This window comes from Monodon monoceros, unplaced genomic scaffold (genome assembly GCF_005190385.1).
Source record: "Monodon monoceros isolate NGI ecotype Baffin Bay Population unplaced genomic scaffold, NGI_Narwhal_1 Super_Scaffold_15, whole genome shotgun sequence".
In the NCBI taxonomy this organism is placed as follows: domain Eukaryota; kingdom Metazoa; phylum Chordata; class Mammalia; order Artiodactyla; family Monodontidae; genus Monodon; species Monodon monoceros.
This window is the reverse complement of record NW_021703771.1, coordinates 57,954,493-58,057,836: the sequence shown is the minus strand read 5'-3', so window position 1 is coordinate 58,057,836 and position 103,344 is coordinate 57,954,493. Positions and strand designations below refer to the sequence as shown.

Sequence of the window (103,344 nt, the reverse complement as noted above, 5' to 3'; positions counted from 1 at the left end):
CAAGTGGACATCCACGTGCAAAGAAAAAAATTAATCTAGACAGAGACCTTACACCCTTCACAAAATTAACTCCAAATGGATCATAGACGTAAATGTAAAACACAAAATTAAAAACTCCTGGAAGAGAGCATAGCAGAAAACCTAGATGGCCTTGGGTATGGTGATGACATTTTAGATACAACACCAAAGGCCTGATCCGTGAAAGAATAACATAACTACACTGAAGGGGGAAAAATTAATACAAGTCATTTTGGAACACAGAATTGTGATTATAAATTTTTAGTCTTGAGACACAAAGAACTAAAAACATTTCTTGAATTCTACTTAGTAGATTTGTTTCTCTCAATGGTGTTGGTTAGTAATTCCTTCATTCTTCGTATTATAGGATTGAGCAAATGAGTAAATATGTTGATAATGTTGGGAACCAAGTTTCTCACTGTTGGAGAAGGAAGATACCATTATGAAATGAGAAAGGGTTAGAAAGAACCATGTAGTACTGAATGGTAATTGAACTCATTGCATTTTACACATGTAATTATAAATATAAATAGAGATATAAATAGAGACACATAGACAAAGAGATGTAGCTATAGATTGTACTCTTGTAGACTAAAGGAGCCTAGATACAATGATACGCCAGAAGTAATTAGGGTACCAGCACCCACTCAATGGAACCAGGGCTCCTTGGAGAAATGGCTGATTCCAGAGTTAGCACAGATAAGTACAAGATGAGCTTAAAACGTTATTTTTGGTATCAGAAAGTAAGGAAGTTGCTCAGAAAACAATGAGGATATGTCAAAAGGACACAAGAACCCACCTGTAGGAGCTTGCACAGGCCAAATTTGGGGCAATTTGAATACTTAACTAAACAATGATTCCGTGTATTTTAATCAATTGGAATAAAAAAGAATCCATGAGTCTATATAACTAAGAAACAAATAATAGGGCTTCCCTGGTGGCACAGTTGTTAAGAATCCACCTGCCAATACAGGGTACACGGGTTTGAGCCCTGGTCCGGGAAGATCCCACATGCCGCAGAGCAGCTAAGCCCACGCACCACAACTGCTGAGCCTGTGAGCCACAACTACTGAAGGCCGCTGGCCTAGAGCCCGTGCTCCACAATAAGAGAAGCCACTGCAATGAGAAGCCTGCACACCGCAACAAAGAGTATCCCCTACTCACCGCAACCAGAGAAAGCCCGCGCACAGCAACGAAGACCCAACGCAGCCAAAAATAAACTTAAAAATAAAATTTAAAAAAGAAACAAATAATAAACAAACAAACAAAAATAAGAAGGGAAAGCTTTTCCTTACAGTAGAAAGCTAATAAATGTAGAAGGAATAATGGCAGTTTTTAAAATCACCCTTTTGCAATTGTCGTAGTAAAAATTGAATCAGGGAAGAATTATTAATGGATACTAAAGACAGGTGAAAATTTAATGAGAAACAGAATATTTATAGGGGCCCGAGTATCTCCCCACAAATAACCTCTAAATTATAAGGAGAAAGTACTATCTTTGCAGCAGAGAAAACTGGTGAACACCAACTTAACCAGCTGACCAAATTTGGCATCAATAATAATGGCAAAATTGAACATCTTGTGCTTCCAGAAGTGAAGCACCAAGGACACACTGTCACTGATGTAGTGCTCCTGCCAAAAATGCAAAACATGGATCCAATCATAAGGACATATCAGACAAACCCAAACTGAGGGACAGCCTACAAAATAAATAGCCTGGACTCTTCAAAACGTTGACATTATTTGGTAAAGGCTGAGGAACTGTTGTACCAAAGAGGAAAGAAAACTTAATGCAATGCATGATTCTGTTTTGTATCCCAGAAAATAAAATATTTTAAAGGAAATTATTGAAAATGAGAAAAAATTAAATTTGATCTGGAAATTAAATAATGATATTGTATCAACATCAAACTTCCTGACTGTGGTTGTGTGACTTAACGTCCTTGATCTTAGGAGGTACACCTTAAAGTTCTGGGGGGGGTAAATGGGCATAATGACTCCAATATACTCTCAGAAAATTCAGGGAAAAAAATAAAGCTATCCATAAACATACATAGAGAGAATATTAACAATCAGTGAAGATGGGTGAAGGTTATACAGAGTTCTTTATACTATTCTCACGACCTTTCTGTATCTTTGAAGTTCTTTCTAAATAAATAGTTTTTAAATGCAACTAACTTTATTATTTACAATTTCAGATTTTAAAAGTAAGACAAGATCATTATTTAAAAAGTAGGCTACAGGGCTTCCTTGGTGACGCAATGGTTGAGAGTCCGCCTGCCAACGCAGGGAACACGGGTTCGTGCCCCGGTCCGGGAAGATCCCACGTGCCGCAGAGCAGCTGGGCCCGTGAGCCATGGCCCCTGAGCCTGCGCGTCCGGAGCCTATGCTCCGCAACGCGAGAGGCCACAACAGTGAGAGGCCCGCGTACCGCAAGAAAAAAGTAGGCTACATACTGAAAGTTACAAAGTAACGATTGTAAATCCCCTGTAATTCCATGAATTGTTAAATCAGTGGTGTCTTTCCTTAAGAATGATTTTACACATACATATTTCTTTTTAATGGGATAAGATTATACCAAAAAAAACCTTACACAATCTCTATGCAAAATATGCAATTTTAATGTTTCTCTGACTGAAATTTTTATTTCTGTGTTGAGCACCCATTTGATCTGATATCAAAAACAATTTAGTTGCTTTAAGAGAAACTCAGAAGCAATGAGGACAACCAGAGTTAAACTCAGTTCAAGGTTGTGACCATCCTTCACTTGTCTCCCCCCATAGTGGAGTCTAAATTCCAGGTTATCTTAGCTAGTTTCCAGGCCACAGTGGGGCAGGGGACCACTGATTGGAGGAATTCTGTCTATATACAGGGCATCAACATTTTTGCCACATAGCTGGAAATAGTTTCCAATTTTTGTCTTGTCTTTCAGCTTCTCTGAATTGTACGTTTTAAAACTAACTCTATAAGTAGAGTTAAAAAAAAAAACCCAATGGCCCTAAGCCAATATTTAAATTACTTGTAATTAATGACCATAATTCCATTGAAGTCCTAATAGAAATAATTTGTTTTTTTGAAGCTCGTGCCACAAGATTTTTTTCTCACCAGCAAAGCCTGTGTCCCCTGTATGAACTGGTCTATATATATCAGAAATGAATCTGGAACATTGCCAGTCTGCAAATCCAAAAATCTGACCAATGATATTGCCTCCCAAATGAGTACTGGGTTCTCTTTGCTTAATAATCACATTTTGAAAAATTAAAGAGATACATATAGAGAGAGTTTTAAAAAAATTTTATGCAACGCCAAAAGTCACAAGATAAAAATTTTATCTCCCTCTGTCTCTTAGTATTAATTCCTGCCTCTCTCCACCCTGGCTTTAGTGTACAAATCAAGGTTGACAAACTTCAGACCATGGGCCAACTCTAGCCCCCCATCTACTTTTGTAAATAAAGTTTTGTTGGACACCAGTTACTCCAATTCCTTTTACATATTATCTATGACTACTTCCTTGGTGTAATGGCAGAGTTAAGTAGTTGCAGCAGAGTCTGTACAGCCTGAAAAATTTTATTATCCAACACTTAAAGAGAAGTTTTGCCAGCCCCTGAAAAATGATAGTATACTATACATGCTATTCTACCACTTCTCTTCATTTAACAATAGTCATACAGTCAATATGTAGATCAACTTCTTTCTTTATAGTAGTGGAATCGCATCCCATTGATTGCTTAAATAAACTCCATAATTTGCTCAACAAGTCTTTTAGGTTACCTTCTGGTCTTCGTAAAAGATGATATTTTCATGCATTTCTGCAAAGTATATCTGTTGACACCACTTTTACAAATGAAATTACTGAATAAAGGTAATGTGTACTTTTTATTTTAATAAATATTGCCTGATTGCCAAGTATAAAAAGTTTTATAACAAAACTGATGTAGAACTGATTCAAAAGGGAGAACTACTTCTCCTACTCTCCCTTCTATTTAGATAATGCTGGGAAGAAAAATATAGCCCAGGATTATAAGTGAGATAATAAATATAATAAGCAAGGAACAACATAGCACAATCTCTGGCAAAAAAAAGTGTAACTTTAAAATAATATATTTTTATTGAAATGAAGAAGAGAAGAGAATAATGAAAATTATACAACATGGCTTTTAGAGGAGTCAAGGAAAAATAGAAAACTTTTACATTCTTCAGCAGAAAAAATCATTTACAGTTTGCCAAAGTTGTTTTATATATTAAGTTAAATAATGGTTTCAAATGTGGGCAAATATGTCTTTAGTTGCAAAATTTCAGAGACAGGCTGTAATTTTTCCTGATAAAAGTCAAGCCCAGTAAGAAGTTCCACATCACGGACCCGGGCAACATGTGCGTTGAATCTTTCTTCAATCCAAAGAGCTTCTGGTTTATTTTCCTGAAAAAGAAAAACAAAAGACTATTTTCCCTGGGGCATGATTTTTCATTAACAGAAAGATCTTTTATAACTTAGAAGTTGTCCTTTTTCCTGTGTTTTTTTGGTTGTTGTTGTTGCTTTTTTTTGTGTGTGTGTGGTACTCGGGCCTCTGACTGTTGTGGCCTCTCCCGTTGCGGAGCACAGGCTCCGGACGCGCAGGCTCAGCGGCTGTGGCTCACGGGCCCAGCGCCACCAGGGAAGCCCACAGCCATTTTTATATTTACTTCAGATACAATTTTTTTTTTAAATGAGACATTAAAGATGAAGTTAAGTCCCCACATTCCTCTACTCAGAGTTAATCGTTATCATGAGTCAGTGTGAATCCAGTTTGTGTTTTTACACTTTTACTGCACATCAGTATACAATATATAGCATTGATTTATGTTTTCAAATTTATAGAAATCATGTAAGTGGCATTCTATAATTACTTTTTCATTCAATATCATGTTTGTAATCTATTCATAGTGAAATATCTAGATCTAGTTAAGTCTTTTGTTTTTAGCTATGGTTTGTGGTAGCACAGTTTATTTTTTTCATTGCCATATTGCTAGTATTTTTGGCATTATAAATAATAGTGTCATGATAAATTACCACATGTCTTCTGTGTTCAAGAACATGAGTTTCTAGGATATAGAAATGGAATTGCTGGGTCATAGAGTACATGTAACTTTAACTTCACCAGATATTCAACTTAGCACTCCTCAATGTGTTTATACCAATTTATAGTTCCATTGGCAATGGAGGATAATCCCCATTTCCCCACATCCTTACCAAACCATGAAGTGAAATAGTGCTTTATCCCTGTTTAAGTGTTATTACCCTGAGTTATATTGAGTACCTTTTCAGATATTTCTTGGCCATTTGACTTTCAATAGGTTTTTAACTACATATAAAAAACAGTATAGTTTAAAATAGTATAATAAATAGTATAGTAAAAAAAATGTTTTATACTATATATACTGTATCTATAAAGGTTAGTGCAACAATTTAGAGCCATGGATTTCTGTGAAATTCCTTATTCTTTATTTATTAATTTCCTGATATTCATATGATATTGCTAAATTTCCAGTTAAATTTTTTAAAAGTAAGAAAGTTTACAAGTTTGTTTAATTAGATGAGTCTGCTTAAATGACTTTCAGTTGACTTCAGCATACTGGTTCACTTGTTTTTTAAATATGCAAGATTAAAATAGGCAGCTACTATTTGAGCCAGAGGAAGTATAAGACAAAACCACTGTTTTGAACCTCTGAAGTATTTCTCCATGTGAGATTCATGAGGTGAGTTATTATTTTTTAAAATAAATATGTGATGTACTAATATTAACTCATATTTCTAATGGGAATCCAATTCAGTCTTTTTTTCTTGCTTGCACTATTTCACATTTTAGTAACATTTAATAGTTTTGATGACGTTTTTCATAAAGTTTCCCCCCCATGGCTTTTATAACTCTATTTTCTCCCAGCTTATTTGGTATCCATCTAACTGAATGTTTAGGGAACACCTGACAGTCTTCGCTTTTTTAAAACTGCAATGAAATGATCTTAATGATCTTAAATGAAATGAAATGTACTTAAATGATCTTAAGTACAACATAATTATAACTAGGCAGGGGTGATACTCAAGCAATTCCATATCAGATAGTTCACCAGCACCAACCAATCTGAACAGAAGCCAGCTGTAAACAGCTGCTCTAGCTGTACCACTGCATCCCAAGAGAATAAAAGCCTTGTGTATATCAAGTTTTTATGAGCCATATTTAAATATATGCTTTTAGATTTATATATATATATAATTTGTTGGTTTATTACATATGTATTAGACCTGTTACATAAATAGAAGTATTGTATACACCTAAAATACAACTCAATTTGTTAGTTTTTTGAGGCAATACCAGTTTCAGTATTTTTCTCCCCTAACCACCTCCTTAATCTCTTCCTTATTCACTTACAGTCTCATTATCACTGCCATCACACTAACAAAACCATTTTGTCAAGGATGACCTAACAGTAGAATTTTTGTAGACCTTTCACTTAGCTATTACCCCAAGCTTCTAAAAGTTCCTTCTTTGTCTTCCATAGCTCTGCTTACTTGTTTGATGACACCTTCTGTTTCCTCAGCTGACTTTAGTTTTTTCTATCCTGGAAGAATAGACATTTTCCTCCATCTGATCTTTGGATCTCTTCTCTCTATTTTCTCCCCTTCAGAAATTTTATTTCACTCCCGTGCTTTAATACCAAATCTATCTCTATAGTTCTGTTCTCTTCCAAGTTCCATACCTGTATTGTCTACCCCTAATTCTATTTACAGTACAACCGTGTACCCCCAATTGCATTTCCAATATATGCTAAGTTACAATAATGATAGTCACTTGGAGTTATGGTAGTGTTCTCATTTATCTGACAGGAATTCAGCCATACAAAGTTGAGGGGAAAAAAAGAAAAAGGAGGAGGAAAGAAATGATGGAAGAACAATGGAAGACAGAAGATATATAAGGAAATAAGAATCTAGTTCCCTACATCAAGTGTGAGGTGGAATTGTGAATCTACCATTTCGACAACTGGTATCTGTTCCCTTAAACATTTTATAGTGCGAGTACCTTCCCCCCACTCAGTGATTAGAATATTTAAAAGTGCAGAATGTTCATACAACATGACGCTTAAAGAAAGCCTATTTCATTGGGTGCTTAAAGCACAATTACCTCTTCTAATGCTGGTGGAAATGTTGGCTGAATTGCACTTATTAGGGTACAGCTTGTGTATGTACAGTACTTTGTGGGTGATTTGATTCTGGGTGATTTTATCTGTAAACAATTTCACTTTATGTTGACTTTAGAATGTAATTGCTTAATAAAATGTGATTTCTTTATAATGGCTACCATTTGCTTACTATGTATTTAGAATTCTTAGGGGTTTATATGAAATATCTTATTTAATTTTCAAAACAACATCATGAGGGGGTGAGTTTTTTATACATTTGAAGAAAGTGACACTCAGTTGTTTACCCAAAGAGGCCAAATCAGTAACTGAACCCAGATATCCAACTCCAAAACTCATGCATTTGCGTTCTATTCTATACTGCTTCTCACATACCCTCCTAGATATGCAACTAGTTTCTTTTTTATTTATTTATTTATTTTGCGGTATGTGGGCCTCTCACTGTTGTGGCCTCTCCCACCGCGGAGCACAGGCTCCGGACGCGCAGGCTCAGCGGCCATGGCTCACGGGCCCAGCCGCTCCGCGGCATGTGGGATCTTCCCGGACCGGGGCACGAACTCGTGTCCCCTGCATCGGCAGGTGGACTCTCAACCACTGCGCCACCAGGGAAGCCCTCAACTAGTTTCTTAATCGGAAGACCACCAACAGCAAATGTATCCTTCCCAAAACAACTGATTGTCTTATATATTTCCTGGCCAATCACACCTAAATTTTCAGTCACCTTTGGCTCTATCCTCTCTTCCCTCCCTATATCTAATTGACAGTCACATCTTATTCATGTCACAATCTCTCTTATAATTATAGCTTGGTTTAAGTTTGTTTCATACTCATCATATTATGCCTCATTGTTATCTTTATAGATATCATAGTCTGATTACTATACTGCCAATTCCTTAAAATTTTGGAATATGTCCAATTTATTAGTGATCATGTCTTATTCAATAGAGATGATGCCCTGTTAATTTTGAGATCATCTCCACATTGGATGTTCAGGGAAAGCTTCAAATCATCTGTACTTTACCTTGAGGTGTAGGTGGAATTTTTAGCAGATGGAAAAGAAGGGCATTCTAGAAGAGACAAGAGCATGAGCAAGCACATGGAGGTAGGGAAAATCAAGGGGTGTTCAAGTAATTTCAAGAACCTCCGTTCGCCTGGAACTTAGGTCTGCAAAGTCAACTGAGGGTAAATGGTGAAGAGCCTTAAGTACAGGCTGGGAGATTTTTGTTTGTTTATTTTTGTAGTTTTATTCAGGGTAGGTAGACAATCAAATGGATGAGAAAGGATGTCGTCATGAAAAACTCAATTTGAAGATGAGCAACCTGATAGTGAAATACAGAGGCGAAGGGGAGGAGGACAGGAGACAGTAAAACTACTTAAAATTCATTTTCAAAAGTCCTGATAGAAGGCAATAAGGGCCTAGACCAGGGATAGCGAATCATTTCTTCTTTTCGCACCCATTCTAACCAATCCAAAATGGCTATCTAGAACCTCTATGATAAAGAACTATTTATTCCTGATTCAGTGGAAAAGAGCACCACACCCTATCAGTCACCAAAGTCTGCCACTGGAAGAGGAAGTGAAGAATGATGGCTTCCCCTTGTCTCGACTAAATAAACTTCTGACAGGACAAATAGGAAGAGATTCAACTACGCAACATCTCCTGATAGCTTCTTGTTTGGAAACTCTTCCTCATTCTAGGACTATGAGTGACCCGCTGCTTAGCCTCTAAACTTTGCCATCCATCTTGAGTCACTGAAAGCAACCATTCAACACTCAAGTTCAAATCCTATCTTCAAGACTCAAGCCTTCCTTACCAGAAAGTATTTTTCTTTTGAAATCCTACTACATTGTATCTGTCCCTCTTTGTGCCACTTATTTTTCTTTCTTTTATTTTACTAGGCTTCTAAGTGATAGACTATGAGCCTTTTCTGCTAGAATTCACGTCTGATTTATCTGTGTATTGCCCATAGCACACAGTATGGTGAAGGCAGTTATGTGTTGAACAGATGAAAGAATAGAGATGAATCCCAACCTGGCTTAGAATCTAAGCTTTAACTTCCATCTCTACTAGCTCATGGGATTTTCCATGTGAACACCCATTTCTACAAACCAGATGTACCTACACTTAATTATCCTACCTACCTGCCAAAACAGTTCTCATTCCTAACTTCCCTCTTTTTTTCCCCCTAATTACCTGCATTTAAAATCTCTGATTCAGCTTTGAGTCTCCCTTTTCCTTTGGTTCTTGCATCCAGCCAGTTGCCAAGTCCCTCCCTTCTTCATTTCCTCCACAGAAGAGTCTTCCTAATCCTTTCAATCTGTTCAAATTCTGCCCATCCTTCAGGGCTCAGCCCTACTCCCACCTCAATTTATGTAACCTTTATTTGTTATTCCAGCCAAAAGTGTTTTGAATTTGAAACACTAAATACTTACAACAGTATTTGACAATGAATCCCAACTTTGTAATGTCTCTTACTTCTAATTTTTAAAATAATTCTTATATGATCGACTGGCCCATTTATGTGTCTGTATCTCATTTATATATCAAAGTTATATATGAACTCCTTGAGGGCAGAGACAATGTATTCTTCCTTGGTGCATTCTAAAAAGCTTCTATCATGATAATGTTTACTTAATAGGTATTCAATATATTAGCTGAATGACTTCAGTAAAACCCAATTACCAGAATACATATGTTTTTCTATAAAGAACATATATGAAGTTGAAGTAACTATTTACATATAATTTGCTTTGATCCAAAAGGTTTTGAGGTGGCCTAATTCATGATGTTAAAAAAGGGATGTTATTCGAGCTAACTTATTTTGTAAATACATATATGTATATACGTATTTAGGTAAATATATATACACATATATATACATACTATATATATATGTATTTTCAGACCTCATGTTTCAAGTCGATGGAATTTTTATATTTATATATTCATTTAAGAAACATTAATTTAGTGCCAACTTTGGGACAGAACCTTAAGGTTTGCATTCAGAATAAAAAGCCTAATAAGATACAACCCCTTTCCTTATTAGTGAATGTGAATAAAATATATCTAAACAAAATATATGACATGCATATATAAACACATGTTCATGTAAGCATATACATGTTTAAATCGATATTAATTACATAGAGATCAACAGTCTAAGGAAAAGTTCAAAACTGAGGTCATATTTACTACAACTCTAACCCATGAGACACCAAAAAGTATACTGTAGTCAGAGCCACTTTTATGAAAGCCCAGGTGAGCTCTGACTAATCATTTTCTCAGGGCCCAGGGCCTCTCCAGGAGCATACTCACGGGACAGCTCTCCACGTTGGTAGGTCGGTGAGGGATGACAAAGGGTAAGACGTCCAACCACCCAGTGCAGGCGTTGGGGGTTTGGCTCTTATTTTTACAACTGGTCAAGACCACGAAGTAGTGTGTTGGGATGGGAACGCTGGTGTTGACTACATATCTAAAAACATAATTGAAAAGATTTGATGTTATTATACTTATGCTTCTGAAGATTAGAAATGTCTTTTTATATTTTTAAAGAAATGTCAAAGTAAAATTATAGTAAAAGAAAGTAAATAAATAGAAAATACAAAATCTTACCACACATTTTTAAACCTTAATGAGTCTGAATCAAGATTATAGAAGTCCAAGCCTGGTCATTTTAGCATCATGGGAAAATATTAAAATACAATGAAAAGCAGAGCATGGTATTCTGCCTCCTAGCTTTGTTGACTTATACATCACAGTGACGTTTCCTAATAGAGTAGGGGCTGGAAATGAAGGAGCTGGGATCCTCTAATAGTCTATGACTTTCTAACCTTCCTCAACTTTAACATGGAGGTTTTCTTATGCTACCAACTTCGCAGCATAGACAGGGACAAATCCATACAACTGATAAGACAGTCCTTTAGTCTCAGATAACAAACATGAAAGTGCTTTTAAAAGTTTCAAATGCAAAATAAAGGTAAGCTATTAGTGTGAGTCCACTAAAAGGAAGATGAACTGGTATAAGTAGTAATGTATTACTGTGCTTTAGAATCAGACCTAGACTGTCTGGGTTCTGGCTTTACTACTTAGCTGTGGAACTTAGACAAGTTAGTTAACCTCTCTGTGCCTCAGTTTCCTTTTCTAAATGGGAACTAATGGAATCTAACAGGTGGATGTTTTTCAGATTAAATGAAGTATCTGTAAATTCTTAGAAGCATACCTAGCATGGAGTAAAGTGTTATCAAATTGTTTGCTAGGATTATTAAATGGTGAAAGACAGGGTCAATAAACACTGAAATAAGGACAAGGCAAACAAAATTTAAGGCCACACACTTAGTGATGATGAATGTTATCTTATCAGAAGGTATGAGTATAAATCATTGCTTTACATAATCTAGGCTTAGTACAAGAGTTCAGTACTGTCCATTTTGATAATAAAGAGAAATCATGGATGACACTTCTAAAACTCTCTATTCCTGTGTGCTGAGTTCAAAAGTAATTCTTAGCAACATGTATGACCAGGTTTAGTCCAAAGATGTACAGTTTAGTAGGACTAGTTTTCTATAGGAAGCCTACACTATCTCCTGGGAGATACTTTTATGAATCATCCACTATCCAAAATATTGGGCAGTATTTTGTTTTTGTTTTTGTTTTGCGGTACGCGGGCCTCTCACTGTTGTGGCCTCTCCCGTTGCGGAGCACAGGCTTCGGATTCGCAGGTTCAGCGGCCATGGCTCATGTGCCTAGCCGCTCCGCAGCATGTGGGATCTTCCCGGACCGGGGCACGAACCCGTGTCCCTTGAATCGGCAGGTGGACTCTCAACCACTGCGCCACCAGGGAAGCCCTGGGCAGTATTTTGAATAGTCACTTCTTGATTTTTTTTATTTATTGCTGAACTGGTTCTCTATTTACTGATAGCACAGTGAGTCTTCCCTACCTCCTTAACCTTGACAAAACCACGTTTTCCCTTTCACATTAGTTTAGAAATTTTCCAAATAAAATTTTTTCTAAACTATTCCTGGACATTTTTTTCTTTGCCTATTAGTTTAAATCTTTGCCATATAAAATTTTTGCTAAATATTTAGATAGGCTAGTTGAAAATAGTCAACAATTGCATCTCTATATAAATATGTTATGTAATGTTTAGAATACTGAGCTTTAATTTTAAATATTGAGGTTTCCCCTTATGATACCCTATTGCCAAATCAAAAGTCCATTTTGTTTCAAATTACTTACTCTGTAATTTCATCTGGAGCATCAAAATGACCATCGTAATTATAATCAAATATTGGTCCACTAACCACATTGACTCCATTTCTTTCCATGGCATGTTTTCCAAGAAGAACACTATGGAAGTAATTCCACATTGCTAAAAATAAAAGAATAAAGCGTTAAAAATGTCTGCCTGTATTGAACATGGAAATATTTTCTATTATAAACAGGTACATTTAAATAGCATCCAATTCTGCTTTAATACTTGTCAGTGGTCATTGAGTAATACTGCAAAATAGTCTATGCAACAAAAATAAACAGCCACACCCATGATAGCTTTTTGTTGCTGATGTAGTTACAGTCTCGAAATTACAGTTAAATATGTCTCCAAATGCCTCCCTAGGGCTGAGTTGCTTTGGGGACTGTATTAAAAAATGGTCAGAACACACATACTGCCTTATTAATTGTGACTCTAGGGACAAACACTTTTCATTTACTTATGGTGAGTATCAGTAAAATTTTATTTTGTGGTTAGCTCTTTACAGTAAAATTAGGATTAAAAAATTATCAAAATTCTAGCAACAAGTCACCCAAAGTTGAAGTAAGTTAAAAAGAATTTACGTTAGACATCCTTCCTGTTTCAATATTTAAAACATTAGAACAGGGACTTCCCTGGAGGTCCAGTGGTTAATACACCATGCTTCCACTGCAGGGGGCACGGGTTCAATCCCTGGTCGGGGAACTAATATCCCACATGCCACAAGGTGCGGCCAAAAAAAAAATTACAACAAAATGGCTGATAACAGAAACAAATTGCAATAAAAGATGTGTTTAGTTTAGAAGTTCAAAGAGTCACTTGGGTATTTTAAAATTCATAATCTAAGTATATACTTACTTTTGAATGCTTCATACATAGGGACCAAATTACTTGTAATTAAACCATCATATTGACTATCAGAAGTTCTATCGTTTGCTGCAAAACAAATGAATTTTATTAAATCTAGCTATAAGAGAAAGTATGACATTCCACATAATAGGCCCATTAGTATAACATACTAATGTAAATTTATTAACACACAAAACACAGAGATACAAAGCACTCTCCAGTGGAAGTCATCAATAATGCAGGCAGTTTTATGCATTTGATTGATACCTATAGTGGGCTGGTGACCCTCAAGAAGGTAGGTCCATGTCCTAACTCCCCATTACCTCTGAATGTGATAGGTAGGAAAATAGTGTCTTTGCAGATGTAATTAAAAGTTCAAGATGAGATTATCCTAGATTTAGGGTGGGTTCTAAATCCAGTGACTGGTGTCCTACAAGGAGAAGGAGGATTGAGAAGAGGAGAGACTCAGGGGAGAAAGCTATGCGAAGATGGAGGCAGAGACTGGAGTGATGCAGCTACAAGCCAAGCAACACCTGGAACCCCCAGATGCTGGAAGAGGTAAAGAAGGATTCTACCCTAGATTCTCTCTTGCAAAGGGAGCGTGGTCCTGTCAACACCCTGATTTCAGACTTCTGGCCTCTAGAACTTTGAGAGAATAAACCTCTGTTGTTTTAAGCCACCAAGTTTGTGGGTAATTTGTTACAGCAGTCTCTAGAAAACTATAATATAATATAGTTATATATATATAATATATATATATTATATAAAAAAATATATAATACCGATAGGAAAGCATCATTATTGAATATACATAAAATAATAATGCTATGGGCTTCCCTGGTGGCGCAGTGGTTGGGGGTCCGCCTGCCGATGCAGGGGACGCAGGTTCATGTCCCGGTCCAGGAGGATCCCACATGACACGGAGCGGCTGGGCTCGTGGGCCATGGCTGCTGGGCCTGCGCGTCCGGAGCCTGTGCTCTGCAACGGGAGAGGCTGCAACAGTGCGAGGACCGCGTACCGCAAAAATAATAATAATAATAATAATAATGATGATGATGATGATGCTATGATAAATAACTCTTCCAAAGTAAAATTTTCTTAAGAAAGTGGGTTTTAACTCAATGAAGACTGCTGACAGCACCACAAATGGTTGGCTTTGAAGACACATGGACTTGCCATCTAGAGGAGTGTGTGCTGAGCCTGTGTGCTCTGGAACTAGACTGCCCGGGTTGGAATCCCAGCTCCACTGCCCACCAGCTGACCCACTTGGGCAAAGCGCTATGTCCCTCTGTACTTCATTTGTCTCATGGCATCTCTCTCACTGAAATATTGTGAGGATTTAAACTGCTGCAAGCCTATGAATGTTTATTATAATGTTTTTTACATTTAAACTACTCTTGGCTACCTTAACTAATACTCAAATGAAAGGTCAATGTATAGGAACCAAAAGGCAAGGAGAAGCAAGATTTTGTGTCTTTTTCTTTAAGATTTCACATGCTACTCACAGTCCTCAGATCCTCTACAAGTCTTTTCTACTTGTTAAACTAAACTTTGAAAGTTGTAAAGTCAATGAACATAACATTATCTTCTTTTCAGGAAACATAAGAATCTGCTTATAATGGAAATGCTAACAATTTGTAATGGAGAGTTAGAAGGTGGTTTCATTCAATCCTTAATATTTTTTGAGACAAGCTGTTTAGTTTTTCATTTCATTTCCTTGTCAAGACAAACATTTATAAATCAACCAATATCTTAGGGCTTAACAGATACAATTTTATAATGCCAATTTAAAATTTTTTATTAATAAAATGTTGCAGCTATTTAAGGTTTATCCTAAGGTTTACATAAATTTGGTGGCGCTCTAATTGTCTCTAGATACTGTAACAAGATATATCAGTTTATTATCCTAATTCTCTGTTAGGAATTTTACATTGATGTGCTACTTGCTTTCACTAGGCCTTTTTTTCCCCACTATAAATCTCAGAACCTCTAAATTATAAATCTCTAAACTGACCTCTTTGGTCATGGCTTCCAGAAAAATGAAGCCAAATATCTGGAGAAAACCCATTCTCAGAAGCTGAAATTGTTGAAAATCTCATGAGTAAATCAAGGAAATTACAATCCCTGCTGAACAGAGAAGAGATTTGGGTTTTAGAAAAATCACACTGGCTTTTTTACATTCCCAAGAGAGAAGCTTCCTGAAAAAATATTTCAAGTTTATTCAGCCGCTTAATCCACATAAAGCTGTTGGATATACAGCCTGAGCGAGAGGCCCCAGTTCCAGCCTGATCTGTCTTCACAGGCACAGCGGCATTCTCAATGCAAGCCTTAGCTTGGCCAGTCACCAGAAAAAAGAAAAAAAAAAATTTTTTTTAGACGCTTGTGTCCCTCTCCAAAGAATCTTCAGTTTTAAAATTAAACTTAAACCTGCCAAACTCTCTGAACATCTGGGCCAGATTAGAGCTGATGTGTGGTTCCCAGTGCAAAATTTATTAGTCTTTATTATAGCTGTTGCACTTCTCCAGGCCAGTCCACAATCACTGGAAGCCTCCTGGGCAGCTCGTTCAGCCCAAGCAGGTAGTTTTGGTGGGGAGCATATGTTTAGGGCACATGCCCACATCCAGCTGATGAGGGCTTTCTAAGCTGCTGCTCTAAAAAAGAGTTATACAAACCAGGAGGATAGAGGAAGCCGTGGGTGATATTCTTGTCTGCTAAAGAGAAGGAACAATTTTGGCTCTCAGAAGGAGCAATCCTGACATCAGCCCGCAGACAGTCTGGGACAGTGGGAGGAAGAGGCGATATGTCTCCCTGTTGAAAGAGAGAAAAGAAAAAAAAAAAATGACGCCCACATTGTGGCTCACCCATCGCCTTACTTGGTTTGTAACTTCCCTAGAATGTTTTTCATTTAACCTTTTCTTATTTTGTTAGTGAATCAGGTCTACGCAAGCAATGGAAATGGATGTCTTCAGCAATGTTTTCTTCTGTGGTTCCCTTCTGGTTAGGGACATGGGAAGGGCAAATCAAATACACCTTGGAAAGGAATATTTGCAGGTTAAAACCTGAATTGAGTGCAGAGGGATAATGGGAGCTACTGCTAAAAACCCAAATCTATTTCAGGCTCTAACTTTAGGTGGTGATATATACTGTGTTTGCAAATAAAAATTGAAAATAAAATATAAACTATTTTCAAAATACAGATATGACTTAAGGATAATATTCTTCAGTTGAGCAAGAACTTCTCATTAACCTAAGATTAACTCAAAGAAGCTGTAGTTGTATAAATTTACTTAATTTGGGGACTTTAATAAATTTGTAGCTATGCTTTATTCATCTTGAAATATAGGAATATATTTTTATAATTTTCTTTGCAACTTTAAAGACTAATACAATAGTTTATTTACTAGCAGGCATCTATAAATGTGCTGCGTAAGTACTTAAGGTAATACAGTATTTACATAATTATACTTTGATGGGCATACAATTATGAGTATGTAAACATTTTGCTATTCATTTAATTTTTTCAGAAATTTCGATTTATATGCCCTCTACTGCCCACAACATATATATTTCTTAAAAAATTATTTTATAATTTATAAAAAAGAAGATTAAATTAAATTAAAATGTTCTTCCTCTATTCACTATATTGTGCTAAAAGCAAAAATTAGCTATGGTGTCTACAACATATGTGGTAATTATTTTATAATATGTGCACATATCAAATCATCACACTGTACACGTTGTAAACTTACACAATGTTATATGTCAATTATATCTCAATAAAGCTGGGGAAAAGTAAATAAATAAAATGTACAAGATCAATTCACAAAGGAAAAGGCAGCACACACTGTGTGCTACATTCATAGGCAGGAGAGCTCCGTGATGAGATATAGGACAGGAAGGAGATGAAGATGAGGGGAAACACAAGCAGAGGATGTACGCCTAACATGCTGCAACACTCCGGTTGGAAAACACTATACAGCAGTGGAGTAAACTTCTCAACTTGATTGTACACAAACATTTACCTCTGCTCCCCTCTGAAATCCCATTAAAAGAACAGTAATGATGAAGACACATAAGAGATGATAAGAAATTTTCAGAAACTGGAAGTCAGATAAGCATATGTGTTTACTACTGTAACCTTGACTTGGTAAACCAGTAAACACTGATAACAAAGAGCCTCTGGTTGGGAAAAACTCAAAGAAACTGATTCCTTCTGTAGAACACCAGAAGCGTAGAACTTGGAGTCTCCTAAAGACAGGGGATGTATGTAAAGTTGGAAAGAAGAGGATAGGTTGAAAGTCTGTAAAAGAGGCCAGACAGAAGCTTTACTCACTGGGGAGGTTGATCCAAAGAGACAACCAGACTAAAGGACACAAGGCACCCTGGAAAGCAGGTGAAAGCAATGGAATTAAATTTTAAAATCTGTGCACTGAATGGTAAGATTCCCTCCAGTCTCATCACGCCGGTGTATGTTGGTTCACATGAGAAGTGTCCTTTCTTTGAAAAACAAACCAGCCTGAAAAGAAAACTAGATACAGTTGGGAGTCCCCAACAAAATGTCTGGCTCTCCTCCTGATTAACCTGTAATGAAGCCTATCAGCTGGCAAGCTCAGCCCTGTAGCTTAGTGCCTCACCCTTAAATTATGAGCTGACAGCCAAGGACCACCAGATATGCATTGGGGTTGGGGAGAGGAACCAAGAAGAAAAAGAGACAATACAGACAGCAGAAGAAAACTCACTTCTCAAAGAGATGAGAGTATGTATGGCATCCATAGAGAAAGAGCAGAAAGCATTTAAAAAGGAAAGAGATGACAGAAAGAGCTCTTGGGATTTAAAAATATGACAGCAGAAATAAAATTTTCAATAAGCTCTAGAAGATGAAATTGCAGATATTTCTCAAAAAGTGAAGTAAAGACAAGAGATGGAAAAAAGGAAGGCACATATAAACACATTAGAAGTCTAATGTCCTATTAATTTTGAAGAAAAACTGTTTCTAAAATTCTAAAGCTAAGCCCTCAGTTAAGGATATAGATAGAATAAAAACATTTTGAGATGCACAAAGTCTCAAATATGTATCTTCTCCTCTTCCTTTCTTAGGAAGCTCCTCAGTGATATAGTCACCAAAACAAGGAGTAGACCAAGAAATATGAAGATATTAGTATTAGATGCAGTGTATCCGCTCCCATCATTTATTTCATTCTCCTTCTGGTGCAGATACTAGAAAGCTAAAAACATTTGTTTATATTCTTTCAGAAACATATAGTGAACAATTCTGAATGACCAGGTTTCTTCACTTGGTGTAAAGGGGCACATAGAGACGATGCAAACTGGGAGAACTAGGGAGATTGACAGCCAACCCAGTCAGCCCTATAGACACCCAGAATATTGTGAGTTGATGTTTCCTACCACACACCTTACCATTTTACTTCAAGAAATATATAATATATGAATGCAGTCATTGATGCATTTTCCACAATATAAGGAAAGCGAAGTGCCTATATTCAATAGTTAAAATTATAAAAATCTTAAGGAGGGAAGTTTATTGTAATTTTAATGTGCCTGCAGCTATGGAAGTTGTGCTCAAACAATTCAGTTGGGCAAAATGTTTACTGTTTTCTCAAAGTGGCATAGACTTTGGGTTGGGAGAAAAGGACCAGGATGTATTTAGTCAGAAAGTACTAAAAAAAAGTTACACGTTTTCTGCTAACTGAAAATCTTAGATGTGTTTCTTATATATCAAACTTGAACCCCCAAATATAAATACATCAAGACTGGGAAAGACAGGATATGGCCTCCTTTATAAAGGTGAGATCATGCAGTAGGCAGCTCTCTAGAAGGATGGAGGGGAGGTATAGTCACATCATTTCTGAATCTTGGGCTCTTGAGAAAAGGCATAGTGAACTACCACCTTACTACCCCACCACTCCCCTACAGAAACACACACACACACACACACACACACACACACACACACAAATAGTTTCATCCTTCCATCTGTTCAGAGTTCCTTAGAGTTTTTTAAGCCAGGGGATAGAAAGTCAGGAAAACAATAAATAGAATTCAGACACTCAGATGAAATCTGAACTCTAGTTCTCAAAATTCTTCAAGGGAAGTAGATGATAAGCACAGAAAGGAAAGTGAGATACTTTCATTTCTAGTCTGGCATGGAGACAAAATAGAACTTAAACAAGGGATAAAACTATTTTTATTGAAGTTATATATATCTGTAGACTGAATGTCAAAGCTAAAACATATTTATTTGAAGATTGGATAATTGTGATCTTGCCTTATGGTAAGGATAATTATACACGTTTAAATTATTTTTCTGGTTGTGATTTTTTTCTATAGGGAAAAATATTTCTTATAGTTCAAAAAACAAAAAAAAACCTTTTGCAACACACAACAATGTCCCTAGTTTTTAAAGACTCACAAAACACATTTGGGTCATAATTTACAATATCAGTGCTAACAAGCTTTAGAATCAAAAAAGACTTTGTAAAAATTTAGTTATGGGAGATTTTTCAAAGTGTACTAGATTTTCTTCTCTGAAAAAGCCCTTCGACTTCATATTCAATTTCTGAATTAGATACGCTAAATAATTGTAATTCTTGCTATTATTTTTAATTTTCCACCTAACAACATAAAAAACAATTCTCATCTTCCTACTGAGGAGGGCCAGAAGCAAAACCCTTATACAGTCTGATCAACCTTAATGGTTTTGAAGCAACTGCTGTAGGACCGTGATTTCAAATCACAGCTACTTCCCCCAAACTCTTCTGAGATAATAACAACAACAACAATTAGAAAACCCACCAAAACCACAGGAAAACAAAAGTTCCATAAAACTTAAAGACACAAGCCAATTGGATCCATGCTCCAAAAAGTGCTTATTTAAAGTCTGATTTTTCAGACACAGAGCTAATTTACAACATTTCTATGTGAATCTCAAAACATCCTTGTATGTAATTTTCTTGAACCACGACATACTAACAGAGCAATTTCTGAATTAGAAAGCAGAAAATTGCTAGAATTCCATCCTCTCACATGGAAGGAGAAATACACAAGTAGTTCTGTGGGATCCTGAAAGGACAGGAACTTTGGGTAACAAAGAAGCTAGTTTTAAAACAATAACAAAAAAAGAATTGTACTAAACTCTTAGTCTGAGACCACTTGAAATCTCTCTGCCTTTGGTTTCCGTTAAAGCTCATATAAATTCAGGAATGCAAGACAGCAGGAGAAAGTATTAAACACATAAACATTCCCCTTAACTCCACATAATCCCTGGTACCTGGACTTTTCAAAATAGAGAATTGAATAATAAAACTGGCCTTGAATATACTGCCCCTCTCAAAATCAAAACCAAAATAGAAATTATTTTAAGGAATAAATAACTTCATATTATTGTTTCATAGTGCGCTTCATAGCATGTTGAAGAAAATCACAGACAACTGAACACTGTGCATATTAAGAAAGTGATGTTGCCATTAACCATACATATGAACTCAGGTAACTTTGTAAAATATTTGCTCACGTTGGAAAACAACATTAGTGCTCTCCTACCACTGACCACAATTAAACCATTGTCAGCGGGAGAGTTGACTTTCAGAACACATAAAGCCATAATTAGTAGTGGGAAAATATGCTTATTCCAGAAATCTTGAATTGGAACAAGAAGAGTAAATAAACTGGATACAACCAATCATTTCCCTTCCATAAAAAGAGATGGAAGATCTGTACCCTTAACAAGAACAGTAATAGGTAGGGGTTTGTCATCAGAATCTTTGTATATAAAATACTAAGATTTTTCTCTACAGAAACAGCTTCCTGATTATTTATTTACCCTTCTGGTTGGAAGTACTGCTTCATCTTTAGTTCTTTAAAAATAATGGTTGGGATTAATTTATCTGATGCATTCACTCAATAACCATTTACTGGGCAGCGGTATTGTGCCGGGGGATACGTTAAATAAAACCATTCCTGCCATGAAGGAGTGTTTGGGCTGATTTTTGGCAGACTTTGATTTTTGCTTTAATTTACATTTCCCTGATTGCTAATAAGTTTCAATTGCTTGGTTCATATCCTTTGCCCATTTATTAACTAAGATGCTTGCCATTCTCTTGTTTATTGGTAGAAATTTACTAGCTATTCCGGATCCTAATTAGTATTCTGTATACTCATCACTTGTTTCTTACATGCAGTGCAAATATATTGTCCCACCCATAACTTCATTTTTTTGGTCACACATTAATGTTAATGTAGTAAATTAATCAGTTTCCTCTATGTAAGTTTTGTTTTTGTTGTTGTTCTGTGTCCTAAGAAATCCTTCTCTATCCTGAGGTCATAAAGATATACACAAAGGAAAAATGGATTTGCTGTTCACATTTAGGTCTATAAATTCACCATCAATTTAATTTTGTATGTGGTGTGAAGTAGGGATCTAATATTTCTTTTTCTTATGGTAGCCAATTGTCCCGGTGACATTAATTGAAAAGGAGTTTGCCAGATAGTGAAAGAGGTAAGAGGATTTGAACAATTGGATTCTCAACCTCAATCTGCAGAGACCTGTAACATAGGACACCTATACATGTAAGTCTAGCCTGGCTTCTTAGAGTACTAGATCCTTTAGGGAAGGATTACATCTTATTCACATTGTATTTACTGTGCCTACCATGGTACACAGCAGATAGTATAGTATTTTTAAGTAATCAAATAAATAACAAAACCCTTTATAACTTAGTTACCATCACCTTTTAGGTGCACCCACCATATACTTGGGAAATACCAAATGAAATGTGTGCCTCTGTACTTCCTGTTGCTTCTCTTTGAAATCTTCTTTTCTACCTGCCATACCAATTAACCAATTGGCCTGTAAACACTCTGCTTTCTCCAGGCAAAACACAATGTATTCCTCTTTTGCACCCATGTAGCACCTACAAGTACTTGTAAGTAAAACCTGGGACATTGTCTTATCAATACAAGCCACAGGTCCATTGAGCTCCCTTTGGGATCTCTACTGCAAATCAAAATTCAACTTTTAGTATAGTAAAGAACTACAATTTCTTTCCAGCCTGCGTGAATCAATGGACACAGGAACTTACCGGTTTAGGGACTGTATATGAACTCCAAAGGGGCATCCTGCTAGTTTTGTCAAATCCACTGACATATTCCCTGTGATAAAGAAGACAGAGTTCCTTGTTCTTCTGTATAACCCTGGGCCTTCCAAATGGCAAATTTAGTTTCTCTGTTGTTGTTACTAAAATAAAAATAACATAAAATTAAAATGTTTGTGAAAATTAGCAAATGTTTCTATGTATAGTAACTACCCATCTCTGATGGATTATTATTTTCCAGGTACTCTGATAACTATTCTACATATTTAACCTCTTTTAAGTCTTACAACAACCCTATGAGGTAGGTGTTATTATTCCATTCTATAAATTATAAAACTAAGGCTTAGATAAATTACTTAGCTAAACAGCTAACAGTTCACAAGACATATCCAAAGAGATAAAACTTTAAAATCAAAAGCACATACTTTATAACAAAGATGACTTACTTTCGTAATTGTCCTAGGAAAGAAATTGGAATTTTATTAAAAGTATGCCTACTGTATTTATTCATTTTTAATTATCTGCCATTAGTCTAAATTCCACCAATTACTGATGGTTAAAAAATGTGCAGGGTATTCATGCCATGGAATAACACTCAGTAGATTATAAGAAGATTGTCAAAACAGCCAACGTATTTACTGAACTGTTACTGTGTGCCAGGCACCATTCTAAGTCCACACGTATGTTAACTCATTTAGTCTTCGTAACAACTCTAAAAGTAGGTATTTCCATTTTACAATGATGAAACAGGCCTAGAGAGCTCAATACAAGAATACTTGAAAGATAACAGGTTGATTGTAGCTAATAACACAGTATTGCACATTTGAAAGTCACTAAGAGAGTAAATCTTAAAAATCCTCATCAAAAGAAAAAGAAAGTTTTTATAACTATGTATGGGACAGACGTTAACTAGACTTATTGTGGTGGTCATTTTGCAATATATACAAATATTGAATCATTATATTGTACACTTGAAACTAATAAAATGTTATATGTCAATTATACTTCAGTTAAAAAATTTTTAAAGTAAAAAATAAAAGGGATAACAGGTAATAATAATATTGCTCCAGGGCAGACACTGTTCTACATTCTTTCCATGGGTTAGCTCTTTTTTTTAAATTTTTATTTTATGTCAGAGCATAGTTGATTAACAATGTTGTGTTAGTTTCAGGTGTGCAGCAAAGTGATTCAGTTATACATATATTCATGCATTTATTCTTTTTCAAAGTCTTTTCCCATTTAGGTTATTACAGAATATTGAGTAGCATTCCCCGTGCTATACAGTAGGTTCTTGTTGGTTATCTATTTTAAATATAGCAGTGTGTACATGTCAAGGATTAACTCTTTCAATCTTTTCAACTACGTGAGGTGAGTACCATTACTATAGAAGAGACTGAGGCACAGAGAGGTTAAGTAATTTGGCCCAGGTTACACAGAGGGGAAGAAGTAGACATAGGACTTAAACCCAGGCAGTTTGTCTCTTCACATCTAAAAAAGTGAATAGGGAACTGTAGACAACGCACCACCATTTCAAGGAATTGTTGAGTGCTTGAGACCATCATAACTATTCCACGCTGCTACTGTTGTTATTAGATCTGGGGCATTTTTCCCTCTTGTATATTGGCAAGAAAATCTTTATGTTCAGAAGAACCTGTAAGCTTATTTTGGAGAACCTCCAAAAGGCAATATGGTATTCTGTTAGGTCTAAACATCGAAGACTTAACATGCTTTCTATTGACCTACTTTCATCTTGGGTGAGATTTAGCATTTGATTCACGCGTTCAATGTCAGCATTCTGCAAGATAACGTGGGAGATGGGGAGAAAGTGAATCATAGTAACAACACATGTTTTAAAAGGTGATCAAGATTATTTCTGCAGTAGTCACATGAATGTTTTACTACGGAACAAAAAAGCCAGACTAACTTGAGTTTAAATTCCAGTTCTGCCACTACCTCAGAAATATAGAGACATTGCTACTCCCAGGAATACATTTTTTGTGTGGGAGTCTGCAAAGATGTAATTGATGATGGGGCAGATCATTCTGACCGTAGCTGGAATCAATTACTAAGCTGGGATGACAACATCCCAGGGTTTCTCAAGCTTTAATATATATATACACACACACACACACACACACACGAAACTCCCTTGAGAGTCTTGCTGAAATGTACATTCTGGTTCAGTGTGAGCCGAAGCTCGGGGGGCCTGAGATTCTGCATCTCCAATGAGCTTGCAAGTGATGCAGAAGCTGATCCTGGGACCACACTGAGCAGGAAGGGACCTTCCTTACAAAGAAGAACTTGGGGTTTGCAGTCACACAGACTGAGCTTCTGTGACACTGGACAATTTACCTAACTTTTCGGAACCCTCTTTATCTCTAAAGTGGGGAAGAAAACACCCACTTTATAATATTTATTATTATTACTTTAAATAGTGGTTCCATTGAGGTTATCTGGAGCAGTAGGAAACCCACACATTTACTCTGATTTTCAGGATGGATTTGATTTTTACTGGAAAGTTTAGACTTTTGCCCCTTTAAATCTTTTTTGGTTGGTAATTTACTTATGCATTTATTTCTGTGATATGATGTTATTTTGAGGATCAGAGAATGGAAAGCCTTCCCTGACCCCTGGCTCTAAGAATTCTTACCTGAGGCAGCTGGTGTTTATTTAGCTTTACAGCCACCCTTGGGACTTGGCATCAAATGCACCTCGACATTAGTTTTAGCTTGATGGAGTCCCGATAGTGGGCTCCAATTCCATTCCGATATCCCAGCCCCACCCATGTGCTTTAATTCTCACAGCGGGGCTTGGTCCTTGCATTCTGAGCTCCTGTTCTGATTGCTTGCCTTTGGGAGACGCCTCTTAGCACTGGAATCTCACCTGGTTGAGAGTCTCCTGGGATCTGAAATCCTGCTGCTGAACTCAGCTGGGCATCTGATCCACTAAAAAGACCTTCCCAATGCTGACTGTCTGTCAGACAGCCTCCAAGCGTCCTCTCATCAAAGGGTTCTTCACTACTACCCAGAAGAATACCTTCCACTTTAAATGCTAGGCTTCCTGCTGAGCAGACTCCGCAGCACCGACCCTAGTGGGTGTGTCAGATGCCAGATCTCAGTCCCTGCCCCCGCGGGCTATTTCTGCTCTGAAATAACCGAGTATGACCATCTGATTCTTAAGCTGTAAGAAAGATGGTTTATGAGGGAAATCAAAGAGAGCCCCAGGATTCCACTGTTTTGAACGATTACGGACAGTTAGCTCACCGTGGATTAACAATTGCCAAATAGTGCTTTCCAGCTTACAAAACATATTCACATACTTAATCTTACAATGGACCTCTCATTTCCAGATAAGGTTCAGAGAAACCACATATTCTCTTAGTAAATATCTGAGCTAGAACACAAACCTGGTTGTTAGCTACTCTGGTTATAGATGAGTTTGCCCCTTTACATTCTTATGGATACATGAAGTTATTACTTACACTTTGTAGCTCCGGGCATGAACACCCTAGAGTATCTGTGGGCAATGGAACAGTAAAGCCACAAACAGAAAACTTTGACACTTCTTCTGCATGAGATGGTTCATAAAAAGGCACCTTCAGAAGATAGTTTAAACTACCATGGGTACCATTGTTTGGTGCTGGTTGAATGTGTAGAAGATCTGTTTAAAAATTAAATTCAAAGTAGTTTTAAATTAGAAGGCAACAACATCTATGCGGAAGATGGGAGAAAACAAACACTTAGTGTTCACTTCCTTTAATAAATTCTGCTGCACACACCATTCAGTTTAGCAGCTTCCCCCTCCCCTCCCAATTTCCATACCTAGTCTTTCTAGAAAATAGGAACAGTTGCTGTAAATGAGCCACAGGAGTGTTTATGAACTGTTTCTGTTCCTCCGGAGAAAAGCATCTTTGCTTAAATGATCACTTTGTGCCTTAAGTATATCATGGTTTTCTAGCATAAAAAAGCTACACTTTTAGTAAAAACAAGTTTAAAGAACTTAAATAATTTACAATCTTACTTGTAGTATATTTATTTAATTATAGGAAAATACTCTAAGTACAGATACTTTTAAAATATTAAACTAGTGAATTTTGCTTAAAATTTAGAGAACTTTTTATAGTTTTTCCTATAAAAACAGAACATACAAATATTGCACAAACATAACCTTGTAAGTCCCTGCTGAGGACTACCAAAGAGATCTCTCCTAGAACTGCAATCCTAACTAGTTCTTTTTAAACCTTTCCTGGAAAGGGCCAGTAGCCCTGACCATAAACTCAGGCTTGGGAACAAAGAATTTAAGTTAATGCTACAACACATTATTTTTTAAATGGATACTCTTTGGTCTCTAAGTTACATTCAATTACCACAGGCCAGTGGCAAGATGAAGAGTGACAACTGTGAGTGTACTTATGTTCCCAAATTCCTGTAGCTAAAGGTGAAATTGCAACTCAATTCATTGCCTTGCCTAGCTAAATGATGTGTGGTCTGAGGGAAGCACATAGGCAGGAAGGTAGGTTAGATTCCCCAAAACTCTAATTCTTTACTGTTTTTTAACATTGAGTGTAATGTGTCGATCCAAATAGGACTTTTTTACCATCCTTTTATTGCAGAAGCTTTCTCTCTGTAATTACAAGAAAATACTTCTGATTTTGCTGTTATCCCTGCTCTGAAAAGTTGGAAGTGTAATTTTATTTATCTAAGCTCTATTAAATTAAATTTTCATGTAGTAACTAACAGAAAAGTTGGTCTCCCAGGGTCTAATGTTTATCATTACTAAAACAAAACAAAATGAAAAGAACTCACATTGACCGCTAAATAACTCTGAATAGTAAATAATTCTACCTCATCTTTTCTACTTTCCGTCTCCTTAGGACAGAGCATCTACTTCTGGGATTCAATTTATCACCAGCTTCAAAATTCATATTTTTAAAACTCAATTCATATATGATTGTTGAAGTTAATAGGTATACTTACCGCACATTAGGTTATAGATTTCAATATTGTCAAATGGCTCAACTTCAGTCTGCTGTTTAAAACTGGGTCCATGTGCCAGAAAGATAGCCTAGGCAGTAATAGTCCACCTATTACTAGATGCCATGTAATCTCAAAAACAGATGTTGGAAGAGACACAATTTTCTTTTTCTAACAGCTCTTCTATTTGTATCTTAAGCCTCTTTAAGAATTCCTTTCCAGGTTTTTTTTTAACAGTATGTTTTTTTTATTATTGAAGTACATTTGCTGTACGATATTACAGGTTACAGGTGTGCAATATAGTGATTCACAATTTTTAAATGCTCCATTTATAGTTATCGTAAAATATTGGCTGCTTTCCAGATTCGAAAATGATTTTTGCAACATTTCCACCTGAGATGTTGTACCAAGTCCAATCAAATATAATCCATACTGTGTTTACTTCTAAATCCGCCTGCTTCCATAGCACCTCCTATGTCAACAGACTAGGAGAATACAAGCAACACTGGACAACCGATGCCCGCACAGTTCTACAACATCTGGACAACAGAAATTAGAAATTCATCATACAACATCATATATTCTTTTTATACTCCTTTCTTATCATTGTTCACATATGTTACTACTACATGACAAAAAATGTTGACATTTCTAAGCATTAAATATTTTTGCACAACTTATACTTGCTCACTCATTTCTCAAGGACATCTCCCATTTACGTTTAGGATGAAGAGACCTAAATATTTTTATTTATGTTTAAATAATTAAAGGTAACTTTATATTATTTATAACAGATCCAATTTGTTTTAGATTCTAAATATCTAGAAGAACAGTATCAAACACGGATAGGCAATTCTTTTCAGGCTACAGGAATATAAATATACATATATATTTTTTCCCAAGATAATCAGCAAAGAATTGGAAGCATAGGTTTTTCTTGCAGTAATTAACTCAATTATCAAATAGTACCCTAATTAATAGAGAAGGATGCTGTCTCCAGAAACTTCTCAAGTATTTACAAAGAGATATAATTCATCATGACAATGTTAAGAGGCAGTATATTCATATAGAGCCTAACACATTTTTCTTTCTTTGGAAAGGGGCGTGTGTGTGTGTGTGTGTGTGTGTGTGTGTGACAAATGGAACTAGATAAGACAATCAGGTTGCAAAATCATGAAGCTTTACTGAGGGGGGAATATTGGCTACACTTTACTCATGGGCTCTTTCAAATAGTTTCCTCCCTGGGCTCCAAGGACAGCACACTCTCCTGGTTTTCTTCTTCCCTCACTGGCTCTACCCCCAGGTCTCTTTGCTAGTAACTCTTTGTCTCCCAATCTCTTCAAGGAAAAGTGCTTAAGGCTCAGTACTTGCTCTTCTTCTCCACCTACGCTCAATCCCTGAGAATGTTATCTAGTCACATATCTTCGAAATAATTTATATACCCAAAACTCAATTTTTTTATCCCTTTAGGTAGACTCTCTAATTGCCTATATGTAACATCTCCACTTGCATGCCTAATAAATACCTTGAATTTAACATATCAAACTAACTCTCCCTCTTTCCTCTCCAATCAGTGGCAGCCATGGTCTAATATCCTAACAGCCTAACAAAAGTTCTCTCACCTCCAACATATCAGACACGTTCCCATCTTAGGCCCTTGACACTGGCTGTTTCTTCTGCCTTGGACACCTGTCCCCTGAATACCTGAAAGGTTAATTCTTGCACCTTCTTCAAGTCTCTGCTCAGCCGTCATCTCAATGAATCTTACCATCTCCATCTTAGTTAAAGTTGCACCCTGCCCCCATGTCACCCCAAAACACCCCCAATTTCCACCTACTCTGCTTTACTTTTTCTTTATTTCCCGTAGCACTTATCTCCTAACATACCAGCCATACATTGCTCTGTTATGTCAATTGTCTATATCCACCTGTTAGAATGAAAACTTCATTAGGGCAGGGGTCTTTATCTGTGTTGTTCACAAAGGTATTCAAGAGTCCTGAACACTGTCTGTCACAAAGTAGGTGCTTAATAAATATTTGTTTAAAAAAAAAGCAGTAAGTTACCTCCATGCTCTTAAACTCATTGTTATAACCATGGTTGCCTCCTCCACAGGATGAAAATGCTTTAGCCCTATAAAGAAATAATATTATTACACTCTGATGAACCTATTAATATGAGACCTTATTGCAAACTGAGCTTTAGTGGATTTTGATGTAGCCTCTCCTTTTATATAAGTAAAATTTTCTGTCAACAACAGCATAAATATATTTATTTTCGTGCTCAAATTCAGAGCCACAGAGGAACAAAGAGTGGTAGGAGAGAAGGAAGGAGAATTCCAGCATCTATAAATAGAATTCAAAGTATTTGGCTTTTAAACATTAAGAGGAGGATATACAAAGGCACTGATTTTTAAAAACTTTGTCTTCGGGCTTACCTGTACATTTACACATCCATGTCTGGGTGATTAAGAGTAGTTTGATTAATATGTTAAGCGTTTCAGTGCTTTAAAAATAAATCTTTGAAACTGGGAAAAAATATCAATTCCTATTTTAGGTCAGAGATATCTAGGGAAATAATATGAAAATATGAATAGAGAATACTCAGGGCGAGTTAATTATAATACTTGGGAAGGAAAAGCCAGTATATTCTGTAAAGTCAGAGTTTAGTTTTAACTTTTGGGATTTTCTTCCATAGGTTGTTGTTCTATTACTTGAAAGACTTTTCAAATTTAATTCATTTATATTTTGCCTACATTTTCACATTTTAGTCTTTGAATTGAGCAGTATTAGCAATTTTATATGTAGTTAGTTTTTATACTTGAAAACAAAATAGTGATAAAGGAACCTAGATTTCTTTAAAAGCAATAACGTTATACAGGTTCAAATTAGGCCCCTAAAGGGAAAATGACTAATATTTCCAAATGTTGGCCTTAAAAAATATCTCTCATTTGTTTCCCCAATCCCCAGCTCCCAACCCCTGGGCAAATACACACACACACACACACACACACACACACACACACACACACACACAGGCACAGTTTTTGTTTTTTACATTGTAACCTTAATTGAGAGCAGGACTTTAGTGTCTTAAAAAATCAACTTTTAAAAAATTCATAACTGATTCTCACTCAGCTTAAATAAAAAATAAATCACAAAATAAAAAATAAATCACAAGGCCACACTCAACTCTACCCAATAGAGGGAAGAAAGAAGAAACTAAGTACCACCTAGAACGGGGAAAGCAAGAGTAGTCCTTTTAATAGGGGGTTTAAGTTCAGTTACTCTGAGGTTCCAGTTCATGTCATCTTAGTTAATGCCAATAAAATTGTTGGTATGAGGTAAAACTTGTTCTAAAAAATATTTTATACTTATTCTATATATATTTGGTTCCCCAAGATTACTGGAGCTATTTGATTGAGTATAATTAAGTTTTAAATTCTGTGTGGGAAGCTAGAGTATTCATTAATGAAAGAAAGGAAAGGTCTTTTGAACTAAGCCATTGGTAAAATTCTCTAAAATTGATCCTTTATCTTTCTGTTTTCAGATAAATCTAGTTTTTGTTGGTTTGTTTTTATATTTCCAACCCCTAAGCCATCTTCATTAGAAAACTTTAGTATTACAAAACCATATTTGGAAGCAAAAGATAAAAATATTGTTAGAAAAACCTCTCTTTTTTGCTTCCAAGTGAAAACTTTAGAAGTCTGCTTTTCTAATTGCTCACATTCAAGCTTTCCAACCATTAATTTGCCTCTGGAAATTACATATGGAAAAATGGAAGCTGGCACTTGGAAAAGATGAGTTGATTTTATCTTTCATAATTTAGCTCAACTTCCAAGTACTATCTAAAATCTTTTGGAACAAATTTCTTTTATCTTCTCCATGTCTAATTAATAAAGTCAAAATTAAGGCCCCGTTCCTCTGCCACAGCTGGGACATGACACACATGGGCAATGAGCAAGTCTTCTCTCCTGATACCCAGTTAGTTGCCAAGTCCTAACTTTCTCTGTCGTACCTGTCACATTTCCCTCGCTTTCCTCTACTGCCACCATTCTAAGCTAGATCTGACCTGAATTGGTTATCCTGACTCTGAACTCCAAAATCTTCCCACATAACTCGTACACATACACACACCCCTAATTGTATTTAACCCTACATGTCCCTGCTGGAAATGGAAACATATATTTTAATGAGTACAAATGGAAGACAGAATATAATGAACTGGTACTATTCTGGAAAATCTGGGTCATAAGTTCACCATACTTTCCCAAAAGTGTGCTGACTAGTTTTACCATCCCCTACAGCTCCACAGCCTCCCTTGGGGCTGTCACCACGCTGAAGACTGGGTCACAACACATCTTTCTAACTGGCCTCCCTGCCACTTGCTTGACCATCCTCCTCCATATGGCAGCTGGAGTGAGCTCTCAGAAATGCAAATCCCAATATATTCACCTCCAGCCACCTTGTATCTCCCAGTGGTCTCCTACTCTTTTCACAAAGTCACACTCTTTAGTCCTGACAGATAAGGTCCTTCATGCAGGAGGACCTGAATGAAGGCAGCTTCATTCACTAGGTGCTCTAGCAAAACTTGCAATTCATGGAATCTAGTCCCTCTGCCTGGAAACCTGACCCTCTGTTTCTACCTTTCCTTGCCCCAGAGCTGCTACTGACTTAAAAAAGAAAAAAAAAGGGACTTCCCTGGTAGCGCAGTGGTTAAGAATCCGCCTGCCAATGCAGGAGTCACGGGTTTGAACCCTGGTCCGGGAAGATCCCACATGCCACAGAGCAACTAAACCTGTGTGCCACAACTACTGAGCCTGCACTCTAGAGTCTGCAAGCCACAGCTACTGAGCCTGTGTGCCACAACTACTAAGCCTGTGCTCTAGAGCCCGCGAGCCACAACTCCTGAGCCTGTGTGCCACAACTACTGAAGCCCGTGTGCCTAGAGCCCGTGCTCTGCAACAAGAGAAGCCACTGCAATGAGAAGCCTGCGCACCGCAGTGAAGAGCAGCTCCCACTCGCCACAACTAGAGAAAGTCCACACGCAGCAACGAAGACCCAATGCAACCAAAAATAAATATAAAAAAATAATTAAAAAAAAAAAGGTGCTCCACTGCTCTGAGAAGAGAATTCAGAGAAAGAAGCAAATCTGAGAAGACACAGCCTGGCAGTGCTCAAGGTGTGGCAAGCAGAGGAGTGCCTTCCGGTAAGGAAAAGGGGTCCTTCTCCTCTGCAGACACAGCCTGTCCAGGCTTGGTGAGCTGAACAAGGGTTAGATTCCCGCTCCCACTCGTCTCCTTGGTTGAGTGCCTCTGTACAATGCACAGACTAGACAACTGCACAGGGAGACCCACTTATGTGACAGCATTTAGCCTAACCCATCCTGAGCCTTCAAAACCCAGAGCAGGAATCACACCTACGAGGAAGCGTTCTCTGACATTCTCTGGCATCCGCACCTGGGGTGTGAAATCACTCTTTGTTTCCTTGTGCCTTGTACTTGATCCCAGTGCAACAGTTGTTACACCTGATTATAACTGTTGTCATCCTCCCTCCCTGGGTGAAGATCCTTCGGGTGGGGACTGTGCCTATCTCCATTTCTTAGAAACGTGCCTGGACAAATCGATGATTTGTCAGTTTCCAGTCATAACATAAAAAGCTATTATTCATGTTATCTAAAAGGGAACTTTAACATTACTTCAACTAGTTTCAAATAATTGAGTTTCCCCAAATTAGTAAAATCTAACACATTTTATAAAGGGCAAAATAAGGAGGAAAAGGAGGAAAATAGATTACACTAAATTTGCTATAATTTGAAAAGGTAATCTAGTTATCAAATATTGAACATTATAACTAAAGATGACATATTTTAACTTAGAAAATAGGTAGCCTGAGACTCATGTGTTAAGGGTTGGAGATAGGATACACCCAGCCTGAGACTCATGTGTTAAGGGTTGGAGATAGGATACACCCAGGAAGATGAGACTTCCTGTTGCTCTGATTGGGGCTGTAGTCAGCATTTCTTCTGATGTAAGTTAGTTTACGTTGTATATGAATAGCAAGAGAATAGTAAAACCAGGTTCGTCTTGTGTTACAGATGAGACAATTGAAGACCTGAGATATTTATCTGTGCATGTTCTCACAACAAACTAGGTATGGAGCCTGGACTTGAACTCTGGGGCTGCTGCTCTATGTACATCTTACTGCTAGCTAGTACATGTACAAAGCTCACAATTTGAGACTGAGTATTAATGTGTGAAACCCAGAGGTATCCTGGTGGCTGGGCTCTCCTTCTATAACCCATAGTCCATGTTGTTGAACTGATGGGCACCTTCTCATTTTGCACCATTGGTCTCCTAACTCCTTTGATCTCATACTCAACAGTAAATATTTGGAGAACTCACTCACATTTATATATTACATACACACACTACTAAAAATCTTATATATTTAACGTTAGTAAAGCTTAGTTTATCTCACGTAATTTAATCTTCTTTTAGAGAATGCTGTCCTGACCCACAGGACAGCCTACTAAGCCAAAGGGCTATGAAACTCCAATTCCAAGAAGAAAGGTTAGTGTCATCTAGTGGCCACGTGTTAAACTGCACACTCCCTGGCCTAGCGGTGCCCTGCTTGGCTTTCCTGTTATCTCAGTGAATAGACTCTAGCAAATCTCCATTTCCTCATCCTGCACACATTTATTATGTTAGAGCCCAACTTCCTCTCTTCCTTTGTCTCCTCTTCCTTTACTAAACATATCTTCTATTTATATCCACTTATGCATATGGAAAAAATACTGGAATAAAATACAAAAATAGGGAATGTGAGTTAAACTACCAGATAGTATGTATTTATTTGTTTACTGGCTTATTATCAGGCTTCTCCATTTGACAAGGAGGGCAGGAATAATTCCTGTATCCCAAATGCCTAGAACAGGGTTTGGTACACACATAGCAAGCATCAATAACATTTTGTTGAGTCAATTAATTAATTGGTTATTTGGGGATAGAATGATTCAGAATGCTTTATATTTTCTCAAAATGGCCTTATATTTTGCAAATGCTCAATGATCAATATGAATCACAATTATAGCTAGAAGAAAAGAAATGTTACAACTAATTGGTTAGCTTGGCCTTACAGCCATAAGCATGCTCTTTCAGAAAAACCACAAAGATGACAAAGATCTTAAAGAGCTATCTAATCCATTACTCATTACCAGCCTCTGAGACAACTGATGCCATCTTTATATCCTGTCTGCCACCTAAAGGAGACCACAGTGGTCTCAGAGGTTAAGAATGTGCTGGTTCTGATAATCTCTCGACAGTCAGCCTTCTTCCTCATTCTCGTCTACATTGTAAAAATTAGTAGGCTAAGACGGGCAACCTCGTAACAGTCATTTCAAATACAGAAGTGCTAGATAGCATATAAAAGGTCAAGAAATTGTCATACTCAGGAAAATTCATGTGATCATAATAGCAGGGTAAGGTCAAGGAAATTTATAATGAAAGATGGCTGTTAAAAGTATTAGGAGAGGGCTTCCCTGGTGGCACAGTGGTTGAGAGTCCGTCTGCCGATGCAGGGGATGCGGGTTCGTGCCCCGGTCCGGGAGGATCCCACATGCCGCGGAGTGGCTGGGCCCGTGAGCCATGGCCGCTGAGCCTGCGCGTCCGGAGCCTGTGCTCCGCAATGGGAGAGGCCACAGCAGTGAGAGGCCCGCGTATCGCAAAAAAAAAAAAGTATTATGAGATAAGTTAATAGGCACACAGACCTCACAGCCTGCCACTGTCGATCCATCAGAAGGTGAGCTTTGTCAATTCTGACATTTTTGGCATAGTGTAGGCGTTTTGGCAAATCAGGAGTCAAATAGGGTGTGAAACGCTGATCAGGTTTTCGGCACTGAAAAAGAGGTAAATTATTTCTTCATGACACCTATAAGATATGCAAACTAATTCAACAATTTCACCTCCTAAGATGATTTGTTAAACACTTTTTAAAAGTAAGAGGATTTAAGTCTGGCTAATAAAATAGGAACATTAAACTTATTATGTGTAGTCACATTCTCTAGTTATATTGTTTTTAATTGTTGCAACAATATTTAAGTTCTAATTTAACATATGATGTAAATTATATTGTTTGCTGTCTGAAGTTTTATTCTTGTGTATATACATTAAACCACCATAAATCTCCCCTCCTTTTTTGACAAAGAATAAATATAAGTTTGTATTTAGAGTGGCAATTACAAATTTGGAGTCTAAATTATACATGAAAAGTCTTATATAGACATTAATACATATGAGTAAAAATTTTTTTAATTAGTTAAATTGCACCAAAAATCCCTTCACAATTGACTCAATTTACCCTTTAAATAACGTACATTTGCTTAATTTTCAAATCAAGTCAATAGTTTTTGAAATCTAGTCCAGTTCTCCCACTTGTGAAAAATTTATGGGTCTCTTCACAAACTGGAATGAAATTTTATTTCTTAATAATAACTGCTGTTAACTAGATGGCGTATTTAAAAACTTGGTAAAGGTGCAAATCATACTGGTATCTATACATGTAAAAAAAGTGAGCAAATGAGAAATAGAACTACAAAGAACCTTTTTCTCCCTCGACTTTTTTGAGAAACAACAGAAAAAAAAAAAATACAGGTAAGGATAAGGGGAAATGAATTGTTTTCTACTTGCTCAGTTTCTTATTTATTTTAAGCCTCAACAATCTCATAAATATTTCAAGTCTGTGTCACTATTATCTCATGTTCAATTTGCATAAGAAAAAGAAGAGACACTACAACATTGATTTTAAAAATTCAAAAGAAATATAGAGAGTGGGAGAGTGAAGAGAGTTATAGAATGAAAAAGGGCAGAGAAACTTATTTATTGCACAGATATTTCTGCCAGATTTTTTTTTTCTTGCCTACTTTTCCAGTCTTCTTATTTTTCTACTTTTTCATGTATCATTACTTCTTTCTTAAGCCGCTATTTTTGTAACTTCCAGGCAAGCACATTGTGGCAGCTGCCAAGGATGCAGCTTCCTCAAAGGTCCAAGGGACTAGAATGTGCCCTTAAGGACCGCCGATCATTTGATGAGGCGCACTTTGCTGACTGGATGTACAGCCCGAGTAAATCCAGAGAAAACTTGTGGTACACTGCCAACCTCTGAAGAAGTATGGGGTTATTCTTTGCATCTGAGAATTTGAGATGAAGACACTAGAGTTGAGACATAATTTTGGTCCTTTTATCTAAGAACAAAGTTGATGCTGCTGTCTGTCATGCAGCCAGAATGTGTGGAACTTGCCACTTCACTTTTGGTTATGTTTGTCCAATATAAGCTCAATATAGGCCCACAAATCAGCATTCCTGGAAATATTGTACGACCACTTGGAACTTTTCCCTGGGAATAATGGGCTACTTCATAAAATGATAGTCCATTTCCTCAGGGCTCTGCAGCTCCAGGCCTGGTCCTATCTGTGATGCCATGTAATGGATTTCCAAAGCCTGCGGTATCCAAGCCCTTTGCGCCCCTAGGATTATTAGACATTTGCCATCATTTCACCAATAGGACTACAGCTATATGGATCATGAGGTGATGGAAAAAAGGGAAAATGATATGTGGATTTAGAGAGTCCATTTGCTGGAAATTCTCCACTACCCTTCCAGTCAGCATGGGCACATTCCAGGTACACCCTTCACCACCTTCACCAGTAGGGAGTGAGATGATCCATCATGCTTACTCAAGATCAGAATATTAGGTATAAGAGACAAAAGGAGTGACTAACACTAAAGAATTTCTGCTCAAGCGTTCATTCTTACTTCAAACTTGCAGTGGGTCCCAGGTTATAGTAACCACTCTTTCCCCAGTGTTTCCTTATTCACATTTTCAGCGTTCAATGATTCACATTTTATTCTCACAGTTTTTACTATGTTTGCATATCGCCTATACGTAAATAAATCTAGCCCTATCCCAAGCCACGGTAAACTCATGAATCCATATAATAGATGTATATTTGCAAATATACTTTAAACATAGAACCATTAAAACCACCATAGAAGAATATTTTATTAATATTAAATATTTCATTTAATATAATGGTGGTTTTATATATAATATAAAACAAATAAATATTTCATTTAATATTAAAAATATTAAATATTTTAATATTTCGACCGCTTTAAGCTATCTGGAATTTGTCCTGCTTATTTACTTACAACCTGGGATGCAAGAACCAATCAAAAGCAGTTACAATTATACTTAAGGGAGTTGATTTTTCTGACCTGTACAAAAAGATCTATAATATCTGTGCTTCACTATTTTCCAATATTAAATCATACAAAAAATATGAAGAATGATGCCGCCTGAAGCTCACTAGCCCAGCTCCTTTGAATGAAACATCAGCCCATTCAATTCAGGAGTCAGTGCCTCTGATACCCAAACAAATTTCCAATGGTGGTGTCAACTCCAAAATAAAAACAGCTAAGGTAAAACCAACTGACAGGAATTTAAAATAAAGTTGATGGAGGTTTAAGAAATAAATTACAAATGGCTTGGACTTGAAAATATAGAATACAGCTTTCTTGAAACTTAGATTAAAGACATCCATTAATTTAAACATATGTATTAGAAGACTGTATACTTACACTGAGGTTCCTAACAATTTCTTCAGAATTAACTGTTTCAAAAGAAAAAGAAGTAAATCACATTACAACTGATACCTGACAACTGCAAAAAAATATAAACAATTCAGGTGAATGTGACACAGACATTTATTAATGACTGTGATCTGGTAAAATTAAGTAAAAAAGTACTTTAAGCAAAGAACTATTTTAGCATTTAAGAATGGAGTATATTTTAACTTAACAATATTAGACATTACCATAGACTTTAATGACAGACTGTAATTAAACATGGGATTTTCTCATTTGCTTCTGTGTGGTCTTCCCAAGAGGTGAGAAGAGGGGGCCTGGTAATCCCCGCACCCTCAGAATCAGGAGGCTATGGTTATTCGCTTTCAGTATTACCTTTATTTTTTTATGTGGTCATCTTCATACTTACAAGTAAAAAAATCATGAGGTATATTCAGAGTCCTGATGCGGGGGGCAGGTCCTTCATACATGTAGAAGTTTATTTGGGAAAAATAATTAGTCATATATTCTACTTTGTCACAATAAGTCTGATCCATTCCTGAATTAAAAAAAAAAGTATTCACTGAATGTATAAGATGGCAACAATCGGTTGTCTTTGATCAGATCAAATAGGAGATATTTTATGTTACAGATCTCAAACCAAGTTTGACTGAGAACCTTTACAATTTACCCAATTATTTTATTCTAATTAGCAGGCCTTGAAAATCCTGGCAGTGGAAGACAAGGATCATGTTTATAAGAGAAGAACAGATAGGAATTATAAACAGATCATCTGTTCAATGTAGATCTGTTAAAGTAATTTCGAAGAAGAAAGTTCTCTGTAGGAAGCTAATTAAATCTTTATAACATCTGATTTTACATAAAGCAACATGATATATTTTTAAATCAAAAAATAACATGCATTTTTATAAAACAATACATTAAGCAAGAGAACAAAGTCTAGATAATTTTTACTTTTCATAAGTGTATTATTTAAATTTATATAAGAAGCATATGCTTTAAAAAAGAATTGGTAGTTAAACCTTTTTTATTTGAAGATTCTTCAGACTCCATCCATATTTTTATTATTTTTACCATTCATTTTATTATTTTTATATTTTATAATTTTTTAACAAAATATGCATTAAAATATTTTCTTCGATTTTAAAACAATGGGTCAAAGTATTAGGGAACCATTTTAGAAACTTAAAATAAATGACTATGTCTCACATTATCTTGTTGTAAGATATAAACAATATCCTGCAGACGTGTCCCTTTTCCTCTTCTCACCCCATCTAGATTACCCTGTCTAGAAAAGGTCCACTTCTGCTTTATTTACTTCCTACCACACCACATCAAGGAAAATACTTGGCATTGAGTTAGCGCTTAAAAAATATTTGTTGAATGAATGAGTACTTTAAAAGTGAGGTTGCAGAAGGCATGACGTCTGTCTCACTTCTTTTAATATTCAGGTTGACTGAAATGGAGAACTACCCTCAAGCAGAGAAATGTGGAGTGACAGGACTTTATAGAAGTCTATTCACATGACCAAAAAAATACACAGAACATGGTAAAACTAGCCAATTCAGTAAACTGCAGCCAATCTATATGAATGAATCATTCACTGAAAAGAAGACACTTTTTATGATGACAGCCCAGCCACATCCTTGTTAAGTACTACTAACTCCAAGTATATAGAAAATTAAGTGTATGGATAGATTTTTCAGAGTGAATGTTAGAATAATTAAACTAAAAGTATAAATCTTAGTCCTCTATTCATCACAGCCTACTACAAAGCTCATTCTTTGCTCATTTAAGAGCTTCTAGGTCTAGAAATAGACTTTAAAAAATCTCTATTTTTTGTATGCTCCCCAAAGTGATAAGATTTAATCAATGATAAAATATGATTTTAAAGAAAGCATACCATGGTCAGCCAAGAGGATTATATTGACACAATTGACTAAGTTTCTCTGCTTTAGGCCTTCCATCAACAATCCAAAAGTGTAATCTACTAACTGTAAGGCTTGAATTACCTAAGGAAAAAAACATTGGAGTTAAGATTATCTTCATGGATTAAGGCTTAATTAACCAAACCATTATCTAATCAAGTAAAAATTAAGTAATTTCCTTCTCTGAAATTGTTGGGTTTTGAAATAGGATATCAGAGCCCAGCACCCGTACTACATTTACCAAATACCACTTCCCTATATTTCTATAGACAAAAAAAAAAAATTAAACCATATTCCTTACAAAGGGAAATAGACTACTGGCCAATAAATACCTGAGAAAAAGTGTTCAACTTCAACATTATTCAAACATTATTTAACTGCAAAGGTTTTCATGATAATTTCCAGTGCTGGGGAGAAGAGTCCATAGACACTTCCATAGGAGCCTAAATGGTTACACGTGTTCCAGAGAACAGTGTGACAATGTGTAGCCAGAGGGTTTAAAAGGGGCATACCCTATAACCTAATAATTCTGTTTCTGGGCATTTGTCCAGAAACATACAAGGATATTCATCACATTATTTATTTACAATTTAAATAGAAGGAAAAAATTATACCATATCCTTAAGTAGGTATACTCAATAACCATTAAAAAATATTTAAGCAATCTAAATATCCATCAACAGAGGAATGTATAAAGAAGATGTGGTACATATATACAATGGAATATTACTCAGCCATAAAAAGGAACGAAATTGGGTCATTTGTAGAGACGTGGATGGATCTAGAGACTGTCATACAGAGTGAAGTAAGTCAGAAAGAGAAAAACAAATATTGTATATTAACGCATATATGTGGAATCTAGAAAAATGGTACAGATGACCTTATTTGCAAAGCAGAAATAGAGACACAGACGTAGAGAACTAATGTATGGATACCAAGGGGGAAAGGGGGTGGGGATGGGAGGAATTGGGAGATTGGGATTGACATATATACGCTATTGATACTATGTATAAAATAGATAACTAATGAGAACATACTGTATAGCACAGGGAACTCTACTTAATGCACTGTGGTGACCTAAATGGGAAGGAAATCCAAAAAAGAGGGGATAGATGTATATGTATAACTGATTCACTTTGCTGTACAGTAGAAACTAACACAACATTGTAAAGCAATTATACTCCAGTCAAAACTAACTTAAAAAATATTTTTAAAGAACAATGGCATAGGAAGATGATCACAGTACAATGCTAAAGTTAAAAAATTAAAGCCAAACTGTATACACACCCTTACATATTGCATAATCCAATTTTGTTTTTAAATATATTCAGCATTTCACAGTAAAGTCACATATATGGAAAACCAAAAGAAAATATATCAAGGTACGGTTAATAGTGATTGTCTCTGAATAATGAGTTGGAGTTCATTTTTATTTTATTGTTTATATTCTTTTGTATTTTTAGACTTTTCTACACTTTATTGATATAGTATATTTAACTGACTTAAGGTTTAAGCGAATAACTTTTAACTAACATAACCTCATCTTTTTTCAGTGAATAAGAAAATATAATAGCACTTTCCCCACAGGATTGGGAAAAATGTTTAATCTTCTTAGTACTATTATAACAATGATTGCCTTTTGTTTTCTTTTTTGAGAAAGGATTTTACAAGCCAATTACTGTTAAGAGTGTTAGTGCATTATCTCATGAAACCTCTCAGCAAATATTCATGGAAGGTGCTATTGGAATTTCCAGCTATAGAGACCAGGAAACTTGAGGTTTAAAGCAGTTAAGTGACATGCTGCTGATCCCACAGTTACTAAGGGACAGGGCAGGACTTTAACTCAAATCATCTCTATATACTGCTAAATCTATCGTCAACTCCATGACACTTTCCTGACCCTCATTCTCAGGGTGACCACGCACTCTGGTTTGCCAGTGAGAGTCATGGTTTCCACCTGTAATCACAGCATAATTATGTTCCCTTTCACACAGTCCACCTACTCACTCCTCCCGGCTGCACTCAGAGCACTTCCTCCTCTGTCCTCCCCTGGCACCCTGGCATCCCACTACCTTTGGACTCTCCACAGTTTAGAAATCATCTGTGCCTGTGTCCGTCTCCCCAGGAGCATGGGAGCCCCTGCAGGGAAGGGACTGTGCGACCAAACTCATCACCTGCTTCCTAAGCACAGAGCTGTTCACAAAGTACACACTCCATAGATGGCACGTTGCACTGAACGTGAAGTGAGTAGATGCCAGCCTCCTAACAATAGCAATAGCAAAGCCATAAAGCCTTCCAGTTTCTGCATCTGTTTGGCCTCTTCTTAAGTTTTAAATGAGGCTTTGTCTTAATCCTTCTAGTTTCACTCTTCACTCTTTCTTTCCTTAGGACATCTCTGCTTCCATGCACCATCTGTATGCTGCCAAACGACCTGATCGCCATCTCCTTTTAGCTTTAAATCCATATTCAGTTGCCTTCTGGACATCTCCATTTGGATGTCACAGGCACCCCAGTCACAACATGATCTTCACCTCCAAGAAGATGCCCTTCAGTGGTCTTATTGGAGAAACTGCCTGCTTATGCTAGAAACCGAAAATCACCATTGATTCCCCCACCCCATCACCCATCTCACACCAAGTCATATCAAGTCCATCTCTAAAATGAATCTTAAATATACCTTCTTCCATCCATGATGGTTGCCACTACAACAGTCCAAGTCACTATCATCTCTTTCCTGAAATGTTGTAAAAGTTAACTCATGTCTCCCCACTTTCCCTTGCTCTCTCTAGCCCATTTCTCTTACATGATAAAAGTGATATTTAAATTCACATAGATCTGATCATGTCCTTCCCTGATTAAAATGCCTCAGTGCTTCCCATTGCACGTCTTATGGCCTAGAAGAACTCGCATGGTTTGGCGCTTGCCTACTTCTGTAAGCTTCCTCTTAGCCCTCTCCCCTGGTCCACAGTGCTCCTGACACTAGTGAGAGATAATCCTCATATAGCAATTCAAACAGCACCTGGCACAGAGCAGCACACAATAAGAGTTAGCTGCTATTCTTATTTTTACCATTATCATATTGTCTACTTGTCTAGCTACCTGTCCATTTGTCTGTCCATTTGTTCCTCTAATGTGCTCAGCTCTTCCCTTAATCAGGCCATTTGTGAAATTTTTATCTTTTTTGTTATTCAGAGAACTTTCTAACCATCCCCAACCAAGACTAGGTTAGCCCCTAAAGACCTCTCAGGGCAACCTGATCGTCCCCTTGGCAGCCCTTTTCCAAATTACACTTAAAATTTATTTGGGTACTAAACTAGAGCATTGGATAGAAGAAAAAGATATGGCACCTAAAGTCAGCTGTAGGGGTCAGACAAAGGCAGATTAGAGTATCCCCTCTCAGATCATGTAAAGCAGGGATAACAATTAAAATGGAAAAGAAGAAATGGTGAATATGCTTTAGGTAGTTACTAAGCCATTCACCCTTACAATAACCTGATTAAGTGTTAGATTCTGTGAGACACTCAAGGGTGGTGTAGGAATATAAAAGAGGACTAATGGGTTCAGAGTGGTCAGACTTGAGCAGGGCTTACATTAGAAATCATTTTGATTTAATGAAAAGGAGGAAGAAGGGCATTTCTGACAAACACCTAAGTCATGCTGCCAGAATGAATATGCTTGCATTGCAACTGGGGAAAACTGTTAAATGAGTTTCCATGGGGTAAGGAAACGCCATACTCATGGGGACCTTTGCAACTTTATATCATGTCCAAGACAATGCAGCCTTGAGTGGGTTTTAGAAGAGAATCTGCTTTTTAAAAAAAAAATCATATTTAAGAACTATATTTCTGTAGTAAATACAAAATGGTTTAGATAATGAAGTAACAAGTATTGAAGAGTCTACCTCAATTATAATGGGGGCCTAGAAGGCGAATAACTCTGCCTGATGCAATAATATATTGTCCAATTATAAGGAACTTCTGATTGGAGCTGTGCTTGAATAGACAGCCATATATTCCACGATGGACTTTCAGGTGACATGGCTCGAAATGGGCTACATTAACATGTTAAGTTGACACACGGGATCTAGCCTTGATGTTCTCGTGATGTGAGATAACGATGCTGCATCTAAGTATTCAATAAGTGTTATCAAATTAATCAAGATGTGCTTAATAAGGCAGATATTCTTTTTACACTTTTAACTATTTTGTGGTTATTAAAGCAGATAATCATTTAGACTTTTAACTATTTTTATGTCTTCATGTATATCAAATACACTTGTATTCAGTGGAAATTAAAGAATAACGTTTCACGCTGTGGGTGAAGGCTAGATGATTTTAGCTTTGTTTAAAAAGAAAAACTTACTGCGGCACTGACTGGTCCCTGAGCATGTCCTGCAGAATCAGGTTGTTCCACGTATATGGTATAAAAATCAGGTCTAGGGGTAAAATTGAAACAGAGAAAGACGTTACCCATTTGGAATAAAGGTACAAGTTGGGTGTGGGAGATTTGTAGGTCTGGAACTTTGTGACAGTTTCCTCCTCTTTTTCTCCGGTCTTTCCTTCTCTACAACCAGGCCCAGTGGTTCAGTGGTTCTGCTTGGCTTTGGCAGGGATAGTGGTCTAGCAGGAAGTAAATGAGACCTTCCAGGATGTAAGCACTTGTCTGACTCAGTGCTGAAAATCTGTCTTGTTCTTGCTAAGACCTCTCTTGATGAGCCACAGCCCTCTGTATTTCCTACTTTATGACTTTCTGCTGACTCTTTTCTCTGCCACACTAGTTCTGTCTTTAAATGTCTGGTTTTAAGAATAATTCTTGAAAAATGCCCGTAAAAAGGAAACGCCAAGTTTTTTTCCAAAATGGTAATTTAAACTAAGAAATACTTTCATTTTATGCCCACAAACGTCCCGCTGTGCCAGCACTTCCCTGACACTAGATATTACCGTTCAGCTTTGGGCAGGTCCAGCCACTTTAACAATGTAAAGACCCTTTCTTCATATGTGACACTTCTGAAATGAAAAGTAAAAATAATTTTTAAAAATTAATCATATCAAAATAACTTCATTATATGCCTGCTCAGGAAGGCAGGTTGATATTTTCAGATATTTTTTGTCCATATATTATAAAAGTACTGAAAGGGATTCAGTACTACTCAAAGGGATTCCCGTTTTCAATACCTATATGGAGATACACTCGACTCACTATAAATTCAATGTATATTGTTTTCTTTCCTTCTCATCCATCCTTCCTTCACTGTTCCCCCGATTAAAATAGAAGGCCATTAATTACTATCCATTAGTTCAATTTGTTGATTTTTATTTACTTCATTCATTTATGCATTTATGTGCACTATCTTTGGTCAGACATGATTTGTTCATTTTAAACAGAATTTATCAGTGAGCAAACCAAAGACGACGTCCTTGCTAGAGGTTACATTCTAGTCAAGGAAGACAAACAATAAATAGGCCTAACACATAAATAAATTACAGAGTGTATTGAAAGGTGAAAAATGCTATGGGAAAACAAAAACAAGACTAGAGCCAGAACAAGGGGCACTGAGAAACTGGAGTGGGAGAATTTGAATTTGAAAGCTTAGTGTGATGAGGCTAAGACAATACTGAGAAGGTAATTTTTGAGCTACAGCCAGAAGGAGGTGAGGGAGTGGGCTGTACAGATACATGGAGTGCGATTGTCTCAGGCAGAGGAACAGCCTGTGCAAAGGCCCTACAGCAGAAGCAAGCCTGGTATGTTGGGGTCACCGAAAAGGTCAGTATGGCTCGAGCAGAGTGACAGAACCCAGGAGAGTAGCTGGAGAGGAGTCTGAGAGGCAGGGGCACAGCAGGGCTCATACCACAAGGGCCTTGTAGGCTTTACTCTTTGCTAAACTGCAAGCCGTTGAAGTTTTTGGTGCACAAGAGTGTCATAATTGGACTTGTTCTTTTAAGTAATTATTCTGGCTAATAAACTGAGAATAGATTATAGGGAACAGAAATAGAAACAGGGAGACGTGTAAAAAGGCAGCTGCAGTAGTGCAGGCAAAAGAGGATGACGGCTCGACCAGAGTGTTAATGCTGGGGGTAATAAAGAGCTCTCAGACTGCATATAATATTTTGAATTAGAGGCCCAAGGGTTTGCTGACAGACGGGATGAGGGATGTAAGAGAGAGGAATCAATGTTGACTTCAAGATTGTTTGGCCCAAACAACTGGAAAAATAAAATTACCATCAAGATTAAGACCAAAAAAAAAAAAAATTCTAGGGCTTCCCTGGTAGCACAGTGGTTAAGAATCCGCCTGCCAATGCAGGGGACACAGGTTTGAGCCCTGGTCTGGGACGATCCCGCATGCTGTGGAGCAACTAAGCCCATGCACCACAACAACTGAAGCCCACACATCACAACTACCGAAGCCCGCACACCTAGAGTCTGTGTGCCCCAACAAGAGAAGCACTGCAGTGAGAAGCCCGTGCACCGCAACGAAGAGTAGCCTCCCCTCACCGCAACTAGAGAAAGCCCGCGCACAGCAACAAAGACACAACGCAGCCAAAAAAAAAAAAAATTCTAATCATCCCTGCCTAGACAAGATCACATCTGCAGGTGCTTTAGTACCTGTTGTAAATCCTATATATGGAAGGAAAGGTGCCATTTATAGCCACATCTGATCCTGGCCAAAAGTAGGTACCAGCTTTTAAACCCTGATACATGGCTGTCAGCCAGATCTATAAGAAGAGAAAATTTCAAATAAGTGGAGGTCAAGAGAATAATCAGTTTGAGTAGAAATGGTGCCATTTATGAGAAACTGAACAGTATTAACAGTTGCAAAATTTATTCAACTATTAAAATGTATTTAAATTATTTAAAATTTGTCTTTGTTGCAGTTTAGAAAAGTAATTATCCAGGCATCTACTTCAAAAATCAAAAAACATAGGACAGTAAGAAAGATCATTTTTCAAATTGGTAAAATTGTACAGTTCTTCTTTCCCTTTTAAAGATTTATAAAACAGAATGAGTAAAAACGTTAACAGATAATCTTTCTGAGTAATTTCCAGGTTGATACGTTTATAATACAACATCCAAGTTTCAACTGAAGACAGTTTAGGTGAACTATACACGTTAAAAAGATTCAAATTATAATTATAAATCGTGGTGAAACACTGTCCCACCCCTAGCCCTTAGAAATTAAGAAGATAATGTAAAACTCAAAGTGGAGAGAGAAGAGAGATCCACTGTCACGTTGGGAAATGAAGGTTACTTTGGAGCCACAAGGAGAATGCTACATACTGGTTGTCCATGCCACCAAACTGGATTATTTTTCTCCTTTGAAGAAAGTGAAAAGTTCTTGTTGAGGTGTACATCATACATTTTATTGTCAATGATGCCATGTGATTCTGGATATAACCCCTAAAATGATAATTTTTTAAAAAGATTTAAGATAAAATAATAAATTAATAAAACATACATTTAAATTGAAATAGCATAAGACCCATAACTCATATTTGAAAAGATGCCATATACCTTTCAATATAAAACCCCTGGATCTGAACCCTAATACCAAATATACATACTAGTATTGTATATATACTAGTTCCACCGTGGTCTATAGCTGCAAATGAATGACATTAGGCAGATGATTTGGGCTGATGGTTTTAATATAACTCATGTTATTAACAACTGTTTGTTAATTATAGATTCTATATTATAATAATGACTAGCTATTGGTTTTATTGGCAGTAATAGCAAGAAGTTTACTACATGGATGCTTTTAAGTATCAGATAGCCTGGCAAATGGGTTAAAATGTGTTACCAGCACTTTACAAGGAAGCCTGCCAAGTCTCTGTACTTCCTCCCTTCCATCCATCCATCAATCCAGTCATTCCTTCAATTCACATATTTTTATTGAATGCCCATGATACCCTATGCAGTTGTAACTACATTTAGAGAGATTTTTAGGGTCATCATTTCAGAACATTACTATATATATGAATATGGATACATATGCATATGTAGGAAATTAATAGCACTTATGTATAATCCCTTATTTATATATACATGTATAAGTATTATATATTATGTATGTAGACTTATGTATGTGTACATATAGTCAATTCTTGCTATTTGCAATAGTTATGCTCTATAAAGTTGCTGCAAACACTGAATTAGTGAATATCGAACCACTGCTCCTAGAGAAAATAAAGGGTTAGGTTCCTGTGAGCCTCTGGTTACAATATTTTTGTCTAGTGATCCATATGTAATCTTGTTTTATGTGTGTTTCTGTTTGAAGATCCCTTATTTAATATATATTTTTAGTTCAGTATAACTCATGACTGAACAAAGCTTATCTAACACACATATCTTCTCCATAAGGTACATCACAGACTTCTTGCTCTTAGGAACACTAGAAAGTACTTGAGCACCACACTTGAGGGCCATTGTAAGCAGCAAAATCTCCAAGAAAAAAACACAAACATGTGAAAAACATGGCACTAAATAGACAGTGGACTTTGAAAACATTTGTTTATAGAATGAGAGCTAAAAACAAGAAGGCAGAGTATTGCCTTGTTAGACCTCAGCTGGAAACATGTGAGCTGGGTAACTCAAATGTTTAGGTGAATCTGCAAAATGGAATCTGCATTTATACATGCACACACACACACGCAAACACACATATATACATATATACATACATATAATTACTTAAGGACTAAAATTTAAATAAGTTGTAATTACTGTTCCATACTAATAAAAGACTAAATGCAATGTAGTAAAGACATAATATCCTTTGGCAATAAAGGCTGAGGCAGAGGACGCCTTAAGATGTATTCTAAGTCTATAAATATTAAATAAGTTAATCTTCCTTTGAGTTCATTTTGATCATTTCATGTACGTCTTCTCATACATTGAGGAGAATTCATTTGCTTTACTTGCTTTATCTAAAGAGGTATAGCCAGTTTGGGACTTCCCTGGTGGCGCAGTGGTTAAGAATCCACCTGCCAATGCTGGGGACACGGGTTCGAGCCCTGGTCCCGGAAGATCCCATATGCAGCAGAGCAGCTAAGCCCGTGCTCCACAACTACTGAGCCTGTGCGCCACAACTACTGAAGCCTGTGCGCCTAGAGCCTGTGCTCTGCAACAATGAGAAGCCCGCACACGGCAACAAAGAGTGGCCCCTGCTCACTGCAACTAGAGAAAGCCCATGCGTAACAACAAAGACCCAACGCAGACAAAACTAAATAAATAAACGTTTAAAAATAAATAAATAAATTTATAAAGAGATATAGCCGGTTTGAATTCAATTATGAAACAAGAGACTTTATCAAATTAAATATAATAAAAAAAGACTAGGAAAGAAAGAAATTTCCCACATCAGAGTGGCTGTCCTCATACATAGCCTACCATTCCCAGCAGACCTTCAGATAAATGGAGGTTAATCAACAGATCAGGATAGAGGGTATTTCTCACATCCAAGAGGCTATCCTGGCCTGTCACAGAGGTAAATGAACCTAATGCTGGGACACTCATTCATAGTTAACATCTCACAGCCCTGGATTGACCCCATACTGAGACACTCCTTCCCAGCCTGAATTAGCTGTGACTGCCACCACACATGCTCATGAAATGTGTGACCTGCGGCTTGGCCAGTTCCGCCTAAGCATGTCTGGTGTGGTCAGTTGCCCTTCGGGGGCCTGTCAGTCTCGCCACTGGGCTAAGCACTTACCGTGACAATGGTGTAATGATTTGGGAAGGTTTTGGTCGGATAGACAGATCTCAGGTATTTTGAATGAATTCCGCATGTTTCTGCAGCAAAGGATAGTGAGAAATTAAGACGTTGTTTCTTCCTCAGAAGTTGTTTGAATAACTAAAAATCTGAACGTGAAAGTTTCACAGAGAAATAGAAAACTAATTAAGGGGTGAATTAGATGGAAAGAGGTTGAAATTCTGATGCTTAAAATTCCTCCATTCCAAGGAATGACAGTTTTCAGGAGAGGGGTGAGTTAAATCAAGGGTCAGGAAAATTTTTCTATAAAGAACCAGATAATAAATATGTTAGGCTTTGCAAACCCATATGGTCTCTGTTGCAACAGCTCAACTCTGCTATTAAGGCCTCTAAGCATCTATAGACAACGTGTAAACAAATGAGCATAGCTGTGTTCTAATAAAACTTTATTTGTAGATATTGAAATTTGAATTTCACATATTTTTTTTGCATGGCACAAAATATTTTTTTTTTCCCAACCATTTAAGAATGAGAACAATTCTTAGCATTAACAGGCCTTACAAAAACAGGCAGAGTGGGCTGGATTTGGCCTGTAGGCCACAGCTTGCTGACCCCTGAGCTAAATGTACCCTGCTTTACACAGTGCCAGCTTTGTTTGCTTTTGCTGCTCCCCTCTTTCTGACCCAGGTCATTACAACAAGAATTTCTATATAATATCCGCTTCTCAGCTAGTTCTTATACATAAATTATCCAATATAACAAAAGTTAACACGACTATCTAGATAACTGAAAAGGAATTTAACTTGTGTAAACGCATAAGCCCATGCCACAAAGCAATGTTACAAGACGAACTAACTTTCCCACTTATTATTTTCACTCAGTACAGTTTCCATCTGATCAGTGGAGTTTCCTGAGATCTCTTTTCCCCAAAGCACGGCATCAAATTTGCTTTCAGTTATTCTGTTGTTTTCATCTGTGCAATAACTCTGCTCAAGGAGGTCAGAACCACTAAGGCACACTGATATTTCCTCTGCAGCAGTGAAGTATGAGAAGTTTTCCATACCAAAATCCTACCAACTCTAATTCTAAAAGAGAGCTTCACCATTAGAGATGCTATTTAGGTTAAAACAAAAAGTGCAAAGGATTGTTGTCCAGAAAGCAACAAACATTGCAACTGGAAATAATGAAGGTTTTCTCAGACAGGCTTCGAACTGGTCTCCTTCCCAGCCTCGAGAACAGTGTTTCCAATACGATCCAGGAATTTCCTCCTTCAGAAGATTCTTGGATCCAATACCAAGTCTACTAAATAGGACTCTGGTGGGGATGGAAGAGGTTGAAAGGTGGAAGAAAAGGAGCTCAAAAAAATCTGCATTTCTAGCAAGCACCCCAAGTGGTTCTGATGTACCCGAGTTTGAGGCCTGCTCTAGGACATAACATATAATCAACATTTTTCTTTCTCAGTCAATACCCCCAATAAATAAATCATGCCCTCAATCAGGGAAAGACGCATTTAATATTGTTAAGAAGTCATGTGATAGAAGATAAAATGAGATCTCATCCACTGGTAAAAGAATTTAAGTGGGGAAAACAACCATACAATAGAGAGAGATATAAGGTCAGTTTCTGTTTTTATGTCCCTGAAACATGGGTAAATGGTTCAAATTCTTAAATGCCTAAAGGCACAGAGTATAAAATAAAAAACAAAGCTAAGCTACCAGTGATGTAAAAACATGACACCTTCGTAGTTTTAAACAGGACACATCAGTTGACTATCTACAGATTCAAGCTACCATTTTCGATCACCTGCCTTTGAACCAGAGCTATTATAGAATAACTCATCAAAAGCAAGATCTTCTACCATTGTTTCTTCCAGGTCTTAAGAATCTAAATTATGACTGAACAGAATAATTCTGGAAGGACACACAATAAACCAATAAGAATAGTTGCTTCTACAGAGAAAAATGAGGAAGATCAGGAAAGAGAGTCTGTTGGTTGGTTGCTTGCTTTTTTTGTTTGTTTTTTTACTGTATACCCTTTAATGTCACTTGTCAAAGTTTATCATTTGCATGTTTTACTCCTTAAAAAACATATTTTTAAAAAGAAAGTACCAACCGAAAAAAATTCTGAAAATATAAATGGAATAAATATATATCCATAGTAACTATAAACTATAAGAAGAAGTGGAAGACTGAATGGATGAGTAGGTGAAATAGCTGAAGAATGTACAGATGCAGCAAAAGCAGTACTAGGAAAGAAGTTCATAGCAATAAACACCTACATTAAAAAAGAAGAAATTTCAAATAAACAACCTAAATTTACACCTTAAGGAACTAGAAAAAGAACAAACAAAATCCAAAGTTAGTAAAAAAAGAAGAAAACAACAAAGATTATAGCAGAAATAAGTGAAATAGAGAATAGAAACACAGTTCCAAAAATCAACAAAATTAAAGTTGGTTTTTTGAAAAGATAAACAAAATTGACAAACCTTTAGCTAGATTAAGGGAAAAAGAGACTCAAATCAATAAAATCAGAAACCAATACCACAGAAATAGAAAGGATTATAAGAGACTGCTAGGAACAATTACACCCCATGAACTGCATAACTTAGAAGAAATGGATAAATTCCTAGAAACATACAACCTTCCAAATCTGAATTATGAAGAAATAGAAAATCTGAACAGACCAAAAACAAGTAATCAAAAACCTCCAAACAAAGAAAAGCCCAAGACAAGATGGCTTCACAGGTTAATTTTACCTAACATTTAAAGAAGAATTAATGTCAATTCTTCTCAAACTCTGCCAAAAATTTGAAGAGGCGAGAACACACCCAAACTCATTTCATGAGATCAGCATTACCCTGACACCAAAGCCAGAGAAGGATACTACAATAAAAGAAAATTCCAGGCCAATACCTTCATGAATTTAGATGTAAAAATTCTCAACAGAATACTAGCAAGACAAACTCCACAGCACATTAAAAGGACCATACACCACTTTCAAGCGAGATTTATCCCTGGGATGCAAGGATAGTTACTACTAGTCTTGTCCTATCCCCAGTTTCACATCTAACTTTCCAAGAAATCTGACTTCTAGTTCAAGCTAAATCATTTCTATCTCACCTGACAGTTTGTTGATCCCGGCCCTTCTTTGTCTGCTCGCACCCACGTTAGGACAAGACAACAGCCTCATGTTCTCACTAGAGTCCATGACCCCTTAGTAGTCACTGATATAACTCACTGCACTGTGGTATTAGTCCATGCTCAGTTTCCAGGCAGCTTGATAAGACACTAGAGATGAGGTTATAGACTTCCTTAAAGTGATGCCTGCTGTCACATACCTCACCTCAACCCTACCATTCTTGGGAGGTCCTAATCCTAAATCTTTTAACACATCTACTCTTCATTGGACCTCCTAGAAATGAAGAGCCCATTTTGCCTTGGTAGACCTAATTAGTTATGGCTTCACACATTAAAGGATCGAGATGTTGTATAAATGACTTAAAAAATATTTTAAACCTTAGAAAGGAAAGCTCTTAATGGCCCAATATTTCACTGGTGTGCTTTCCAACTCTCAAGGGGATGAGCAAATAAAATAACTCCACTTCTAAAGGGGTCCAGTTCAGCCTGGCTAGATAAATTCCCTTTTGGACACAGGATTTGATATCCAGACTACCAAGGGAAATGCAGATAAGGAAACAGAAACTGGGAGTTGTTAATGGCTTTTCAGGCTAAAGTAACTCAGCAGTAAGTGACAAATCCTGAATTTGGATCCAGTTCTGTCAGAGACCCAACATCTAAATCTCTTTGCTAAAGATCTGCCTCAGAGAGTGTAGGAGAACCTGAAGAGACAAAGTCCCTTATGCTGTAGGGGGGAAGTAATTGATCTTTCTACAGTCAAGGAATTTTAGTGCTGGGATTAGTAGTAGAAATCATTAGGTCTAATCCTCTCATTTTACAAATGAGGAAACTGAGGCCCAGAAAAGGTGATCACCTTACTCAAAGTCAAAAGCTAGTTTTTAATAATTTGGAAAAAAATAAAAACAGGAAACCAGTAAAATTGTCAGAAGTTTTCAGGACCATGGAGGTAAAAGAGGGCCTGGTAGAAGGGGGAAGTAAGAGAGGAACTGAAGGGCAGTGAAGACTATGCGCCCTAGAGCCAACCTCTGATACTTCTTAACTTTGTGTCCTCGGGTTCTCCATTCTTCTTTATTATTGACTTTATAAAATTGTGTGAAGTCCAAGTACCCTAACTCAGAAGTACATCATGATAAAGATGCCAATAAAAATAATAATTACAGTAATAACTGAAAATCATCCAATGTACACTATGTCCATGGTCTCACAGTATTTCTATGAGGTGGTAAGTGACCATTTTACAGATAAAGAGACTAGGGCATCAACCGTGCAAGTAAACTTGCCGAAGGTCTCAGAACTAGTAAGTGGTGGAGCCAGGTTCCAGGCACTTTGATTCCAGAACTGGACAGAGATACTGGACTTTTCACTTACTGGAGCCTTGGTATCTGCTGATTCTGTCCAGTCTGCTCAGGCTCCTTCAGGTTCCCATCCTTACTGGTCATATCTACCTTGCTGAGACCCAGAACCCAGGGCTGACAAATGCCAATTTTGAGAGAGTATCCATGAACAGATTTTCACAGAGCCGAAGTTACATTCAAATATAAAACAAATCAAAATAAACAAACAAGAAGATAAACACGCTGCAGAAGAAGGAAGGAGGAGCCAAGAAGGATGAAAATAGCTGTCATGTAGTAAACGCATCAAACTCTTGAGAGGACCCAGAACTAAGACAAACCGCTAACATTAAAGGTCAGAAAGAAAAGTGTTAGTTAATCTAGACGTTAACTAACTAGGTGTCTATCATCTGCATGTCCCTGATTAGAGGAGACTTACTCAGTTTATTGATATTAGGTATTAGAGAACCCCATGTCTGTAAATATTCAGCTCTAAATCCATCCATGGAAAACAAAATAACTGGTGGCAGGTCAAATCTGAAAATGGAAAATAAGAAATTGTCCATTATTTTGATTTTTTAAAAAAGACACTTTTCTGTGCTACTTATAATTCTCTAAATTAGAAAACACTAAGAAAATACAGCCAGAAATATTTCTAAGTCAAGTTTTCCTTTCTCTTTTTAAAAATTATTTCCCTTTACAATCAGTATGTCCAGTACGTTATTAATCCATAGTAAAAATGTACAGTATTTTTTAAAAGGTGTTACATAAATTATCTGGGTCTTTCAACTTGGAGATCTACCACCCTTTGAGTTCTAGAGTTTAAATAATGTTAGCTAACTTTATTTCTGTTTGCTCCTTGGCACTGGCTATCTGTGACACCCAGTTATAACCATACATGAAATTTCTCTAGCCCTGAGTGTTTACAATGACCAGGCAGTGCTCTGTGGAGAAAAAGGAAGGGATTGGCCTCAGAAAGACGAGTTTAATTCTCTGCTTCATTCTTTATGAGCTGTTTAACTGAGCAGTTATTCAACCTCTCAGAACTCAGTCCCAACCCACACACCCAGCACTTTGGAATCATTACAACATGGCGCATTAGTATCATTGCCTCACCTCAAATAAATGTATTTTACAGGGGCAGGTATACATGGAGCTAATTATTTGTAGTTTTACAGTAAAAGTCAGCAGCGTGCAAGCAGAGCACTAATAAAACATCACCAGAAATGAGATTTTATATTAGAGACATTTCAAAATCCCAGCTTTGGGATGTCCTGGCTGGAGTCATTTAGATCTAAGTTCTAATCCTGATCGTAGGACCTTGGGATGTTAGTACAAATATTTCAACCATTTTTTAAGTCATTGTTGTAAAATATGAATATAATAACTTAATGTAAAAATGCTTTTTAAACAATAAAGCAAACGAAAGTATGTTATGAGTTGGAAGCCACAAGGAATCTAATCTTTTAACTGTTTTGTTCTAAGATGTAAACAGAGTGGGAGAAATTCCACCCTGCCTCTCAGCTACATTCCTGCGTGCCATCTGTTAAAGGAGAATAAACATGTCGGTTTCCTTCTCACCCTTCTGGGCACTGGGGCTGCTGGGCTGTGCCACACTCTTCTTCAACCCATGAGGTTTCTCCTGAAAAGCATAAGATCAAAATCTTTAGATAAGAAAAGAGAAACCAATGTTCAATGGACATGCTCTTTCCAAACGACTTAATTCATGTTACTGCAATGACAAATTTCTTCTAGAACATGTTAAATGCTACTTCACATGTTGGCAAGGTCAGTGCCTCTAGCGATTTGCACAGATTAGTAATCTACACTAACTGAATACCAGGAAACCCATCTTTACCAAGAAAATAAAGGGAATTCCTTTAACTGGAAAGGGACAATTTCTTTTTTCTTTTTTAAATAATGATTTTTCTCTCAAGGACAGTGTTTTCCCAACTGCTAGGAAAAATGAGTTTAATAAATATAGGTATATAATCTAAAGAAAAATGAAAGCATAAAAAAAAAAGAGAAATAGCCAATGAGAGTAATTTTTTTTTTTTTTTTTTTTTTTTTTGCCGTACGCGGGCCTCTCACTGTTGTGGCCTCTCCCGTTGCAGAGCACAGGCTCCGGACGCGCAGGCTCAGTGGCCATGGCTCACGGGCCCGGGCGCTCCGCGGCATGTGGGATCTTCCCGGACCGGGGCACGAACCCGTGTCCCTTGAATCGGCAGGTGGACTCTCAACCACTGCGCCACCAGGGAAGCCCCAATGAGAATAATTGATATTAACATCAAATGGGGGAAATCAAACAAACAAATTTTTAAGATCATAACTAAAAAATTCTCACTCCATGGATGTTTCTGTTTATAAAACATTCCCACTAGTTAATGAAATAGAAATGATAGAATATGAATGTCATCATTTGCAACCCCTAATGGATCTAGGCAATGAACATCAATGGCTAACATGACCAAAAAAGAGACAAGCAGACAAGATGTTCCTCTTGATGGAAGTAACACCACTACCTGTGAAGGGTACATGGTAAACAGGTGGATAGATAGATAGATAGATAGACAGATAGATAGATAGATAGAAAGAAAGATAAACACCTGAATCTGAACAGTCCTCTAGTTCTAACTACCAATTTGCAGGAAATATAGGGGATGACAAACTGCTTAAGTCACAGAGGATGCAATCTGCAAAACCCAGACTGGAAAATTCTACAGGACAAGGGACTCCATTTATCCAACAAGTAAATTGCATGGGGTGGAAAAAAGGAAGGGAGAACCCACTTTTAAAGGACTTGAAATATATCAGCCAGTTGCAATGTATGGATTCTGTTTGGATCCTACTTCAAACAAATATTTTTTTAATATCATAAAACAAAAAAATCTGAACACAGATTGGACATTTGTTAACAATAAATAATTATTGAAGACATTTTTAGATATATTGATGTTATTCTAATTTTGTTAAATCTTCATCTTTTTTAGATACAGACTGAAAATATTTATAGATGAATGACATTAACCTTGGGATTTGCTTTGTGGTAATCTAAAATTTTCAAAGAGAGGTTGGAGGTATTTTATTAAGAAAAAAACCCCCAAACTTGAAAATAAGCAAAAGGAGGACTGATCATTAAATTTCATTTTAATGTCATGCTGGGAATTATTCAAAAAGCCCACCTATGGATTATCTAGTTACCTAGGAGTATATACCTTTATCTAGCTTATTCTTTACCACTTATTCATTTTACAACTTAGTAAGGGTAGGAGTTAATTGGTAGAAAACTAATAGCAATGTAACTGATTCTTATCTGATAGCAGATAAATTGTCCTGTAGCAAAGCAAATCATTTGTGTCCCACCACAAGTTACATCTTTAGGGATTTTATTCCAACATTCTCTCAGTTCTAATCTCTTCGATCCTCTGAGCCAGCTTAACATTCATACTGTATTGCTATGAGACAAGATTGGTCATGAGTTGATCACTACTGAAGCAAGGTGATTGACATATGGTTAAACACACTATTCTTTCCATATGTTAGAAATTCATCATATTTCTTTTCAAAATTCTGAACTTAAAATATAAAAGTTAGGGCTTCCCTGGTGGCGCAGTGGTTGAGAGTCCGCCTGCCGATGCAGGGGACACGGATTCGTGCCCCGGTCCGGGAAGATCCCACATGCCGCGGAGCGGCTGGGCCTGTGAGCCATGGCCACTGAGCCTGCGCGTCCGGAGCCTGTGCTCCGCAACGGGAGAGGCCACAACAGTGAGAGGCCCGCATACCGCAAAAAAAAAAAAAAAAAAAAAAGGAGTTATAAAATTAGGGCAGAAGGCAGGAGACCACAAAGCTCAGAGGCACTATGCTCAATGAACTTATTAGAGAAATAAGCAAACTGCAAACTACACTTGCCTTTGTGAATTTAGGGGGATTTTTAATGACACGATATTCACTATTAAATATCAATTATTATTTAAAAACAGACTTACCGTTTCAGGCTTTTACCTTCCTTTCTGGTTGCCCCTTTTAGTGGATTTTCAGTTATATTTTGCATAAAAACTGATTCATCTATTAGTGTAAAACCTATTTTTTACTGAGGGACTATACTTAATAATGTTTCTACTATAGCATTTTCCTATTTAAAAAAATCAAAATTCACCTTAATCTCTTTTTTTGTCTAAAAATATTACACATGTAAGTTAGTCAGCTCTACTGGGTGTGGTGTTAGGAAAAAGGGGTTGATAGCTTGAAGCAATCTTGTTGCTATGTGTATATATACGTTTTTCCTAAGTCTCATCAGATGTGCAGAGGGATTGGTAATTTTTTTAAAAATCTACATCACTTATAAAGTGGCAAAGCAGGTGAAATCAGGCGTTGAATAACCTAGATTCTAACCTTGGCTCTCTGCATTACCTCCCTGCCAGTCCGAAATCAGTCATTTAACTAACTGCTATTCAGGCCAGAGAATCTCTTCTGTGATGTTTTAACTTTAGGATCTGCCGTCCAGTGTCTCAAACCACAAGAATGTCTAGCATAGTCACTGGACTGAAAAAGACCTTGCTTTACAGAACATGTGGAATGTTAACTTTTCTCTTCTCTTCTATAATATCTTTGCTCTGAGCTCCCTTCCTCTATCGTGCACAAAACCCATTTCTTCCCACAGTAAACACATTGGGTCTTTTCTTCCACATAGAGTGGCTAAAAATTCTTGGACTTGTTTTAATGTCTGCAGCCTAGGCCAGCTCTAGGGTCACTGAACTCACGGAGGCAAATGGGTCAACACCTGCTTACCTTGGCAAACACTCTTATAGTCAGCACAGCAGTCTTTCTTCTGTAAACAGTCATCTGAACAAGAGCAAAGGCTGGATTCCAGTCTGGTCTCCCCACAACGAAATTTATTGCACGTCCATATTCGAGCTGGAAAATTACACAATTTGGTTTTGAGCATACAACTTAATTTAAGCATCCAATAACAAAAATACAAATTCCATGCATTTCTTCTTGTATTATCCTATAGTCAAATTCTTGGTTTATCTCCATTCATAAATGAAAATTCATAATACGAATAAGGGGCAATCCACCAGTTTTCTTCGTTTGGCATGGGTGGCAGAGAGAAATGTAGCTTTATAAGCTGCAGCTCTGGTCTACCTATCAGGTACACCTCTGAGTCTGGAGAAACTCTGAACACCTGTCCTATTCCCACCCAAGGGTAGGAACTTCCAATGGTAAAGAACTACTAACCTTGAGTGACTGTTGCCACCCAAGAGCAGCCTGCCCAGCCTTATCTAAGGACAGACAACAAGGAAGTGGCAGTGACAACAGAGGCAACAGGAACGTGGTCAGGTCTGTAGGAATGTAGGCAGGCAGGGTACCTTCCAGCTGAGAGTGAAAGAAAGGTAGATCAGTTCCCCACCATGCCTCTGATACTTTCCCAGGCTAGGCACTTAACGTGAGATCAGTTTCAATAAATCCCAGTGCTAACAACAGCAAGAGGCTGGGCTGAGGCTGCTTCCTAGGGCCACCTGCCAGGAAACAGTGACTAGAATCAACATCAGCCCCTGTGCTCAAACAAATGCATTGGCTAGGTGACAGCTGTGTGTTTCAGTCATGCACAGAGTTCTTCATTCTTAATTATATACTATGTACTTAGAAAGAAAAGAGTTCTGGAGATGAATTAAAAGGAGTACAGATCTTATCCATACTAGGCTAATACCCTCCTTCTTGCCCTTTTCAGAGAGCATAATTTAAGGAGCTGTACTGTCCTAATCTTCTCTCCTCGAACCACTAGACACCTCCCCCCACCACCTCCTTGATTTCTTAGAAAATTAAATATTGCAAACTGTCTCTTCTGCCTCAAGAACAGTGTTTCTCAAGTTGTGTTCTGTGGACCGCTGGCATCAGGATCGCTAAGAATCACCAGCTTTCCAGTGGAGTCTTATGCATCCTGAAATTTGAGAACCACTAAAAATGAAACTAAATAAGATGATAAGCCATGAGAAAACTCCCTTGAAACTTGTGTAATTTGACAACATTTCATCTACTGGAGACTGTTGTTCCTCAACCTCAACTAAATAAAGTGTGGGTTCTATCTTTCGTGCTGAAAGGGGGGTCAGGATAATACTAGATCCTGAATACAAGGTGTAATGGGCTGAATTGTGTCCCTCCCCTAAAATGTTGAAGTCTTAACTTCAACATGACTGTGAATGTGACCTTATTTAGAAAAGGATTTTGCAGATAACCAAGGTAAAATCAGGTCATTAGAGTGGACCCCAATCCAGTATGACTGGTATTCTTCTTACAGCAAGAGGAAATTCAGACGTGGACACACCCAGAGGGAAGACTGTGAGGACGTGGGGAGAAGGCCATCTGCAGACGAAGGCAGAGCTTTGAGTTACGTCTGCCACAAGTGGAGGAACATGCAAGATGGCTGGAGACCCGCCAAAAGCTAGGAAAGAAGCATGGAACAGATTCTCCCTCACAGCCTCAGAAGGAACCAACCCTGCCAAACCTAGATCTTGGACTTCTAGTTTCCAGAACTGTGAGAAAATGAATTTCTGTTGTTTAAGCCACCCAGCTCGTGGGACTTTGTTATGGCAGCCTGAGCAAACTAATACACAAGGTGAGCATTTGCATGCAAATGCTCATGCAAATGTGCTATCATTAGATAGCACAACCAACATGCTAATAAACTTGCTCTCAGGATTCGTACTTGATCCCACACAGGTGTCTTCAAAGTCCCAGCAGCAGTCGCCTCGGCCTTTACATTGCACATCACACCGGCAGCCCTCTAGTCCTCTATGTGAAGCATCAAAGCATTTTTTCCTGCAGCTGCCTGTAGAGTGAAAGAATAAGGAAATCTGTGCTTAGAAGTTATCCGAAGTCTCATAGCTTGATGGTGCAAGCCCAAGAAGTACCCAGCACAGACTAGGACAGACAATTAGATCATTTTTATTGTACTGTATGACCCATCAATGCAAACTGATAAATAATGAGTAAAACATAATGAGTGATTTTTCCCCAGGACTCCAGAGAGGTCCCAGACTCAGATACACCAGGGGCCATAAGGAGAGGGTAGGAGGGACAAGCAGAGGCTAAATGTAGTGGAATTGGTTGAAAGTCTGGATATGAAGCAGCAGCTACCCCCCCCCCTCACCTCCCACTTCAGAATAGAAGGCTCAAAATTTGGAAGAAATTGGGAGGAGTTGCTTTCATCACAGAGACAGCAGACATGCAGGATGGCCATAATGAGAAAAAAAGATGAACAAGTCTTACTCTTAAATGTGAACAGATGATTACCAGGCCTTTGAGGATAGCATCCAACATGAAAGACCAAAACAAACAAGAAAAAAAAGAAAAACTTTTGAAGAGGAAATATTGCAAGGAGCAGAAGAGTTAAACACACACACGATCACGCACACACAAACACACAACTGATATTGAGATGCTCAGAAAAGAAATCGCATCCATTAAATAAGAAAGTAAACTATAATTTTAAAAAGGGAAATCACGTTCAGGGTGCTCTTGGAAATAAAAACATGAGAGCAGTAATGGAAAACTCAGTAGAGGGGTGTGGTAGGCAGAATTATGGTTTTCAAGAAGATTCCATCCCCTAATCCTCGAGACTGTGAATATACGGCCTTACGTGGCAGAGGAACTTTGCAGATATAATTAAGGCTACTACTTAGTTGACCTTGAAACAGGGAGGTAGTACTGAAAAGTGAAAACAAAGAAAATGGAAATGATATTATTAAAGAAATCATAATAAAATTTCCCAGAATTGAAGAGTAAACATTATTATGTCAAAGGTGCTCACCAAATTTCACAGCAAAACTCACACCAAGGGATCAATAGGGATAAAGAGATCTGGAAAGCTCCCAGAGATAGATCAGGAGAAATGTATACAGGATCACAAGTCAGAATGATATCAAATTTCCTAAAAGCAACTCTGGGAGAGGGCATAGGTCAAATGGCATGTTGGATACACACCAAAGAGCACTATGTATTAAGTAGATAGGTGCATAACAATAAGTGCATGCATGGTAATTGGATAGCTACAAAGTCCAGTGAGAAAGTAAGGGGAAAAGTTTATATGCCATTTACGTAAAACGTCTTTACATTTTTACATTCAGTCCTTTGAAACATTTTCCGCACTTGAACTTCAGGACAAAACAATCACCTGGCTTTCTTCCCACATTCCTGACCCTCCTTCCTAGTCTTCTGTGTTCTCCTTCCTTCATCTTCCAGTCCTTTAAGGTTGGCATACCCTGGTCACATTGCTTTAAATCCCATGTGTGATGCTGGTAACCACCATGTTGCATGTCCAGCCAGAACGTCCCCCAAAAGCCAGCCTTATATATACAACTACTTTTTGACTTTTCTACTTGGACATCTAATAGGTATTTCAAAATTTAACATATCCAAAACTGAGTTCCTGATTATTCTTCCCAAACCAGCTCCTTCTATATAGCCTTCCCCATCTGAATTATGGAAATGCCATATTTTCTGATGTTCATGCTGAAAATCTTGAGGTCATTCTTGACTTCTCTGTTTCTCACTCCATAACCAATCTGTTGATAAAATCTATCTATTACATCAAAAGATCTCCAGAATCCAAGTACTTTTCATCAGTTACAATGCTACCACCCTGGTCCAAGACATATGGCTTGTCTATATTATTGCAATAATTTTCTAATTGGTCTCTCTATTTCTCCTGGTTTCGCTCTGCCATTTATTCATAACACAGCAGCCTGAGCGATCATGTTGAAAAGCAAACCACAGCATGTCATGTCATTCCTCTGCTCAAAACCTCCAATCACTCCCCATCACACTCAGAATGAAAGCCAAAAGCCGTATTTTGACCTACCAACCCCTCTGTGATCAACTCCTCTTTGGTTGATCTCATTTTATGACTACCCTCCCTCTGGTCCTCTTAGCTCTAGCTCACTGATCTCCTGTTATTCTTAAAATAGAACATGCCAGATAAGCTCGTGCCTTAGGCCTTTGCACTTGCTATTTTCTCTTGCCTGGAATGTTCTTTTCCAAAATATCCTTGTTTCTTCCTCACTTCCTTTAGCTCTTTACTCAAAAGTTATTACGCACACCCCACCCACCCTGACTCAATATTTCATGTTCCCCTTTTCAGTTTTACTTATTCCTTAGCACTTTTCCTTCATATTATATATATATATATATATTGCTCAATTTTAATTATCTGTCTTCCATGCTAGAATGTAAACCCTTTGAAGGATTTTTGTCTGTTTCCTTTATCACTATATCCCCAGTAATTAGAATAGTGCCTAGCACAGCGTTAGTGCTCAATTGTTGAAGAACAGGTAAAAAGGATGTGCACATAAAATAAGAAATTTGTCACTCAAACTAGAAAAACTAGTTTAAAAACTCACACTAGAAAAAATATATATTGCCTATGAAAAGTAGGTTAATTGGAGCAGAGAATGGTGAAGACGATCAAGGGTTGGGGTTTAGGAAACAGTTGTGGTGGAAGAATGAGGGGGTGACTATGTTAGGATGCTGGCAAAAAGAAGCTGGCGTTAAACACCAATCCCCTGGGTGGGAGGGAGAGGAGAGTGATGCCACACAAGCCCTGATAGACTGAGATGAAAGGAAGAGAATAAGGAACAATGACTAGGGAGCCAGTCAGTAGCTGTACTAACGTAAGGAAAGGAGGGAAAGAGCTGGAATAATTGGAGATTTTGCTCAGAGATTACCATATGCCTTTTGCAATTAGTTTATATGATTTGTGGGATGAAATAACCAAGAAATGATGCCCACCTGTGCACACTAACATCAGAATAATACCACCAAAATGACCTGCCAACATTTGCTAGATCTAGCACTGGTACTGCAGCTCAGAAACACAACAGCCAAGTGACCAAGAAAAGACAGTAATTTTCCAGCCAATGCCCATCTTTTCAGTTCCACTGTGTTCCCATGTTACAGCAAGGGTACTGAGTGTTTGCAAATTACTAAGTGAAAACATAATTGGAAAATTGCCAGTTAACCTCACCAAAAGTCTCCCACTGAAGAAGACTTTCCCCATTGGAGTCAAATTAGAAGTTAATCAGCCAGATAAAAAAGGAGAATAAATTATCTAACACTTGACCTCATACTTTCCCTTAGTAAAAGTGTCAAAACAATACATAGTAAGATTATAGAAAGTGCTTTTTATTGAATCGCTTGCAAATGGTTTATTTACTGTTCATACTAATGCAATATGACAAAACGGATGGGAGGTGTTTTGATACTTTGAGCCACGGATCTCCTATTTTTTCTTTTCTTCTTATGAGAAAAAAAATGTGAAGCTTTTATTGTGCACTACATTTCAGGAAAGTGGCACTGCCTAACCAAGAAATGGTGATATTTCTGGGATGGGGTAACACGAACGTGATATCAGGGTACAAAAGTGGTGGTAGGAAGTCATGGGAGTGAAGCAACTAAGACTTTCGAAGTCAAGTTTATCATAGGATATTAATGATTAGAGTAGGAGCTGGGAGAGAAGGAATCTTTGATTCAGTTACCAAAGTCCTCTGTGAAAGTGAGGAAAAGGGGCAAATACTGGAATGATATGAATCTCAAAGAAGCAGGGAGATGAGGTCAAAGAGGAAAGTCCAGAAGCGGCAGTGGAGAGTGCTAACCACAGATGTGGGCTCCTGACAAGTGGGGCATGGGAGAAACGGGAGCCTAGCCTAGCCTAGAAAGGAGGCGAGTCCAGGTTATATAACAGGGAAGGGGAGGAGAAAGAAGAAAGAAGGAAAGTTTCTGAGAAAATGCTGAGGGGAGTACCTTGCTCTTCATGTTGCCTGAGTCCAGCCACCAGGCCTAACGCAAGTGACACAGCCACCAACAAAGTGAGAAGAACCTATTATCAAAAAAATGTGACTTTTACCATTTTGTTAAAATATACAAAGACCCAGATAACCGCCCTCCCTTGGTGATTGTTAAGGGAGCACAGCCTGCTAGCTTTTCGCATTACCAGATCCAACAATGATAAAGGGACAGAATTTTATTTAATGCCTGATTACTTTCAGGCATTAAGTAAGAAAGGTTTGGGAAGAATGTTAAAATACCATTTATTACAGATCTTCAAATTCAAATACGTTAGTCCTAGTTAGTTTAACCCCAAATTGAGTTAAAGTACAAATGAAACCAAGGGGCCATTTACCTTTGCCCATTTTCCTTTCTTAACTAGATACATGTTTGGAGATCATTTATTTAAAAGCATTCCAAAACTGTGAAATCGTTAACTACCTCATTCCCAGGAAGCAGGGTTTTTCTCTCCCACTCTGACCATCAGAGAATAATGAGAACATTTAACATATAAAAATATAATGTCCAGGGCTTCCCTGGTGGCGCAGTGGTTGAGAGTCCGCCTGCCGATACAGGGGACACGGTTTCGTGCCCCAGTCCGGGAAGATCCCACATGCCGCGGAGCGGCTGGACCCGTGAGCCATGGCCCCTGAGCCTGCGCGTCCGGAGCCTGTGCTCCGCAACAGGAGAGGCCACAACACTGAGAGGTCCGCGTACCGCAAAAAAAAAAAATAAATAAAATAAATAAATATATATATATATATATATATATATATATATATATATAATGTCCAAATAATTAACTAGCAAATTATCTGCTTTGATCTGCAGTGCAAACAAATGTTTTAGGGGTAACCAGGAAGTCATGTGACCAAAGATTGTGTATGTCATTCATTATCGCTACTACTGACAAAGCTCTTCAGTGTAATGGACTTTATACTATTACTGAAGTTAAACTGTGATATAAATTAAAGAGAATTCTTCCCACTGACCTCTTTCCCTATCCATTAAGTCCAATGATAAGCATACTGGATGACAGAGCTTAAATAATATGATCACCATAAAGAATACAAATGCAACAGGTACACAGATTACTTAAAGTATTTTACAATACAAATAAACTTTGTTATGTTTCTTTTTTAAAAATCGCTTTTATAAAAGAAAAAAAACCAACATCAAAATTTGCTTAGATAATAAAAACCCTACATAAACTATAGATTTTGTCTGTTTTCCTTCTGAAAATCATCTGGAAATTAACATATCTAATTTTTACAATAGAAGTGAATTCAGTGATTGGGAAAATATGGTTAAAATACTGTGAAAACAATTTTTACATGAAGACTCAAAATTAGCCCAAGGGTCAGTGACCTTCCAGCAGGTATTCATTCAGTGGAGAGGATGGAGAGGGAAAAGTAAACATAAACAGTTATTAAATAACATCATTAGCACTTTTTCCCTTACTATGATGCTCAAGAGCCACAGCTGACTAAGGCTACTAACGCTACAAAGCAACAAGGCACTGGGAAACTTTCCTATGGTAAACCTCATGTGTCATAGATTTACATTTCGGCTATATCTCAGTTTACATCTTATTTTTGGTCCTTTGGCCATTCAAACTTGCTGGAAAAATAGACAACACCTAGCTGTCCTTAGGATGCTTTAAAACTTTTTAATGTTAAATCTTCAGGTCTATTTCTTAGTGATTTTGTACTTGTTCCATATATTTATGACTTGCTCTCGCATTATTCTGTAATCTCCTCAAGGATAAAAAGGTTCATTTTTAATTTTGTATAATCATTGACTCTAAGTATGTAATTCTGAATAAGCTTCTTGATATTAAGGTGCAAATATATCTTAAACTATCCTATGATATCTACAAAGTGGAGAGGGGAGTGCTTTGGACTCCAGAAATCACTGAGAAACCAACATTTGGCTTTAGCTTGGCTGAAAAAAGAATGCTAGAAACACAATAGGTACATTAAAAAATTTTAAATAAAACTTGTACTAAAATTTAGAAACAATAGGGTAACTTTGAAGCTATGATTTTAAACTATTGAGCTTCTGTTTACGTGTACTAACAACCCACTAAAAGGATACAACGAAGGGAAATAAACGATGAACAGACTTTGCTCCCGAGGAGTTGATAATTCCCTGAATTAATAAGGTAGGATAAATATAGTAAATGGCATAAGAGTTAAAAGAGAATGCCAAAGTTCCCAGAACAATAAATAAATAGAATATCTTGAGAGTTTCCTTTGTCATAGTCACTGAGCTCAATACGTATACACACTGTTTCATTTACTCCTCCAAACAATGCTTGCGTGACAGAGAGAATGGCAATGACATTAAGAAAAGTAGGGAATTGGGCTTCCCTGGTGGCGCAGTGGTTGAGAGTCTGCCTGCTGATACAGGGGACACGGGTTTGTGCCCCGGTCCGGGAAGATCCCACATGCCGTGGAACGGCTGGGCCCGTGAGCCGTGGCCGCTGAGCCTGCGTGCCCACGTACCGCAAAAAAAAAAAAAAAAGAAAGAAAAAAGAAGAAAAGTAGGGAATTTAGGAGAAAGCTGCAGCAGTATAGGTGTGAGAAAACTATGCAAATGGTTTTAGCTACAAGGAAGGTGCTGGATGAGAAGCCAGCAAGAAGGCACTTGGAATGGTGTGGTAGACACTCAGCAAGAGGTCAGAACTAGTGGCCGACTTGGAATTCTTGGTGGAGAATATGCTCTTAAAACCATTAAAGTAAGTGAGATTTCCTAAAGAAAGTATCTTTAGATAGGGTTTGGTGAAATGCATAATGAGAAGAAAGATAAATCAGCCAATAAAGCAGGTAAGGAGAAAAGTGATAAAAATGGGAATGTCAATGCCATCATGAAAGCAAGGGGAGAGAAGAATTCAAAATGAGAAATTGCTCCACAATATCTGTGTATTATTGTTAGGAGACTCAGCAGGAGAAGGATAGGGGAGAAGGGCTGACTTTTGAGGAGGTGACTTGAGTACAGTAAAAGCAATGCTAGAGAACAAAAAATGGTTGGGTGGTGAGAAAATTGAGACAATGGCTAGAGCTGAAAGTTTGATGGTAAAAGGAAAAGAGAATGTAATAAAGTCAAGGAAAGTTTTTTATTTTTGTTTTTATTTTGTTATTGTTGTTGTTTTAGGACAGGGAAGATCTTACCATGTAAGGGAACAAGAAAGAGAAAATAGGAAAAAGAGACCATCTCTAGGAGTGAAGTAAAATAGGATAAAATCAAGAGTCCAACAAAGAATATAAGACACAGTGATTTTAATTCCTCACTCTCTTGTCTTAAAATATTCATGCAAAATAAATAAGAAATGGTGACTTGGGAGATAAATATAATTATAATCATGGTAAAATCAGTGCTGCTAAATGTTCTGCCACAGATCCCAACCTTTTAGATCAAATATTAATTTGTTGCTACTCAAATTTCTTATTTGCAAAATGTGATTCACTTTGCTTTAGAGTTGTCATAAGGGATAAAACTGAACACAATTACTTAAAACTTTACATTTAAATAGCAACACAAACAAATACAATCGGGGAGTCATACCCCTACCATTAGTCACAAAGCTACAGAGACGAAAAATTTTAAATGTACTTACAATACAAATGATTTTGTACTTCTTAACAGTGTTTCTCATAACAGGTTCTTCCGTTGATAAACTCAGAGTAGAATCCATTGTTCTGTTAGCTGTATAAACCTGTTCTACCAGAAAATGGTAGAACTCCTTCGTTTTTCTAGTCTGGCAAAGAGAAACTGTATGAATTACGGGGCTGTAATTGACTTTTAAATGTTTGGGAAGAGCACAGCTCTTTAGTGATTGGGCAATCAAGAGAGAGGAAAAAATAACAGTGTCGAGAGATAAAAGTTCATTTCTAGTACATTGTAGACAACTGTTCTTTCTCTCCTTATAGTTTCTACTAAATACTAATCAAAATATATGTAACAAGAATAATATAATAATCAAATTTTAATACAATGATCATTGATTTTCTTTAAAAATAACCCAAAACAAAACACCTTGTTACCAAAATTCTAGAAAGTTTCTACATTTATATAAACTTCCTGTCACTGTTGAAAACTAACATATTAACCATGTGCTTTAACCATATAAAAACTCCAACTCTGCTAAATCTGTGTAAAGTATTAGTCATGTGATAATTATGACTTGCATTTTAGAGTATTCACACTTTGACATGTTTTCACATGCGTTATCTCATGTCAAACATAACAGAATCCCTTACAAACACTGTATCCCTATTTTGTAAGATGAGTAATGTAAGGCTCTGATTATTTAAATTATGTGACTTACTTGTCCCAAGTCACATTTACTAGATGCCAGAAGTGGAACTGGAACCCAAGTCTTCTATAGCCCCAAATCCAAGGTAATTTTCACTAACTAATTAAATGGGATCCTTTCTTATTTACATAGACGAGAATGGTCTCATGATACATATATTTCATGCTGAGAGGGGGTTACTGATTTCTGACGAAAGAAGCTAAATTAGTAGCAGTGTGGCCTAAGAGAGTTCTAATAAATGGTGGGTTTTACACATTTCTGTTTTAAATGGCCCTAAGGCAATAATTCTCAAAGTGTGATTCCATGGAACTGATAAATGAAATATTTTCTGCCATGTCAGTAAACAAAGGGTGTCACAGTCATCAACGATTGTAACCCTCCAACATGAGCCGATGAGCCCTGAGGAAACCCAGGGCTGAAAAGAATACCTGCCATCTAGCAGCCATCAGATGGCAGCCACTCCCTACCGTGAGCGCTGAGGAAACTCAGGATATGAAAACACAGGATACTGGCCCCCAGATAGCTGAGGTGCATATCAAAGGAATGATTTCAGTGAGCCCAGACACTTGCATCTTCACATACATAGAAGAGTACTAAATTCCTTAACTTGAGATATCTGGTTTTCTTTAACAGTAATTTTTTGACGTACAGACTACCTGCCCTTTGTTACAAACCTTCTATATAAACTGGCTCCTCACCTTGCCTCTTCGGAGCAGTTTCTCAGAAGCATCTGAAACACCGTCTCCCAGGCCGCAGTCCTCATTTTGCCCCAAATAAAACTTAACTGGCAACTCTCACGTTGTGCATTTTTTTTAAGTCAACGGAACATTAGTCCTATGATAACCTCCGTTATTTAATCAAATAAAGCTTGAAAACTCTCTTTTAGTGTAAAGATTATAAAAATCCTGTAGACTGCAGTACATTCTTTGGGAACCACTATTCAAATTATTACAACCCTAAAGACCGTGAAAAGAAATAAGAAATGAATCTATCCTAATATACAATGACATAAATATTAAGAATATTCCTGAAAATTGTAGCTAAATCCCTTTTTCTGTTATTGAAGTGCACTCCCTTCATGAAAAAATCTGCAGCATAAAAGCCATGTTTCCTTTCGTGGCTTTGAGGATTTGTGCTATTCTTTCCCATCACTTTCTCCATCCACTCTGCCCCCCCACTTCACCAATTCCACCTACAGACCTGCTAGTGGAAACATCTGCATTTGTTGCAGTAACAGAAGGAATTAAGGTTCAGAGAAAATCTAATTCACGGTCTTGCAGACTTCTTTCCATGGACCACAACGAACTACCAGGTCTTCAAAAATTCAGAAATGAACAAAAACATATTTGAATACGTTTGGCAAATGGTTCTTTGTACCAGGTAAACTTAGAAGCACCCAAAGTAGTTTTTTAATTTTAAGTTTTTAAATTCTGAAGCCCAGGCTCCACATTGACTGAATTAGAATCTTCTGGACTTTTGGCAAAGGCGGCAGTATTTTTAAGTATCCTTCCACGTGATTTTTTTAATGTAGCCAAGATCAATCTGAGGCAGGAGACAGATGGGCTTCAGGCTAGGCATTTACAACTGGCCTCCTGTTTACATTTCATGGGGCAGGGAAAAGTGGGCTTCAGGACAGACACTTACAAGTAGCTTCCTGTTTGCATTGCCTGAGACAGGAGATAGGTAGGCTCCAGGTTAGGCATTTACAATCAGCCTCCTGTTTACTCTGATATGGAAGTAACAACAGAGAGAGGGTAAATAGCCAGGCTTTGTCTCCTGTGGACACCTTAAGAAACCCTGTTTGAGTAAAGGCTCAAGAGGTAACATATTTCCCCTCCTTGGGGCAAGGGAGACACTACACATGCAAAGAAAGGTTCTTTGGGGTTCAAAAGTCAGGGGATGCCGGGCCATAATGTCCTGTGTTTTTCTTCCCAGATACCTTTGCATTGAAATCCATCTTGGCTGAAGGGTATGCGTGCACCTAGGGGAGGGTCCTGAGACAAATTAGCCAAGGGGACAAAACAAGACGATTGGCCAGAGGGAAGACAAAGACAGGAAGAACTGACCTGTATAAATGACTTAACCGCCTTTTACGGGGCTCCTCCTAATTGTGGGGGACGCCCGTACCCTTTCTCTCCTGGTGTGTATCTCTGCCTTGCTTCTGTCTTAACTAAACAAACTGTCTCTCTGTGTGCTCTCCCACTTGTTGTTGTGCTGTGTCTCTAATAATCAACTTTGTACCTGTTTTTAAAGTTTTTGCCTCCTTGAGAAATGCATTTTTCAATGGGGGAAAGAGCCAGGGAAAATTTGCTTCTAGCCTCTACCCCTTGCTGGTCTAGTGGCTAGGATTCCTGGTTTTCATCCAGGCTGCCCAGGTTCAACTCCTGGGCAGGGAACTAAGATCTCTCTTCAAGCCACCACTCACTGCTGCCTCTCTGAAATCAAGTCTAAACACTTGCTTTGAGTCCTGTATGCGCTTTTGGATTCTCTTCTGCAAACTTTCACTCTGGATTCTAATCAAAATTGATGACTGTACAGATAAAGCTAGAGGACCCAAGGGACTTGATCATCTGCCCAGATCACCTTGGTGAGCGATCTCTCAGAAACGAGATTCTGCCATGTCTTCAGGCTCCCACTGCAGAGTGTTTTGTTGTTATTGTTGTGTTATGACATACTGATTTTATAAAAGATAGATTAAGTCTACATTGCAATTTGCCTCAAAATTAGGAGATTCCTAGGACCTACGGCTTTTGCGTACTCATCTGACTTAAGCCTTCAGTTTTTCTTGGTTTCTGGGTTCTAATTGCCTATTTGCACTTAGGACGATCTATCTAGTCTCCTTGAGTCTGGTTCACAGTGCTCCTGGCTTTATCTACCTCTCTGTGGTGGTTTGTTTTATATGTCAACTTGGCTACGCTATCATAACCAGTTGTTTAATCTCCCACACTGTCAGAACACCCCTCCTCTCTTCTTCCACCTTTGTTCCCCAACCCCCTTCAACCTTGAGAACACAAGAAAACGTTAGGTAAGGAAGTCAGGAGGCCTCTGATAAAGTCTTATGTCTGTTACAAATTAATTGACTCTTGACATTAGATTCTTCATTTTCAAAGTGATCTCAGATTATCTCCATGCTAATAAATGTTGGATATTATAATGGAGAAATATCTTAATCCTTCAGCTCCTGAGGGTAGTAAACCTCAGACAATCTACCTGGGACATGTACAGGTATGTACAGTAGAGATGTTGGCATTGCCCAGCTTCTAGTCATATTTTCTGCTATAACAATTCCCCTGAGTCCTAAGCTCCAACCTCTTTTGAGTTTCTCAAGTCTTAGAAATTTCTTAACAGTTCTCCTAAACATTGGACACCAGCCAAATCCACAGCTTCCAGGCAATTTAGACTTTGGACTAGACTGCCTGTGTCAGCTGAACCTACGTTTTCTAAGTTACTTGAAACTTGGAAGTCTCACTATTCTTCTTCCCTTCAGTTTTAGAACAATCTCCACCTTCTGGGTTCTGAAAGCTTCACTCTGCATATTTTAATGCTTAGAACACTTGGGCTCTGAAAGGCAGCTATCATTACATCCCCCACCAATCATAAATATTTTTTACATTCTACAAGGTCCCCCTGTCCACAGATTTCTGGGAATTTTCTAGAATCACAGAAAGCCCACTTGTTAATGTCTCGGGAAAACCCCAAGGGCCTGCCAACATCAACTTCCTTGGGTCTTATAGAACTGCCCTTGCTGGTTCTCCCACTCGAGCTTGGGTGGTAGTTGGACAAGCCAGACTGGAAAAGGTCAGAGAAACTAGATACTCTGAGGGTGGTGGAGGCGAGGTAAATATTAGGCTCAGGTCCAGCAGAAAAAGTCCATCAAGACAGGGAGACCTCAAGTAACATAAGAGCAGGGATGCGTGGGCAGGTGGCCAACTTCAAGGAGGGCTTATTACGAAAAAAGGCTAACCAGATAGGCAGGTGGTATAGAAAGGACAGATGCTAGCCCTTGGCAAGTGGAGATCCAATATTGGAGCTGAATCTAGACCAAGCTGTCCAGGTGGGACTGGTGTTAGCAATGCAAAACCAGGGCCAAGAGGCAGCAGTATACAGGAAAGGACAAGGCAAAATCTCACCATGGACTATAGGACCCTGGTTCTTGGAACTGAAATACTAATAAAGTGACTGGGTTACTAGACATCCAAACATGATTGATAAAGTAGAATCAATGCTTGTGGACTGATATCAGTATTTTGCATACCTACGTGTATGAAAAAACACTTCTCAAGATGAAATACATAAAATCTCATTACCAGTCAGCACAGATGCATATTGAAGACAGGTAACAGTAATTTTGAACTTCAACTAAACAAAAGGTTATCCCCCAACCCTAGGGGGAAAAAAAGCTCTACTACTTTATTTTTAATTTTATCAATAAAAATTTGTGAAATTTGTTTCTTTTTACTATATAAGTACACACATTTTTAATTTCATACACATACCTACATAGTATCTTTGGTTATGCCTCTTGGCCCACAAAGCTTAAAATATTCACTAACTGACCCTCTGCAATTTTGGAGGCTGGCACTAATGTACTTAACCAGAGAAACCCACCCCAGCTCATCACTTGAACCCTTGATTACTACCTCTGATGATTCAAAAAGTCAGAAACCTGATTTGATGCCTCCAATTGTGGCAACTGTCTTCTACTGAACAGTCAACTTTTCTAAGGTTGTGTCTGGGGTCTGGAGAACTACTTCTCTTTCTTTGCCTCAAGTGCAGATCTGCCCTACTAGTGTTAGAATTCCAGTGGCCCACTCTTGTTCATTTCAAAACCCAGAAATAATTTTATTTCCAAAAAATGTCCAAGCTTTCCTAGGCTCTTGTTGTTTTCAGTGTTTTCAAGGGAGTGTCATTCATGACACAATTTCTAGGGTCATCTCCAGAAGAGACATCCCAAAACTGGAGTCCTGCCATGCTGCCTGAGTTCACCAGTGTTTGGGAGAGCAGCCCCACAAGTGTCAGTTCATGAAGATAAGGGCTGTGAGTTCACTCCACTTCTTTAAACCCTGACAGGCACTGGGCTATTTCCCCAAAACTTGGAATCTCTCTGGCATTCCAGCTCCATTGAGGCAGGGGCTACATTAGTTTAGGCTTGCCATTTTGTTCCATTTTATCTAGCACAATGGCTGGCATCTAGAAAACATTCAATGAACATTTGCTAAAATTATTTAATGGTTTCAGACATGACCTTGGAGGTTTAAGTCATAAATGTCTAGTGAAACAAATTGTTATAAATTATGACAACCTTACAGGTATGTGATCCAAAACTTTCTCTACATCCAGCATTTCAGAAATAGCTATTACCTCAAAGGAAGCCTCACCCATGAAATAACGCCACGTTGGGTGCTTTTATTCAATGCAGAGTAACAATAATAACTGAGAACCACCAAGCCCCAGATTTTATGCCAGGTGTTAGGAGATGCAAGAATGTTCCGTTTCTGTATCTCTTCTAAAGAACTTCAGTCTGGTAGAAGAAACAGACATGTTAAACCATAATATAATGTGAGATGTGCTATACTAGTAGTATTAATGAAATGCCAGGGGAATAGAAGAGGAAATAATAAACTTTTTTCAGGGGATTCAGAAAGGTACCTATATTAGTTTGCTAGGGCTGCCATAACAAGGTACCCCAGACTAGGTGATGTAAACAGCAGAAATGTATTCTTTCATAATTTTGGAGGCTAGAAGTTTAAGATCAAGTTGTCAGCAGAGTTGCATTTTTCTAAAGCCTCTATCCTTGACTTGCAGATGGCTGTCTTCACACAGTGGTCTCCCTGTGTGCACTTCCCTGACGTCTTTGTGTCATAATCTTCTCTTCTCATAAGGACACCAACCATCATGGATTAGGACCCACCCTAATGACTTTATTTTAACTTAATTACCTCTTTAAAGACCCTATTCCAAAAACAGTCACATCCTAAGGTACGGAGGATTAGGACTTCAACATATGAATTTGGGGGAAACGAGTCAGCCCATAACAGTACCTTAAGAGGTAACATTTCTAGTAAGCACTATGTGACTTAAAAAGTAACTCAAGCACTGCTGTTGAGCAGTGAAAACATGAGTCCCATCACCCGTGCCAATTGTACTTACAGCAGAAAACTTTGCCAAGATTTCATGTGCTTGCATGGATGGGCTTAAAGGGAAGGTCTGTGGACCACTTGAAATTATGCACAAACTTTATGTGTATATATATGTAGGTATATGCATAGGTATATGTATGTATTTGTTTTCTATATAGCTTACCTCTGAGTCTCAAAGGCAAGAGCTAAACCTTCTAAACATAACACTTTTAAGGATACAATAGCATACCTACAGAAAACAAAATATGTTTAACCTGAATATAATCATGAGAAATGAGACAAACCCAAATCAAGGGCCATTCTGCAAAACAACTGCCCTGGAATCTTCAAAAATGTCAATTTTATGAAAAGTGGGGAAAAGAATGGGTTAATGAACTCTTTCAGTTAAAGGAGATCACAAAAACCTAACAACTAAATGCAATGCAAGACCCTTGTTTGATTTCTGGATGGGAGAAAAAAAAAATATGTGAAGGACATTATTGGGACAGTTGAGGAACTGTGAGTACGGATGTATTTTAGATAACAGTATTATATTGATGTTAAATTTCCCGAGTGTGCTATGTGTACTGTGGTTATGAAAGCCAGGTCCTACATGCAGGACTTTCAGAAAACACACAATGAAGTATTTAGGAGTGAATTATGACATCTGTAAATAATTCTCACATAGTTCATATAAAGATAATAGATTGATAGGGAGAAGACGAGGGACAGAGAGGAGAGAGACAGAGAGAAATAGCAAATGTGGTAAAATATTTAAAATAACATGTGATGATTGCAAAATTCCTGCCATTTTTCTCTAGGTTTAAATTTTCTCAAAATAAAAAGTTGGGGGGGAAAGAAATAGTCTTTCTGAGGAAATGAATGGAGGATATGATCTCTTCCATCTTCAAACAGGAGAGTAAATTGAGAAAGAGGAAGACATGAAACTGAGCAAACAGAAGATGCATGTAAGAGAGAACAAAAGAGAATCTCCAGGACACAAGACAGGATAGTAGCCAGGGGGCAAGCTTAGAGAGTAGCCAATCCAGACTGGCAGAGGAGGACAGAAGTTCCAGGAGGGATGTCTGCAAGAGGAAGATAAAATTGGTATATACTTTATGTATCTGAACTTCCTGAGAAGAGACAAATATCTCAGATGGAGGTTTCTGGATGAATTACTCATAGGCACATCCCAAACTAAGCAAAGAAAAAACATGGCACAATGATTAACCCCTAAAACAAAACAAAAAGTTGTACAGAAAAGGAAAATATAATCACAATGCACTGTATTGCATTGTGTAAATAATAAAGTGTAAATAATAGCTACAGAGTCAGAACAATATAAACAGTCTGTAATCTAACCAATAAATTCTGATACATGAGAAAAAGCTTTGAACAACGCTTTTTAAGTCTTTCATTTATAGACAGTTATTGTCTTGCTCTGATGCTTTTACAAAAATGCTTACAGATGACTTGCTTTTATGCTCCAAAACTAAATTAGACTAGGTAGCAAAAGGACTTCCACTTTGTCTGAAGGTTATTTCAGAGAGGCTACTGAAGAAACAGGAATAGGGTCTCCTTTAAGTATTTATGTCCCACACCCAGTTGAGTCTCTCCTAAACTCTCACCACATTCAGCACAATTCTGAAAGCCAACAAATTTCTTATGAAGTAATGTTGCTTTCTGCGCCTCGCACCACCTTGGTTTGATGTAATAACATTAATCTTGTAACCTTGCTTCCAGCATCACAGGAAGAAAACAACTACGACTGCGTTTTGTTGACAGATTATCTTCTTGCTCCCTGGAATGACTTACAAGAAGCCCCGTTGATAAGGCTGATCTAATTAGATTTACAGATGGTTCCTACTTAAGGGATGAGCAGGGACGTTACAGAGCTGGAGATGCAATCACATCCGTAGAGGATATAACTGAAAGCTTTTATTTATCAGAAAAAAAGTCAGCACAACAAGCCAAGTGAATTGCCTTAACTCTAGCTTGTCAACTAGCTAAAGACCAGGTGACAAATATTTATAATGATGGTCGCTATTCTTTTGGAGTGGCACAAAACTTTGGAATGCTATGAAAACAATGAGGTTTTTAACCTCTTCAGGACAACCTGTAAAAACTAAAAGAAAAGACAGGTTGCAGGGCTTCCCTGGTGGCGCAGTGGTTGAGAGTCCGCCTGCCGCTGCAGGGGACACGGGTTCGGTGCCCCGGTCTGGGAAGATCCCACATGCCGCGGAGCGGCTGGGCCCGTGAGCCATGGCCGCTGAGCCTGCGCGTCCGGAGCCTGTGCTCTGCAACGGGAGAGGCCACAACAGTGAGAGGCCCGCGTACAGCAAAAAAAAAAAAAAAAAAAAAAAGACAGGTTGCAGAGTTATTAACTGTTATACAAGTGCCAAAACAGTTAGCAATTATCAAGACAACAGGGCATTCCAAATCTGACACTAGGGAAGCTAAAAGAAACAGCTTGCTGTTGCTGCAGCCCAACAAGCAGCTTTAAATATTCATCCTGTTCAGCCTCGAGAATGCTCACCGTTAACCCTGCTAACCCAGTAAAAGGTTTCTTTCTACAGGCTCAAGAAATTGCCACTACAAGAAGGGAAACGGACACGGCAAGAAAAGGGGGGAATTTTGACCCCACCACGCATATATGGTTTAGACCTGATGAAACAAAACAAAACAAAACTTATAGTATCTAGTGAAGCCAAACTGCCATTACTCCAGCATGTACATTCTTTTTTTTTTAATAAATTTATTTATTTTTGGCTGCGTTGGGTCTTTCTTGCTGCACAAGGGCTTTCTCTAGTTGCAGCGAGCAGGGGCTACCCTCTTGGTTGCAGTGAGCAGGCTTCTCATTGTGGTGGCTTCTCTTTGTTGTGGAGCACGGGCTCTAGGCACGCGGGCGCAGTAGTTGTGGCTCACGGGCTCTAGAGCGCAGGCTCAGTAGTTGTGGCGCATGGACTTAGTTACTCTGCAGCATGTGGGAACTTCCCGGACCAGGGCTCAAACCCGTGTCCCCTGCATTGGCAGGCGGATTCTTAACCACAGCGCCACCAGGGAAGCCTCCCCAGCAAGTACATTCTTTAATCCATTGGGTATCTGAGAAAATGGTTTTCTGGGAAAACAATATTTTGGAAACTTTCACCCACAATGGTTCAAAGGAAATATATTACTTTATTACCAGGGTCTTATTAAGACACTTTAAAAAAAATTAGTAACTACCTTTACAGCAAACTCCCAAGAAATGAAAAGGATCATAAATTACAACCTAGAGATTTTGTTTATTGGAAAGGACATCAAATAAAAGATTCTTTGCAGCCACAATGGGAAGAACCTTATCAGGTATTAGTAACTAATCCATGCACAGCCAAACTGAAAGACATTAATTCATAATTCACATCTCTCATTTTAAAAAGCCTCCTCCGCCTGAATGGACTTTGACCCCTGTTTCTACACCTGGCTTCAACTAAGACAAGCATCACCAGGCTAGGGGGAGAAGAAGATGACAACAGCAGGAGACAACTGACTGGTCTATTCTCATCCTCCTAAGATTCTAAGCGGCTTCGTCTCCATCCTCAGCACCTAGGGTTTCCAGCTTTCCATTAGAATTGCTATATCCTATTCCTTAGGGAGGTAGGTGCAACCCCTGATCCTCAAATCTGGCCCAGTATTTCTCCTAAACCAAATGTCTATTTTCTAAGAGACAGAAAGAAAACCAAATTTTCTTTCTGTCTCTTAGCTCACTCCATTATTTACAAGCCCAAAGTGATCATCGCATTAGCTGATGACTCAAACAACCCATCCTGGCTTTCAGGGCTCTCCAATTCTGAGAGGTACTACCTTTGACTCACTCTCCAGGATGATTCAACTATTTGTCCTAAGACCAGCTCTAACAGCGATCCAAATATACTAGCCATTTTTACAAAGACATCCTGGTTGATCTCACTTTGCCCAACTCCTGCTGGTCACCTTTACCTCTATTTCTGCCTTAGCTTGTTTCCTGAACTTCTGACATATTTCCTGTTCTCAGCACCAAGCCTCCACTATGCAAAATTGCACTGATAAATCACACTGATCTGACCACTAGTATACTTCCTTAGGTACAGTTTTATGTTCACCCTTTTGCTCAATCTGCTGCTCCACATAATTTTTCTTTCTGCTAAAGCTTTGGTCATGTTTGAGGAAAGCTAGGACAGCTCATACTGTATTTATTTCTAAAACTACCCATCTATTAAATCCATGAGTTCATAACAAAATATCCAATTTCAGTCAAGCACTATAGGGTTCATCCTAGTTTTCTCTTTCCACATATGTATTCCCCTTCTCCCACAGTGTGAAACCAGACTTTCACTGAACTTACTATTTCTGCTTATTTGATAAACTCCCCTGTATGCAACCAGCCTCTCAACCTCACCACCACCCCTCCCATGCTTGGATGCCCACGTCACGCCACTTAGGTGCCTACAAGCTCCACCGAGCCACCACCCACACACACACCCATCCTGGAGGACAGAGCAAACAATCAAACCGAAAAGGATTATTCTCAAGCCTCAAAATCTAGTGGAAATTGCTCAGCTAGATTTCAGAGTTGCTTGGAACTTGTGACCCCTTTATTCTTTTCAATTTTTCCCTTTTGGAATGGGAATGTATATCCTAGGCTTGTCCTATCTGTCCTATCATTGTGCTTTGGAAGCAGATCTGGTTTCACAGCCTCATAGCTGAAGGGGAATTTTACCTCAGAATGCCTCACATCTGAAGCACCTATACCTGATTTAGAGGATATTTAGACGAGAGTTTGGACTTGGAACTGATGCTGCAATGGTTAAGATTTGAGAGCTGTTGTAATGGGCTGAATGTATTTTGCATGCTAGAAGGACGTGCATTTGGGGGCCCAGAGGAAGGAGTTTTGAGGCTGAACTGTATGCCTCCAAATTCACATGTTGAAGATGTAATTTATTTGGACAGAGGGTCCAAATAAAGAGGTAATTAAGTTAAAATGAGGTCATAATGGTGGGTCCTAATCCAATACGACTGGTGTCATTATAAGAAGAGGAAATTCGCCACAGACATGCACAGAGGGAAGACCATGTGAAGACACAGGGAGAAGACAGCCGTCTGCAAGCCAAGGAGAAAGGCCTCCGAAGAAACCAACCAACTGATAAATTTATGAATCATAAATATTTCTTATATATTTATCAAAATAAATAATGATAAAAATGGATTTTGACTTACTGAGTAAAATAGGAAACCTTGATCTCAAATTTCTAGCACCTTGATCTCAGACCTCTAACCTCCAGAATTGTGAGAAAGTACATTTCTATTGTTTAAGCCAGCCAGTTTCTATTGTTACGGCAGCCCTAGCAAATAATACAGTCAGCCTAACTCTTGAAGGCACTCTGCAGCAGGAAATTGGAATTCTTTCATTTCAGGTTGTTAGAAGCTCTTACGTGGTAACAAGGGCATATTGTGTTGTATATACATATTACAAATGCTAGGGAACCAAACATCTGCCAGGTCAAAGCCACGCCAGGAGAATTATTAGCTCGTCACCTAGCAAGTGAACGACACGAGTTCAGCTGCACAAGGTATTCCACAGCCTTCAAAAAAAAAAAAAGTTAAAGGGCTTTTGGAGGCCTATGACTCCCAGCAGGTTTCTTCCCTAGTTAAAGTTGATTATTCAAAAAAAGGCATGTTTTGTTAGGAGTTGGCGATGATAGTAGCATATGAAAAAAAAATACAACCTCAATAAAATATTAGCAGATAGAATCCAGAAATATATAGAAAGGATAACATATCATGACCAAATAGTATGTATCCCATGGAAGCAAAACTGGTTTAGCATTTTGATGGGGTTCAGGGCAGGCTGCCCCAAGATGTGCCACTCTGGCATGCTGAAAAGGCTCAGGAAGAACCTTTGAACTTCCACTATTTATTGTCTAAAAGAATTTATGATAGACGACCTGTCTGAGGAAGGAGTCAACACCATAGATACTACAGTAAAATATGAACTAGGTGTGGTAGACAGGGAGGAACCTACCAAGGCTAGTTAGATCAAAGTCCTATCTGTGTTCCGCTGCCCCTAGATGGCCTAGCAAACATATGCTTACCAAATATTAATTCTTTTCATCTTCCTGTGAATGCCTTATGTCCCTCTGAAGTCCCAGACTCCTACCTCCTTCTCTCCAGTCCAGAATAATAAATATACCTCATCTTGCCTTACTGTCTTTGGAATTCTTTATGCTTATGAGGGTTCCCTGTATATATGTAATAAATTTGATTTTCTCCTGTTAATCTGCCTTATGTCATTTTAATTGCCATTCAAAAGAACTAAGAGGAAAAAGAGGGGGAAATTCCCTTCTCCCACAATTCAAAACCCCATCAATTAAACCCATCACATTAACAGAGTAAAACTGAAAAATCTCAATAGAGGCAGAGAAACATTTGACAAGGTTCAATATCTATTCATGATAAAAACTTCCAGTAAACTAGGAATAGAAAAGAACTTCCTCAATCTGACAAACAGTGTCAATGAAATGATAATGAAAATCAGTGAAAAACCTACAGCTAGCATCAGACTTTATGAAAGGCTGTTTTCCCCCTAAGATCAAGAACTTGGCAAAGGTGTGTGTTCTCACCACTTCTATTCAACATTGTACTGATGAAGGTCCTAGCCAATACAGTAAAGCATGAAACAGAAATAAAGGAAGAAGTAAGTTGAAAAGGAAGAAGTAAAACTGTCCTATTTACAGACGACCAATTGTGGACAGAGACAATTCTAAGGGTTCTATAAAAAACTACTTGGGGGGAAACTACTAGAACTAAAAAGTGAATTGAGCAAGGTCACAGGATTAATGACCAATATCCAAAGAGCAATTGTATTTCCATATGTTAGCAATAAACAACTGGAAAACAGAATTTTTAAAATGCTACTTGAAATACCATCCCCCCGAAATGCATATAAAATACATAAGATTAAATTTAACAGAAGATATGTAATATCTGCACACTGAAAACTATAAAAGATTGCTGAAAGAAATAAAAGAAGACTAAATACATGGAGAGATCAACTCTGTTTGTGGACTAAAAGATTTAATATTGCTTAGGTATCAATTATCTCCAAATTACACTATAGATTCAATTTAATCCCAATAAAAATCTCAGTATTTTTTGATCAAAATGGACAAGCTGATTTTAAAATTTATACGGAAATGCAAAGGATTTAGAATAACCAATATCAAGAGTAGCTGGCAAAAAAAAAGAGTAGCTGGCATTTGCTGAGAATATACCGATTTCTCTGAAGAACCTAGGGGCAGGACAGGAATAAAGACACAGACTAGAGAATGGAGTTGAGGACACGGGGAGGGGGAAGGGTAAGCTGGGACGAAGTGAGAGAGTGGCCTGGACATATATACACTACCGAATGTAAAATAGATAGTTAGTGGGAAGCAGCCGCATAGCACAGGGAGATCAGCTCTGCGCTTTGAGACCACCTAGAGGGGTGGGGTAGGGAGGGTGGGAGGGAGATACAAGAGGGAGGAGATATGGAGATATATGTATATGTATAGCAGATTCACTTTCTTATAAAGCAGAAACTAACACACCATTGTAAAGCAATTATACTCCAATAAAGATGTTAAAAAAGAGAGAGAATATACCAATTTCGAAACACAGAGCCGAAACGTGGAAATCTGCTAGTAAATGAAAGCTGTCTTAGAAGTGAATCTGGTTGAAGACAATCCACAATAAAATAATCTGTTTAGCATACAAAAAAGAACAATAGGTTGCTAGGGTACTTGGATTTTAATAATTCTGGCTCTGTCACCCTTCTATAATAGCTCAGATATTCTGCAAAATACACTCTGCAATACAGTTCAGTGAATACCTAACACCGTGTCTAGCACTGAGGGAACGGTGGATAAATATTCCATAAATGAAGTCCTCTACTACTTACACACAAAAGTGTTATATGAAGACAAAGAAGAGACACCTAAATCAGCCTGAAGAATGAGAGCAAGTTTCCACAAAAATGTCAACTGATGCTTCAAAGAATACAGCGGTGGGGGGCACACCACTCAGTGTATCTGCTCCGACCATGCCACTGAATCAACCTTCCTCTTTGCCACCCTTCTCCATCCCTACCCACCACCAAAGAGGCTATATGTATTTAGTAATTGATAAATATTATTTTTTGATGATCATAACTGAAAACAGTATATATTATTATTCGATTATTTTAATTAAAAATCAGTAGTGATGCGTTCGTTCACCTTTTCAACCTTCATTGAAAGCCTGCTGTGCTTCTGGCACTCTGCAAGGCACTGAGGTTACCATAGTCGAGAAGGCATTGTCCCTGTCGTCTAGAAAAGTGAGCTTTCAATTCCTGGCTCCAGGCTGCTGACGGAATCCTAGATGGTCAGCAGCTCGTAGACATCAGGTTGCCCCAGGTCGCAAGAGGAGCATTTCCCGCAGGCTCTAGCCCCTGGGTCTCAAGCTTGTTTTCTTCCCGCCCTGCAAAAGCATCAGCACCAAGCAAGAAGCAATTCCCGCTTCAGCCGCGAAGTGGCGGTCTGCAGCCGACCGGGCCTCGGGGTGACTTAGGCTCGAGGTTCCACTTAGGGGCGCTCTCGTCTGGCTCGCGCGCCGCACTTCTTCACAGGCGGAACCATTTGACTGTGTCCCTGGTTTCTGCGGGTTTCGTAATCAGAGGACACCCAGCGATCCGGCTTCCGTGCAGCTTCCGGTTGTTTGCTGGGCCGTGCAGCTTCCGGTTGTTTGCTGGGCCCTGCAACAAACAGGGGACGGACTCAGCTGGGCGCTTGGGGAAGAAACCGACCCCGACGAGCTGAGGTTTCCTACAGGCGTCTGCGGCCCTCTGCCCCTCCATTGACGGATCTCGGGCCTGACCCGGGCAGCGCGCCTGGTGTCCAAGGAAGGCGGGGGAGATGGTCCAGATGGAGACGCAACTGCAGAGCATTTTTGAGGAGGTGGTGGTGAGTGGAACGACCAGGGATCCAGGACGATGGCTGGGAGAGGGGGTGGCTCGCGGGCAACGACTCAAGAAACCTGGCCCGGGCAACCTCTCCTCCATCTCTTCTTTGTTGTGAAACCGTGTATGTGTGCAACGGTTGAGCAGTTCTCAAACTGCTGTCCAATTCCAAGTCTCCTTTGAAATCCACAACACCCTTTGTTACAGGCCAAGCAGGCAGGTATTGTTTGTTTCTGCGCGTTGCTGATTAAGGTGACTTGCCCTTGTTGCATTGTATTATTTTCCTCGGGCACGCCCCTCCCCCTCCCTTTTTAAAAAAACAAAATTCACGTCGTTTACTTTTTTTTTTTAACAGAAAACGGAAATTATAGAAGAGGCTTTCCCTGGGTGAGTATATGCATGGCAGATTTTTGTGTTTTTACCTGAGTGTATCTTTGTAAGATTTTATTTAGGTCTGATTTGGAGGTTTTTAAGATCCGCTATTCTGATTATGTTGAATTACCTTTTTAAAACTAGTGGCAAATAATGCTATTTTTGTTTTTTAGCATGTTTATGGACACCCCTGAAGATGAAAAAACAAAACTAATTAGCTGTCTGGGGGCCTTCAGACAGTTTTGGGGTGGTCTTTCTCAGGTGAGCTCTGCATTTTTAATACACTCAGCTGATGATTTTTGACCCTTTCTTTTTTCACATTTTCTTTGATGTTGCTGTTAAGGTCTTTCTGGAAAAGGAGAAATAAAATTGTCATCATCTTTTACTTGTCAATTCTGATTGCCATTTGTTTCAATTTGTATTCTTCCAGTAGAGAATCTGTATTGAAAAATCAGGTTGACAACAGCACAGTGAGTTGTTTTTATAAATCTCTCCCAAGTTAGATTATATAAAACCATTTTGATCCTATGCTGATTTGTTTGGTGTACTTCGAAACAGCTGTGTTAGGCAGTGTAATGGATAAAATTTTCCATTTTTAGGAACTGGAAACTGGCCCAGCATTGATACAAAGATGCCACAATAAGGATACAAAGATATAATAAAATTGAGGAAAGGAGCAGTAAAACTTAGTAACAGAGAACATTCACCAGAAAATGCAGCCTTGAAAAAGACAAAGTGTGTGATCCTTGAAGAGCTCATAGTCCAATAGTACCTTATCTTCTCATGGTGCATTTTGGTAGGAAAATGAGAACTGTTTGCACTTGAGCTGCTGGTGGTTAAGACTTGCTACTCAGACATGAATCACAGAGTTTCAATATATTCATTTTTTTAAATTTCTTTTACTTTTAATTATTTTTTTTCTTTTTCTTTCTTTATTTATTTATTTATTGGCTGCGTTGGGTCTTCATTGCTGCACGCGGACTTTCTGTAGTTGCGGCGAGCGGGGGCTACTCTTAGTCGCGGTGCGCGGGCTTCTCATTGCGGTGGCTTCTCTTGTTGCAGAGCACGGGCTCTAGGCGTGCGGCCTTCAGGAGTTGTGGCACACGCGCTCAGTAGTTCTGGCTCGTGAGCTCTAGAGTGCAGGCCCAGTAGTTGTGGCTCACGCACTTACTTGCTCCACGGCTTGTGGGATCTTCCCGGACCAGGGCTCGAACCCGTGTCCCCTGCTTTGGCAGGCGGATTCTTAGCCACTGCGCCACCAGGGAAGCACCCTAATTATTTTCTAATAGATAATATATTCATATGGTACAAAGTGCAAAGGGTTGGACCAAAAGTTGGACCCAATGATGAATCTGCCTTCCATCTTTCTTAGCTTAATTGCTTGTTTCTTTTTCTGTCTGCAAGCAGTATTCCCAGTTTATGTTTCCTTCTAGAAGTTTTTTTTTTTTAATACATTTATTTTATTTATTTATTTTTGGCTGCATTGGGTCTTCGTTGCTGCGCGCAGGGTTTCTCTAGTTGGGGTGAGCAGGGGCTACTTTGCGTTGCGGTGCGTGGGCTTCTCATTGCAGTTGCTCCTCTTGTTGCAGAGCACGAGCTCTAGGTGCACAGCCTTCAGTATATGTGGCATGCAGGCTCTAGAGCACAGGCTTAGTAGTTGTGGTGCAGGGGCTTAATTGCTCTGCAGCATGTGGGATCTTCCCCGACCAGGGCTTGAACCCGTGTCTCCTGCATTGGCAGGTGGATTCTTAACCACTGCACCACCAGGGAAGCCCCTAGAAGTGTTTTATGCATAGAATCATTTTTATAGAATGTTCATATGCCGTGTACACTGTTCATTAGCACCTTGCTTTTTTCCTCTTAATATTAAATTCTCAAAGTAATTCTACATCAATCCATTAAGAGTTACTTCTGCCTTCCTTTCTTACTTTCTTATAACAACATAATATTCTGTTATATGGCTGCACCTTCCTTTATTTAACCAGTCTCCTAAAAACTGACAGGTTGCTTCTTACCTTTTTTCGCTTTAAATAATACTATAATGAACAGTTTTATGCGTGGGACACGGAATAAATTTATAGTATTGCTGGGTCAGAGGGTATGTCTATGTGTAGTTTTTATAGAAATTGCCTAATAGCTTTCCATAAGGGTTTTACCAATTTATACTCCCGATAGCAATGTATAAGAGTATCTGTTCCCTAGAGCCTCATAGTAGAATGTTAATCTACTTTTTGATCTTTGAACTTTTTGATCTTTGCCAATCTAAAAACAGGAGCAATTTTATTTCAGTGTGGTTTTATTTTTGCATTTCTCTGAGTGATGTTGAACATCTTTATGACATACTTTAGTATTTTAATAATTCGTTAAACATTTTATGAGTTAAGACACAGCCCTTGTCTTCGAAAATTTTATATTCTAATGGAGGAGCTGGGAAGAAAATAAGTATTTCTAAATCAGCATTATATGTTCAACAGTAGAAGTGTGTATCAGGGACAGTGGTAGCACAGAGGAGCAGGACATCTTGAGGATATCCTAGAAGATAATCTGTGATTTGGGTACTACATTTTTGTATCAGATTTAAAGTTTTGCAAGTCTAGAAATTGGATATGTCATTAGATTCATAACTCATTGGGTTCTTAGGAATTAGACTCACGAAATTCTCATGAGGCTGTTGTACTAATTCATAGTGGATTTTTCCCCCAGTGACAGGAATATTTATATCTGCCATTAAGGGCACTGCTTACAATGCCGTACACAATCTTTGCTAGAGTTTTCTATTGATCATGAATATGTTAATAAAATCGTACTCTTTTTGGAGGTGCCATGTAGTAAAAATGGTGGAAGCTTATATAATTGTATGATTTTAAGCTTACTATAACTCAAGTACTAAATCTGAATTTTTTCAGTTTTTTTTTTTAGAATTTGTTTCCATCCATGAATTTGTAATGGAGTATCTCATTCATAGTCTTGATATACTCCCAGGAACTATTAGCTATTTGTTAGTTACAAAATGTAAGTTTAGACCTAAAGCATAATCATTTTCTGATTTTCCAGGAATCTCACGAACAGTGCATCCAGTGGATTGTTAAATTCATTCACGGCCAGCATAGTCCTAAAAGAATTTCTTTTCTTTATGACTGCTTAGCAATGGCAGTCGAGACTGGTCTTCTTCCACCCAGGTACGTTTAATGGTGAATATGAGCAATCTAAAGAATTTTCTTTCTTTCTTTCTTTCTTTTATAAATTTATTTATTTTATTTTATTTATTTTAGTTTTGGCTGCATTGGGTCTTTGTTACTGTGCATGGGCTTCCTCTAGTTGCGGTGAGTGGGGGCTACTCTTCGTTGCTGTGCGCGGGCTTCTCATTGCGGTGGCTTCTCTTGCTGCGGAGCACAGGCTCTAGGGCGCCCAGGCTTCAGTAGTTGTGGCACGTGGGCTCAGTAGTTGTGGCTCGCGGGCTCCATAGTTGTGGCTCACGGGCTCTGGAGCGCAGGCTCAGTAGTTGTGGTGCACGGACTTAGTTGCTCCGCAGCATGTGGGATCTTCCTGGACCAGGGCTCGAACCCGTGTCCCCTGTATTGGCAGGAGGATTCTTAACCACTGCGCCACCAGGGAAGCCCAGAATCTACTTTTTTATTAATGTTTAGAAATTGGTTGAGGGAATGAAGAAGGAAGTTGGGCTCAACAAGAAATCCTTTGTAATATCTCATTTTTAATTTCTAGGATGCAATATTCTTAGAATTGTACACTTACGGTGCTCAAAACCAGGCAGACTTTGCCTTTCAGTCCAGAGACTAAAATCACTCACGTTGATGAGCTTGTTCCAGTTAACTTTTGTTGTTTTTGTTATATTCACTAGTTTGTTTATTGTATTTTTTAGATTCTACATATAAGTGATATCATACAGTGTGTGTCTTTCTCTGTCTGACTTATTTCACTTAGCACAGTACCCTTCAAGTCCATCCATGTTGTTGCAGATGACACAGTTTCATTCTTTTTTTATTGATGAGTAGTATTCCACTGTGTGTGTGTGTGTGTGTGTGTGTGTGTGTATGGCATGTCTTTTTTATCCATTCATCTGTTGAGGGACACTTAGGTTGCTTCCATATCTTGGCAATTGTAAATAATCCTGCTATGAACATTGGGGTGCATGTATCTTTTCAGTTTAGTGTTTTTGTTTTTTTTTGGCTATATACCCAGGAGTGGAATTGCTCGGTTGGTTCCAGTTTACTTTTGCTGCTTGATGAATTACTTCAATACTTTGTGGCTTAAAACAATAATAATCCTTTTATTATTAACATTCATGATTATAGTGCTTGACTGGGCAAGTAGTATGTAGTTTTTTCTCAGGTCTCGTGACTGCAATCAGATAGTGGCTACGACTGGAGTCATGACAAAGGTTTCCCCATTCATATCTGGTGGATGATACCTGGCTGTCATCTGAGACATCAGCTGGCACTGTTGGCCAGAACCTACATGTGCCTTCTCCATGTAACCTGGACTTTCTCACAGCATAGTGGAGTCCAAGAGCAAGCATTCATAAGAGGGCTAGGCAGAAGCTTTACCACCTTGCCTTGAAAGTCATACAGCATCCCATTTGCCAGTATTAGGCCTGCCCAGGTTGAGGGGTAGAGAATGACACTGATACTTTTCATGGGAGGAGTATCAATGTCACATTTTAGAAGAGCATGTGGGATCGAAAGTCTTCTTGCAGCCATCTTGGAAAAATACAGTTTGCCACAAACTGGTAAATGGTAAATATTTAACCAATAGCTTTTGGTACATATCTTTCTAGTAAAAATATAATGTAATTAATATTATTTAGTTCTACTTTGTGTTTAGTCTTTCATATAAGTAAAAAATGTAAAATACTATACGTAATTTTTTGAAAGTGTGCTTGAGTAATATGTACCTTTATGAAAAATACTTACTGGGACTTCCCTGGTGGCACAGTGGTTAAGAATCCGCCTGCCAATACAGGGGACATGGGTTCAATCCCTGGTCTGGGAAGATCCCACATGCCATGGAGATCTAAGCCCGTGCGCCACAACTACTGAGCCCATGTGCCTTAGAGCCCGTGCTCTGCAAGAAGAGAAGCCACCGCAATGAGAAGCCTGCTCATCACAACTAGAGAAAACCCGCGCACAGCAATGAAGACCCAACGTGGCCAAAAAAAAAACCTTACTGTGGCAAATATAATATCCAGAGTACACAGACCTTGGCTATTAGAGAACTTGCAAAAATTCTGTCTTGTAATTGGAATGGGTATTCCTTTTTTCTAGGATGGTTTGTGAATCCCTGATAAACTCTGACACACTTGAATGGGAAAGAACACAGCTTTGGGCCTTAACATTTAAACTGGTTCGGAAAATAATTGGAGGAGTGGATTACAAGGTATTTTTTTCCTAATTATTCAATATAAAAAGTAATCGTTGTTAGGTGTGATTACTTTTTCAGTGTACATATCTTAATTTCACATGGGAGAAATGAAGTGGAACCATTTACAAAATCTCCTTTTTTGTTGTATCTCCTGAAGGGATTTAAAATTGTTCAGTGTTTCTCACAGCTTCTCTGCTCCCCTCCCAACATTCTTAAAAATGCAGGTGGCTGGTAAATTTCTGTGACAAGTAGGGAAGTCACCAAGCAGACTCTGGGTCCCTTCATGCCACAAATCTTAGGATGTTGGGGCCCCTTTCCAATGAAAGCACAGAGCAGGTGTGTATGGAACTGAGAAGAGATGCAGGCCTCAGCTGATGAAGGGAGCAAGTCCTGCTTCACCTTGACCTCCCTTGGACACATTTCCTTCCTTACCTGGTGTCTTCAGCACTCTGCTCTTGACCAAAAACAACAGCATACAGTCTCTAATTGTGTCTCATAATACATCTCAGGAGCTCCATAGCTGCAGAAGCTTCTCCTTCATTCAAGCCACTTTTGTTATTGTCCTTTTTGAAAGACTTGCCAATACCTGACCCTGTGCTTTATGTCTGTATTTTTGCTAATCTAAAATGACTTAACTGATAAGTATTGGCTTGAATCGTGATTTAATACAGAATTAATTCTAAGAAGCTTTTTCTGATTATTTTCTCTGTACTTTACTTCACCTTTCTTAGCATTAATATGTAGTTTTTACCTCCGTACTTATTTGTATGGTGCTTTATAATTGTTTCTAATTTCTTTCATATATATGTTTTGTCTGTCTTTTTTATAAGATAGATCACATTGTTTATACTATGGAATGAAATTTCTTCTCTATGTATCAGATTCTGCTCTGAAATAATGCAACTGGTGATAGATATGGATGACCAGTTAACAGAATGGCCTTATTCGATAAGTTTGAGGGATTAAAGTATGTGATGGATGATGAGAAAGGGGAATAAAGTTAGAATATGCAATGGGAAGGAGTAGAAAAGGTCATCTGCCAGAAAGTTTGTATTATTGTCCATGTTTTCAGAGTATTTTCAAGTTATATTCAAATATATTTCTGTCCATTAAGCTCAAATTAAACTTTTTGGACCCTCATAGTAATAGAAACTCTTCTAATGTTGTGACGGTCAAAAAAGCTTAGCAGAGTGTGGAAAGTTTAATTTTTATTTATAAGTGACTTTCTTCATTCATATTGCAAGCCATTCTTTAGAATTCTGCTTTGGAACATGACACTTCTCTTGGGTTAATGTTAGGAGGTTGAATGGTAGCTCTGGTTCAGAAAAAATCAGAAGTGTGACCTTGAGGGTAACATTTTTTTTCCAAGTGTATAACCTTGAAAACTTTAGATGTTTTAACTAGCACCGGGACGTTTTTATATTTTAACCTATGACTTTTTTGTTCTATCAGGGTGTTCGAGATCTCTTAAAAGTGATTTTGGAGAAAACCTTAACAATTCCCAATACAGTGAGCTCAGCTGTTGTACAGCAGCTTCTAGCAGCAAGAGAGGTAAACATGTCTGCAATTCATTGATCATATCCTAAAAAAAGTCTAGTTTTACATAGTTCTGTGCTTTTAAAACTTACGGTAGCTTGTAAAACGTTCCATTTCTTTACTTCTACAAAAATCGTGTTTTAAAGGTTCTATTTCACTTTCATTGTATTTCAGAGGGAAATTTTATATTTTAATTAATTCATGGTTTTTAACTATGAAAGCAACAATATTGATATTAAAGTATTTTCAACCATTTTAATATCAATGGACCACTTAGAAGATCTTTGTGCTTTGTAACTAATGTTGCAAGAATTGTTAGTCTGTTGCCTTCCTATTAGAGTCTACCAATAATTGATGCATTTTCAATGTTTCTTACTATCAGCAGTCATTTTATTATTTATTAATCTTCATTTTTAGATATTCACATATAAACAAAATTTTTATGCTACAGTTTAAGCCCAGTGAATCCATGAAGTAATATCTCTACTTCTTAATACCATAGTTCTTGTTGTTATTGCATTTAAGGGGCTTATCTGTGGGACTAGTCAAAATAATAACATCGCCCTCTTATTTTTCTTAGGTTATAGCATATATCTTGGAAAGAAATGCTTGTTTATTACCAGCATATTTTGCAGTCACAGAGATCAGGAAATTATATCCTGAGGGAAAACTTCCACACTGGGTAAATTTGATATTTTCTAAAATTTTTAATAGAAAGTCTTATTAAAAATCGTTATATTAATCTGATTTTTTGTGTGCTTATTCTTTTAATGATCACTTTATTCTTAGATAATAATGTGATTTTTTGTGTGTGCTTATTCTTTTAACACTTTATCCTTAGATAATACGTAATATGTATTTCTTTCATTTCTCTGCTGTCCTGCTGAGACAGTTTATATATTATGTGATGAAATACACATAGCTTCATCAAATAGCTAAGAACATGGTGGTATGACCTGGCTTAATTCAGGAAGAAATGAACTGGTCAGTAATTGTTTGGAAGGAAGCAAAAGAGAACTAACCTTTGAGTAATTTTATGTGCCAGGAATTGTACTAAATCTTTACATAATCTCATTTTATGTAAATGATTCTTGTATTCAGAGCAATCTTGATTTTATTTTTATACTTATTTGTCTTCTGTTTTGTTTTGTTTTGTTTCAGTTACTTGGAAACCTGGTATCAGACTTTGTGGACACCTTCAGGCCCACAGCAAGGATCAACTCCATTTGCGGTAGGATTATAATTCAAAATATACTAAATAGTACCTGGTCTTTAGTGATCTGACTGTTGAACAAAGTTGATGGCTGGTATCTTATACATGTCTTGGTGACTTGTCATTTTAGTATAACTCTAGGAGCTTAATAATATCCTTTTACTTGCTTCAGGTACTTTGTGTGTTAAGTACAGGGAAGGAAAAGCAACTGTCTGGACTGGTCTAAGCTTCAGATAGAACCATTCTAGAAGATGTGTTTCCTGGTGATTAGAGGGAACTTTTAGTAGAGCTAGTAAAGCACCATGGAATCTCTAGGCAACTGGAAGTCGCAGTAGATCTGCCCCTCGATTATCTGACTCTCTCAGCCCATTCCAATTTACACCTTTGCTCTGTATTTCATTTATTTTGTTTTCCATTTTTTCATGTTTGTTAGATTCTCAGAATTTTCTTTTAAAAATAAGCACGTGATTTGCAGTTTTTGCAGTGCTCATACATATTCCTGAATAATTTCTAGAAATCATGGTGGCCTCAGAACAGCCTGGAATATAGACATGATTTAGTCAATGATGAAGTTTTTAGCACTTTCTGTGAGTCAGGTGCTATTCTGGACACTGGAAATACAAAAACTAAACAGACACTAGACATATAATTCTTAGGCTTTTAGTTTTTGTAACTGAGTAGATATTGACATCATTTAATGAATTATGGGAGGATTGAGAAGGATGATGATGAATTTAGTTTAAGTTATGTTGAACTTGAGGTGCCTGTGGGACATCGCAGTGACAGTATTTATCAGGCATTTGGTTACATGAACTGATTGATGGTCATATACTACATCTAAGGCTTCTAGGAGCATCATGTTTAAAGTTACTCAGGTTGACCCTAGATTAAGCGTCTGTAAACTTTTTCTATAAATGGTGATATAACAAATATTTTAGGCTTTGTGGGCTATACAGTCGCTGCAACTACTCAACTCTGCCATTACAGTGCAAAAGCAACAGTGTTCCAGTACAGCTTTACAAAAACAGGCGGATTTTGTCCATGGATTGTAGCTTGCCGACCTCTGTCCCTGGACAAATGCAACATTTGTGAGCTTAGAAGGCCTGTACAAATTGGTCTTTAACCATCTGGGCTAAAAATAATCAAAGAAAATTCCCAAACTTATATCTAATTAAAACATATTTTTAACCAGTGCCTGGTTCAGCATAGATGTTCATTAAATAGTTGTAGAGCGAATGAAGGACCAGGCATTTCTATGTTCACATTTATTTAGAAACATTTTTTTGTAATGCATACAGGCCGTTGCAGCCTTCTGCCAGTTGTAAATAACTCAGGCGCCATTTGTAATTCATGGAAATTGGACCCTGCAACTCTCCGTTTTCCTTTGAAAGGCCTCTTGCCATATGATAAGGTATGTTACTAAATACGATGGAACTTTCTTGATCCGTCTAAGAGTCTTCATCCTGGAGTGTTTGATGTGTAATGCTAAACTGTCTCTTCATAGACTGAAGAAGTAAATATTTAATGAAAGATAGTTTATGGTTTATCATATGATTTCAATATCCAAGTACAGCCTGTGGTTTATGATATTGCAGGTGTCTATGTTCCAACGGTTCACTCCTGGCAAAGCACTTGGTGTTAGAAAATTGAAGTTTTTAATTGATTCCTTGTTTTCACTTTTCCTTTACAAAGCAGGGACCAAAAATGAATTTGCAGTGTCCCTATTTGTTAGATTTTTTTTCAAAGGGGAGGACAAAAGTAGAGTAGAAATTTCTCAAAGGAAAAAAATCCACAAATATCCATAAAATGAAATATGTGATATAGACATAAAGCTATAATGAAATATGACATTTATTTTATTATCTTGGGGTTTGGAGTAGTGACAGAGCAGGGTATGGGGAGGGCAAGATAGTTTTCATGTAAATGTTTTCATGTCAAAAATGACATAGACAGTGATTAGGAAACTTTTCCAAAAGTGAGGAGTGTAAAATAGTGCAACTAAAGTGACAATTCTGGGTTCTTGGCATATTAGTCAGCAAAACTTTAGAAGATGAAAAAGTGGTAAACTAAATGGAATTTGCAATCATGATAGCAGTAATAATGAAAACAGAGGAACTTATTGTGAACTTACTATGTGCCAGGCACTGTTTTAAGAGCTTACTTTGCAACAACTTTTATTCTTAACTATCATCTTAATATTTCCATTATCCAGATGATGAAACTGAGACAGTGAGTGGGGTAGTAACTTGACTAAAAGGCCCCACATTTAGGAAATAGTATAGTCAGGATTTGAACTCTTAACCCGTGTGCTATCAAGTCCTCTCCAAATTTGGAAATGATGTCTATGTTTACACTTGTAGGAGAATGATTAGAAAGATTTCTGGGGAAAAAAATCCTTTCCCTACAGTGATGCTTAAGACTTCCACGTGACTGTAGCTGAAGCCATTTCTAACTTTTCCTCTATGACCTTGGGCAAGTCCCTTCACCTCAGTTACATCATTTATCAAATGAGGGGTGGGAACAGATTAATTGTAAGCACTAAAATCCTATGATTTTTTTCCACTAGATACTGCCTACTCTGTGAAGGTAACAAGTGCCTTTAGAGGATTTTTTGATCCCAATTTCAAATTATTTGAATTAACATTAACTTTGATCTTGAAGCAATAATTTTCTTTATTTTCTTTAAAGGATCTGTTTGAACCACAGACTGCTTTGTTGAGATATGTTTTGGAGCAGCCTTATTCCAGGGATATGGTCTGCAATATGCTAGGTTTAAATAAGCAGGTACTGTACTGTGCTGGAAACCTAGTAAATTCTGCATAGAATCTGCACTATTCTTTTCTCTTTTCTTTGCTATAGCTAACTGAGCAAAACAGTTAAGAACTATTCGGTGATTTTTTTTTTTAATATATGGTTTATTAAACAATGTATTGTTCTTATCATTTATATATTGCTTTAAGAATATTTAAATTAAGAAGGAGATATTTTAAAAATTGGTTTATTTTGCATTGCTTTTTTTTCTATAAGGCCAGTTTCAAGTATACCTTTTGCCAGAGAAACCTACCCATGACGTAACCATAATTTTTGACTTTTTTTGTTGTTTGGGTGTCTATTTTTATAACCCTTGGTATTTTCAGCATGGCCTCAATTGCTGATTTTTTTTTTTTTCTTTTTGGTGTGTGTTTGTTTTTGGTGGTTTAACATGTGGGAGGGTTTGTGCTGACTCTGGGTTCCTTGAGGCTGGCCTCATAGTCACTGTTTTGTCTTTTCTTTTTTTCTTCCTTTATTTTTGTTCTGTCCTGTCTTGTCCTGCCCATCCTCCAATGCTCTAGACCTTGAACATTGCTCAGGTATGTTCACAACCTTACTGTTGTATTGTGACTAACGATACGCTGGCCGCTTTGTAGCCACTGATTCCATTTAGAGAATACATGTATGGTCGGGGCTTGAAATTGGCAGGACCATGCTGAGACCAAGGCCACTAAAATGAATTTCTTCTTGGGATATGAGAGTTGTTTTTGGTGGATTGTTTTTGTTTTTGGTTTTTGGTGTTTGTTTTTTTTTTAATATTCTTTTTTTTTTAATCAAATCAAGAGACAACACCTGGCACATGATAAAGCCTGTCACTTTTTTGATGGGTTGTTTTTCCTTCCCACTCCATTTTACTGTTTTTCATACTTTAGGGCTAAAGCTAGCCTGGTGGAATTTTCAGAGATGGAAAGATTTGTGGTGGCCTTTATCTTTCCAGACTATTAAAACATAAACAAACAACAACATCAATAAAAATACTTATGTTGCTTTGCCTAAAAACAAAAACAAATTAAAAACAAAACAAAAAAGAGAACAAAAGCACTTTAACAGAGATATGTTACTTTTAAAAGTTGGAGTGGTACGCTTTACATGGGGAAGTTTTTTTGGAAACATGGAGATTGACTAAGAAATGTCACACTCTTAGGTGACCCCACACCTGCTTGACAAACACCCTTCTTTGTCAGTCTTTGCCAGAAGTGTCCTCCTCCTGCAGTGAGCGCCTCGCAGCTGAAGTCCACCTGTGGCAGGAGGAACACGAAATGGCCAAACTTTATAAACCAAACTCTTATACAGTCCCAAGTCTGTTCCAGGACTTTTCACCTTTGAGATTTTAAGCAAAATAGTGGTTCTCATTATTTTTGTTAAAAATTTTTGAGCCCAACATATTAAAATAGACCAGCTTTTTGATTTTAAAAAGACATTCTTGTCTAGGTTATATAAAATAGCGTTGCTGTTTGCAATACTATAGTGAAGGTTGTGCCAGTGCTTCCATTTATAAAGCCCTATTTTTAAGGACATATAGCTTGGCCATAAAACTTGCTCAGTGTTGAAACTTTGCATGCCAAACCTCACCCTAGTAGCAGTATCTCTTTTATTATTTTAAGTTTTTTCTTCTGAAAAATTTACCAAGTCTCCTTGTTTGGACAAGCCTTTGTTCATGTGAAACTGAAACTGCTTCACACCACAGTATCTGACAGTTAACCTTACATAACCTGTCAATGTAACATCTTAAACACCAAGTCTTTAACTCTGATCAGCTTTCACTTGAGTTAGAGGTAAGTATTCAGTGAACCTTGAAAGAATGCTTCATGCTATGTCTTAAAACTAATTTTTGCAGTGCACTTTAAGGCATACTTGACTCAGTTTCTTTTTGCAGTTTGATGAATAAATGTACCCATGGTAATTTGAGCTGCAAGTACCTTCTTCCCCCAGATATCCTTAGCCATCCTTAGCTTTTTGCTTTTGGGGGGCAGCTCTTCTCAAACTAGAAATTGACAAAATTTAGAGAAGGGTGTTTCTGATCTGATCCTTTCAGTAACAAGTTTCAACCTAAAAAAAGTTTATGACTAAGACATAAATCCGTAAAAAATAAAGTTTATAATGGAAATGCTGACAGAACATTATTAATATTGATCTCACTGTAGTGTAAACATTGTCAAAAGTTCACAATTCATCATTAATTGTTTTGGGAGAAAACTGTAGTGAGCGCACTTGTAAGATATATGCTGCATTGACTTGGTATATTATTTTTACCACCTGGAGAGTAGGGTGGACAATGAGAGCACACTGTATAAGAAGCATATGATTAAAAATAAACAAGTTATCTCATCACATCTTTTATCATTACAGAACTATATCCTGCACTATACTTTCTTGTCCTCTCTCTAGCAATGCAATAATTTACTTAAAGCTTTGAAACCTTTTAAGAGCTGTCCATATTGCATTTTCCAGTAGGAATTGGGCTATGGTATTTTATCCTAAAATTGGTTGCATTCAGAAGGTCATAAATAGCCCAGTTCTGTGACCAGCAAGGTAGTGTTCACAGTGTAAGAATCCTGTTTTGTGTATTTGCACAAGAGTTTGTATTCTTTGTACTGAATAAGAGCATGACAAAACAGATTCACTCCTCAAGCTCTTTTGTGGTGGTATATGAACTCTGGCTGCCCTGAGACAGTGAAGTACTAGACTGATCACTCAGTTTATCCTTAAAAGGCACCATTGAAAGTGGTATTAACTGGCGTGGGACTCCAGTTCTGATTGGTAGAGAATATGATAAATGACATACGATGGGATTTTTCTTCCCAACCTGTCCTAAATAGATACTGCTTTAAAATTGATTTCTAGCACTGAAATAATGATTTTAAGTTAACTTACGCCCACCTAAGTACAATATGTTAAAATTGCACCACATAAGCAGTACCAAAACTTACATGAAAATGTCAGGAGCCACTTAATATAGGATATGCTTACTAAGACGGAAAGCCTTATCATTTGCCATTTTAAATAGTGGTGGGAAAAAATCAGGGCATGGGTGGGGCTTAATGTTAATGTTTCTGTTAATTCCTTGTGCCTGATTTTCAGCATTTACCAAAACTGAAAATTTATACAAATTTCCGATACAGTTTGAGCTGTTATGCAGAAATTGCATTGTTAAAATACTGAATTTAGATTCTTATTGTTAACACAGGCTTTAACTAAACATACATATACATATGATGTAAACTAATTCAATTTGTATGCCTATATCTTAAGACTTAAATTTATGAAAGCTTTCAGCAAGTTGTGAATAGCCATAGACATAGCATCCATTGGCTACCAGAATTATCACACCCTATGACTGATAATTAGCCTTTATTCACAGATCATTAAACTGATTTACGAATTTTCATTTCTTCCACTTTATAAAACTTATGTGGTGGAGAATCTTAATTTTAATGTAATTATCTTTTAGCAGTTGAAAACTAAAGCAAAACTTATTCTAAAGTAGTTAGTAGCACAGATCATTTTATATTCCAGACTTTTCCCTCTTTTTTTTTTTTTTTGGTATTATTAAAATTGGCGAGTAAAAAAAGGAACATGTGTAAGCTATCCCTAAACTTGGTGTGAGAACTATCCTTGGATTTAACCAAAAACATCTGGGAAATATAGAGTTCATTCTGATAGATGTTCTGCTACCCTCAGACCAACCAGTGCATTTGGTGCCATAGAGATTCCTGACTGATTTAATTGTTAACAGAAAATCTGGGGGTAGTCTTGAGTCATGGTGTATACTGAAAGCTTATCAGCTTTGACTGTAAATTTCCTAGTTGTTCTTACTTTGCCAAAATCTTAATATTTTTGGTTTTCCTCTAAATCATTAACTATATGACCATCAATCACTGCAGTCCTAAAAATATGTAGGTAAAAATCCAGTTCTCTGAAACAAATAGCTAATACTAATAAGGGAAACTCAAAAATGACCCAGGTGCTAAACACCAATTTTGTTTAGTTTATTCTTTTTTCCTGAAGCAGACTGATGGAAGACCATCATGGATGGAGGAATAGATGACAAATTGGTTCGTTTCCAACTAGCAGCAAATTCCCATCACTGAAGAAAAATTCCTACTGGAAATTCTGGCTTTACTTCTTTTCACAAATTTTTCTGACTCTTGTGTACTTTGAATGATCTCGCTCTAAATTTGTGTTGTCTGACACATTTCTTAGGTTGTTGGTGGTTGGCAGAACTAGTGAATTTCAAGCCCTGTACACAGTAGTTGTGCATGCTGATTTAAGAAATAGTTTGTAGTGTTGTCTGTTGCACTTTGCTCTGCTTCATAATGATAATTACATTTGGAGGAAAAGTACTGTAGTCCCAACTGGTGGTGTTAATATTGCTCTTCGTAAACCTGTAATGTGATTGAACTGTGATCATGGCATTGTGTTCTTGGAAAAAATATGAAACAACCATTGATGCTTACTGTTTTGGATAGATGTTTGTTTTATTTGCATGCTTTAAGAAAGTGCAGCTATATTGGAGCTTTACAAGTTTGGAGCTGGCAGAAAGCATGCAAAAGAGGGGATGCTCTTCATTATGTTTTGTTTTTTTCCAAATTTGTCCCCATTTTGCATTTTTCCCCTAAATTTAAGGAAATCATATCCCTTTTTCATGGCAAAAGACTAATAATCACATCTAAAGTTTATAGGGAAAGCATCTATGTTAGTATTGTATTCATTAGAAAGGCCTCCAACTGCCTGGCTATTAAGTCATATAACATTTTATTAAAAGTATAAAAATGGCTTAAAATATGGCTCAACATATTTCTTTTGGTAAAAGTACATTTTTTAAAATCACTTTAAAAAAGCATAAATCTTTTTGCCTCTAGAAAGGGAAGTTGCATTTTCATTTTTAGTGTTTAAACTCAATTCTTTTTCTTGTTTTAGATTTTTAAAATAGTCTAATTTAAAATTAAAGCTGCATTATGTTTGGCTTCTAAGAGGGAAGAGCAGAGATTTAACTTTGAGATCAAGTTTTTTTTTTTTGTAGAGGAAGTTTTCCTTTCAGTATCAGATCAATACCACACGTTGAAAAATAGACATTGAGTAATCTAGAAGCCATTTAGATATACCTCTGTATATAAAGTTAGTGTAAACATGTGGTGATTACTTTTAAATAAATAGATTACACACTGCTTTGTTTGCTCTCCTGTCATAGTATTTAATTCCTGGAAATCCAGGGTTTTCATATTTTGAGCTAGATTGCAAGCTTAATTCTGTTATCCCCATTTCATTTGTCTTTTAAATGATCTTTGTTCAAAAAATAAATAACAAAATTTTCTACTGTGTAGTGCCCTTTGTCATATTGGAACACTGATGTCTATAGTGAAAGTCAAAAGTTAATGGGAAGGCTGTTTTGTGTGAGACCTGAAAAATAATTTTTTATGATACTCGTCCTCTATGATAATGTAACATGATGCAGCTTTAACAGACTAAATCTAACCTTAACTTTCTAAGTTCAACTTCATTCCATGCTTCTCAGCCTCTTGTTACGATTAATGCCCATTAACTGGTAACTTCTGAAACTAACCGGGAGGCTTTTGGAATACTGTATTTAATCTCTGCCCTACAGCACAAGCAGCGCTGCCCTGTGCTGGAGGACCAGTTGGTGGATCTGGTGGTTTATGCCATGGAGCGATCGGAGACCGAGGAGAAGTTTGATGATGGGGGAACAAGCCAACTCCTCTGGCAGCATCTCTCGAGTCAGCTCATTTTCTTTGTGCTTTTCCAGTTTGCAAGTTTTCCACATATGGTCCTTTCTCTTCATCAGAAGGTAAGTACCACACCCTTTGTCAGAGCCACTTTACCTGTTGATTAGTATGTTTTAGACTGGTGTGGATGTTACCTAGTGAACGGAAGTTCCGAGCTCTGATTTCTGTTTTGTTCAGTGCCTTTATGGTTTCTTAACTTCTCATTTTCTTGTCACCATAAAAACTGCATTCACTTATTCATTCCACATATTCACAGTGCAAGGACAAGGAGATACAAAATGAAAAGGCACTAGTATAGTACCCTCAAAGAGCTCTTTACCGGTGGGAAGATATAAGTATAAACAATTTGATTATAATATTATAGTTCACATAATGGAAGCATGTTTCCTTGTGATAGGAATGAGAGAATAGTCCCTATTAAAGACATCAGGAATGGCTTTCTCAAAGGGCTCTTGAAACTATTACTTGAAAGGCAAGTAGAAATTTGCCAAGAGGAAAGTGTTTCCATAACAATAAGATGGTCATTTGGAAAGGGACAAAAGTGTGTGATAGCTGGAAAGAAAAATGTAAAAGGGAAAGTGTTGGTGAGATGAAGAAAGCAGGAAGGTAAGGCCAGACATGGAGAACTTTATATGACCCTGTGTTTGTTCTGAGTTAAATTTACTTTGGGAAGCAAATGAGGAAGGGAATGACATCATCATATACAAGTTGGAAAAATTACTGCTAATGACCACATGTAGGAAGACAGTGATGTAGAGATGGATGGAGCCAAAATCAGAAGCAAAGAAATTAGTAAGGGAGCTGTTGCAGTGGTCTGGGTGAGAGATGCTGAAGACCTAAACCAGGACAGAGAGGAGGAGCCAGAAACCCGGTATGCTGGGAGGTGAATACGACTTGGTGACGATAGGTGACAGGGAGTAACAGGAATCTAGGATCACTCACTGGTGTCTGCCTAGACAGGTGAATGGAAGAGTACAACAATGAATCCGAAACAGGGAATACGAGTGGAAGAGTAAGTTGTGGAAAGGGTTGGTTTTAGGCATAAGGCTTTGGACACATTGAATGGGAATAAAATAGTGTTGTTGTATCTATAACATCTTGATAGTCTAGATTATTTGGGGGAAATATTTTCATAAGAGTTGTTAAAATCCTTTCAACCACCACTTACCCACCACCCCGATCACCACCACTGGTTTCTGTTATAATCTACAGGAAACCAGGAAAAGTGTGTTGGATAACCAGTCCTTGAGGACTAAAAACAATAAATTTCATCCTTTTGGTACAATAAAGTACTCCTTGTGTTTTGATGAAATATTTTTCATAATATTCGCAAATTAAACTTGATTCTCATGCATACATTATTGACTTAATCATGTTTTAAAACATTTAATTTTTGATATGCATAGTTGTTTTGGAGGTCAGGGAGAAAACATATAATATTAAAATAATTTAAAAGGCTTTGCTGGGTGCGCCTTGAGTGGAGAACAAGTAATTAGTAAATGTAAAAGTTAGATGCTATAAATCACAGCAAGATCCTTTTTGACCCACCTCCTAGAGAAATGGAAATAAAAACAAAAATAGACAAATGGGACCTAATGAAACTTCAAAGCTTTTGCACAGCAAAGGAAACCATAAACAAGACCAAAAGACAACCCTCAGAATGGGAGAAAATATTTGCTAATGAAGCAACTGACAAAGGATTAATCTCCAAAATTTATAAGCAGCTCACGCAGCTCAATAACAAAAAACCCAATCCAAAAATGGGCAGAAGACCTAAATAGACATTTCCCCAAAGAAGATATACAGACTGCCAACAAACACATGAAAGAATGCTCAACATCATTAATCATTAGAGAAATGCAAATCAAAACTACAATGAGATATCATCTCACACCAGTCAGAATGGCCATCATCAAAAAATCTAGAAA

General features: G+C 37.7%; 2 protein-coding genes across 5 annotated transcripts in view; one reads left to right on the top strand and one right to left on the bottom strand.

The window, feature by feature from the left end:
- Window positions 1-4,174: 4,174 nt before the first annotated feature.
- ENPP3 (ectonucleotide pyrophosphatase/phosphodiesterase 3) lies at window positions 4,175-68,727 on the bottom strand. Of its 3 annotated transcripts, XM_029224318.1 has the most exons (25): window positions 68,555-68,721; window positions 64,912-64,987; window positions 60,821-60,943; window positions 58,903-59,028; window positions 55,696-55,756; window positions 54,554-54,651; window positions 49,647-49,726; window positions 47,213-47,332; window positions 46,541-46,650; window positions 44,878-44,943; window positions 44,300-44,372; window positions 39,913-40,021; window positions 38,419-38,547; window positions 38,004-38,035; window positions 35,135-35,262; window positions 29,434-29,500; window positions 27,374-27,461; window positions 25,879-26,057; window positions 24,141-24,192; window positions 22,386-22,540; window positions 15,960-16,095; window positions 13,297-13,374; window positions 12,426-12,558; window positions 10,505-10,661; window positions 4,175-4,435 (listed from the first exon to the last, which is right to left on the bottom strand). In XM_029224318.1, the coding sequence occupies exons 1-25, from the start codon at window positions 68,630-68,632 to the stop codon at window positions 4,265-4,267; spliced, it is 2,625 nt and encodes an 874-aa protein (XP_029080151.1). In that variant the 5' UTR covers window positions 68,633-68,721; the 3' UTR covers window positions 4,175-4,264. The 3 variants fall into 3 exon arrangements, 2 of the variants coding, with proteins under 2 accessions (XP_029080151.1, XP_029080152.1); XR_003793754.1 differs by lacking the exons at window positions 4,175-4,435; window positions 10,505-10,661 and having other exon boundaries at window positions 12,524-12,558; window positions 22,386-22,455; window positions 68,555-68,727; XM_029224319.1 differs by lacking the exons at window positions 4,175-4,435; window positions 10,505-10,661; window positions 12,426-12,558; window positions 13,297-13,374 and adding an exon at window positions 14,237-14,265 and having other exon boundaries at window positions 22,386-22,455; window positions 68,555-68,727.
- A 15,429-nt stretch (window positions 68,728-84,156) lies between these two features.
- Window positions 84,157-103,344, top strand: part of MED23 (mediator complex subunit 23) — a 42,048-nt gene continuing 22,860 nt past the window's right edge. The window contains exons 1-12 of one of the 2 annotated variants that reach the window (XM_029223402.1): window positions 84,157-84,365; window positions 84,717-84,748; window positions 84,907-84,994; window positions 87,788-87,912; window positions 90,016-90,127; window positions 91,565-91,663; window positions 92,229-92,330; window positions 92,810-92,879; window positions 94,160-94,272; window positions 95,550-95,645; window positions 96,194-96,211; window positions 101,278-101,478. In XM_029223402.1, coding sequence (XP_029079235.1) covers window positions 84,318-84,365; window positions 84,717-84,748; window positions 84,907-84,994; window positions 87,788-87,912; window positions 90,016-90,127; window positions 91,565-91,663; window positions 92,229-92,330; window positions 92,810-92,879; window positions 94,160-94,272; window positions 95,550-95,645; window positions 96,194-96,211; window positions 101,278-101,478 — 1,104 coding nt within the window. In that variant the 5' untranslated portion in view covers window positions 84,157-84,317. The remainder of the gene's footprint in view (window positions 84,366-84,716; window positions 84,749-84,906; window positions 84,995-87,787; window positions 87,913-90,015; window positions 90,128-91,564; window positions 91,664-92,228; window positions 92,331-92,809; window positions 92,880-94,159; window positions 94,273-95,549; window positions 95,646-96,193; window positions 96,212-101,277; window positions 101,479-103,344) is intronic. The other variant, XM_029223403.1, reaches the window with a different exon arrangement.

Excerpts from the sequence above, each read along its gene's own strand:
- ENPP3 (XM_029224318.1), bottom strand. The coding sequence starts at position 68,632 with ATGGATTCTACTCTGAGTTTATCAACGGAAGAACCTGTTATGAGAAAC. Across the intron at positions 29,501-35,134 it reads CGACAGTGGCAGGCTGTGAG|GGCTAAAGCATTTTCATCCT; the intron begins GTCTGTGTGCCT and ends ATTTCTTTATAG. Across the intron at positions 27,462-29,433 it reads ATGAGTTTAAGAGCATGGAG|GCTATCTTTCTGGCACATGG; the intron begins GTAACTTACTGC and ends ATTACTGCCTAG.